The 110331-nt window shown below is 41.4% G+C and overlaps 1 protein-coding gene across 3 annotated transcripts; it reads left to right on the top strand.

Moving 5' to 3' along the window:
• The first annotated feature begins 52100 nt into the window (after positions 1–52100).
• On the top strand, positions 52101–107042 carry ZFAND6 (zinc finger AN1-type containing 6). 3 transcript variants are annotated; one of them, XM_019983574.2, is made up of 7 exons: positions 52101–52231; positions 83297–83457; positions 97560–97730; positions 98949–99057; positions 99958–100058; positions 103724–103837; positions 106129–107042. In XM_019983574.2, exons 3-7 carry the CDS (start codon positions 97577–97579, stop codon positions 106275–106277), a joined length of 627 nt encoding a protein of 208 aa, XP_019839133.1. In that variant the 5' UTR covers positions 52101–52231; positions 83297–83457; positions 97560–97576; the 3' UTR covers positions 106278–107042. The 3 variants fall into 3 exon arrangements, with proteins under 3 accessions (XP_019839133.1, XP_019839132.1, XP_019839135.1); XM_019983573.2 differs by lacking the exon at positions 83297–83457; XM_019983576.2 differs by lacking the exons at positions 52101–52231; positions 83297–83457 and adding an exon at positions 61968–62561.
• Positions 107043–110331: the final 3289 nt, after the last annotated feature.

Below are 110331 nucleotides of genomic sequence, written 5' to 3' on the forward strand. Positions count from 1 at the left end.
GGGAGAATGGCATTGAAACATGTAAAATATCATGTATGAAACGAGATGCCAGTCCAGGTTCAATGCACGATACTGGATGCTTGGGGCTGGTGCACTGGGACGACCTGGAGGGATGGTATGGGGAGGGAGGAGGGAGGAGGGTTCAGGAGGGGGAGCACATGTATACCTGTGATGGATTCATTTTGATGTTTGGCAAAACTAATACAATTACGTAAAGTTTAAAAATAAAATAAAATTTAAAAAAAAAAAAAAAAGAAAGAAAGAAAATGGTTTGGAACTACATCAAGGTGGTGGCTGGCTGCGAAACATAGTGAAGATGCTAAACGTCACTGAATAGTACACTTTAAAATGGGTCATGTGGGGACTTCTCTGGTGGTCCAGTGGGTAAGACTCCGAGCTCCCAATGCAGAGGGCCCAGGTTTGATCCCTGGTTAGGGAACTAGATCTTACATGCCACAACTAAAACCCAGCACAGTGAAATAAATAAATATAAAAAATAAAGGGAATAAAATGGATAATTTTTACATTATGTGAATTTAACCTCCAAAGGAAAAAAGTTCAATATAGCCCAGTGGCTAAGCTGAATTAATGAAAATTTGGAATACAGATTAGCAAACGGCCAGTAAACAGGGCCTCTCAAGCACTGCTGAGGCAACACGGCGCTTGACACTGTGGTGCTCAGATAGGATGACATGGGAGGGAAGAAAAACATATCTGCTTCATTCCTCACATCCCATTTACCCTAGAACTTTGGTTTTTTAGGCAAATATTTGTTGCATAACAGATGAACACAAATTTTTTAGAAGTACAATCAAGAATGAAAAATACGTTTCCCAAGAGCATTAAGCAATGGGTTAGGTGTTAAACACATACAATTCTAAAGACTGCAACACAAGACACTTCTAGACAAAACTAAAGGGGTTTAGGACTTCCCTGGTGGTCCAGTAGCTAAGACTCTGGGCTCCCAATGTAGGGGGCCTGGGTTGATGCCTCAGTGGGTAAGGAGTCCACCTGCCAATGCACAGGAGATGTGGGTTCGATCCCTGGGTTGGGAAGATGCCCTGGAGAGAAGGGAATGGCTACCCACTCCAGTATTCTTGCCTGGAAAATGCCATGAACAGAGGAGCCTGGTGGACTACAGTCCATGGGGTCGCAAAGAGTCGGACACGGCTGAGCGACAGAGCATACACACAGGGAACTAGATCCCACATGCCACAACTAAGACCCAGCACAGCCAAATAAACAAATAATTAAAACAAACAAACAAACAAAAAGACAAAATCCTGCTATAAGCCAATACCTCTATTTCCTCTTATTTAAGTCAGCCAAATTGTCCAACGTGCAGATAGAATTTAGGGGCCAGAAGGAACACTAAACTTGGCGTCAGAGGACCCAAGCCTCATTCCCACCCAAATCTCTGTTCCCTTACTCAGTATGTGCCCAGGGTTTGTAAAATGCAGCCATGCGCAATGAACTCCCAGGGGTGAGGTATGCAACTGATGACCCGTGTAGCACCTGTGACCACAGCTGGCACAATGTGGGGGCTTCATCAGCCCTAATTCTCCATCAATCTTTACAGACTAATGAGAAATTCGGCTTCCCAATAAGAGCATAACTTCCTAAACGCTTAGGTTCAAGTGAATTGCAAATCTGTCATTCATTTAGCTTTGGCACCAGTTCTGGGAAACAGTTGGTGGAAACGGTGAAAGTGTTGGCTAAGAAGAGCCCTGGGGAACAGATTATATGGCAATGAAGGCAGTCAGGGCACTGTATCCCTGTCTGCTGGCAGCATCTTTCTGTCGACCGAGAAGCCAGGGTTGCTAATAGGCAGGAGTAGAGAGTGGGAAAAAGAGTAAACAGTGCAGGGTCCCTAGAGAGATGGGATTCACTATTTTTGTTGTTGTTGTTCTATCCACATATGGAGTAACTTTAATTCTTCGCCTCAGTGTTTCTGAAGAGTGGCAAACAGGAAAAAAAAAAAAATCCCACATACCTTGTATTTCTGAATTATCTCCAAAGGGTTAAGAAGGATGGGAGAGCTGCTGCTTAGGGTGCTGGCTGAGAGGGACTTGTGGTGGCCGTGAAAATGCACCCCTGGGGCTTCCTTGGTGGTCCAGTGGTTAAGGCTCAGCCTCCAAATGCAGAGGGTGCAGGTCAGATCCCTGGTCGGGGAACTAAGACCCTATATGCCACAGGGTGTGGCCAAAAGTTTAAAAATAAATTAATTACTAAAATTAAAAAATAAAAAGAAGAAAGAAAACAACAATGCACTGTAAACCTTGTGCCACAGTGGCGTAATTGCTGTAACTGACCAAGGGCCCCACGGCTGGTCCTTAATCTATCGCCCCCATGACTTTGCACAGAGATTGTGCTGCCTGCAGGCTGTCCCTGTCAAAGACTGGTCAAGGCACGAGTAGGAAGAGCTGTCCCTGTAGGTCAGCCTCCTTTGAAAGGTGGCTCGATGACTCCTCATCAGCTTTGTGAAGAATGGCTGAGACTTTGCTCCAATTGAGACTCTTCCTCCTGGGTCCTCCTTCCTCCTGGTTCTTCTTCAGCCCAGGCCGGCCCACACTGTGGTCTGACAGCTCCCTCCCGGTTCTCCCTCACAGGCATTCCCCCCACTAAATCTCTCGCTCATCTAACCCTCTCTTGGCATTTTCCGCCTAGAGTTATAGAACAAAGGAGCACGCAGACCTGTGGTCAAGTCACTTCTCTGGGATTTCCCCTGGGGAGGTTCTTCCTCCCCTCCTCCCACCACCTGGGACAATGCCTCTTGGCCCACAGGAGCAGGAAGCCAAGTACAGCCAGCTTTTTCTCCTCAAATCATCCTTGAGCACCATAAGAACCATGGCAACGATGGGAAAATTTATTATAACCTGCCACCCCCCACCCCTGCCCAATTACATTCCTGTGGTGATGAGCATTTCTGGAAAAATAGTATGAGCAGGTGGTTTAGGAGTTACTGTACAGGGGATTTCCCTGGTGGTCCAGTGGTTAAGATTTTGCCTTTCAATGAAGGGAGTGCAGGTTCGAACCCTGGTCTGGGAGTTAAGATTCCACAAGCCTCTGGGCCAAAAAACCAAGACATAAAATAGAAACAGTGTTATAACAAGTTCAATAAAGACTTAAAAAAAAAGTCTGACTTTAAAGAGTTGCAATTCAGTCTCATAAGGTCAGGGTCTACCTTTTTCGCCCTGTCTTGCCAGTGTTCAAGCCTGGACCTAGGGAAGCCAGGGACAGATCTCTGTTGAATAAATAAACATGACCAATGTCACACCTGGAGCCAACTACATTTAGGGCTCTGGGTTCCTTATCTGGAATTGAAAAGAAATTGTTGTAAAAAGTCTTAAATATTGTAGTCTGCTTTAATTTATTTTGCAGTATTTCCAAATAATCACTTTTCCAGGATAGGTAGAGGAAAGACAAAGTCTTTTCCAGAAAGAATTATTTGTATATAAAGTATGAAAAGACTGGAATGGGGTGTGTAGGTTTAAAAAACAATCACAACCTAAAAGTTGAGTTGTTTTATTCGGTGGGAATTATTAGGACTTCAGGCTAGGAAGTAGCATCTTAAGTAACCCTGAGAGAACTGCTCCAAGGAGGTGAGGTGGGAGCCAGTTTATAGAAGTTTTGCAACAAAGGGAAGGTCAAAAGATTGTTGTTTGTTAAAGGAAAACCAGACATCTCAAGATAGTGCTTTTCTTTGTATAGGAAGATGCAAGAGTCTGGGCTCACTGAAATCTTTCCTTTGATATGCACCCCAGGTATCTGGGACCAGTGTCCTGTGTTCTCTCATCCTGAGTTTCCTCAGGGCTTACCGGAGGGCATGGCTGCTAGATAGCAGGTGTTCTTTCCTTCTTAAGCTCCTTCAGGCTCCCTGACTCTGGAAGGTGGCACCTGCTGATGACTGTGAAATTCTTATTTACTGATAGGGCAGGAAATGTCCCATTTCTCAGGTGTGTTGGGATGGAGGGCCATGTGGGACAGAGACAAGTAGCTGATCATGAAGCAGGTATAGAGACAGAAGGACGTATCCTTTGTTAATGCCACTGTGACCTGGGTTTGCATTCACCAGGCTCCAGGGCTTCCCTGGTGTCCCAGACAGTGAAGTATCTGCCTGCAATGCAGGAGAAGTAGTTGCATCCCTGGCTCGGGAAGATCCCCTGGAGGAGGGAATGGCAACCACACCAGTATTCTTACCTGGAAGATCCCATGGACAGAGGAGCCTGGTGGGCTACAGTCCATAGGGTCACAAAGAGTCAGACACGACTGAGCAACTAAACACACACACACACACACACACAGGAACTACACCTCTGTGTCTATCTGTGGTGTTTATATAAATTGCCACATCTGTATACATATGTTATCTATTGCTTTCTAGGGAGTTCCCCAAATTCAGTGGCTTCAAACGATAATCATGCATTTTGCTCATGAAATGAACCTTGGGCAGGGCTCAGATGGATGACTGGTCTCTCCTCCATGTTGTCTGGGGTTTAGCTGGAGTGTTTCAAACAGTGGCAGCTGGAACAGCTGGGGTTGGCTGGGCATCTCTCTTCATGTAGTCACAGAATTTTTCTGTGTGGTCTGTCCAGCATGGCAATCTCAGATTGGTCATATTTCTCATGTGGTGGCTAAAGGTGCCAAGAGCAAGCATTCCAGTGACCAACATAGGAGTTGAATAGCTTTTTATAACCCAGGTTAGAATTCACAGAGTATCAGAACTTCTCTGGTGGTCCAGTGGTTAAGAATCCTTGCTTCGGAGGGGATTAGCCGGAACCAGGTTGAATGGCAGCCGACGTGGGCATTGGCCACCGGCTGCAGGAATTCAAGCCTGACGTCTGGGTTAGAGTCCCCGGAGGCCAGCCGGGGATCTAGAGTCCTTACTTCTCTTCCAGAAATGGAACCAGCTCTCCTACCAACTCAAGGGTCTAGATTTCCTCCCAGGACCAAGGGATCCTAGACTCTTAATTCGACACCCTACACCAGCTTCACATAAGGTCCCTGGATCCGAGCTCTAAGCTCTGATCTAGGCCCTCAGTTTATCTTCTGGACCCAGGCATCTTCCAGGCTTCCAATTCCTGTTCAAGACTAAGAGGCCCAAGGACAAGTCGCAGCAAACCAAACTGGAGTCCAGACTCCACTGGGGAGGAGGCACCAGGAATCTTCTGACCCAGGCAACCAGTCTGCTTCTCTTGACAAGTCTGCCCTTGGTCCCGAGCCTGGAAGGCCCTTTGGGGCCAGGAGACACTGGATCTTCCCCTCCATTTCTGCCCAGGGTGGTGGACAGTGTCACAGATGACAGACTGACCAAGCCACTAGGGTCCTTCATGTCCCTGCCTGATTTCAGCCAGAGACACTTGAGCATCTAGGAGAGAAGAAGGCCAGGAGGAAGCTCTCCACGGGCCTGGGTTCACACCGCCCCTGCCAACCCCTCTGTGAGACCCCCACCTCATAGACGGCCAGGTCGGTACAGGCATACGGGATGATGCCAAGCATGTTGGGGAGGTACCCACGGTAAAGGGCGCGGGTGCCCTCCTGCTCCAGGATCTGCCTGGCGCAGTCCGGCAGCCCCTTGTACTGGCCGGTCCGCCGCAGGGTCAGCCGCGTCTTCAGCACCTGGGGAGGATGAGGAGTGAGGCAGCTTATTTGAGCTAATCACCTCAATGACTCTCCAGCACAGGAGGCAACTGCTCAAGAATGCACATAGCTGGGTTTCAAACCCAGCTGCCTTGGCCTGTAAGTGCTCTCAACCCAAAGGGTGAGGGAGGGACTTCCTCGGCAGTTCAGTGGTTAAGACTCCATGCTTCCACTGCAGGGGGCACAGGTTTGATTCCTGGTTGGGGAACTAAGGGGGCTTCCCAGGTGGCGCTAGTGGTAAAGAACCTGGCTGCCAACACAGGAGACATAAGAGATGCAGGTTCAATCCCTGGGTCAGGAAGATCTCCTGGAGAAGGAAATGGCAACCTGCTTCAGTATTCTTGCCTGGAGAATCCCATGGACATAAGAACCAGGTGGACTACAATCCATGGGGTCGCATAGAGTCAGATACAACTGAAGTGACTTAACATGCACACACGGGGAACTAAGATCCTGCGTTATGTAAGATACAGCCAAGAAAATAAATAAAACTAAAAAAAAAAAAAAAAAAATGGATGAGAGAAGTGATGTGAGCTGGGTGGAGACTGCAGCGGCCCTAACCCAGCCAAACTCGCCCTACCTGGACCTCAGGTAGGCAGATCTGCCAGTTTTCCCAAAGAAGCCAGAAACTGAAGTTTTTATGAAATGCCCAACATCAAAATGTTGGCAACTCAACAGCTGTGCAAAAGACAGCACACCGTGTATGGTAGGCAAAATTCTCAGGTGGTCCCCATGATTCCTGTCCCCATTATACACATGCTCTGTTTAATGGCCTCCTTTGCCCTTGAAAATGGTCTACATCTGTGAGCATGATGGACTGTGACTCTCTTGGATCAGGGTACACAAAGGACAAAGGCAGAGAGATTCTGCAGATATAATAAAGCCCCTAACCAGTTAACTTTATTTATTTTTTAGATTTTTTTAATTGGCATGTAATTGCTTTACAATGTTGCCTTAGTTTCTGCTGTACAGTGAAGTGAATCAGCTTTACATGTACATATATTCCCTCCCTCTTGGATCTCCCTCCCACCTGCCCCCCATCCCATCCATCTCGATCATCACAGAGGTGAGCTTCTTGTGTCACCAGTTGACTTAAGTTAATCAAGAGAAATCATCCTGAGTGGGTCTGACTCAATCAGGGGAGCCCTTTAAAAGAGTCTGAAGAAGAGATCGAAGGATCAGAAACACTCCTGGATTGGTTTTTTATATCTTGGCCATACTTCTCAGCTCACAGGATCTTAGTTCCCCAACCAGAGACTGAACTCAGGCCCATGGCAGTGAAAAAAGTGTGGAATCCTAACCATTACACCGTCAGGGAGTTCCCTAGGGTTGGTCTCAAACAAACTGTTATGGAGAGGACCGCAGGGCAGGAAACAGTGGGTGGCCTCCAGGAGTTGAGGACTCTGTCTACAGCCGTAAGAAGCTGAATGCTGGTAACAACCAGGGAGTTTGGCAGAGGACACCCAAGCCTCAGATGGGTCCATTGGTAGCCCCACCGACTGACACCTTGATTTCCACCTGATCAAATCCTGAACTGAGGACCCGACTAGTCAGTGCCCAGACATGACCCACGGAAACAATGAGATAATAAATCTGTATCATTAAAAAAAAAAAAAAAAAGAATCCTTGCTTCCACTGCAAGAGGCACAGGTTCAAATCCCTGGTCAGAAAACTAAGATCCTACATGCTGTACAGCCAAAAAAAAAAAAAAAAACCGAAAAGAACTCACATAGTATCATTTCTATACTAATCTAGTTGTACAAGTTATTACATGACTGCTCAAATTCAAGGAAAGGAAACATAGATATTTTTATTGATAAGAAGAGTGTCAAGAATTGGTAGCCATGTTTTAAAATTGCCACAGCATGCAACTCACATGCAAGGTCACTTATAGGCACAATCACGTACAATTTAACCAATGTCACTCTCCTACACGACTTAGTGACTGAACAACAACAATACCCTCCTGCCATCCTTTGGACTGGGAAAGCAGGGAGGCAGTTCAAATCTTTGAGTGATCCAGGAGGTCCTTCAAAGTCACCTTGCTCACCTCTATAACCATCAAGTTACTAGAGGTCTGAGAATCCTCTGAAAAGTAGACCCTCCGAAGACAGAGGTATTCTAAGTGGCCTGAAGCACAACTGCCTGAACATTTCATTTCATCTCCCTCCTGACCTCAGAGATCTTATTAGGTCATGAGCCTACCTCCTGCTATGACCCAGGAGGAGAGAGCAATGACTGACAGTGGTGGAGTTTTGATGGGGAATCTGAGGGGAGAACCCTGAAGCCACCCTGGCTGACGAGTGGCCAGAGGAACCCAAACTCCGGGACGGGGGGCCCATGTGCGTGACTTCAGGGAGGGGCTGCTGAGGTCACACTCTCTTTTCTCCAAATGCAGACGTTGGGAGGAAACTTGCTGCGCTTTCAGCTGCTTCAAAGGAGGTGGCCCAGGGAAACTCCCAGCCTGGCTCACTCTTCAGGTCCTCTGAGCTTATCATGACAACTTCCTTTTTCCACGCCTCTTCCTTTTTTCACACCAAGCAGAGAACAATGGTCTTCAGTGGGAATGCTGTCGTAACACAAAAGGGAGGGGGGAATAGAAGTCACCTGTGTGCCCCCCACCCCCGCATCATCTCCCTGGGTCTGGTGGGGCCAAGCCTTGATCATCAGAAAGCACAATGGAAGCTTGTCCACACTCTGTGTCAGGAAAAACGAGTTGCTCAGTATGACAGGGCTCCCAGCGGAAGCTTGGTTCCTAGCCGGGAGATTAATATCCAGGAAATGCTATGAGCAAAATAAGCAGGTGGGACTTCCCCCAGTTCCCCTGTTGAATTTGGAGACAAGGCTGAAAGTGGGCCCTGAAGAGAACAACCATTGTGAACCAAGGAAGCTGAGAGGCAGAGAGGGAAGACAGCAGGTGTCATAAATGCGGCTTGTGGGGGTGGGTTTTTGACTAACATTGTAGAGGCTACAAAGGAGATAGAGGTGAAAAGAGGAGAGGGAAAAGCCAAAGAGAGGTTGATTTTTTTTTTTTTTTTTTTTGGTCTATTTTGGTGGGCTGCCGTCTATGGGGTCGCACAGAGTCAGACACGACTGAAGCGACTTAGCAGCAGCAGCAGCAGCAGCATGGCATGTGGGATCTTAGTTCCTCCACACTGAATATTCATTGGAAGGACTGATGCTGAAGCTGAAGCCCCTATACTTTGGCCACTTGATGCAAAGAGTCGACTCATTGAAAAAAGACCCTGATGCTGGGTAAGATTGAGGGTGGGAGGAGAAGGGAACAACAGAGGATGAGATGGTTGGATGGCATCACCAATTCAATGGAGGTGAGTTTGAGCAAACTCTGGGAGATAGTTGAAGGAAAGGGGAGCTTGATGTGCTGCATTCCATGGGGTCACAAAGAATTGCACAGGACTCAGCAACTGAACAACAACCAGGGATCAAACAGTCCACATGTCCTGTGCAGTGAAAGTGCAGAATCTTAACTACTGGACCACCAGGAAAGTCCCAGCAGAGGTTAAAATTATAGATGGTCGCACATAAGGTAGAATGTCTGAGTGCAACATGTCCTGATGTGTTGATTTGTGATACATCCCTTTTGCACACCTGTGTGCACAGGTGCGTGCCCAGACCCATTTTCCCTTACCCTCTCTGAATCTCACTGGAACACCCATTGCTCATTCTGCTCACCAAATGAAGGGCTTCGTGTTGACTATGAAGAGGAGCCCAAATCCTGGAAGGGTCTTGGTGCTCTGATTTGACCTCCTCTCACCCCAATTCTGCCCCCTGACCTGACTCTGTGATGTGTTCTCTTGTCTCTAGGAACTTGTTCTTCCAGCTGTCTCCAATGGCAGTGGCTTTTTTCTTTCATGCACGTGTCTTCAAACCTCCTCCATTTTCCACATCCAGTGAAAATAAGCCTTTCCCACTCACCTGAGCCAGGAGAAATCTCAGCATGTGTTCCCATGGGACCCTGTGCCCGTGCACATCTCCTGGTACACCTTATACTGAAGCCGTGCTGCTGGCTGGTGCCCTTGGCTGGTGGCTCCCCAAGGAAGAGAGCTATTTATCTTTGACATGCAAGACACACATGGACTGGATTCTACTATCATCATTGCCAGTAACACCGAATATTCGACCAATTGCCCGCTTCACAATCAGAGTGATCCTGGGGCTGAAGCTTTGTTACTATGTCTGTGAAGTTTTACTTGGCAAACTGAAAGTAAAATTATCTTTTCTTTCCTCAAATGTCACCTTGGGAGAAGTATAAGAGAAAAGCCTATTTGAATAAGACCTTCAAGTGATGTAGGCAGAAGGACTTGGACTTTCTTTTTTTAGAAAAATCAGTTGATCAGTTGTGCCAACTCTGCGACAACATGGACTCTAGCCCACCAGGCTCCTCTGTCCATGAGATTCTCCAGGCAAGAATACTGGAATGATTGCCATTCCCTTCTCCAGGGGATCTTCCTGATCCAGAGATAGAACCCAGGTCTCCTGCATGGCAGGCAGAATCTTTACCATCTGAGCCACGAGGGGCTGAAGCTGTATTACTATGTCTGTGAAGTTTTACTTGGCAAAGCAAAAGTAAAATTATCTTTTCTTTCCCCAAATGTCATTTCAGGGGAAGTACAAGACAGAAGCCTATTTGAATAGGACCTTCAAGTGATCTGGGTAGAGGGCCTCGGACTTTCCACTCCCTAAATGGAATGGCCGTAAGACAAAAAGCAAATGCAGGAAGTGTGCTTGGTGAGAGCAAGTGAAACTGGGCCCCTTAAGGGCAAGTCTCTGTTGGAAAGGCCAGAACTCAGATTCCCCCAAAGAGCAAAGGACAAACAGCCCATAGCCACTCACTAGGCTAATTGCTCAACAAATTTTACAAAGCGCCCACCATGCACTGGCCCTGCCCTGGAGCTGGGGATGGGTATGCAAGGAGTTTGTTTCATTAACACAGGTGTAAAGGGATCTCACATAAAACCACTGAAAAATTCAAATGCAGAATAAGTGCCTTGACACTCTGAGACGTGAAAGTTCAGCCTGAAGGAGAAAGTAAGGACTTCCCAGAGAAGGCTTGGATGTGGCCATACTTCCTGCTTTGGGAAGGAAGTTGGTAAAAATGAATGAAGTCCATGTGCAGAAAGGAGGGGGGCTGACAGATGGTGAGAGGGTCCCCGTGGCCTTCCAATCCTCTGTTCCAGTTATTCCGTCCCTGTTCAGGTATCTGAGACATCTCAGGGTGCTTCCTATAAATTCTTTAAAAAAAAAAAAATTATTGTTGGCTGCTCTGGGTCTTTGTTGCTACATGCAGGCTTTCCCTAGTAGCAGCGAGAGGGGGCTGCTCTCTAGTTGGGTTATGTGGGCTTCTCAATGCGGTGGCTTCTCTTGTTGCGGAGCACAGGCTTTAGAACATGCAGGCTTAGTGGTTGAGGTACATGGGCTCAGTAATTGTGGCTCACAGGCTTAGCCCCAAGGCATGTGGGATGTTCTTGGACCAGGGATTAACCTGGTGTCCTCTGTGTTGCAAGGTGGATTCTTTACCATTGGACCACCAGGGAAGCCCAATAAATTCTTTTTCTTGTCAAAGTTAGAGTTGTTTCATGGAAGGGCTTCAAACAAATGTATTTCCCCAACACAGTGCCAGCAGAAGAGTAGGCTTTGCCTCTGTTAAGAAGTTTCCTGAAAAAATGGTCCAGATTAAAGTGTCCTAAGAAACACAGTTCATCATCGAGGGAGGTGAACAGTGGCTGCCATGAGCTAGATGCATTTGTGAGTGTTAGGTCCAGTGTTTCTCCCTTTCCAGTGTGGAACGGTGGTCTCATGACCTCCATTATTATTATTATTATTTTTTTGGTTGCACCGGGTCTTGATTGCTGCATGCAGGATCGTCTATCCTTATTGCAGCAGCATGCGGTCAGTCTTTAGTTGTGGCATGCGGGATCTGGATTGCCCTGACCAGGGATGGAATCCAGGCCCCCTGCATTGGGAGCACAGGGCCTTAGCCCCTCCCCTGCCTTTAAGGATACCTCCCAGTGGGCAGTGAGGGAGAAGACTCACTCCAGAAAAAGGCTGTGTTCCTTCATACCCAAAGGTTTCTGGGATGTTCTTTTGCTCCGCTGCACCAGGAAGCAGGAAGATGCTCTCTTGCTTGAGGGGGAACCCCCTGCACCCTGGCCTTAGTCAGAAGTCACTGTGGCATCAGCCATGAGCAGATCTCTCAAAGGAGAACAGATTCCCTCCCCTGACAAAGCCACTGACTCTGTGGGTTTTCTTCTTCAAGGAAAGGCTATAATTAGTCCTTGGAGGCCCAAGGCTCTTAGAGTTCAGAGAGCAGGGATCCAGCAGTAAAGCCCCACCCCCACCTTCCAGCAGGGACACAGCCCAGATGAGAGAATGGCCCTGGGGCCGGAAAAGATGTTCTCAGATCTGGGTGCTAGTCCTGGCTCTGCCACTCACTTAAACCCCTTTACCTTCCAGAAGCTTCTATGGCTTAGTGGACACAGGGGAGGAAGGGGAGGGCAGGATGAATTGGGAGATTAGCACTGACATATATACACACTGTGTGCTCAGTCATGTCCCACTCTTTATAACCCCATTAACTGTGACCCCGTGAACCCCTCTGACCATGGGATTCTCTAGGCAAGAATACTGGAGTGGGTAGCCATTCCCTTCTGCAAGGGATCTTCTTGACTCAGGAGTCAAACCCAAGTCTCCTGAGTCTCCTGCATTGGCAGGTGGATTCTTTACCACTAGTGCCACCTGGGAAGCCCCTAGAATGATAACACCTACCGTTATAGATGTTGTGGGGATCAAACTCTATAACCACATTCCATAACCAGCAGCTCCATGTCAGTGTGAGCTGCTTCTTTGTGCTCTCAGGACTCTGGGATTTGAGTGCTCCTAACATTTTCCCTCCTTCACAGTAGATTTTGCTGCAGGGCTCAGTGGCCTTTCATTGCCTGGAACCAGAAGAATCCATGCACTGGGAGTGCCCGGGCCTGGTTTCTTGGCCCATTTTCCTTATTGGGCCTCAGTTTTTGCACCTGAAACCTAAGAAGGCTTCCCTGGTGGCTCAGTGGTAAAGAACCACCTGCTAAGGCAGGAGACATGGATTCGATCCCTGGGTCAGGAAGATCCCCTGGAGAAGGAATGGCAACCTACTCCAGTATTCTTGCCTGGAGAATCCCCATGGACAGAGGAGGCTAGTGGGCTATAGTCCATGGGGTCGCAAAGAGTAGGACACAACTGAACAACTAAACAACAACGTAAGAATGTTGGACCAGAACGTTTTCAGATTTCCTTCTACCTCCACAAATTCTTCAATCCTTATCTTAAATCCTTATAAGGCCTTATTAGCCTCCTAAAATAAGTCAAGTAGTGGCTACTCTAACAAAAAGGTGGGGGCAGGGAGAAGTTGGGAGAGAGATGAAACAAGCTAGGCAAAAGGCTGGAAATATGTGAAGCTGGTTAAGGAGCACTTGGGAGTTCTCTATTCTCTTTACCTTATGTATGTTATTAACACCATTTTTCTATGCTAGGGTTTCTCGTGTGGCTCAGTGAAGAATCTGCCTACCAGTGCAGGAGACATGGGTTCAGTCCCTGATCCAGGCAGATCCCCCATGCCTTGGAGGAACTAAACCCATGCACCACAAATATTGAGCCTGTCCTCTAGAGCCTGGGAGCTGAAACTACTGAGCTCATGTGCTGCAACTACGGAAGCCTGTGCGCCTAGTGCCCCTGCTCTGCAACAAGAAAAGTCACCAAGACAAGAAGCCTGTGTATCACCTCCAGAGAGTGGCCCCTCTCACTCAAACCAGACAAAGCTCGCATGCAGCAATGAAGACCCAGCACAAAAATAAATACAAAGTTTTAAAATTTCTATGCTAAAAAATGTTTTTTGTCTGTTTTTTTTTAATAAAAGTTCCATTGAATTCGAGTGTCTCTATGACCTTTATTTTCTGGCACCCTCGAGAAGTAACCACCCTAATAACAGGTACCTTCCAAAGGAAAGCCCCTCTCTCTGTCACCCTTGGCATCCGCATCTCCATCCCTGAGACAGACAACTTCAGCTGCTATGCTGCTCCAGCGTTAGAAAAGCCTGGGGACTTTCCAGAATCTTCAGTTCCCACTTCCCATTTCTCAAGAGATGAACTATCACATTTCTAAAGAAAAAAGTCACAAACCGGGGAAAACTGAAATCCAGGGTCAGCCAAGGTAGAGGATTTAAGGAAGTCTCCCAGGGGAGCTGCTCACTGGTGAACTGGTTGCAGTTTGGGGTGAGCTGCTCAGCTCTTCCCTCAGCCTGAGAGGACTTGAGGTCACTCCCCATTGCAAACCTGGCTGGACTGGCAAACCCAAGGGCACGTGCTCCTCTCCCCAGCCCAGGAAAGGGCTCCCAGGGAGATGCCTGAACCTCTTCCCTCGGGGGAAAAAAGGGTTTTCAGGATTGCTGTTACTAGTCACTAAGTCATGTCCAACTCTTTGCAACCCCTTGGACTGTAGCCCACTGGGCTCTTCTGTCCCTGCTATTTCCCAGGCAAGAATACTGGAGTGGGTTGTCATTTCCTCCTCTTGGGGATCTTCCCGACCCAGGGATTGAATCTGAGTCTCCTCCATATTGGCAGGCGGGTTCTTTACCACTGAGCCACCTGCTGGCAGGATTACTGAAACTAAAACAGAACCCCAGGACTTGATCCCATGGGCTACAACTAAGACCTGATACAGTCAAATAAATATTTAAAAAAGAAAAAAAACAGAACCCTAAGCAGAAGGAGGGCAACCCCAGCCCACCCGCCCTCTCTGGCTCTGTGCGCTCCCTGCCCAGCAAGCAAGCCAGGGTTGTAAGGGCCACCTACTGGCTCCTGCCCACAACAGGTGAGTTTGCATCTACCTTGAGGAGTTGTGTACCTCTGCACAGCCCAGGAGGGCGGTCTTTCCAACCACGGGATTGCAGGCAGGCTGCAGATGGTGCCTGCAGCCAAACAAGCCTCCAGGGTTGCTGGCAGCATAAGTATCAGTTCAGATTTTACCAGATTTTCCCCTATGTGTGTTTAATGCAAAAAAATAGCCATGAACCTAGACCTGAATAACATAGGTTTTTTTCTGGCCCAGGAAGAGGACACTGGTGCCAGAGGAGGATTATGAGGAGAGGGAGGGGAAAAGAGTGCTGTGTTTACTTAATATCATTTCATGGAATATTTACCAAATATCCACTATGTACCTGGTTCTGAGCTGCGTACTGAAGTTAGAGAAAGATCAGACAAGCCCTGCCCTCAAGGAGTTCCCAGATTAGAATAAGTAGCAACAAGACAGATGATGTTCTTGTTGAGTGGCTAAGATGTATATGACTCTTTATGACCCCGTGGACTGTAGCCCACCAGGCTCCTCTGTCCATGGGATTTCCCAGGCAAGAATACTGGAGTGTGTTGCCATTTCCTTCTCCTGGGGATCTTTCTGGCCCAGGGATTGAACCCACTGTCTCCTGTTTAGCAGGCGGATTCTTTACCAATGAGCCACCTGGGGAGCCCAAGACAGATATAGAAGCTATTAAAAAAGAAAATAGATGGAGAAGGAAATGGCAACCCACTCCAGTATTCTTGCTTGGAAAAGTCCATGGACAGAGGAGCCTGGAGGGCTGTAGTTTACAGGATTACATAACTGAGCATGTGTGCATGAGGGTGGAGGGAAACAGGTTGGTAGCAATAAATTGGTAGAACTAAAAAAAAGAAAAGAAAAGAAAATAGAAAGCGGTGAGTGTCAAGGAGGCATAGATGGTGATACAAAAATGCTTAAAAGGAAAACAAATATTTTTTGAACACCCAGCATGTGCCAGAAAGGATGCCAGAAACCTTGAAAACCTCATTTCATTCAAAGCTCATAGAAGTATCAACTCTATTCCACTGGGACGGAATCTGACCGTTAGAACCTGACAGGTCACACAGCTAGAAGCATCAGAGCAAGGAGTGACACCAGCATGGTCTGAATCCAAAATACATAGATAAAATGCTGCCTGTAAGTTTTTCTTACATTCACATACACACATAAATGAAGATATGTAGACATTTGTTAGCTCTATTCATCATGACAAACACATGAAGTGTCAGTTTTGTTCCGGATCATCAGGGCTCCTTTGTTGCTGGATTAGGCAAGCTCCTAGTCCAGACCTACCTCCACTGGCCTCTGTAGATCGCCACCTCGTGTTTCCAAGTGGGACTGCAGTCGAGGAACAGAAGCCTTTGCCTAGGTTTTGACTGTGCCAAAGCCTTTGACTGTGTGGATCACAATAAACTGTGGGAAATTCTGAAAGAGATGGGAATACCAGACCACCTGACCTGCCTCCTGAGAAATCTGTATGCAGGTCAGGAAGCAACCATTAGAACTGGACATGGAACAACAGACTGGTTCCAAATAGGAAAAGGAGTACATCAAGGCTATATATTGTCACCCTGCTTATTTAACTTCTATGCAGAGTACATCATGAGAAACGCTGGACTGGAAGAAGCACAAGCTGGAATCAAGACTGCTGGGAGAAATATCAATAACCTCAGATATGCAGATGACACCACCCTTATGGCAGAAAGTGAAGAGGAACTCAAAAGCCTCTTGATGAAAGTGAAAGTGGAGAGTGAAAAAGTTGGCTTAAAGCTCAACATTCAGAAAATGAAGATCATGCCATCTGGTCTCATCACTTCATGGGAAATAGATGGGGAAACAGTGTAAACAGTGTCAGACTTTATTTTTTGGGCTCCAAAATCACTGCAGATGTTGATTGCAGCCATGAAATTAAAAGACGCTTACTCCGTGGAAGGAAAGTTATGACCAACCTAGATAGCATATTCAAAAGCAGAGACATTACTTTGCCAACAAAGGTCCGTCTAGTCAAGGCTATGGTTTTTCCTGTGGTCATGTATGGATGTGAGAGTTGGACTGTGAAGAAGGCTGAGCACCGAAGAATAGATGCTTTTGAACTGTGGTGTTGGAGAAGACTCTTGAGAGTCCCTTGGACTGCAAGGAAATCCAACCAGTCCATTCTGAAGGAGATCAGCCCTGGGATTTCTTTGGAAGGAATGATGCTAAAGCTGAAACTCCAGTACTTTGGCCACCTCATGTGAAGAGTTGACTCATTGGAAAAGACTCTGATGCTGGGAGGGATTGGGGGCAGGAGGAGAAGGGGATGACAGAGGATGAGATGGCTGGATGGCATCACTGACTTGATGGACCTGAGTCTGAGTGAACTCCGGGAGTTGGTAATGGACAGGGAGGCCTGGCATGCTGCAATTCATGGGGTCTCAAAGAGTCAGACACGACTGAGCGACTGAACTGAACTGAACTGAATATCCAGAGAAGGGGTTCCCTGGTGACTCAGATGGTAAAGAATCTGCTTGCCAATGCAGGAGTTAAACCAGTTAATCCTAAAGGAAATCAACCCTGAATATTCATTGGAAGGACTGATCCTGAAACTGAAGCTCCAGTACTTTGGGCACCTGATGCGAAGAGTTGACTCATTTGAAAAGACCCTGATGCTGGGAAAGATTGAAGGCAGGAGGAGAAGGTGATGACAGAGGATGAGATGGTTAGATAGCATCACTGACTCAATGGACATGAGTTTGAGCAAACTCCAGGAGATAGTGAAAGACCAGAAACCCTGGCGTGCTGCAGGCCATGGGGTTGAAAAGAGTTGGACATGACTGAGCGACTGAATAACACCAAAAATATCATGTGGAAAGGGCTGCAGTGCCCATTACCAATGATTTGGCTTCAGTTGGAAAAATCCAAGCCCCTGGCAAGGGCAATAGCAACCCTTCTTGGGGAAGCACCTGCAAGTCTAAGTGGCTATCTCTTTTGTTTACAATAAAGTCCTTTGTATTTTCAGAAATCCCTTGTCTGTCACAGCTGTTTGGGAGGCACCAGAGATTTGGGAGGGAAGAGGTTGTCCTTTGAGTTGTTCACAGTCTAGAAAAAAGATGGCCAAGTGCATGAGCATTGTAATCCCATGTGCCAAGTGCTCTGATAGAAGGGAACACAGGGCAGGTTGGAGAGCCTCCCCACTAGATTACCAGGGAACTGGCACTCTAGCATGTGTAGGAGTTTATCAGGCTGAGAAGGAGGCGTGGAGAGATAGGGTGGGAAAGAGAATAGATGTCAGGGGCCAGCTCAATATCACCCAGTGCCCTACAAATGGAGCCTCAAAAACCAGGGGAAGAAAGGGGAGCAGTGGTCAGGGGCCCCAGTCATAGAGTCTTAAGTCATGCTAAGAAGAGTAGTACTTATCCTGTGGATAGTGGGGCTTGAAGTAAGGCACTGACAAAGTCAGACTTGCATTTGAGAAAAAACATTTCAGCAACAGAGGAGACTCTGGATGGGAGAGGACTGGAAAGGATGAAGGCCGGGTAGGATGCTTTGGGGTTTTTCCTTTTCAATATTCATTTTTAATTATTTGGCTACAACAGGTCTTTATGGAGTCATGCGGGATCTAGTTCCATGCTCAAGGATAAAACCCAGGGGCCCTGCATTGGGAGTGTGGAGTCTTAGCCACTGAACCACTAGGGAAGACCTAGGATTCTTTTGTAATTTTGTAATGCTTGTGTGGGCTTCCTAGGTGGCGCTAATGGTAAAAAACCCGCCCACCAATGTAGGAGACAGAAGAGACACCCTGGAGCGGGACATGGCAACCCATTCCAGTATTCTTGCCTGGAGAATCCCATGGACAGAGGAGCCTGGTGAACTACAGTCCATAGGGTAGCAAAGAGTCAGACACGACTGAGCATGCGCACACACAATGCTTGTATAACTAGGAGAGAGATGCTCGGGACCCAAATAAAAGTAGAGCTCCTGAGGATGGAGAGGAAAGGATGGGGGAAAGGCATTTGTGAAGCAGACCAGCAATGACTAGCGACAGGGGGATGAGGAAGCTGGAGGCGCACAGGAGGTAAAGGACACACTCTCAGACACCCAAGAAGGAGGGCGTGTCTGGTGGAGAGGAGGAGAGTTGCCCAGGACATGCTGAAGGAATATCCAAGGGAGGCAGTCCAAGGGGTCTGCAGCTTAGGAGAGGTGTACTTGGAGCTGTGTATAAGAGAGTGTTCATAGCAACTTATTCATGATAGTAAAAAACTGAAACAACTCAGATATCCCCCAACAGAGAAGAGATAAACAGATTTAGAATAGTAGTTCTCTTAGGAAGGAGGCTAAGTGATTTGAAAAGACACTGGGAAGCCCTTCGGTTTGCTGTAAGTTTCTGTCTTGATCTGAGTGGTGATTACATAGGTTTATATTCTGTAAAAATTCCTTGAGCTGTATACTTAAGCTCTCAGAGGATCATGCATGTTAGGTCACTTTAGTCATATCCAGCTCTTTGCGATCCTATGGACTGTAGCTGACCAGGTTCCTCTGTCCATGGAATTCTCCAAACAAGAATACTGAAGTGTTGTCATGCCCTCCTCCAGATATATATACATACATGTATAAAAATATGTACATTTATATACACATGCATACATATATATGTGTGTATATATTATTGTTATGTATATTATTATAGATATATATATACACATATGAAATGTATGCATATTTACAACATGTGTACATACATGTATCAATTATTTTATTATATATATTATTCTCTCTATATATATATTATCCTGGATATATATATATATAAAATAAGGAAAAAAAGAATACACAGTAAAAAAAAAATAGTGAAAGACTTGGATGACCACTTTGCAATAGAGAATACTAAAGGGCCAATGCTGCTGCTGCTGCTAAGTCGCTTCAGTCGTGTCCAACTCTGTGTGACCCCATAGACGGCAGCCCACCAGGCTCCCCTGTCCCTGGGATTCTCCAGGCAAGAACACTGGAGTGGGTTGCCATCTCCTTCTCCAATGCATGAGAGTGAAAAGTGAAAGTGAAGTCACTCAGTCGTGTCCGACTCTTCGTGACCCCATGGACTGTACCCCACCAGGTTCCTCCGTCCATGGGATTTTCCAGGCAAGAGTACTGGAGTAGGGGGCCATCGCCTTCTCCAAAAGGGCCAATAAATAGATATAAAGGTGTTTAATTTCACTAATCATCAGAGAAATGGAAATTAAAACCGTTTACTCCCACCAGAATGGCTAAAACTTAAAAGACCAACAATACCAAGTACTGGTACAGATACAAAGCAGCCTCTACTCTCATAACCTTCTGATGGGAACATAAACTGATACAATCACTAGTGTGCTGGATTTGTTCCAGTGGATAACATGCACACCCTAAGATCCAAAAATTCCACTCTAAGGTATGTCTCCAGCAGAAATGAAGGTGTGTATAGAACAGCAGAGTTGCTAAAGAATACCCGCAGTAACGTTATTCACAATCAGCAAAAATGGAAATAATCCAAACGCCTGTCACAGTAGAATGGATAAATAATCTGTGGTGCATTTATATGAAGGAAATCTATGCCACTTTGTAAGTGAACTACCTACAGCTACGCACAACAACCTCGATGAATCTCACATGGACACAACTGAAGCAGAGAAACAAAACATAAAAGGACATTCTACATGATTCCATGTATACAGTGCTTGAAACAGGCAAAACTAAATGGTAGAATTTAGGGCTGCATTCCTATGTGGTAACAAGAAAAAAAGAAAAGGCAGGGACGTGGTTTACATAAAAGTCAGGCTGATGGAGAGAGAGGATTGTAATTAGAAAAGGCTTGGGGGAGGAAAATTGAAGCTGGAGGAGGCGATGCTGGCCGACTGAGGAGGTTCTATTTCTTGAAGTAGGTGTTGTTACTTGGATATTTGCTTTATAATAATCCACGGAGCTGTGAATTTATATTTTATGCACTTTTTTTTCTATGTGAGTGTTACATTTCACAATATTTTTTAAAAAGAGACAAAAATTACTGGGGGGGAAATACAGGATAGAGGACTCCACCAAGCAGAGAAGAGAGAAGGGCATCAGAGAGATGCAGGCCTTATAGAGCCCATGCCACGGTGGGCAGGAGGGTTGTCTGATGGCCCCCAACAAAAAAGGGAGCAATGGGAGATGAAGCCAGGACAATTCCAGACCAGATTGTGCAGGACCATGAATATAGCCATATGTGAGCCTGTGAGGCTGTGCTACACTCAGCCAAGAGGGCAAGGGGTCCACCCTGCGTGTGCCGTGTCTGTTGGAGGAAGGGAGTTCTATTTTGCACAAAATTCCACCTCCTCAGGACTTCTCTGATGGCCCAGACTTAACCCAGCAGGTGGTTAAGATTTCACCTTCCAATGCAGAGGGTGTGGGTTCGATCCCATATGTCTGGGGGTCAAAAAACCAAAGCATAAAACAGAAGCAATATCGTAATAAATTCAGTAAAGACTTTTAAAATGGTCCCCATCCGAAAAAAAGAAACTTAAAAAAGTTCCACTTCCTGGAAGGGACAATATCTCTTCATATTATTTTCTCCTGTAAGTCTGAAGTTTTCTTTTTTCAATATGGTTAAGACAAGGGACTTTACTCTGGAGGTATTGCCACATGATAATGTGCACCAACATCAGACTCCTCAAGTCTGTGCAACACCCACTTCCCGGCCCAAGGTGAGGGCTCCTAAAGAGAGCCTTTGGCTTCTTGGCCATCCTCTGCCCCTCTGCATCTGGAAAGCATTCATCAAACATCACAGTCACCAAATCACGGGCTCTTTGCCTCCACTCAGCATCATTACTGAGGCTGGGCACAGATGGCAGAAGAATTAAGCCATTATAGTCATTAGTGGAATGTGGTGACCTCACAGGTGGGGCAGGTCCCAACTGTTCCAAAACACAGAACAAGGAAAGGCCAGACTGTTGGCAGAGATTTTACAGGGGCAGGCTTTGTGGACAGTGGGGTCAGAGGGACGAGCGAAGAGTCTGACATGAGGAGTAAGCCCTGCAACTGTCCAGGTGAGTTTCCTCAATCCCACCTCCCACCCCACTCCATTGCACTTTAGCTTCTCACTGCAAAGGCCTTGTATTGGGGAAATTCCCTGGGGGTCCAGGGGTTAAGAATCCACCTTGCAATGCAGGGGGTGAGGTTCAACTCCTGGTCAGGGAACTAGGATTCTACATGCTTTGTTCAGTTGTTCAGTCATGTCTGCCTCTTTGTGACCCCACGGACTGTAGCCCGCCAGGCTCCTCTGTCCATGGAATTCTCCAGGCAAGAATACTGTAGACGGTTGCCGTTTCCTCCTCTAGGAGACCTTCCCAACCCAGGGATCAAACCCAAGTCTCTTGCATCTCCTGCCTTGGAGGTGGGTTCTTTACCACCAGGGCCACCTGAGAAGCCCTTCGTTTAGTTTACCTTCATCCTATGATTGTTTTTACTCTTGCCTCCTTCCTTCTTGACATTTCACATACAGTAGCCAGAGAGATCTTAAGATCTGTATCAGATCATGTTAACTCTCAGCTGAAAGTACTTCAATGATACACCATTATACATGCCAGGGGCAACTTAGCCCTCTTGGCACAACAAAGTAAAAAACCAGCACAGCCTCCCACCACCCAAATAAAATAAATAAATATGACTTTTAAAACAGGTCTGGTATTGGCTGAATATCTCCCCTTTATTAGATGGGTAAAAAACTAAGTATAAGCAAATACCCTTCAAGTCAGCAGGAAGGTGAGCAGGAAGCCATGCTATGTTGACCATTCCTCGTGAACACATCAGCACCTGCTAGGCTCTCAGCTGTCCTCTTTCCTCACTGTGGCTCTCTGACTCCCATTGGCCCCAGACTCCCAGACAAGCAAGACTTAGGGGGTCCTGGAGCATTGACGGGCTTTAGCAACAAGGCAGTTTGGCTGCCCCCTTCTCCTCTGACCTCAATCTTTCCAAGCATCAGGGTCTTTTCCAATGAGTCGGCTCTTTGCATCAGATGGTGAAAGCATTGGAGCTTGAGCTTCAGCATCAGTCCTTCCAGTGAATATTCAGGCTTCATTTCCTTTAGGATTGACATGATAGCAGAAGAGGTGGGAGACAGGCATGTAACTATGCTTCATCTTGTTGGAGTTAACTGCTCCACACTTTACCTGGTGGATCAGACAGTAAAGAATCTTCCTGTAGTGCCAGAGACCTGGGTTTGATCTCTTGGAGATCAAACTGGAGAAGGGAGTTGCAACCCACTCCAGTATTCTTGCCTGGAGAATTCCATGGACAGAGGAGCCTGGTGGTCCCAAATAATTGGACACGACTGAGTGCAGAAAGTGAAGAAGAACTAAAGACACTCTTGATGAATGTGAAAGAGGAGAGTGAAAAAGTTGGCTTAAAGCTCAACATTCAGAAAACTAAGACCATGGCATCCGGTCCCATCACTTCATGGCAAATAGATGGGGAAACAGTGGAAACAGTGGCTGACTGTATTTTTCTGGGCTCCAAAATCACTGCAGATGGTGACTGCAGACAAGAAATTAAAAGACGTTTACTCCTTGAAAGGAAAGTTATGACCAACCTAGACAGCATATTAAAAAGCAGAGACATTACTTTGTCAACAAAGGTCCGTCTAGTCAAGGCTATGTTTTTTCCAGTAGTCATGTATGAATGTGAGAGTTGGACTATAAAGAAAGATGAAAAAGAAAAAAAAAAAAGAAAGCTGAGTGCTGAAGAATTGATGCTTTTGAACTGTGGTGTTGGAAAAGTCCCTTGGACTGCAAGGAGATCTGCAAGGAGTCCTTTGGACTGCAAGCAGCTGCTGCTGCTGCTGCTGCTAGGTCACTTCAGTCGTGTCCGACTCTGTGTGACCCCATAGACGGCAGCCCGCCAGGCTCCCCCGTCCCTGGGATTCTCCAGGCAAGAACACTGGAGTGGGTTGCCATTTCCTTCTCCAATGCATGAAAGTGAAAAGTGAAAGCGAAGTCGCTCAGTCGTATCCGACTCTTAGCAACCCCACGCACTGCAGCCCACCAGGCTCCTCCATCCATGGGATTTTCCAGGCAAGAGTACTGGAGTGGGTTGCCATTGCCTTCTCTGGACTTAGCAGCAGCAGCAGCAGCTAATACATTTTGCATGACGGTTAGGAAGATGAGGCATAAGTACCTCAAAATGAAACTCAGTCATGTATAATTACCATGTAATGAAAAGAATATAATTTTAAATTATTTAATTTAAAAAAATGTCTGCATTGAGAGTTAGTGATCTTCCATTAAGGATAAATCTTCGTGAAACATATGGCTTATAGTGGCCTAGGGGTCTCACTTAAACCTCACCAAAGGTGAGTTCAATTAGAAGTTCATTTTAGTTTCAAACTTTATCAAAGCCTTGACTTTGTTAATAATTTCAATAGCTCATCTCTCTCATGTTAAGCCCTTCAGGCTCCATTACACCTAATTGTCTCCTGGATTTGAACCTATTGAAGTCTTTTTTTTTTTTTTTAAACCCAGGTCTTTAGACAGAGCAATATTTTAATTACACAGAATGCTGTAATTTTTTAGTTCCCATTTTCTAGTCTCTGTTATTGTCACCTATTCATCTGCAAATGCTTAGACACGGCTACTCTTTCCAGGATGAAGAAGCCAGAAACTATTCTGACACTGTAATAATCTCAAACTATACAGGTTTTTCTCATAGCTTAAAAAAAGTGTGTGTAGCGGAGAGTTGTGTTTCATAAAGTTATCTTTTGAAATATGTTTACTCTGTTTAATGTTCTCATATTTTTAAAAAATTTATTTTCTATACCTAACAACTAATTTTAAAATTTATTTTCTATACCTAACTTTCTCTTTTTAAAAATTTCTGGTCACACTCCCATGGCATGTGGGACCCTAGTTCTCTGACCAGGGATTGAACCCACATCCTCTACATTGAAAGGCAGTGTCTTAACCACTGGACCACCAGGGAAGTCCCTGTTCTTACATCTTTATAATGAGAGGCCAGCAACTCAACCTACAGAAGTGGAAGCACAGAACCCACCCCACATTCTCCCACTCCTCCAAGCCCCCCGGTCTGTGGGGGGTGTGCAGGGGACACTGGAATTCTAAGGGAGCTCCCTCAAAACTGGGGTACAAATGGGGTCGATGGACCAAATGGTATAAAAAGGCTGGAGGTGAAGGTAGAGACGGAGATGCAAATAGAAGGGGAACATCCTGGACTGAAGGAGCCCCAGCAAGGATGGAAGTAAATTTCAGAATATGGGAGGTGAGAAGCAAAAATCCCATGGAACATTCCAGGGGGCAGGTTGAGAAGCAGGATAGGGGGCTCTGGTCTCCCTATGCTCTGGTCTCCCTACCCTCTGTTTTCCTGGGACATTAAATGTTGCTTTGTATCTGGAGCATGCATGCTACGTCACTCAGTCGTGTCCAATTCTTTGGGACCCCATGGACTGTAGCCCACTAGGCTCGGTCCATGGGATTCTTCAGGTAAGAATACTGGAGTAGGTTGCCATGTCCTCCTCCTGGGGATCTTCCTGACCCAGGGATTGAACCCACGTCTCTCATGTCTCCTGCATTGGCAGGCTGGTCCTTTACCACTATCACCACCTGGGAAGACTTCTGAATCTGAGGGAACCAGAAATTTAGGTTAGCTTATGTGATGACTGGTGGCAACCCACTCCAGTACTCTTGCCTGGCAAATCCCATGAATGGAGGAGCCTGGAAGGCTGCAGTCCATGGGGTCGCTAAGAGTCGGACATGACTGGGAGACTTCACTTTCACTTTTCACTTTCATGCATTGGAGAAGGAAATGGCAACCCACTCCAGTGTTCTTGCCTGGAGAATCCAAAGGACGGGGGAGCCTGGTGGGCTGCCGTCTATGGGGTCGCACAGAGTCGGACACGACTGAAACGACTTAGCATGTGATGACTGAGCAGCTTGTTGATACAGAAGCCTGAATAGTATTCTGGTGAGGAGACCAGTGGACATTCAGACAGTACCCCTGAAGCAGAATTTTTCAGCCTATTTGCCTAATACCAGCTCTGTGAGCAGTCATAGCATAAGAGTTAAGAGTCAGGGGCTAGTCTGTTGCTGCTGCTGCTGCTAAGTTGCTTCAGTCGTGTCCGACTCTGTGCAACCCCATAGACGGCAGCCCACCAGGCTCCCCTGTCCCTGGGATTCTCCAGGCAAGAACACTGGAGTGGGTTGCCATTTCCTTCTCCAGTGCATGAAAGTGAAAAGTGAAAGCGAAGTCGCTCAGTCTGTATGGGTTCAAATCCTGACTCTGCTGCTTGTTAGCTGGATGTCCCTGAGTTACTTAACCACCTGTGACTCAGTTTCCCTATCTGTAAAATGGGGATAATAATAGTATTTCTTCTACAGGGTTGTTGTGAAGATTTCATGATTAACACACGTGAAGATCCTACAACAGGGCCTGGAACATAGTAAGCATTCAATTAATACTAGCTACTATTGGTATTACTGTTTCCACTCTCTTGGTTCAAGATCCCGACATCTGAAACATCCCTCATAATTCTTCCTTCCTCCCCAAGGCTCCTCCAAATTCCTACCCACCTTTCTTTACCCCTGGACACCAAAAGTCCTTATTCACTCATTTTTTCTTACAGTAGCTGTAGAGTTCCTATCAGACAGAGCCTGATTACTTCACAAAGAAGCTATCCTGTTGCCTAAACAATAAAAGAAAATAATAATACATTGGATTTCACCAATTTTCAGAAAATATTCAAAAGATATTATTAAGAAAATGAGACTTGGAGGAAAAAGTAGACAGAATGCATATATCTGACCAAGGACTTGCACGCAGAATACACTAAGAACTTTTATAACTCAGTAACAAGAAGATGAACAGCACAACTTTGAAAAATGAGCACAAGACTTAAATAGGCATTTCACAATAGATCGACAGCTGATTAGCACATGAACAGAAGCTCGACATCATTCCTAGGAATGGAAATGCAAACTAAAACCACACTGAGAGACTTGGCAAGGATGTGAGAAAAGGGAATCTTCACACACTGCTGGTGGGACGGTAAATTGGTGCAGCCTCTACAGAAAACAGTATGGAGGCTCCTCAAAAAATTAAAAATAGAACTACCATCTGATCTAGCAATCTCACTTCTGGGTATATATCCAATGAATGAAATCACTGTCTGGAAGAGACATCTGCACTCCCGTGTTCATTGTGGTATTTATTCACAATAGCCAAGACTTGGACACAATCTAAATGTCCATTGAGAGATGAATGGATAAAGGAGATGTGGTCTATACATACAATGGAATATTATTCAGCCATAAAAGGAAGGAAATCCTGCCTGCGAAACCACATGGATGGGGCTTGAGGGCGTTGTTCTAAGTAAAATAAGTCAGAGAAAAACAAATAATGCATGATCTCTCTTATATGTGAAATCTAAGAAATAAAATCAGCTTCCTAGAAACAGAGAGTAGATTGGTCGCTGCCAGGAGCTGGAGGCAATAGGAAGATGTTGCTCAAAGGGTACAAACTTTCAGGTACAACAATAATAAGTTGCAGCATGCAAACTCTTAGTTGTGGCATGTGAACTCTTAATTGGCCCAAGTGGATCTAGTTCCCTGACCAGGGATTGAACCCAGGGACCCTGCATTGGGAGTGTGGAGTCTTAACCACTGGACCACCAGGGCATGCTGCAACTAAAGATCTGGCATGCCACAATGAAGACAGAAGATCCTGCATGCCACAACTAAGATGTGGTGCAGCCATATCTTAATAATAAACAAATAATTATAAATATTTTTAAAAAAGAAGTTCTGGAGATAATGTATAACACGGTGACTATAGTTAATACTACAATATTTTATACTTGCAAGTTGCTGAGGGTACATTTCAAGCATTCTCACCAAAAATAGGGGGGGAAAAGATAATTCTGTGAGGTGATAGAGATGCTAATTAACTCGATTGTGAGAATCATTTATTTCACAGATATGCATATATCAAATTGTCACATTATACACTTTAAGTATATATTACTCATTTGTCAACTGTACCTCAAAAATGGAAATAAAACACTTTGAGAGATTACCTGTCAATACCCTCTAGCATGGCTGAATTAAAGGAAACAAAAAAGATGAAAACAAGTGTGGCAAGGACATAGAACAAGTGAGACCTCATATACTCCTGGTGGGACTGTAAAATTGTACGGTCATTTTGGAAAAGAGATTGGCAGTTTCTTATGAAGTTAAACATAAATTTATCATCAACCTCACAATTTCACTGCTTGCTATTTTACTCAAGAGAAATAAAAAGATAATCATGCAAAGAAGCATACTCAGCAGCTTTATTCACAACATCCCCAAACCTGAAACAACCCAAATGTCCATCAACAGAGGGATGGATAAAAGAAATGGTACATCCATGCAATGGGACACTGATCAGCCATAAAAACGGATTGCCAATACATGCAAATACAGGGAGACTTTTTAACACGTTACGCTAAGTGAAAGAAGACAAACACACAAAAATTACACGCCATCTGATTCTTTCATGGGAAATTCTTGTACAGGCAGAACTCATAATAGCACAGACAGCAAATCGGTGGTTTTTTGGGGCTAGAGTCCAGGAACTGACTGCACAGGGGCACAAGGGAACTGTTGGAGGTAGTGGAAATATTCTATAGCTTGCTGGCAGTTACATGGGTTTCAAAACTTGTAAAAACCCACTGAACTGAAAAGAAAACAAAAAAAAACCCACATCAGATTGTATGTCTAAAATGGGTGCATTTTATTGTATGTAAATCTTACCTCAGAAAACTTGATTTTTCTTTTTAAAAAAAGCAGCCAACCTCATTTCTTTAGCAACAGAAAAACCAGTTCTATTTAATTATTTTAAACAAGTAAACTAGATTGGATACCTCTTTGTCCCAAATACTGTGAAGACATTCACTACTTTTAGAGAGAACTCTGACATCCTGAAGCTGTCCTTAGAAGCTTTGTACTACCTCCTCCTGCCAGCCTCTCTGCAACCATCTGATGCCTGCTTCTTTTTACTCCTGATGCTTCAGGCTACCCTAACCCTCCCTCCTCTCCTCCAATACACCCCCTTCCCTGCCTCAGGGCCTCTGCAGGTGCTGTTCCCTCTTCTTGTGTGGTCTTCTCCTCCTCTATTCATTTGGCCTACACTCCAGGCTTTAGTTTAGAAACAACTTTCTGCTCCTTTATGTAATTTTTTCTTCATGCAATTTGTCATATTTTAAATTATACATTGATTTATGTGATTATTTGTTCCCTGTCTGTTGCCCTAAAGGGCATAAAGGGCAACAATAGTGTCTGACTGTCTCATCACTGGATACTTGAGGCTCAGCATTGTACCTGGCACTTTAGAGGCTTAAGAAGATATTCTTTTTTAAAAAATTAATTAATTAATTAATTAATTTGGGTGTTCCGGGTCTTAGTTGCAGCATGCAGGATCTTGGATCTTCATTGCAGCATGTGAGGTCTAGCTCCCTGACCAGGGATGGAAGCCAGGCCCCTTACACTGGGAGCTCAGAGTCAATCACTGGACCAGTAGGGAAGTCCAAAAGATATTCTTTAAATGTATGGATGAATGAATAGAGGAGGGTTTTTATTTTTATGTTTGTGTATCTTTTTTATCATACCAACTTATGTGTAAAGAGGTACCTTCCACTTAGCATAAAGAGTCTCATACTAGAAATTCCATGGGAAACTGAAGCTAGTCCTTACTTGCATTCTTTCAGGCAGAACATATAAACTGGACAGCTTTCCTTGTGTAGGAAATGTAATATCACAAGTTGATCATGTACTGATCCCCTCGTCATAATCCCCCGATATTGTTCCAAAGTGCTGAGTTGCTTGGTTTAGCATTTCCACAGTCTTTCTTTATCTTAGCTTTTAAAAACAAAAATGTACTTAAATGAATGATTTTGCTGGCTGCTTCCATACTGCTTCATTCAAAGTCCAAGATGGAATTTAGAAAGAGAACAAATAAAATTGTATCTTAAGTGCAAAGTACATGTCTGAGTATCCACCAAATCGATACACTCAATCCAGTGTATTTCTTCCAATTCCATGCATTCTCCATTGGACCCCTCTTGAAAGTGTCAGTAGTTTTCATGAACCACACAGAACTGTCCCTTAGTTTCTCTTCTACTCTTTTTTAAAAGTCTTTATTGAATTTGTTACAATATTGCTTCTGTTTTATGTTTTGGGATTTTTGGCCAGAAGGCATGTAGGCTCTTAGTTCCCCAACCAGGGATTGAACCTACATCCCCTGCATTGAAAGGTGAAGTCTTAACCACTGGACTCCCAGGGAAATCCCTCCCTAATACTCTTAACATAACCAACTGCCTAGAAAGTACCATTATTGTCATTCTGTTGCCAAGTTGTGTCTGACTGTTTGCCACCCCATGGACTACAGCATGCCAGGCCTCCTTGTCCCTCACTATCTCCCGAAGTTTGCTCAAGTTCATGTCCATTGAACTGATACAATGTTGTTCAACCATCTCATCCTCTGCCACCCTCTTCTCCTTTTGCCTTCAATCTTTCCTAGTATCAGGGTCTTTTCCGATGAGTCTGCTCTTCGCATCATATGGCCAAAATATTGGAGCTTCAGCAGCAGTCCTTCCAATGAGTATTCAATGAAGTGTTTTTAAAATCTAGGCTTTATTACCTTTTAGGTATGGTGAAGTCAACAGATCAGGAGACAACTGCCTCTGAAAAAATAGTTACACCCACAGATCCCAAGAGAAGGAGATGTGGCAGACCATGGGTGACACACAGAGAAGCCTCAGAGTCAGTCTGGGCGGCAGAGGGAGTGAGGCGCAGTTTGGACAAGAGCCTTCACTGGGGTCTCCTCAGGAAGTGACAGATGACACAGGCAAAGAAGGCTGAGGATTGGCTGGTTTAAATAATCTCAGCTGATGCTGGGCATATTGGGGGCTGTCCTTAGACACTTGGGGCCTTGCTCCTGGGTGATGAGGGCAGGTAGATAACCATCTGGAGTGGAAGAACCCAGTAAAGGAAGTGCTTAGGGGTACAAGCTCTGGATTGGTCTACATTTGAAAGGTCCACTCCCAGGTGAGTTGCTTACTGTTTCTAGGAATGGCTAATCCCACGGAAGGGCAATCTCTCCAGGGCCAGCAGGGCCCCAAGTTGTCAGAGTATCAAAGAACAACAAACAGAAGATGTGACTAATATAAGAAGCAAGCTGAGTGTTTGGTCTGAAGGAATTCCCCAGATTAGTCCTTCAGTTATTAACAGACACACACACACACGCACACATACAGAGGAAGCAGCTCCTGGGCCAGGGTTATTGAAACAGGTGCTCAGGACTTCCCTGGTGGGGATGTACAGGGCAGTGGGGTGGAGTACATTTCAGAGATATTTCTAAGGCAGAATCAGTGAAATTTGTGTCTCATTACATGTTGGAGAGGGCAGGACTTGAGAAACGGATAAGTCAAAATTTAAAACTTTGAAATATTGACACCATTAAGCAAGTGAAAGGACAACCCACAAAGAGAAGATGATATCTGCAAATTATATACCTGATAAGGGGGTTGTATTCAGAATACGTAAAGAACTCTTACAACCAATAATGAAAGATAAATAGCTCAATTAAAAAATGGGCAAAAAGATACTTCCCTGGTGGTCCAGTAGCTAAGACTCCAAGCTCCCAGACTGATCCCTGGTCAAGGAAGTAGATCCTATATGCTGCAATTAAGACCCAGCATGGGTTTCCCTGAAGGCTCAGATGGTGAAGAATCTGCCTGCAATTCAGAAGACCCAGGTTCAATCCCTGGGTCGGGAAGATGCCCTGGAGAAGAAAATGGCAACCCACTCTAGTATTCTTCCCTGGGAAATCCCATGGACAGAGGAGCCTGGCAGTCGATAGGGTTGCAAAGAGTCAGACACGACTGAGTGGCTAAAGAACAAAAACAAGACCTGGCACAGCCAAACAAATAAATATTAGGGGAAAAAAAAGAAAGAGGTGCTCAAAGTATAGTTCTCTGCTTTCTTTCTAGAAGGAGAACAAACACGTCTTCCTTCTTGTTTCCTTTCAACCAGGACATTAGGAACAGCAACCACCTTTCCAACTGGAAGCTTCCAGTTATAACTCCCAGGCAACCTGGGCTTCTGTTTTCAGAAAAGGATCCCCATGCAGCTGGAACCAGAGCAGGGGCGCAATCCTCGACTCAGGGGAGGGCTGCATGCCGGCCTGCTCCACGCTCACAAAGTGCCTCTCAGAAGGCCTGTGAGTTACCAGGAAGAATCCAACCGCAGGGAGAGGCATTCCTCCCAGGGGTGGGGTGTTGATCACAGTTCTAGGTTCTAGACCACAGAATCCACTCCAGCGAGTTTGAGCAGAAAGGTATTTATGAAGCGTTAAAGGCTTCCTGGGTGGCTCAAGTGATAAAGAATCCGCCAGCTAATGCAGGAGACCTGGGCTTGATCCCTGGGCCAGGAAGATCCCCTAGAGAAAGGAATGGCAACCCACTCCAGTATTCTTGCCTGGGAAATCCCATGGACAGATGAACCTGGCATATACAGTCCATGGGGTCACAAGGAGTCAGACATGACTGAGCACAACACAACAGCAACCACAACAAAGAAACAAAGCAGCAAAGACAGACCACAGAATCACGGGAGGGATGAAGAAGCAGACACCAGGAGAGGCTCTGGGAAGAGCTCCCCAAACCACAACACACAACCGGGCAGCCATGGAACCTTTGGCTCTTGCATGACCAAGAAGCTTCAGAAGCAGGAAATCTTCCACCACAGGCATCTCTGAGGAGTGGATTCCTAAATCAGGACGTCCCCAGCAGCCTCCAGGTCTACACGGCTTCTCCCACAGCCCCTGGCATATTTTCCTCCCGACATAATTCAACATCACACGCGAGGTCATCTGGTTGGTAAAAAGTAATTCACACCTTGTATACTTGGGGGCAAGGAAGTCTAGAAAATGCCATTTTTAGCTTCAGCCTCTCATACAATGGGTACGTCTGTGTCTATTAATCCATGTGTCCACCACACACGGTTTGGTACCTTTCACTGGGTCTAGTATATGTTTGTTTGTTTAAGATATTTTTTGATGATGTGGATCATTTTAAATTTATTGAATTTGTTACACTATTATTTCTGTGTTATATTTTGTTTTTTTGGCTGCAAGGCATGTGGGATCTCAGTTCCCTGATCAGGGATTGAACCCCCACACCCTACATTGGAAGGCGAAGTCTTAACCACTGGACTGCTAGAGAAGTCCCTAGTATATGTTTTTAAAGGACTAAGTGTGTTTACTTTTTTAAAACTGTGAACTACTGGACAAAATTCTGTCCCTGAATCTCAGTGGCTATGGCCCTACTCCCCATGATCCAGTTTTGCAGATGCTCACGGTCCACTATCCTGGACATTTAAAGATTTCTGTTTTCTACCTCTCTTGGCGTGTACATGGCTTTTTAGAACGTAGACTCAAATATTTGCCCAAACTCCAGCTAAAGATGACAGCTGCTTATCTAGAATGTGCTCATGTTTCCCAGCTAGACAAGCCATTATTTTTTGCTGGCCAGCTCACGAGGCTTAGCAAATGCTCTTGACCTTTTCTGTTCCCCTGAAATGCATTAAAAAAAATCCCTGTAGGGTGGGAGGATGAGGGGAAGGTATAATTAGGGAGTTTGGGACGGACAGGTATACACTGCTACATTTCAAATGGATAACCAACAAGGGAACTCTGCTCAATGTTATATGGCACCCTGGATGAGAGGGGAGTTTGGGGCAGAATGGATATATGTCTATGTATGGCTGAGTCCCTTTGCTGTATACTTGAAACTATCACAACATAGTTATTTTGGTACACTCCAATACAAAAAAAAGTTTAAAGAAAAAATCCCTGTAATCTATAAGACACACTGGTGAGGAATACCTTGTCAGTATCCTTGGGATTTATTACATCAAGATCTTGTAGTTCACATCTTCAGACTCTCACGATTTCTATGTGTAATTTTAGATAAGTCATTTAACTTCCTGAGACAGCAATTTTTTCACCTATAAAACAGGTCTGGTAGCAACTACTTCATAAAGCTGTTAAGAAAAGGAAACAATATATATAAAAACACTGTGCAAACTGAAAAATTATTGACCTGCTAGCAAGTAGACTTCATCTCATGAGCCAACTCCCATGAATTTATTAGTGCTGCCTGGAGACCTGGGTTGAGAAGGATTTTGAGGCTGTATCTGAGTTCATTGGGAAACAGCACAATGGATGGGTAGAAATGCCTGTTGTGATCACCAGAGATTGCTGTCATGGGAGGGTGTCACCTATATAGATGTCACCTACATGACATTACCATTCTGGATGTGTGGGTGGTGTAATTACCATCATAATTGCAGAAGTCTTCTTTGGTGGGCTTAAGAAAACCAGCCATGAAAGAAGCAGCAAAAAATCACCTGAAAAAGAACAAGGCTTGAAAGATCAAGGGAGAGACTTCCCTGGTGGTCCAGTTGGCTAAGACTCTACACTCCTAATGCAGGGGACCTGGGTTCCATCCCTGGTCAGGGAACTAGATTCCAGTTCTAAAGATCCCACAATTAAAGATCTTCAGTGCCACAACTAAGACCTGTCACAGCCCAAAAAAAAAAAAAAAATCAAATCAAAAAAAAAAAGAAAGAAAAATTAAGTGATTTATTTTGTCGGACTAGGAATCCATTTCCAAAACAGCAAACTCTAGAAGGGCCTCAGCATGCTGGGAACAGAGCTGAACCCTTGGTTCCTTCTCACTTCCCTGGGAGCCCCTTCTCATCTGTTACCTGTCACATCTCCAGGCCGGGCCGTCTTCCATTGCCATGACATGGACTCCCAGATCCATCTTGTCCCCTCCCATGGCTTCACACCCTTCCAAGGGTATCTCTGGCTTAGATCTCCCCAGAGTTCTCTACCTGTGTATCCAACTGTTATCCTACAGGATAGCATGGACCCCCCCAAAAAAAATTAATAAAAACTTATTTTAGGCCATTGATATTGTGGAAATTTATTTTTCTTTCTTTCTTCCTTTATTTATTTTGCCAACTGTGCAGCATGTGGGGTCTGAGTTCCCCAACCAGAGATCAAACTCATGCCCCTTGCAGTGAAAGCACAGAGACTTAACCATTGCACCCTCAGGGAATTCTCTGCAATTTATTTCTTAGAGCAGTTAGTATTATCCTAACTTTCACAGTGGCCAGAATTAAACATTTCCACTTCCTTGTCTCAACAGGTATCTCAAATTCAAGAGAATTTAAGTTAAAATCATCTTTATGCAACACCTCCAAACTTGCTCTCTTGCTTTCTGTCTGCCCTGTCCTCTGTCAGAACCCTGGTTGTCACCTTGCATTCCTCTCTCTGCTTCCCTCCTGAAATTCAACCAGAGACCAAATCCTGCAGATTCTCTCCTGTCAATTCTCTCCTCAACTTTCCCACTTGTGCTGCCTTGGTCTATTCACCAATTCTCATTTTTCTCTTGCCCTGACAATTGGGTCAGTCTCTTAGTTGGTACCTATCTGCTTCAGCTCTAGTTCATCCATCCATCCATCCATCCAACCATCTGTCCATCCAACCATCCATCCATCTAACCACCCATCCATCCACCATTAATCCATCCATCTAACCATGCATCCATCCAATCATCCATCCATTCATCCATCTATCCATCCACCCATCCACTCATCCATCCATCCATCTATCCATCACTCATCCATCCATCCATCTAATCATCCATCCATCTATCCATTCAACTTGCATTTATTAAATGTATTACCCTGTGCTAAATAGTATAAATACTATAACAAATGAGTCTCTGACAGAGATGATTGGGAGAACCAACATTAATGAAATAGTTCCACTAATAAGTAAATAATTACAGATGCTATGAAAGAAAATGATGGATTGTAATGAGAGTAACACACTGGGGCCTTAAACTGGTCGAGTGGCCAAGGAAGCCGTCTCCATGGAGATGACCTTTGAGCTGAGGTCTAAAAGATGGAGGAGGTGTACTGGCAAAGGTGGGGGCTGAGAGGAATAGGACTAAGATCTTCCAAACAGAGGGAACAGTGAGTGTGAAGGTTCTGAGGCAGGGAGGAGCAAGACACATTTGGGAACCTCAAGTCCAATGTGGCACAGGAAGTGTTAGTCACTCAACAGTGTCTGACTCTGTGATTCCATGGACTGTAGCTCACCAGGCTCCTCTGTCCATGGGCTTCTCTGGGCAAGAATGCTGGAATGGGTTGTCATGTTCTACTCCAAGGGGATCTTCCTGACCCAGGGATCGAACCTGGGTCTCCTGCATTGCAGGCAGATTCATTACAATCTGAGCCACTGGGGAAGCCCATGTGGCACTGGAACCAGTCTTTTTTATCATCATATTCCCCAGATCTAACACAGTGTCTGGCAGATCATAGGGTTTCAGCAGTTTGTGAACAAGCCAATGAATGAATGGATAAGTGAAGCGATGGGTGACAGAGGACAGATGGGCAAGGCACTAAGCTGAAATTCATGGCATACAATATTCACGATGTACAACCAAGGATTAGAGCTTCAGCCTCGTCCTCTCCCTACTCTGGGTTTGCCCACCTCCAGCCCCTGCGCCACCCTATGTCCACAGGTGTTTATACCCTGTGTATAATTGTCCGGTGATTGCCTTCCTCCTCCTTGATGATGAGTTCCACCTGCACTGGTCTTGTTTACCAGTGTAGCCTGGCGCCCAGTCCACTGGCTGCACAGAGGAAACATTGTATATAAGCATTTAATGAGCTGGTAGGTACAGGAGGCCAACACCAAGAATCAAAGTCATGGGGGCAGGTGAGGGTGGAGTCAGCTGTGAGTAAGACATGAGTCAACTGCCTGCGTCAGTTGGCACGAAAGAGGCTGCAAGCCAAATGGGGCACACACACATACATGTTGGTGGTACTTAAGAGCCACATCTAGAGACAAGCCCAGAGCCAGCACAGGTGAGCAAGGACGCAGGTGCAGGAAACACAGGGCAGGCCCGAGTCACCGGGGATGGCACCCTCTGGCTCTTCAAAAGGTTTGGCTTACACCTGATAGGTCACGCCATGGCTGTCAAAAGGAAACACCCACATTGGACACTTCATGGCTTCTCTACCACATCATGGCTCTCTGTGTGTTTGGGCCAAGTTCCTCTGGGACACATGCATTCTCAGGGGAGTACATTTTTCTATTAGCTTCAGCACCCTGCTGGGCTTCCCAAGTGGCTAAGTGGTAAAGAACCCGCCTGCCAAGGCAGGAGATACAAGAGATGTGCGTTCAATCCCTGGGTCGGGAAGATCCTGTGGAGGAGAAAATGGCAACCCGCTACAGTATTCTTGCCTGGAGAATCCCATGGACAGAGGAGCCTGGCAGGTTATGGTCCATGGGGTTGCAAAGAGTCAGACACAATACACAACTAAGCGACTAAGCGTGCACACACCCTACTACTGCCCACCCAGTGCCCTTGAAGCAGGATCCAGCAAGTGTGTGTTGAAGCAATGAACAGCCGGCAGAAGACCTGGCAGTCAGACCAGCTGGTTGGGAGGACCTGAACAAACGGACCTTCTGCCAGGAAATCTAGCAACAAAAGGCCCCCAGGATGACTATGAGGTTGTTGTCTGACTGCTTCCTATTTGCTGCCTTGTAACCAGACTTCCTACAGTTGTCTATTCCTGTCCTCTTGTTTTGACTTACCAGCTTTCAGAATGATCAGCTTCACCATGTCATCTTGTCCTTTTAGCTCCTAGTTTCTGTAAGAGCTAAATTGAATCTTCCTGTATTTATTCATTAAACATTTGCTTAGTGCCTATTATGTGCTAGATACTAAATTTTCAGAAGATTCTGAAGGGTCTGGTAGAAAAGCCAGCCAAAAAATAAAAATGCAGGACTTTCCTGGTGGTCCAGGGGTTAAGAATCTGCCTGCCAATGCAGGGAACACAACAAGTTCGATCCCTGGTCCGGGAGGATCCCACGTGCCTTAGAGCAGCTAAGTCCATGTGCTACTACTACTGGGCCTGCACACCTAGAACTGGTTCTTGCTAGCAAGAGAAGCCACCACAGTGAGAAGCCCATGCACCCCAACTAGAGAGTAGCCTCTGCTCGCCACAGCTAGAGAAAGCCTGCTTGAAGCAATGAAGGCCCAATGTAGCCAAAAATAAATTTAAAATAATTTTTTAAAAAATTTAAAATAAACGCACAAGATGCCTCGTTAGCGCAGTAGTAGGTAGTGCGTCGGTCTCGTAAAATAAGCATGCACAATCCGGGGTGATAAGACAACAGAGCACCCAGGGGCCGCTGGGAACAGGTACCCAAATCAAAATAATATATGGTTTAATCTTTAGTGCGTTTTCTGACTTCATTTCCTCATATATAAGAATGACTAAGGAACCAGAATTGGAAGAATCTGGGTCAGAGATGCCATTCACTAATTGATTCCCACACACCGAGCCGTGGTGTGGCCCCTCAAACCATCTGGGAACAAATACCAACCCAGAATCCTTCAGGTTTCCAAGGCTCGAGCCTAGGGAGTTTACCTCAGGGCCAGCTATTACACACTTTGTGTGTGGCCACCTCTCCTTCTCAGCTGCCTGAGGGCCTCAGTCCTTGGGCCTCATTGCTCTCTGCCAGAGAGACCAACTGCCCCAGTTTCCCCAGGACTGGTTCCATTTTAGCATTGTCCCAGGAAGCCCTTCAGTCCCAGGTAAACAGAAGAGCTGATCCTCACCCTGCAGTCTGTACCCTTTGCCATATGTGCTGGTCTGCACACTTGGGCCAGGGCTGCAGGTCTGGGGCTCACAGCGGGAGAGGCGGTCCCTGGCACACTCGGAGGGACCTCGGTGTCAGCATCTGCCCCTCTGATGTGGCGCCCTGCCAGCCCCAGCTCCCAGGCCCCAGGCTGTTCCAACCTGCTGCCTGCTGACTCAGCCACACCTCAGCTGCTGAGTCAGTCCCCAGGGAGGCAGAAAGGGTAGGTCTGAGCTCATGAGGGAGGGCGGAGACATTCCTCCATCCTCTGTCTTAAAAGCTAGCAGAGTGTTCCAGGCCACAGTGGCCGAGGATGGATGCGCTCAGAGTAGCCTGGGTCTGTCCATTCAGTGGGGCTTAGGGGACGCCCTTGACCCAGGCCACACGACCGTCTGCTCAGGTCACCTCTGTTATGACTGCACATAGGATGTCCAGACCTGAGAATCAGCCTAGAGCACCCACATTGCCTGGAATCTAGCCCCTCTCATTTTCCCACTCCATGGGGATGCTTTAGAGCTGCCCAGCCCCCCTGGCCATTATCCGACAGCCCTCTGCCCCTTCCTGCCCCCAAGTAGCCTTGCTTTGCTCCCACCAGCTCCTTTCCACAGCTTAGAGCCAGGGCGTCCACCTCCTGGGCTCAACTCCAGGGTGCTGGCTTCCCAGTCGCCCATAGTCTGCAGTCTGGCAGCTGCCTGGACGAGGATCCTGTGTTTTACCCTGCACCTCCCCGGGAAATCTCAATGTTGAGTTTTCTGAACCTCTGAGTTGGCAGCTCCCTGGGACCATCCCACTCTACCCAGCTATCCTCTCCGGTTGGAGTCAGGCAGCTGATGAGGTGACAATGAGGCACCCAGGGAAGTGTCAACCTTCCTCTTTTCCTTCCCAATCAACACTTTCACCACCAGCTGGCGGCTGGGTCCCCTGAGAGCTGTGAGGAGGGTGTGGGAGGAGTGGGGGCTATTTCTAGACTAACCACCTCAGCGCTGAAAGGAGCCTGGCCTCCCACCTGTGCAGGGAAGCCATCTTGCTGCTTTCTGCAGAGAAGTCGCCTTTAGCCTTGGCTTAAATCTACCTGGTGGGACGTATCTAGTGTCCCATTTCTGGTGTCTAGGGACTGGTTGGGTCGTGCCCATCGTTAGGAAGGAGAAGAAGGAAACATGCTTCTCTCTTACAAGGAAAGCAGCCCCTTTGTGTACAGACGGATTCCCGGGTTGAACTTCTAGATGAGCTGAGTGGGCACCCTTGTGTTTGGGGTAAGAACTCTCCTGAAGTACATGTTGTTGTTGTTTAGTCGCTCAGTCGTGTCCAACTCCTTGTGACCCTATGAACTGTCACCCATCAGACTCCTCTGTCCATGTAATTTCCCAGGCAAGAATCCTGGAGTGGGTTGCCATGCCCTCCTCTAGGGGATCTTCCTGACCCAGGGATCAAACCCATATCTCCTGTGTCTCCTGCATTGACAGGCAGGTTCTTTAACCAGTCTAGCCATCCGGTAGCACTGGGGCTCTACCTCCACAAGCCTGTGGGATCAAGGGAAGAAACCTGGGCAGATGGAGTCTGTGTATCAGAATGACCTGAGGGTTTTCAAACAGCCTGTCCACCCCAGACTCCCAGTGCTGGGGTGGGGCCCAGGGGCAGGGGTGGGGAGTTTCAGGTTTTCTTGGACCAACTACTGGTGAGTGCAAGCTGGATCAGCAGGACCTACAGCACAGAGAATCTGGATTTGATCAGGCTGAGTCTGGGGCTGAGAAAGAGCAAAGTTCTGAGGGCTCAGGATTCAGGCAGCTGCCGGCCTGAGCAGGAAACATGGGCAAAGTGCACAGAGAGCCTTCGAGAGGCCCTGCAAACGGGGTGAGTGCACGGGACCTGTTGTAATTGGGCTCTGGTCCTGGTCCAGGCCTCTGCTGCTCCCTAAGATTTCTTTCTTATTCCAGACACAGAATCCATTTCCTTGAGTAACTGATCACACCTACCTCTCCCCACCAGGGAACTCCTTCTGTCTGGACTCTTGTGTCCCTGTCCATTCAGATGGGTCCCTGTCCTGTCCTGCTAGTTGGTCCTGCTCAGTGATGGTCTCACCTTTGGGCCTAGAGCCTTGTTCTAGGGGCCCATGCACTGACAAGCCAAGTCTGTGATCCAAACTAGTGCTTCTCAAAGTGTAAGATGCATAAAGATCCTCTGGAGATCTTTTCTTTTATAAAAATTAATTTTTTGTTTGTGCCTGGTCTTAGTTACAGCATGCAGGATCTCCATATGGGATCTCTTAGTTGAAGCATGTGGGATCTAGTTCCCTGACCACAGATCAAACCTGGGCCACCTGCATTGGGAACTCAGTCTTAGCCACTGGACCACCAGAGAAGTCCCTGTGTCTGTTTTTAACATAAATATGACCTTAACATAGTACTGTTCTGTGACTTGCCTTTTCACTTAATATATTACTGAAATACTTTCCTAAATTTTTGGTTTTATTCACTTAATTTCTACAGGGAGTTTACAGACTGTCTGTAAACTGAAATATTCAACTGAATAGTTATTGAAACTCAGCATTTCTTTGATGTTATTCCTGATTTTATTTTTTAAATTACACAAGCAGTATCTGAATGCATTCAAAGTGTAAAAAATTCAAAGTACAAAGAAAAAAGAAAAATCTCAGTCTCCTTCCTTCCTTCCCCACCCGTATTTCCCCTGTCCAGCAACACCTGCTAGTGATTGTCTTTTGTATGCATTGACATGTATGTACATATTAATTTAGATGGAATCACACTGTATCTATTGTTATGCAACTTGCTTTGGTCATATACACACAAGTCAAAAGGGCCTTTACCAGCCTTGAATTGCCTTTACCTTTTACCAGATTTAGAAAAAGGAACTCCTTCCTCAGATAAAATATTTTTGTTAGGGTATTACTGCACAAGCTGATCAGCTCTGCCAAGGGTACAAAGAGGTCTGGTTATCCCCAGCATCCACACTCTTATCCACATATAATCTGAACTCCCTGGACACAGGGTCCCTGGGCCTCCAAACAGCGCACCCTCCATTTCTAGATGAGGAATGGGTGTGAATCTCCAGACTCAGAGTTGGGCAGGAGGCAGGAATTGGTGCAGCAGGTGAACAAGAAGAGACTTCAGTGGGCTCCCTTGTGTGGTGGTCGACCTGAAGATGCTTTACTGACTGAGCTACTTGGGAAGCCCCTCAAGTTGGAGATGAACTTAATCGTATTCCACAGCTGCATAGTCACCCACAGGATGGCTGTACAAAATTTAGTCAGCTGTTCCCTTATTGACAGATATTTAGGTGGTTTTATTTTTTTTATATTTATTTTTTTAAATTTCTTTCTTGGACTGAAAGGTGCTTTCCTGGTGGCTCAGATGGTAAAGAATCTGCCTGCAATGCAGGAGACCTAGGTTTGATCCCTGGGTCGGGAAGACCCCCTGAAGAAGGGAACAGCTACCCAGTCCAGTAGTCTTGCCTGATAAATCCCACGGACAGAGGAGCCTGGTGGGCTACAGTCCCTGGGGTCACAAAGAGTTGGACACAACTGAGCAACTAACACTCATTGGACTGTGGTGGGTCTTAGTTGCAGCACGTAGGATCTTCTATCATCCTTGTGGTATGTGAAATCTTAACTGGGGCATGGGGGATCTGGTTCCCTGACCAGGAATGGAACCTGCGTTAGAAGCACCGAGTCTTAGCCAATGGACCACCAAGGAAGTCTTGCATTTTAAGTTGTGAAGACTATGGTGTTCTGGTATTGTGGAGGGCCCAAACTGCACGACTGAGAGTCTTGGTTATGTCCTTTTCCAGCTTTACATATTATGAAAGCAATTTCCTAATTTTGTAGGCAAGACATAGTCTCTATTATTTGCATTTCTTCGCTTCCTGGTTAGGTTGCCTGTGTTTACAGCTTTGCTGGCCAGTTCCTTCTAGTTGCTTGCTAATTGTCTGCAGGCTACTCATTTATCTAGTGCAAGAGGCTGCATAATTTTAGCCATGATTGGATTTAGATAACTAATTAGACAACATTTATAACTACTGTTTACTGAATGTTTTTGTGCCAGACACTGTGCCAAGCACTTTGCATAAACTCTTTTTACATTTAATCGATACAGTGAAGAAAATGGAATTATCTTCACTTTGAAGATAAGAGATTGAAGCTCAGAGAATTTAACTTATCCCACATCACTCAGCTGGCATGTGAAGGAGCTACAATTCAAGCCCAGCACTGAGTGCCCAGTGTTCTAATCACTGAGCTGCTTTTTGGCCAGGGTTTCTTATAACTTTAACACTCTGTGATTTATTGACCAATTCATTTGACAAACATATACTGAGCTTGGGGCTTACAAGGTGGCACTAGTGGTAAAGAATCTGCCTGCCCATGCAAGAGACTTAAGAGACGTGGGTTCAATCCCTGGGTGGGGAATATCCTCTGGAGGAGGAAATGGCAACCCATTCCAGTATTCTTGCCTGGGAAATCCCATGGACAGAGATTACAGTCCACGGTGACGCAAAGAGTCAGACAAGACTGAAGCGACTTAACAAGTACAAGCACAATATTGAGGGCGCACAAAGGGGCAAACACACATCTACCTGGTATCCAAGCACCAGAGGGGTTGCCAGGGGCTACCTGTCAGGGCAACACCCATAGTGCTGAGTGAAGGCTGTGCTGCAGGCAGATAAGGGATCAGGGGATCCAGTGTTACTGGAACCTGGATGAGTAGCTGAATGGAAAAGGCCATGAGGACAGGAGCTGTGTAAGTTTCTGTGACCTGGCAGGACTAGGACCAAAAATGGGTAACCTAACTTCACGAACCTTCCTCCCTCCCACTTTCTGCCAGGGTTTCCCAAGGACCAACCCCAGATGGAAGCCGAAAGACAAGAATGCTCTCTGAGGCCATCTATGTGGGTCAGCTTCTCAGGGCACAGAGTTGGGGGTAAATAGGAAAAAAGTGTATCCTAAGAGGCAGACAGAAAACAAAAATAGGAAAGGAAACTATCCAGCATCATCAATGGTGGGTTCTCAGCAATGGTTGGGCATCCAATTGTCTCGCCCACTGAAGAGGACGCACTGTAGAAGCGGCCAGGAGTGGGGCCTGTTGGTCCAGGGCCTGGCCAAGGCAGGTCACTGATGCGTGCGAGAAAACAGGCTCTGATGGCTGTCAGGGGGGTTACTGAGAGGTTTTTTTATATAATTGTTTTAGAATAGTTTTAATCTCTTTTTAAAGTAATTTTTTGGAGTATAGTTGCTTTACAATGTTGTGTTAGAATAATTTTTAGATTTATAGAAAAGTTATAAAGATAGGGTGGAGCACCCAGTTTCCCCTACTATCAACTACTTACTGTACATTTGTCACAGTTAATGAACCAATACTGGTACATTATTATCAACTGTAGTTCATAAATACTTTACTGAGATTTCAGTGTTGTTATTTGCTAAGTCGTGCCCGACTCTTGTGACCCTATGAACTACATGTGGCCTGCCAGGCTTCTCTGTCCACAGGATTTCCCAGGCAAGAATACTGGAGTGGGCTACCATTTCCTTCTCCAGGGGATCTTCCTGACCCAGGGATCCAACTCACATCTCCTTCATCTCCTGCACTGGCAGGTGGATTCTTTACCACTGAGCCACTTGGGAAGCCCAGTGGTTACATTCAGGTGAGAAATAACAAGGGGGTTGTACAGGACAGTGGCAGTGGAGTACATTTCAGAGATATTTCTAAGGAAGAAGCAGTGAAATTTGTGACTCATTAGATGTTGGGGAAGGGAAGACTTAAGAAAAGGATGAGTCAAAATTTAAAACTTTAAAATGTTGCCACCATTAAGCAAGTGAAAGGACAATCCATAAAGGGGAGATGATATCTGTAAATTATGTACCTGATAAGGGGTTTGTATTCAGAATATGTAAAGAACTCTCACAGCCAACAATGAAAAGATCAATAACTCAGTTTAAAAATGGGCAATGGATCTGAGTGAACTCTTTTTCAAAGATGATATACAAATGACCAATAAGTACGTGGAATGATGCTCAACAGCCACTAGGAAATGTAAATCAAAACCACAAGATATCACTTCATACTCACCAGGATGGTTACAATCAAGAAGATATGTGTTGTCAGGACTTTCCTTGTAGTCCAGTGGTGAGGCCTCCACACTTCCATTGTCTGGGGCTCAAGATTGATTCCTGGTCGGGGAATTAAGACCACACATGATGCCCAGTGTGGCCAAATAATAATAACATTGTCAGGGGTGTGGAGAAAGTACAATTCACTCTTTGCTGATGGGAGTATAAAATGGTATAGCCCCTCTGAAAACAGTCTAGTACTTCTTCAAACAACTAGACAATAGAGTTACCATAATTTCACTCTTAGGTATATACTCAAGAAATAAACACGTATACCTCCACAAAAACGTGTACACAAATGCTCAGAGTAGCACCATTCAGAGTAGGCAAAAAGTAAAAACAACTCAAATATCCATGAACTGATAGATAAATAAAATAGGGTATGTCCATATAATGAAATATGATTCAGCAACAAAAAAGACTAAAGCATTGATACAACACAGATGAACCTCGAAAATATCATGCTAAGTGAAAGAAGCCAGTCATAGAAGGCCGTGTATTGTGTGATTCCATGCTGCTGCTGCTAAGTCGCTTCAGTCGTGTCCGACTCTGTGCGACCCCGTAGATGGCAGCCCACCAGGCTCCCCAATCCCTGGGATTCTCCAGGCAAGAACACTGGAGTGGGTTGCCATTTCCTTCTCCAATGCATGAAAGTGAAAAGTGAAAGTGAAGTCGCTCAGTCGTGTCCGACCCTCAGCAACCCCATGGACTGCAGCCTACCAGGCTTCTCTGTCCATGGGATTTTCCAGGCAAGAGTACTGGAGTGGGGTGCCATTGCCTTCTCCGGTGTGATTCCATGAAAGTAAAAGTGAAGTTGCTCAGTTGTGTCCGACTCTTTGCGACCCCATGGACTGTAGCCCACGAGGCTCCTCCATCCATGGGATTCTCCAGGCAAGAATACTGGAGTGGGTTGCCATTTCCTTCTCCAGGGGATCTTCCAGACCCAGGGATCGAACCCAGGTCACCTGCATTGCAGGCAGACACTTTAACCTCTGAGCCAGATTTCCATATTTATGACTAAAATAGGCAGATCTATAGAGACACAAAATAAGTGCTTATATAGGGTTGAGGGAGAGGGAAAGACAGTGACTGTTAATGGGTAGAGGGTTTTTTGAAGGGTAATAAAATGTTCTAAAATTGATTATGGTGATATCAGTACAACTCTGTGAATACTGAAAACTACTGTATTGTACCTTTTTAAAAAACTGAACTATAGTTGATTTATAATATTGTGTTAGGGTCAGGTGTACAGCAAACTGATTCAGTTACATATAACTGAGTGTATAATATATATAACATTTCCATTATAGATTATTACGAGGTTGAATAAAGTTCCCTGTGCTATACTGTAAATCTTTTTTATCTATTTTATATATAGTCACGTTATCTGTAGATCCCATACTCCTAATTGATCTCTCCCCATCTTCCTCTTTCATCAATTTGTTTTCTGTATCTGTGAGTCTGTTTCTGTTTTATAAGTTCATTTGTATTATTTTTTAGATTCCACATATAAGTGATATCATATAATATTTGTCTTTCTTTAAACTGTGTCCTTTCTATGGGTGAATTCTATGGCATGTGTATTGGACCTCAATAAAGGTTTTCTTAAAAAAATTTTATAAAGACAGGAAAAGGATGAGGTTCTAGCTTTAATTACTGAAAATGAGGTATCGCCATTGGTCAAAACTGGGACCCAAGAGGTAAGAATGTGTTTGGGGGAAGAAAATGAACTTTGGACATATCAAATGCCTCTGATGAGCAGACACTAGATCTCGTAGTCTGGAGCACAGGAAAGAGGAAGGACTGGAGACAATAAAGCAAATTATCATTTGAAGGTGAAGGTGAAGGTGAAGTCGCTCAGTCGTGTCCGACTCTTTGGGACCCCGTGGACTGTAGCCTACCAGGCTTCTCCGTCCATGGGATTCTCCAGGCAAGAATACTGGAGTGGGTTACCATTTCCTTCTCCAGGGGATCTTCCTGACCCAGGGATCGAACACCGGTCTCCCGCATTGGAGGCAGACGCTTTAATCTCTGAGCCACCAGGGAAGCCTTGAGCATCTATTAGGTGCCTGTGCTATAAACACTGCTTTATGTACACCCTGCCAGTGAGTTTTATATAACCATGTCAATGAGAGGGGGGCCTTTAGCTCTCTTTCTTCCTGCTATATCCTGGTACTTAACAACACAGGTTGGCAGAAAGTCAGCATCCAATGTTCACTGGATGGATACAAATGCAGTAGCTTTTAATCCACATAACAACCCTTTGAGGTAGGTTTTTGCCTATTTTACATGATTTGCACAAGACCACAAAGCTAATTGGCCTCCCTGGTGGTTCAGATGGTAAAGAATCTGCCTGCAGTATGGGGGACCTATGTTCGATCCCTGGGTTGGAAGGATCCCTTGGAAAAGGGAATGGCTACTCACTCCAGTATTCTTTCTTGGAGAATCCAATGCACAGAGGAACCTGGCGGGCTACAGTCCATGGGGTTGCAAAGAGTCGGATACGAACCCTTTCACTTTCATAAAGCTAATTAGGGGCGGCCATCTATCTGAATTCCAAATCACTATGCAATGCTGTCATCTCTCAGTACAGACTTGGGACACAGGGGACTGAATAGGCCACATAAACCAATTTCTGTAAATTCATAACAAATATACGTGAATACCCAACTGTGTTGGTGCCAAGGTTAATACCAGATACACTGGGCAAGAAGTGTAATGAAATTTAAGACAAAATCCCTATGAACTTGCTCACATCCTTGCTAGGTCACAAAGATCCTTCACAAATATTACTGTAAAAAAAAGTGAAAATATACACAATGGAATATTACTCAGCCATTAAAAAGAATACATTTGAATCAGTTCTAATGAGGTGGATGAAACTGGAGCCTATTATACAGAGTGAAGTAAGCCAGAAGGAAAAACATAAATACAGTATACTAACGCATATATATGGAATTTAGAAAGATGGTAACAATAACCCGGTGTACGAGACAGCAAAAGAGACACTGATGTATAGAACAGTCTTATGGACTCTGTGGGAGAGGGAGAGGGTGGGAAGATTAGGGAGAATGACATTGAAACATGTAAAATATCATGTAAGAAACGAGTTGCCAGTCCAGGTTCGATACACGATATTGGATGCTTGGGGCTAGTGCACTGGGACGACCCAGAGGGATGGTATGGGGAGGGAGGAGGGAGGAGGGTTCAGGATGGGGAATACATGTATACCTGTAGCGGATTCATTTTGATATTTGGCAAAACTAATACAATTATGTAAAGTTTAAAAATAAAATAAAATTTAAAAAAAATAAATAAAATTAAATTTAAAAAAAAAAGAAAAAAAAAGTGAAAAACTGCAAGTGTTAGTCACTCAGTCATGTCAGACTCTTTATGACCCCATGGACTGTAGCCTACTAGGCTTCTCTGTTCATGGGATTTCCCAGGCAAGAATACTGGAGTGGCTAGCCATTCCCTTCTCCAGGGGATCTTCCCAACCCAAGTCTCTTGCATTGCAGGCAGATTCTTTACTGTTTGAATGGCCAGAGAAGCCCCAGTCCTCTACATAAACACAAGTTTCATTCCAAGAGTGAGTTGGTTAAGTCCAATTTGTTTGAAAGTCCAACAAAGTTAGCCTAGGTACCCAACTAACACAACTGGCTATATAATACTGTACTGTCATAGGTTTATAGTATTTTTCACACAAATAATACAACAAACAAACACAAAAAATAAAGAAAACATTTTGAATCTTACAGTACAATACCTTGGAAAGTTCAGTATAACAGCTGGCACGTGGGGTTGGCATCACATTCACATCTTTGAAAGTTTTCAACTTAAAGGTTCACATGTAGACTTACTGTGTTGCGTTAACGGCCCCCCTACCAAATCCCCAATAAGAAAATTTTATCACCACTCCCATCAGGTTTCTACCCTCCACCCAAGTGATACTCTCCAAGGTGAATTCCATGTCGCTAAATGCAACAGTCAGTTCTCAGTCCTCTTCATACTTGAATGATCAGCAGCTTTTGACACTCCCTGTGTGACAATGTTTCATTTGGCTTCCAGGACACCAAACTCTGTTTTCCTTCATCCTCTGATTCCTCCTTCTTGGTCTCCCCCGTGAATTCCCACACTTCTCCGTGAACTCTGAGTTGTCAGAACCCCCAGGGCTCAGTCCTTGGTCTTCTGAGTACTCACTTCCTGATCCATCTCAAGGCTTTAAGTGCCATTTATGATGATGACTCCCTAACTTGTATCCCTCCAACACCCATGCCACAAACTCCAGGGTTATACATCCAACTGCCTGCCTGATGTCTATACTAGGATGTGCAGATAGAATCTCCAGTGCAGTGTGTGCAAGAAGAATCTCCTGATCTTCCCTCTGTCAGTTACACAAGCCCTAAACCTGGATATTACCTTTACCTCTTCTCTCTCCCACCCTCCATCCCATCTATGAGGAAATTGTTGGTTCTACCTTCAGATTATACCAGAATCTGACCACTTCTCACTGCTTCCACTGTCACCTGGTCCAAGTAACCATTATCTCTCACATGGATGCTAATGTGCGTGCGTGCGTGCTTGGTTGCTTCATTCGTGTCTGACTCTGCGATCCCATGGACTGCAACCTGCCAGGCTCCTCTGTCCATGGGCTTCTCCATACAAGAATACTGGAGTGGGTTGCCATGCCCTTCTCCAGGGGATATTCCTGATCTAGGGACCAAATCTGCGTCTCCTGTGTTTCTTTCATTGCAGGCGGATTCTTTACCACTGAACCATGGGGGAAGCCGTAGATGCCAACACTCTGTCCTAAAAGATCCTGTTTTTACACTTTTTGCCATGTTGGTCTACTCTCAACACGACAGGCAGAATGATCCTTTAAAATCTAAGTCAGATCATGTGACCTTTCTGTTCAAAACTTGCATTGGCTGCACTTCCACCTTTCACTCATAGTCAAAGCCCATGGCCCCCAAGGTCCTACACGAGCAAGTCCTCCCAACCTCTCTAACTTCCTTTCCTACTCTCCGCAGCTCACCTGGTTTCAGGGTCACTTTCCTTGCCATTCCTGCCTAGGGACCCATGTTCTAGCAGTTCTGTCACGGGGAAAACTGACTGAAACCGCCCACCCTATCCAGGCACCACAGTAACCATGTGCATGAGTTATTTCATGACAGGAGGTCCTGGTAAGAAACACAGAACAAGCTACCAACAAACTAGAAGAATTCGGGAAAGGTCAAAAGGAGATGCCACATGTCCTGCCAACCTCCCAGAGTCCTCCGCTGGAATCCATCTTGGCTGAGTGATGCACCGGCCACCGGAAGGACCCTGAGTCACCAAATACGGGCCAAGCAAGATGACTGACCAGAGACAACTCGGACTCTAACTCCATCACCATAAAACCCGAGACTGTGAGCCACATAGCAGAGCTGGTCTCCTCGGTTCCCTTACCCTGCTGCTTTCTACCTGGGCACCCCTTCCCAATAGTCTCTTGCTTTGTCAGCCTGAGGGTCTCCTCCGACAATTCATTTCCGAGTGTTAAAGAACCCACTCTTGGGCCCTGGAAGGGGGTCCCCATTCCTGCAACAGTTCTCTCAGTCTGGAATGTTCTTCTCCCAGGTTTTCACGACTATACCTTCATCTCTTACAATTCTGTTCAAACCTCACTTTCTCAGTGAAGCCCACCTTGACAATCCTGTTGAACATGGTGACCCACCCTCCTCCATCCACCACCCTGCTCTACTTTTTCTTCAAGCTATACTACTTATCATCTTCTTACTCACAGCACAAAGACCTAATTGTGTTTTATATTTCCCCCATGAGAATGAAGAATCTATAAAGAGAGTGATCTTTGTTTGCTGAGGTTTCCCAAACTCATTAAAAAACTGAGACCCAAGGAGGTTATGAGTATTGATCAAGGTCACTGAGTGACCCATCTGATTAGGAACCTGAATCCTGACCAAAATCCTAAGTTCCTTCCTATAGTTCTTCTACCTGGAGACAAGAGGGCAGTGAATAGCTGAAAGTACCCCAGGTGGCCCAGGCTGCAATTATTCCTAGTATCGGAAGAATCCACCAAATTGTTCTAATTCACCATTTGATGCTTTCCTATTTCCCACTAAGTCAACGACTCAACGTGGCTTTGAAGATCTGTCAAATAACTGACCCCAAAAGGGTCTTGTCTCCATTATAACCTGATCTTCAGGTCTGCATTATCAGGGATGATGACCTTGGGCAAAATCCTCTTGCGCTGGGTGAGTCCATTGTTTGTATGTATGTTTTTACAATTAAATTTGAATGCCTTTTAAATCAACATTCCTGGGCAAGTCCCCCTTCTAATGCTCACACTAGGTTTAACTTTACAGGATGTTCCTTACCTTGCCCCTAAAGCATCTGTTTGTCACCTCACAACCTTTCACATTCGGTCCTTCCAATCCCACACTGCATTTTCCAGCCTCTTAAGGAGAGCAAGAACAAGTTTCTCCAGGTTGCCAGCAGGCTGAGCCTTACACACTCTCAGTGCCAAAAACCAATGCTACCTCCTCCTTGAAAACTTTCTGGCCCCTATCTCTCCTCTATAATTAACCTCTTCTTATCCCAAAGGCCTATTGCAAAATACCTTAGTCAGTCACATCAATCTCTCTCTCCACACAAGTGAGATCCAACTAGGGTGAGGATAGTGAGATTTTTGAAACGGAAAATTTTAAGGGGCACCAAAAAAGTTCAATAATCAAATAATATTTTTTACTCCATTTTTTTAACATGAAAATTTCTTCCAAAATATTCCTAAGCAAAACATCAAATATAAAACCAAAAAGGACCCGCAGGACCCGGTCCACCTTCTACCTGCCAGCCCCATCTGAACCCCTCTAATCACGGCAAGACTAAATGACCTCGAACTATGAGCTTATATTTCTTGTGCTGCATCGGAGACCAAGGGTGAGAAGCTGCGGGGGAGCCATTCTGCTCAGCACCCCACGCCCCAGCGCAGTAGCTGGGAAGTCCACTCAGCTGGGAAGTGGACGTGCACTTCTGCAAAAAGTTTTGCAAAGGGGTCCAGGTGCCTGTGGGGGCGTGTGCATCCATGTATGTGTGTGTGTTGGGGCGGGGAGGACACACCTGTGCATGCTCGCTCCTACTAGTTTTCCTTATCTTTCCAAGCAGTGGCTCAGGACCGGGCAGAGTAGTGCCCCAGGCCTTGGATTCTGCGCTTGCAAAAATGGGGGGTGGGGGCACAATGTTGCACGTGGGGGAAAGCTCAGAATTCCTTCTTGCACAACTGGCAGGTGAAGCGCAACTCTTTCTGGCTACTCGATCCGGCACAGGAACATGCAGCCGCCTTCGAGGTAGCAGAGGGACCTGAACCTACCGCCCCAGACTCGATGACTCTCCTCTAGACCCCAGGAAACGCCCTCCTGTTGTCGGCCCCGCTACCACCGGGAGGAAGCCCCAGCGGAGGAAGGACAGTGGAGGCGGAGAGGCCGGAGGAGCGTCTCCCCTCGCTTCGCCCCGCCTCTGCGTACGCTCCAGCCAATCGCAGCTTGCTCCGAGCCCTGGCCCCGCCCCTCTTCGCCGGCTGCGGCCTGCGGCTCCGCCCCGGCCGGTAATAATTAGGCTGCGGGCGGGGGTTGCCGCGTCAGCGCCGGGCGCCAGCCAATCGCGGAGCTCTGCCCCGTAGTCGCGTCACAGGCCGAACAACCAAACAGAAAAGTTTAATAAACAGCGGACGGAGGGGCCGGCGGCGGCGGGGCCGGAGCTACCAGGGGTTTGGCGGCCTCACCTGTCCCCATTCACCGGCGGCGACCGGCGGCGGCAGGCAGCGCGTCAGGCGGAGGGAGCCGCCGCCAGGTGAGGAGTGGGGCCCGTGGGGCCCCGGCGACCGGCGCTTCCCTTCCCCCTCCCGCTCCCTTCCCCCACCGGCTCGGGCGACGCCAGGCCCGCCCCCGGCCCCTCCCGGCCCAGGGGAGCAGGAAGCGGAGGGCAGCCGGCGGGCGCAGCAGGTGGTGGGCCGGCCGCAGGCCCGGGCCGGGCTTTTGCTGAGGGGTGAGGGGCTTCCTGGCCCCGGGGGCAGGGGCCGAGGTGCAGCGGACTCCCCCGGACGCGCGGCGGGCCCTCGAGGTCCTGGGCTTCCCGCTGGGGGCGGGGGCGGCGCGCCGGGGTGAGACCCCCCCTCCCCATTGCCCCCAGGCCTCGGGGGTGTGGGGAGCCGCCGCTGTCCTCCGATTCCGAGCAGTTGGCGGGCGGGGGCTGGAGGGACCCCGGGCGCCCTCTGGCGCGTCCCTGTCACCGGCCCGGGTCAAGTTCCTCGCCTCACGCCTCCCAGCCCGAGCCCTTCTTGGAAGGATTTTTCACCTGCCGTGTTTCCAGCCACCGGCCAGGGGGAAAGTCTAGCAAGTCAGACAAGGAAAGGGGGTCGGGGGAGGGGGGTGGTCCTCTCTTTCCTCTGCTTTTGTTGGGTGGACTCAGAATTTCTCGATTTTCCTCTGGAGTAGTGTTTTCACGTTGCCGTCTAACTACGTAAACAAAGAAGAATAATGCGTCTGAGATGATTTTAACTTTTATGTAGAAAGTTTTGCCAAATCAACCACCCGATTAAGACGCTGCGATGATTTATCTTCACACTCAGATTAGTTCAGCAGTGTGAAGAAGTTACACACAGTTGTTTGGTGGTTAAAAAACTGGTTCGTTATTAATGATTTAATGCTCCGAGCAAGAGGTTTAAAGTCGTCTGTCAAATCAAATTCGGAATTTGTTTTTTTAATGTAAAATCCCATAGACTTTTAAGGTTAGTTACGTAATATTTATGTTACCAATTTTAGGACATTTTGCCGAGTTACCCTTAGTCCAGGGCTTCAAGGGAAAATGTTTTCTTTCTGCAGAATATGCACATTTATATTTCCCAAACAGATTATCTTTTAAACTTTTTTTTCTTTTACGTTTTAAAATGTATTTAAGGGAAATAGGGATTGCAGAAGTGTACAGGAGGAGAATTTCGGGGTTGGCTTATTATCTCAATTGTGATGATTTAATTTCCTGTGTCAAAACAGATCACATTTTACACTTTTAAGTATATGCAGTTTATTGTATGTTAATTACAGCTTTTTAAGCAAAGTATTCAAAGTGTATATAATACCACAAAGGTATGAACACACACAACACAGTATTAAAGTATGCTGTACACAATAGAGTATAAAGAGATAAAAATGTAATAAGAATCCATGATTTCCATCTCCAAACCAAAAGTTGGAATATTACCAAAAGTCGCGTATGTTTATGAGTTTCTTAATCTGTCTTACACCTCTGCCTGTCCTTACCGAGGTAATCATTTCAGTCTAGTGTGTTTTGTTTACCATCCCCTTGCGTTTCACAACATAACGTCTGTGTGCTCAGACTGTGTGTTGAGTTTGTTTTTCTTTTGAGCTTTTTTATAAAAAGAATATGTGGCTGTAGTTCACTCGTTTCATTGCTCTGTTAATATAAAGATTAATACTGTGTTAATCTTCCACGACTCATGGGCCTTTAGCCTATGTCTTTGATTCTGTTTTGCTGTCACCAGCTGTGTCCCATGAACATTTCTTGTTTCCTGGCTCCTGGTACACAAGTGCAAGAGTTGCTTTAGAGTGAATGCAGATTTCATTGGGACATTTTAGGTACTCAGGAGTAAAATAGATTGAAATACTGGAAATAAATGAAAAATTTTAGGATTCTCTTTTATCTTTTGATGGCAAATTCATATCCATAGTAATTGGTTCATAGTTTTTGAACATCCGCATGAGAAACCAGGATTCCTGTCAATCCGAATGAATCTTGTCCTTGGAAATCCCATGCTAAGAAGTCTGGCACTATTTACTGTCAAACTTTTCACTGCAAAAATGTAAATATAGTAGAAAAAAACACTTGATTGGGTATAAAATAAATCACTTTTCTGGGGTTCCCTTTCCCACTTTCTAATCTCTGGCAAGTTTCTTAAAACTTCTCTTGTGCCAGTACACATGTGTAAAAGAAACCTGTTCTGAGTTTATCCTATCAGTTACGCAGACTTTAGTTAAGTGAAGCACCTATCAAATGACAGAGCTTTTAAGGAAAATGATTAGGGCCAAGGTATTATTCTCTGAAATTACATTGATTGTGTCCTTTGGAACACTTTTGAGAAAGGTGTGTGGTGAGTATTGATCAGGATATGTTAGCAACACACAATTAAGTACTTTTTATGCCACCCTGCCCCCCCCCCCCCCCCCCCCCCCCCCCCCCCCCGCCTCAGATTTGGGATTTATTGTGTGAACAGCAATGCAAAGATAAATTATGAAGCAGTATTAACTTCCTGAAAATGGTGTGTATATAAGTAATAAGAGTTTATGTATATCTTTGAATAAACTTTTTTATAGACATGAGAAGTGGTGTTTTTTGTTTTTTAAGAACAGTGCACGCAACCTGCAGACAAGTTGTCAGGAGGCTTTGTTTTGATAGGACTATTTTATCTTGCTTTAAAAAAACAAAAACAAACCTCAGTTTTGTATTTCATTACGAGGGCAGCTTTTTTTTCCCCTAAACCATCAGAAAAGTTAACAAAGAATGAGTAATTATTAATATTTTGGCAGGTATCCTACCAGTCTCTCTGTTTTTGCTTTTCTTATCCTAAACAATTAAACGTTGAATTCTAAGCAGTACTAGGCTGCTTCTGTGTTCAAAACTTAAACCAAATATGATCCATCTCAACACCTTTGTTGTACATGGTATGGTGGTGGTAGTCACCTCACTGGTATCTTTGCTTCAAGGTTCTCTCCCTTTCCTGTGCAGAACAATCGTTTCAGTGTGTAAATTAGATTATCTTATTCTCAGACTCAAAACAAATCCAGATTTTTTAATACTCTTGACCAACAGTGTCCAATGAAAATACAATAGGAGCTACAAATGGGAACCACATAAGTAGTTAAACATTTTCTAATAGCCATATTTACAAAGAGAAACAGGTGAAATATTTTTTAACCCAAAATACTGTGATTCAGCAAGTAGTCAGTGTAAGAAATTACTAATGGGATATATTTTACTTATCTTTTTTCAGACCGTCTTCACCATTGGTTGTGTGTTTTCCGTTTAAGGTACCTCTTGGGCAGGCCTTGTTTGTGGCTGATCTAGACTGTTGGGCCTATCAGCCTCACAGGCTTATCTTATGCTGCTCACCCTGACTCCTGTACCCCCAGCAGTGCCGTATGCCAAGCTTAGTTTTCTTAAAATTGTTTTCTGCCTGAACACCCAGTCGTGTTTTGCTCAAATGTCACTCCTTATGAGACGCCATCTCAGATCACTTTTCCTGTTAGCTGGCTGTGTTACCTTCTTTGTGTCCTTTGAGAACCTAGCATCTGAAGTGATTTATCTGGTTATTGTCTGTATCCCCTGCTTGAAGTAAACTGCTTATGGGCAAGGATTTCCTCAGCTTTACTGTTCAGTTCAGTCGCTCAGTCGTGCCTGACTCTTTGCGACCCCATGGACTGCAGCACACCAGGCCTCCCTGTCCATCACCAACTCCCGAAGTTTACTCAAACTCATGTCCATTGAGTCGGTGATGCCATCCAACCATCTCATCCTCTGCGTCCCCTTCTCCTCCTGCTTTTTTTTTTAATCTTTCCCAGCATCAGAGTCTTTTCAAATGAATCAGTTCTTCACATCAGGTGGCCAAAGTATTGGAGTTTCAGCTTCAACATCAGTTCTTCCAATGAATATTCAGGACTGATTTCCTTTAGGATGGACTGGTTGGATCTCCTTGCAGTCCAAGGGACTCTCAAGAGTCTTCTTCAGCACCACACAGTTCAAAAGCATCAATTCTTTGGCGCTCAGCTTTCTTTATAGTCCCAACTCTCACATCCATACGTGACTACTGGGAAAAACAGCTTTACTGTTAGGTCCCTATATATTGAAAATAAGATTTTTAAAAGGTACATGGTGTTTCATTTTATGAAAGTACTGTTAATTTAACTAGTCACTTATTGTTTATAACTTGCTTCTTTATCCTTTTTTTCACTATTACAATGTGTGAAGAACATCTTAAGAGCTACATCTTACTATGTATTTCTTATTTCTTTAGGGTTCAGCCGTCTTAAAATTGCTTAAAGTATATGAACATTTTTTTTACTAATGAATACTGACAAATTTTATCTTAAAAGTTTGACTAACATTGCAGTATAAATTGACCAAACCTGTATGAAGTTCGATGAAAAATATGAGAGAGTACACATTTCCTCTCTATCTTTACCAGAAATGATATTTTTTCTTTCTTTTCATAAGATTTATAATTTATTTCTTAGATTAGTGAGTTATGATAATGAATAGAGGTATAGGTTCTGGACATCTTCTGGTTTGTCTTTGGCTCATTGGAGTGGTGTTTATATTTAGGATAGCCACCCTTTGACTCATCCTACTAACATTTTCCCTTGCTCTTCATTAGCCTTTTGTTTATTTACTTTTTTAATAATTAAAAGTTTTTGTCTTTTAAGAAGTTTAGGTTAATAACATTGTTTTTACAGCTTCTACTTTCATAGTTAATAAACTATCCTACCCAGATAACTGTTTTCTTCTAGTTCTTTGTGGTTTCATTTTTCACATCTCTCTCTTCTGTTCATCCAAGATTTATTTTGACATAATATGTGAAGTGAAAAAATTGTCCTTAGTTTTCCTTAGTAGTTAATCCGTTATTTTAGGCCCATAAAAGAAAACTTTTTCTTTTGCCTTCAAATAAAGCTGCCTTTGTCATATACTAAATACATTTATGTTTGGTTCTTTTTAGCTTTTATTCAGTACCAGTCAGTGCACATTGTTTTAGTAACTGGGAGTAATAATGTGTTTTCCTTTTGTTATTGTTAAGTTTTACCATCCTCTTCCCCCAACTCCCCCTACAATTTTTAGTTGTTGCTTTGTTAGTCCTCGAGTTTTTAGTTGATTCCTTAGGGTCTTCAGGTTGTTTTTGGTCTTGAATTTTTTAATTTAGAAAATACTGTTATTTCTACTTAATGTTTTATGTTGTATAATGAAAAAAATTTAATGCCATTAAGTTTTCCTTTGAGCCTAGTTTAGGTATTTTTTCCTTTACATTTAACCTGTAATATCTTTATTAAAATCCCTGCTGTTGCAGTTTTCTTTTTTTTTGTTGTTGGCAATTTTCATTCAGCTGTTCCTCTATGCTACTTGGGCATTGTGCTAAGTGTTGAGGAGACAGAGATGAATGATACAGGATCTTTGCTGTCATGGAGTTTACTGTCCGTTGGAAGAGCTAGGCTGTTAACAGACCACTGCGTAGAGTTTTCAGATGACAACTGCTGGGAAGGAGAGAAGTAGGGTGTGCTGATAGAGATTGGAAGGTGCTAGTTGGGATGTTCTGAGAATGTAACGTTTAAAGTTAGTGATGGTGTGTGTGTTTTGGAAGTTTTCTTAACTTCCCCAGTCTGTCACAACATTAAAAAAAAAAAAAGTGACACACTGAATTAGTTCTGTAAACATGTTTTGTAAAAATTGTCTTGCAAACAGGTTCAAGTCCCTGTCCCACCCGCTCCACGCCATATCCTCCAGTTGGATTACGGCCTCAAACCCTGTATGGAATAGAAATTTTGGAACTGTGATTCTGACTTCTAAGATCTGAAAAATACTGGGGCAAGTTTCCCGAGTAAAGGGGACAAAAAGAACCTGGCTCAATTTAGGAGGTGACCGGAGATTGGAATGGCTGGAGTTTACTGAGTGAAGAGAGTGGGGCAGACTTTATTGCAAGACTTATTTCCAAGTGCTAAGGCTGCTTCCGCTTCACCACCTTCCTATCCTATTTATAGTCTGTGATCCAAATTGGTCACTTACAAATAAGCTGGATTATTTTGCTCCTTGGTACTTTACTTCATTATTTCTACTGTATTTTCACTTTCCTCCCACTCAGGATCTTTGCATAGGCTGTCCGAATTTGCTAAATTGTGATTTCCTTTGATAAATTAACCCTTAATGCTGGCAAAACAGGTTAAGTTCTCTGTTGGTTATATTTATTAATTTCCCATTTCCCATTGGACATTTCTTTTGTAAATACTTGTAACAACTGCAATTCATTAAATGCATGTGATTTGTTTTAGCAGTCTTTTTCTCCTAGAGCTGTACTTTTCAATCTTGTAGTTACTAGCCACTTGTGGCTATTTAAATTAAAATTAAATAATGTAAAAAATTCATATCCTCAGTTTTACTAGTCACATTTCAGGTGCTCAGTATCCATATGCAACTAGTGGCTATTACAGTGGACAGCAGAGATAAAGAGTCTTGTGCAGTAATGAAAATTTATATTAATTTCTGAATAATTATGTGGCTAAAAGCTACAGTATTTAAGTAGCCATATCTGGCTATTGAAATATGGCAAGTCTGAATTGAGATGTGCAGTAAGTATGAAATATAAGCTTGATTTCTAGCACAAAAAAGGGAAAAGAGCTCAATTTTTAAGATATTGATTATATATTGAAGTAATGCTACTTTACATATTTCCTGTTACAGAAAATATTTATGACAGTTAATTTAACTTTATTGTAGTGTTTTAATGTGGCTACCAGAAAGTTGAAGATTGCATGGGACTCACATTATTTTCTAGGTGGTCAGCACTGGTCTGACTCTAGATCGTAAGTTTCTACAATGGAGGGACAGTTCACTATGGCGTTCACAGCAGCCAGTGGTGCCCAGCATATACATAGTAGGTGTTCAAAATGTTTGATGAATGAATAAGCTTTTCAGTAGGTAGAAAACATTACCTATTCAACTTTTGCTTTTTAAAATTGTTGGTTTTCTTCTGGACTGTAATTTAAAATTTTTTTCCTATGACTGTTGAGAAAAGAAGCTTTTCTTTTGATAGCTAAATAAAGAACTGTCCTTATTAAATAATTGCTGTGTATCATTCATCTTTTGGTTATGTTTTTCTGGCTTTAGGCTGCTAACCAGAGAGGGAATTTAAAGTCTGCCAACCTGTTTTCTGTCATTTTTCTTTGTGTAGCAGTTAACTTAGATGATCGATTGTGTGTTGTTTGGCACATGAAAATTCATGACTGTTAAATCTAAATAATTGAGGACTATGAATGCTTTTCTTTTACTTATACTTTCGTCTCCATATTATGATCCCTGTTCCTTTTTAATTTACATTTATTGGTGACCTTGTCTGTTTCTTTAGACTTAGAACAATTTACTGTCTTACAGAAAGATATCTCTTTTTCAGCTTGGTTTATGCTTTTTTACCTGTTTACTTCCTAAATGTTTCCTTTGTGTTTTGTATTCTCCTGAATGGACCCTCACTGCCCCCCTCCTTCTCCCCCATACTCACTTTGTATTTTTTTCTCTTAATGAGAAGATAGTCATCAGGAGTTGCAAACTCAAATACATAACCTCACTTCTGTAGACACTGTGTATTTGTCAGGGAAATATTTCTTAAATATTTTTTTCCTCCATCAGTTGATGGTTTTCAGACTTTATCCTTAGTGATCCTAGTCATGTTTTGCTATTGTCACCAACTGTTTCACCAGCTGTTGCCTTAACTACCTGTAGCACTCAGGGATATTACTGCCAAGGAATAATTTCTGTTGTAGGAAGAATATTTTGAGCCATTCTCAGTCCCTGAAAATTCCGTGGAAGTTTTCCCCCTGCTCTGAACGTACCAAAGGTTATTCCTAAAAGTCTAGGTATTGCCTTTTTATATAGGGTCTTTTTAATAGTAAGTGAAATGAGACCAAGTTGTTTAGTGGCTCGGTCTCTTCTAAACTGTTTTCAGTTGATAGATTTGTGAAAACCTCTGAACTCTCACAAAGAGTACACCCTTTGAATACTTGATGTTGGAAAAGTGATGTCACAAGCAATCAGGGAGCCTTGAGGAAGCCTTGACCCTTTTGCTGCCTCCCTGTTCCCAGGAAGCAGAGTTACTTTCAGATAACCTCAGTTGTGGTATCGCTCTCTTTTTAGTTATTTTTTCTGTTGTTTTCTTCTATTGCGGATTTAGAAGAGGAATAAAATACTCTTACTTTTAATCTGTAAGCCACCTAAAATGATATTTATCAACTTGCAGTTCTTTTAAATAGGTCCTGGAGGTCTTTGAACCATCTGGAATAGTTCAGTCTATATTTCCATCTATATTTTCTTTTGGTTATAAATGGAGGGGATTTTGGTGTTAGATTAGTGTATGTTCTACGTCTTTGTTGTACACAAATAGTTAAACTTTGATGTGAAAAATTGATGTTAGAACAAAGGTTTCATTTGGTTCCCATAGCTGAATACTAATTTTATGTTTGCCAAATTTTAAAAGTAAAATGTTTGCTGTCTCTTTTTCTATAACCCTATAAAATTTTGGCCATCTAAAACTTGTTTTATGATGTAACTCAAGTTTGATGCTGTAACTCAAATTGTGTATTTTTTCTACTGTCTGCTCCTGTACCTCTTCTACTCCCAGGGTCTTTTTACATGTGTCCACACAGTGGGAAGAAAACCTGAACTTGACTTGTGAAGTACTGGGCATTCAAAGCTGTGAATCCTTGCAAAGGATCTTGGGACTGGACCTCTGTGAATTGGCTCTTTCAATTTGTCCACTTAAAAGGCATAATAGATTATGCAGCTGTTTGGGCTTCTGTGGGGTATTACTCCATATTCATGTCTAGTTGCAATTATGTGCATTTTCAGTTTCTTACAAAGACTTCCCGTTGTATTCAAAATAAGTTTGTTGGCTTTATGTTGTTTTAATGTATGAATTTTCTTTGAGGAAAAATGCTTGCAAGATTTTTAACTCAGAAAATATTGTTTTAATGGATGAATTTTCTTTGAGGAAAAAATGCTTGCAAGATTTTTAACTCAGAAAATGAAATTTAAATGAAAAGTTCTTACGTAAAGTAACTGAAAATATATTTTAAGAAGGAGCTACTCTGATTTGTTTTAATTTTGAGTTTTTTATAAGTTAGTCAATTTTGGTAGAGGTGAATACTCTTTAAATTTGTCATTCAATCAGATAATGATGAATGTCAGAGTAATAGTTAATGGATCAATCCTAAAAACGTAAACGGTTCTAATTTAAGCATACAGCAAAATTTAAAATACAGCAAATTTTGTAATGTACAAAGTGACCAAAGATCTTTGTTCAAAAGTCAGAATCTCTTTAGAATCTCTGTAGTAAAAATAACATTTAATGTAACTTATATTTTAAGAGGAGGATACCCTTCAGCTCTCCCTTAGGGTTACTGTGCCACCTTAGAGTAATATCTCAGTAGGATGCAAAATAGTGTCCACTTTTCTCTTAAAAAAAACTAAAAAAGAAAATGACTTGAACCATCCTGAAGTTTATACTTGAACATGTTCATTAGAACAAGTTGTCTTCTCCTTGTTTTTGCAATGGATAAGCATTAACCTTGCAAAACATGACATCAGACCTGTAAGTGTGGTGACATAGAAATAATATTTGCCTCATTTTTCTTCAGTTTTAAATAGAAGTATCAGTCTGATGTCACTGAAAATTTTACTCTATTCTTGTGATGTTGTATTTGATATCTTAGAAATTTTTGCATTCAATATTTTAGTGCTATGTATTTTCATTTAAGATACAGTTAAGTCTTAGAGAAAATACTATTTTGTTCTCATTAGCAAAATTTTTGCGGTGGATTTCTGTTGCTGTTTTAGAATTTTCATACCAAATGTGAACTCTATTGAAAAAGGAATCTTGTCTTTATAAAGCATAACTTCACTCTCAGGCTCTGTTAAAAAAAAAAAAATCAAATAATTTCATTTGAAGTCATTGTATTTTAAACACTTGGTCACTGAACTGCAAATTAACACTTCTTCTGTGAGATTTTCATTGCTGTTACTTGGTTTATTTATTTTTTACCTAGACAAAAGAGTAAGCAAATAGTATATGATGGGAAAACTGAAACATTACCTACTGTTTCTTTAAGAAACCAGCTTATCCAGGGGGTTTTAGTATGTTTAACCTAACCTGCTAGCAAGGAAAAGTTCTTTAAAATAATGGATATTAGCCGTATCCAATCACAATTATCAGTTTCACTAACAGGGAGGAGATTTGACTCTTCAGCCACTAGAATTGGAGAAGGTGGAGCTTGGTATTCAGGTTTGGTTGCTTTGGAGTACAGCTTCAAGTGAAGTTAATCTGAGGTGAAGCAAACAGAAAATTGTGGAGGTTTTGTTGGTAGGATTTTTGTTCTAATCTTTTAATGATCCTTTATTTTACACTTTTGCTCCTTTGTGCTTCTGTGTATGCTAGCTTTTGTCATTGTTGGTATTTTCTGATGCAAACTGAACATTAAAATTAAGCAGGGAAGCAGAACAAAAGGGCTGTTTGGACAGGAAATAGGTGTTCAGAGAATCAAACTTGACTTTCTTTTATCATTATTTTTAATTCAGAATTTAAGTGTCATTAAAAAATACTTGCATAAAAACCATCTCCAGTAACAGTCTTTTCTCTCGGATTGGATGTTTGAAGAGTCATTTGTCAGTTTTTATAAATGACATCTTGAGGAGAAGGTCTGTTTATGTCATTTTCCTTAAACTTAAGATGTGAAGTTGCTAAAAGACAGATATATGTAGTAGGTTTAAATGTGTCCTTTTTAAAGAATTGAAATGCCAACTGTTAATTTTTTTTTTTTTTTATCCCCCAGCATACATCCCCTCTTTTTAAACTTCAGTGTATTTTATATCTACCAATGTGTTGGTGCTTTTTAGTATGCTCATAATTTTAGTTTTGCTTTTTTAAAAGATCATAGATTCATTTTATATAGAACAAGGTAAAACTTTGTCCTCCTTTCAAACTTCATTTCTTTCAAGGTGGACATAGCAATCAACACCCTTTTGAAACAGCAAATGAATGAATTTATATTTTTAAGAAGTATAGATAGGCTGCCAAAACTTAAAAAGTGTCTATGAATCTATTGACATTTCTTACTTAAGAAATAATTGTACTATGTTTCAGTACCAGAAGTTTCCTTTAGAGGCCCTTGTTTTTATATTGTTGCTCTTTGATCTCATAGAAATTAAGGTATAGAATAATTTGAATAATTGGCCCAAATGCCACCTAAGCATTTCAGTCAGTATACTTGTATTTACTATGCTGCTTCTTTCAGATCACGCAAAAGGTTTTAAATTAATGCTTTCTGCTCCATCTATTGCATAAGCAATACTATGTAATAAAATCAAGAAAAGTCACCCAAATATCCACAAGATCGTTGTGAGATGGTCTTATTTATTTCCCTGTTCTATTCTGTACCTTACCATATTCTTATATTTTTCCCATAATTGTGAATAAAGACAGTTTTCTATTTTTTATCAAACTGTATCATTTATTATTAAAATTGTTTTCATTTCATTTGCTATAGAATTCTCTTAGGTTAATAGGACCTTAATCTACCTAGTTTTTTGCCTGTTTTACATTTAGATTGTTCCTAATTTTTCACCATTTTAAATGGTATTGCTGAATAAACCTCTTTGTGTAAATTTCAAGATATTTTCTTCTGTGTTTCTTTTGGGAAAATCCCCTTGAGTGGGCTTACCTAGATCAAAGGCTATAAACACTTCAGTAGCCAAATTGCTTTTTAAAAAGGTTATTCCAGTTTATATTGCCACCAGAAAAATGTGCTTCAAAATTTCTCTAATGGGTAGCCCCTAAGTGTTCTCATTAAAGTGTGCCTCTGAAGGTGTCTGACTTGTTGATTAGTTTTTGCCTAAACTAATAGGCTATTTTAAATTCCGTTTTCTAAGATGTAGATGAATCTGAATCCATTTTCTGGACATTAAAATCAGCTGAAGAAAATTGGGAGAATTTTTGCCTATTTAAGTGAGCAATATCTTTGTTGGTTGTATTGTGTGTGTTGCTATCAGTTAAGTACAGGGCTTAATGTTTTACATTGGAATTGTTGCTCACACAAGTTTTCCTCAGTACATGTTTCTTCTGGTAGCACATATCAGAGGATTTTCTTCTAAGAAAAACATCAGAAACATTTTTAGAGAGGGAGCTGTAATACTTAACTTTACTCTGAACAGATATGAATAGCCTTTGTCACTTTGTGCATTTCTGGTTTTTTAAGTACAATATAGAAACATAGATCTATGTTATAAATCCAGGTTTTAAAATATTAGCACTCTTCTAGTGTTTGTTGGGTTTTCAGTTGAAGGTAAGATGACTTTATGTACACATAGTGTGTTACTAGTCCTGTGTTCTTCCCGTTTGTCTTTAAGAGCATTCTTTGGCAATAACTACCGCATTGTGTATGTGCTTGGCAGCTAGTCTGTTAAATAGAATAGGCTAGGATTGTCAGGATGTGACCTTGTTAACTCATGTTCCAGAATAAACTTAAAAAGTTATTTTAAAGCAAAATTCTATAAGACATTAAAAAAATCTAATTTATAAATAGGAGTCAGTGATAAGTCATGGGTTAAGTTCTAATTCACTGGTGGAGCCAGTAGTTAAGCATGTATGCATAATCTTGAATTAAATAGTTCAGCTCATTTTTCAGTTTAAATAATTTACTTTCTGTAAATTTTTGCTGATAAACTTAAATCTTTGGCTTTTTGTATATTTGTGGGGGAAGTTTTTTTTCATGTCTGTTTTGTTTGTTGTGGCTTAGGAGTGACTTTTTTCCCCCAGATATTTTGGTTTTCTTAACATTTGAAATGGATGAGAAAAAAATTAAAACTGATGACTTTTAATTAATGAAGCAGTTGTTGTGAAATACATTTTCTCCATTTAAGTTTGCTAGGTGTGTCAGGATTTTATACAGATAATCTAAATACTTGATTCATGAGTAGAACAATTGTTTCACCTAAATATTTAAAATTTATGTTGGTGCTTAAACATTTGTATCTATTTCCTTTGTTCTGAATTTAAGAAAATGTATTTAATTTTCTTCTTAACTGATTCATCTTATTGCTGCCAGGTAGAGATGAAGGTAATTGTAAATATAACAGTTTTAGTGAAAGTCATTTCAAATTTGGCTATAGATTATATTTTAGTGAGTAGGCAAGATAAAGATTTACCTCCTCTCCTAGTACTCTGGTAACATTAGAACGTTGGACTTCCCTGGTGGCTCAGACAGTGGAGAATCTGCTTGCAATGCTTTTCAGAACAGATAATCTTCCATTGTTTCTCTTCTGTACTTCTACTACTGATTTCTGGTGGACAGTTTGAACTAAGGAGTATCCTTTTAGTACATTAGTTTCATTCCGAGGGTAGAGGCCAATTTTCTAGGGGGAGAAGAATCTCTAAATGACCTAATATTGAGACCAGATAACAGTAGCGGTAATTCTATTTTATTCTTTTAGAGTGAAAGAAAAAAGTGATTTAGAGGAAGGATATTAAATACATTCAGTGTCTGTTGTTAGTCTTCATTCAGGGAGAATGTATTGATTTCTTTTTCTTAATGACAGAGGAAAAAGGTTAATGGACAGAAAGTTGGTAAAATGTGAAAGAGCCTTGAAACTGTGGCTTAGTAGTTACAATGTCTCTTTGTGTAAAAGGGGACTTTACAGTTTTGCAATGGTTTCCCTTTATGGCTTCTTTATAAAAGTAGGTAAATGTTTTAGGAGGTTTTTTTTGTTTTTGTAACTTTAAAATGCTTATTTATTAACTGATAATGTATATTAACCTCTTTGGCTGAATCTGATTTTCTGTGTTTTTGTATATTGTTAGAAAAAAAATGAACTCAAAACATTATGGTTAGTACTGTTTTTGTAGAAGCGAACAGATCTTTCTATCCTTATACCCATTTTTTTCCTCCACAAATAAGCACCTTGGTTACTTCTCCTACTCCCACGTTTTTGGTAGGTCCGTGATTTCTTAGCAGAACTTAGTATATTGACTACGCTTTACTTCTTGAGACTCCTCCCCTAAGTTTAGTGAGGTGCCTGGGCTTCCTTTTGTTTTTGAGATCTATCCTTGCTGTTTCCTCATTACAGCTTTTAAGTATTGGAATTTCATAGGATTCTGACCTTAACACTATTCTTACTCTATACTTCTGGGATAATCTCCAGTCCCATATCATCAGTTAACATCTTTATATATTAATGGTTCTGAGATTAGTGTCTTAAATACAGATTTTTTGTTTGCACCTAAGACTCCTGTTCATCGAACGCTCCATGAATGTTTCTTCCACACCTGTGTTAAACTCATCAAAGCTAAGGGGCTTATTTTGTCCTCCCCAGCAGTGTCCTTCAAGACCTTTTCCCCTACTCTCAAAATAAATGTGCGGTGGTATAACCATGCATGTCAGAACCCAAGTGTCGCTCTGAGCCTTCCTTCTTTTCTTCCCAGTTAGCCACAACTTCCCATCGATTTAAAATCCATAGTAACTCTGGAATCAATCCTTTTTTTCTTCACTGTTTTAGCACGCATGACAGTTTGGTTTCTTAGATTACTAAAACAGTACCCTGACTGATCTTCACTTTTAGTTTTGGCTCTCTATAATACATTCTTCACTGTTCATTCACGTCTGTCTCTGCTTAAAGTTCTATAGTGATTTCTTATCACCTTTTGAATTTTTTACCAGCTGATTCTGTCCTAAGGGTTCTCCGAGGTAGTTACCCAACAACCTTAAGAGGGGGAAGTATTGTTACCTTCATTTAACAAGTGAGATGATTTAGAAACACTTCCTATTAATAATTTGTCTAGGGTTGCCTTAGCTTGTGAGTGGCTAGCATACTTTGAACTGAAGTTTGCCATATCAAAGTCCCTTTTTACCACCCAGCCATGTGACTTCTAGGCTAACCCCTGCTTACTAATGCGTCTCCCCGGCCCCTTCCTCCTCCCCCCACACACCATTCTGAGCTGTTAGCAGTCCTTCCTTCTAAGACAAACTCAAAACCTGTTGCCTGCCAGTCAGAATGGCTGCGATCCAAAAGTCTACAAGCAATAAATGCTGGAGAGGGTGTGGAGAAAAGGGAACCCTCTTACACTGTTGGTGGGAATGCAAACTAGTACAGCCACTATGGAGAACAGTGTGGAGATTCCTTAAAAAACTGGAAATAGAACTGCCTTATGATCCAGCAATCCCACTGCTGGGCATACACACTGAGGAAACCAGGATTGAAAGAGACACGTGTACCCCAATGTTCATCGCAGCACTGTTTATAGTAGCCAGGACATGGAAGCAACCTAGATGTCCATCAACAGATAAATGGATAAGAAAGCTGTGGTACATATACACAATGGAGTATTACTCAGCCATTAAAAAGAATATATTTGAATCAGTTCTAATGAGGTGGATGAAACTGGAGCCTATTATACAGAGTGAAGTAAGCCAGAAAGAAAAACACCAATACAGTATACTAACACATATATGTGGAATTTAGAAAGATGGTAACCATACCCCTGTATACGAGATAGCAAAAGAGACACTGATGTATAGAACAGTCTTTTGGACTCTGTGGGAGAGGGAGAGGGTGGGATGATTTGGGCGAATGGCATTGAAATACGTATAATATCATATATGGAACGAGTCGCCAGTCCAGGTTCGATGTACGATACTGGATGCTTGGGACTGGTGCACTAGGACGACCCAGAGGGATGGTATGGGGAGGGAGGAGGGAGGAGGGTTCAGGATGGGGAACACATGTATACCTGTGGCGGATTAATTTCGATATTTGGCAAAACCAATACAGTATTGTAAAGTTTAAAAATAAAATAAAATTTTAAAAATAGATTAAAAAAAAAAACAAAAAAAAAACCTGTTGCCTGAGGGAATTCCCTGGCAGTCCAATGGTTAGGACTCTACTTCAAGGGCAGGGGGGTGTGGGTTCCATCCTTGGTTAGAGAACTAAGAATCTGCATGCCATGAGGTTCAAGAAACAACAACGACGACAACAACTTGGCAAAGACTAATGTTTTCAAAGATGTAGTTCTGACAGTTTTTTGGAACCTGCCTAAAAAGATACAGAACATTTTAGCATCCCTAGAATGTAAGAAGATAAAAGATTGAAATATAGGAAAAATTAAGGTAGTTTTCCATGTGTGGTTAGTTTTGAATTTCATAGCTGTTGAATTCCTCACATATAATAAAAGCATGAGACCTGGTTGTATAAGAGGAAGATTAGGCAAAGTGTGAACGCACTTCATCTGAGAGATTTAAAATGCTAATAATCTCCTTAATGTTAGCCAGAACCTTGTGTTCATTTTTGCATCCGGGTGTATAAAGAATCTATCTACGAACCCAAGTCATATAAGCTTCTGAGTAAGTTACAGATAGGGAAATAGGCTGCATGTATTTTATATCAAATATTGTATCATCAAAAAAGTTAAATACTAAAGCTAATCTTGTCTAGATTAGCTGGACATTCCAGTTTTAGAACATTTCTATCACTCCAAAAAGATTCTTTGAGTGTTTCTAAACAGGTCTCATTTCCATCCCCAGTCCTGGGTAACCAACCAATAGCCTGCTCTCTTCTCTGTAGATTGTTCTTTCTCAGCATTTGATATAAATTCAATCATTAAATACATGGTCTTTTGAGTTTGGCTTCTTTCACCTAGGTTGTTTTTGTGAGGTATATCCATGTAGCAATGTGTGTCATTAGCTTGGTCCTTCCCTTTCTTTTTTTTTTTTTGCCTCTTCTTTTTTTCCCTTCTTTTCTCCACCATCCTCCGTACCCCCCACCCCATGCCTTTTTTAATCTAAGTGGAATCAAACAGTGTTTATCCTTTGTGTCTGACCCATTTCACTTAGCATAATGTCTTCAAGGTTCATTCATCTAGTAGCATATATGAGAATTTCATTCCTTTTCAAGGCAATAATATTGCATTGTATGTATGTTTATCACATTTTTGTTTTTTTATCCATCCACGGCCATTGGGTTGTTTCTGCTGCTGCTGCTAAGTCGGGGCAGTCGTGTCCGACTCTGTGTGACCCCATAGACAGCAGCCCACCAGGCTACCCCGTCCCTGGGATTCTCCAGGCAAGAACACTGGAGTGTTTCTACCTTTTGGCTATTGTGTAATGCTGGTATAAACATTGTAAATATCTGTTCTAGTTTTTGCTTTCAAATATTTTGGGTATATACCCAGAAGTGGAATTGCTGGATCATAAGTAATCCTATATTTAACTTTTTGAGAAGCTGCCAAACTTTTCCACAGAGGCTGTACCATTTTACATTCCTACCACCAATGCAGAAGACTTCCAATTACTCCACATCCTCAGCAAAATGTACTGATTTTTTGAGAATAGCCATCTTAATGGTATGAAGTGGTATCTCATTCTGGTTTTGATTTGCATTTCTTAATTATTAGTGATGTTTTCAGCACTGATCATGCTAAATGATTAGCATCTTTTCATGTGCTTATTGGCCATGCTTGGGTATACCTTCTTTGGAAATAACGTCTATTCAAGTCCTTTGCCTATTTTTGGATTAAATTGTTTGTTGAGTTGTAGGAGTTCTTTATATATTCTAGATATTAAGTATTTTTATCTTTTGCCATGTGTTTCCTCCTAGAAGTTTTGTAGTTTTAGCTCTTTTGTTTAGGTCTTTGATCCATTTTCAGTTAATTTTTGCACGTGGTATAAGGTAAAGGGTTCAGCTTCGTTATTTTGCATGGATATTCTATTTTCCTGGCACCATTTGTTGAAAAGACTGTCTTGGGTTAGTCCTTTATTGCCAAATAGTAGTTATTTTCTTTATCCATTTACCAGTTAATGGACATTTGCTGCTGCTGCTAAGTCACTTCAGTCGTGTCCGACTCTGTGCGGCCCCATGGACTGCAGCCTACCAGGCTCTTCCGTCCATGGGATTTTCCAGGCAAGAGTACTGGAGTGGGGTGCCATCGCCTTCTCCGAATGGACATTTGGATTGTTTCCAATTTTCAGCTAATCTGAATAATGCTGCTATGAACATTTATGTGTAAGTTTTTGTGTGGCATACATTTTTGTTTCTCTTAAGTAGAAACCTAGAACTGGAATTACTGAATCATGTGATAACTCCATGTTTAACTTTGTAAGAAATGGTTTAACTGTATTCCTAAGTTTCTTTTGTGTTCTGTGTTCCCATCAGGAATGTGTGAGTTTTTCTCTTTAACCTTGCCAACACTTGATACAGTAGTAAGTCTTTTTAAATTTTACTGTTCTAGTAGACATGATGGAGAAGGCAGTGGCACCCCACTCCAGTACTCTTGCCTGGAAAATCCCATGGACGGAGGAGCCTGGTAGGCTGCAGTCCATGGGGTCACTACAAGTTGGACACGACTGAGCGACTTCACTTTCACTTTTCACTTTCGTGCATTGGAGAAGGACATGGCAACCTACTCCAGTATTCTTGCCTAGAGAATCCCAGGGATGGGGGAGCCTGGTAGGCTGCCGTCTATAGGCTCGCACAGAGTCAGACACGACTGAAGTGACTTAGCAGTAGACATGAAGTGGCATCTCTTTGTGGGGTTAATTTATGTTTCCTAAATGACAAATGTTGAATGCTACCTACTGTTCCTCTGGCTTTAGCCTCCTGTCATTCCAATTCTCACTCCCCTTTTCCCCACCACACTTAGTCTTAAGCTCTATCAAGACCTCACTCCCAGTACTTCCTCTTTCTTTTCCTTCGCTTCAGTTCCCTCTTCAATCATTTTTCTTCCTAGTATTCTTAGCTTCTAGTCTTGGAGCAGTTCTACCATTATATACTCTGCTTTTAAACCTAAGCCACTGAATGCGACCAGAGAAAGTCACAAAATTTTTTGTTTTGATACCACTGTGAGTTTTTCTGTAGCTTTTTACTTGGATTTAGTTTCAAACTTAAATAGAAGCTGCATGAACAGTACAAAAAGGTCCCATTCCCTCTTCACAGATTCTCAGTTAATTGTTATGCTTTTTCCCATCTGATTTATATTGTCTCTCTCTCTCTCTCTGTGTAAAAATATAGGCATATATATATTTTATTTTCTGAGTCATTTGAGAGTAAAGCTGGAGACTTACCTTGGTTACATAGCTATTAAGTGGTAAAGTGGAGAATTAAATTCAGATCTCTTTTTTTGGTCTCCTTTGTATCTGGCACATATGTGGTGCTCTGAGAATGCTTCTTGACTTGACCAATGACTACACCTTACATGCTAGAATCTGTGTATATCTCGTCTCCTTTTGCGGTTTTAAAAGTATAGGTGCTTGAGCTTTGAAGTTAGACTCGCTGGATTTAGATCCTTGTTTTACCAGTTACTTACTAGCCGTTTGACCTGAGCAAGTTCCATAATCTCACTAAGCCTCTGTTCCCTCATTTCTGAAGTGGAGATGATAATAGTCGTACTTGTAAGGGATATTATTGTGAAGATTGGAGGAGACATTGCAGGTAAAGAATTTATCATGGACCCTCTTATTTCTGTTCTTCTTTTGTCCTATTACTCTGATTTAGCTATAAGCTTCTGGTTTGTCCTGGGCCATGATCTTTTACTGGCAGAGTTGATAAGACATTTAAGTGAAATTCTAGGCAGTTAGCAAAGAGAGACCTTTTAGGAGAAAGGTCTGGGCTAGAGTCATGTTTTGAAGACATTTGTGCAGAGCTGCTACTTAGAGCTTTGAAACTTGAACTTTGTACATAGGAAGACAGATTGCCGGTGATGAGATACTGAGATACAAGTCCAGGACCCACACACCTTTGGACATTTCAGTTTTCAAGTATTTTTTTATTGGCTTCTCAACTTCTGAAATATTTCAGTAATACCAACTTTTTAGCATCCGTAAAATGCAGGGTCACATACCTGGAAGTAGTATAGAAATTTCAGGTAGTCCGATATTTCTGCCCATTCCCTTCACCCTTTCCGAAGGTACTTTTTTTTTTTAATAAAATATTCTATCTTGTTAGATCACATATCCTAGGTTTTGATTCAGAAGATAACGGTCATTTAACATGGAGGGGGGAAGAGAAATCATCAAAGGAATTAATTCCAAAGTAAGATTTCATTAATGTTGTATTGTCTTTTTAGTCAGTAAGATGTCAGACACTATTCATTAGGTGATTGATTTATCAGAGAAGATGAGTAAAGGGAGATGCACCTGAAATGAGAGGAAGTGTAAATGATAATGAGAGAAAATGTAAAAAAATCACAAAAATCTTTGATGAATCTAGATGTTTAATTGCTGATTTGTATATGATTAAACTCCAAGCCATATTTTATCCTTTTAATGATTTGATAATTTTCTCAGAATAATTATCCCTTTGAAGGAAATGGGTTGCCAGGGCAGGACCTGTTGTCTGATTCCTTTTACAGAATGAGTTCCATGTAGATAAAAATTTTAATATTATTCTTTATGATGCTGTCTTCCTACGAAAATCAGGGGTAAAATATTCTAGAAAAATAGCACAGAACCTTGCTGATTTGTCACCAATATCCTTGGTTTGGTTGTCTCTAATAAGGAACAGATTCTGGGATTTTTCCTGGTGGTTCAGTGGTTAGGACACCCACACTTGCACTGCAAGGGGCTGGGGTTCAGTCCCTGCCTGGTTAGGGAACTGAGATCGTGCATGCCTTGTGGTACAGCCAACAACAAAGAAACAGTCCCAATTATAGGTATCTCTTAATACCTCACTCTGACTGAGCGTTAGAATTTTACATTCTAGAATTTAAAATTTTACTGTCTGATAATAGTGAGGAAGCTTACTTCTCAAGACCAAATCAATTGCAGTGATTATTCAGTTGACATTTTGGGATGGAAGCTGTTTTATATTTTCAGTACCATAATTCTTAAAATGAGACTGCTGCATAAATTGAGGGTGTGTGTTAATAAAGAGAGAACAATATCCTGTTTTGCTGCTTGTGTTTGCTTGATTTCACATTTGTGGTCCATCTTAAGAGAAAACAGGGGCTTCCCAGGTGGTGCTGGTGGTAAAGAACCTGCCTGTCAATGCCAGAGACATAAGTGACTCTGGTTTGATCCTTGGAGTGGAAGATTCCCTGGAGGAGGAAATGGCAAACCACTCCAGTAGTCCTGCTTGGAGAATCCCACGGATGGGGAGCCTGGCAGGCTACAGTCCATGGAGTCGCAAAGAGTCGGATACGACTGAAGTGACTTAGCACAAAGACAAAACAAAAAATATATATATGAATAACACAGAAACAAATATATTTCGTACTAACCAGAAATCTTGCATGTAAAATGAGTCTAAAGTGGCTGTCGGGTTTTTTTTTTTTAAGCCGAGGGGAAGGAAACTTGAGTGTTTGTTAACAGGAAAAAGAATTATTTTGTATTGCAGGTAAAATATTTTTTTCATTACCTGTCATTTGTTAGACCTAGCTCTTTAAATAGTTAGAAGAGATAAAAAGGTATTAAGTAATGTTCAAAGTACATAGGTAGCAAGATAATTGTACCCCAGAGCTTCTGTAAGGTGTTAGCCACAGCTGAACATTTTTAAATGATCGTAATCCCAGGAGGTCTAATTATTTCATAATTCACATTTGCTTAATTGGAATGTGTGTATTGAATGGACATTCCATCTTTTCAAGGGAAACCTTTATTGCGTAGTTAGTTGGTTTTAGAAGTTTAGAAAAAGCAGGGAAAGAAACCACGTTAACCACAGAAGTTATTCTCTGCAAAATACACCCACCTTGCAATAATACTGGCATAATGGCATAATTTATTCTATGAAATCAGACATTTGTATACCTGTCACGTGTGTATGCTAAGTTGCTTCAGCCATGTCCGACTCCTGGAGACTCTATGGACTGTAGCCCACCAAGGCTTCTCTGTCCATGGGATTCTCCAAGCAAGAATGCTGGAATGGGTTGCCATTCCTTGTCCAGGGGGGATTGAACTCACGTCTCCTGTGTCTCCTGTATTGCAGGTGGATCCTTTACCACTGAGCCACTCACTGGGGAAGCCCCACATGTCGCATATGTTACCTTTTTTATTTAAAAAACAAAACAGAGAAAAGTTCATAAAATCCTTAGTTGTTCATGAGAAATAGACATGTTGAAGCACTTGTTTTATCTCTTCCATTAGTACAGGAGGGTAACACTGACAGTATTCTCATGTGGTTTGGTTCTCACCCTCTGGAAAGGATTGAGGCAGAGTGTGTGATACCAGGGTGCTTTTTTCTCTCTAAAATATTTGTTTTCTCATTGGGGTGCCTTTATCTTTTCGAATTAGTGTTTATATGTGTATGTATCCTATATAGAGTGGAGTTGCTGGGTCATAGGATAGTTCTATCTTTAGTTGTTTGAGAAACCACGTATCTTCCACAGTGGCTGCATCAATTTACATTCCCACCAACAGTGTATGTATGAGGGTTCCCTTTTCTTCACATCCTCTCCAGCATTTGTTATTTGTGTCCTTTTTGTTTGATGACGGCCATTCCTGTTGACAGGTGTAAGGTGATAATCTCATTGTGCTTTTGATTTGTGTTTCCCTGGTGATTAGTTGCATTGAGCATTTTTTCGTGCGCCTGTTGGCCATCTGCATTTCCTCTTTGGAAAAATATGTGTTCAAATCCTCTGCCCAGTTTTTAATCTGGTTGTTTGTTTTTTTAATGTTGAGTCGTATGAACTGTTTATATCATTTGCAAATATTTTCTCCCATTCAGTACTCTGTCTTTTCATTTGGTTGATGGTTATTTTTCCTTTGCTATCCGTAAAAGCTTTTAAGTTGAATTAGGTCCTGTTTGTTTATTTTTGCTTTTATTTCCTTTGTCTTAGGGGATGGATTAAAAAAGAATTGCTATAATTTAGGTCAGAGAGTGTTCGGACTATGAGGAAAACTCAAGACTTTTAAAACTTGCTTATCTCTTGAAATTTTGAATCATACTTTCCTTGGTCTTGGGTTTTCCTGGTAACTCAGAGGTAGAGAATCAACCTGCCAATGCAGGAGATGCCGGTTCAGTCCCTGAGTCAGGAAGATCTTCTGGAGAAGAAAATGGTAACCCACTTCAGTATTCCTTCCTGGAAAGTGCCATGGACAGAGGGGCCTGGTGGGCTACAGTCCATGGAGTTGCAAAGAGTCGGACACAGCTTAGCGACTAAACAACAAAAACAACAAATCCTTGGTCTTTGATTCTATATGACTTAAAGCCAGGTTCTTGGGACTTTTAACTTGCTGGCAGTATTTTGAGGCTGCTAATGGAACTAGTTGGACTTCATCCAGCAGGTGTGAAACAAATAAGGAGCTGTTATAGGGCCCATTGTTGATGAAGTAGATACAATTTCAGCTGAATGCTAAATGGCTTCAAAGAGTATGGTGCCCAGTAGTTTATTTTGTGTTTTATAACTGCACATAGAAATAGAAGAGGAAAGTCTGATCTTGGAATGGCATGTATCCTAACAGGAACTTAAAATTATCAAAATGATCTCTATGTATTATTGAAACAAGATCCAATGCAGATTTGTGTGTTGACTTCTAAGTAGTTTTAAAGTTAATATGCTGCTTTTTTTTTCTTAATTTAGGGAGACTTGAAAATTACAGGTGGTTTTTTCAGCTTTTGAAGTAGTGAAAAGATACATGTAGGATATTTTAATGGTGTGGAAAAGGGACTACATTGATTTTTCTTGAAAGGGAAAGTTGCTCAGTCATGTCCGACTCTTTGCAACCCTATGGACTAATACATAATACCAATATAGAATCCATGGGATTCTCCAGGCCAGAATACTGGAGTGGATAGCCTTTCCCTTCTCCAGGCGATCTTCCCAATGCAGGGATCGAACCCACGTCTCCTGCATTGCAGGCAGATTCTTTACTACCTGAGCCACAAGGGAAGCCCTTCATTTTACTTATGTATAGTAATAATGTCTGTCTTAAATGACCTATCAGTTCAGTTCAGTCGCTCAGTCGTGTCCGATTCTTTGTGACCCCATGAATCACAGCACGCCAGGCCTCCCTGTCCATTACCAGCTTCCGGAGTTCACTCAAACTTGTGTCCATCGAGTCGGTGATGCCATCCAGACATCTCATCCTCTGTTGTCCCTTCTCCTCCTGCCCCCAATCCCTCCCAGCATCAGAGTCTTTTCCAATGAGTCAACTCTTCGTATGAGGTGACCAAAGTACTGGAGTTTCAGCTTTAGCATCAGTCCTTCCAAAGAACACCCAGGACTGATTTCCTTTAGGATGGACTGGTTGGATGTCCTTGCAGTCCAAGGGACCCTCAAGACCCTTCTCCAACACCACAGTTCAGAAACATCAATTCTTCGGCGCTCAGCTTTCTTCACAGTCCAACTCTCACATCCATACATGACTACTGGAAAAACCATAGCCTTGACTAGACGGACCGTTGTTGGCAAAGTAATGTCTTGGCTTTTGTGCTGTCTAGGTTGGTCATAACTTTTCTTCCAAGGAGTAAGCGTCTTTTAATTTCATGACTGCAGTCACCATCTGCAGTGATTTTGGAGCCCAAAAAAATAAAGTCTGACACTGTTTCCGCTGTTTCCCCATCTACTTCCCATAAAGTGGTGGGACCAGATGCCATGATCTTAGTTTTCTGAATGTTGAGCTTTAAGCCAACTTTTTCACTCTCCTCTCTCACTTTCATCAAGAGGCTTTTTAGTTCCTGTTCACTTTCTGCCATAAAGGTGGTGTCATCTGCATATCTGAGGTTATTGATGTTTCTCCTGGCAATCTTGATTCCAGCTTGTGCTTCTTCCAGCCCAGCGTTTCTCATGATGTACTCTGCATAGAAGTTAAATAAGCAGGGTGACAATATACAGCCTTGATGTACTCCTTTTCCTATTTGGAACCAGTCAGTTGTTCCATGTCCAGTTCTAACTGTTGCTTCCTGACCTGCATATAGGGTTCGCAAGAGGCAGGTCAGGTCGTCTGATATTCCCATCTCTCAGAATTTTCCACAGTTTATTGTGATCCACACAGTCAAAGGCTTTGGCATAGTCAATAAAGCAGAAATAGATGTTTTTCTGGAACTCTCTTGCTTTTTCAACGATCCAGCGGATGTTGGCAATTTGATCTCTGGTTCCTCTGCCTTTTCTAAAATCAGCTTGAACATCAGGAAGTTCACGGTTCACGTATTGCTGAAGCCTGGCTTGGAGAATTTTGAGCATTACTTTACTAGTGTGTGAGATGAGTCAATTGTGCGGTAGTTTGAGCATTCTTTGGCATTGCCTTTCTTTGGGATTGGAGTGAAAACTGACCTTTTCCAGTCCTGTGGCCACTGCTAAGTTTTCCAAATTTGCTGGCATATTGAGTGCAGCACTTTCACAGCATCATCTTTCAGGATTTGAAATAGCTCAACTGGAATTTCGTCACCTCCACTAGCTTTGTTCGTAGTGCTGCTTTCTAAGGCCCACTTAACTTCACATTCCAGGATGTCTGGCTCTAGGTCAGTGATCACACCATCGTGATTATCTTGATTGTGAAGATCTTTTTTGTACAGTTCTTCTGTGTATTCTTGCCACCTCTTCTTAATATCTTCTGCTTCTGTTAGGTCCATACCATTTCTGTCCTTTATCGAACCCATCTTTGCCTGAAATGTTCCCTTGGTGTCTCTAATTTTCTTGAAGAGATCTCTAGTCTTTCCCATTCTGTTGTTTTCCTCTGTTTCTTTGCATTGATCGCTGAGGAAGGCTTTCTTATCTCTCCTTGCTGTTCTTTGGAACTCTGCATTCAGATGCTTATATCTTTCCTTTTCTCCTTTGCTTTTCACTTCTCTTCTTTTCACAGCTATTTGTAAGGCCTCCCCAGACAGCCATTTTGCTTTTTTGTGTTTCTTTTCCATGGGAATGGTCTTGACCCTATCTCCTGTACAATGTCACGAACCTCCGTCCATAGTTCATCAGGCACTCTATCAAATCTAGTCCCTTAAATCTATTTCTCACTTCCACTATGAGTTACATTAAATTCTTGAAAAGAATATCATACAAACTAGAAAGTTTTAAGCACAGACTTGTCTTCTGGCATACTATTTTTAGATTGTCATAGGTTAATCTGCTGGTTGTTTAATGGCTTGGAAAGGGGAAAGGAACTAATTTAAACTGGATTTGTGTGTTCTACACGTGTTAAAGCATTCCCAGATTCTAAAAATTAAAGATGGAGATACTGGTAATTTGATTTTTACATGGGTGATTGGATTTCATATAATTGATATATAAAGGTTCAGGGCTTGTTTTTGTGATGTGGGTAAATGCAAGTCAAGTATTAATCCATTATATAAATATTTGAGTGCCTAGAACACCTGTTCTATGTAGGTGTGCCAAATACTAGAAATTTAGAGGTTAGCAAGACAGATGGCTCCTAAAATATGTTGTTATCAAAATATAGTGGGGCTGAATTACATGGTCTAACTTTGACCACAAAAGTGACTTGTGTATTAACATGTCTTGGAGCCTTTTTTCATTTCTTTCTATAGCACTCCCTTTCTCTTCAAAGTTGGGACCTGTATAATACGGAAGAGCTAAGGAAATATGGCAAATACAGGTAAAGGTTCATGATTTGCTGTGTCCTGTATTAGAGGTTTGCTGGAAATTCAGACGAAGACCATGTTGATCTGACTTAATAGAGCTCTGAAGTGGGCTGTATTTTCTGACTCACATGTGTATGTGTTAACAGTCCCTTGGCAGTGTAGGTTAAGAGTTGATTTAGAAGCAGGTAGGTGATACCTGAAAATTTGCTCCCTGTCCTCCAAAATACATACACAGGTACACATACAGATGCCCATGTGCACATCCCATATTTGAGCTAGAGATTTTAGGTTTAAAATTGGATTAAATTTTTAGGCTTGAGTTGGTCATATTTCATTCACAGTATGAGTTGTTCTGATCCTTTTATTATAACTGTTTGCCTGCAGCATTTAGGGAATTGGAGTTTTGAATCGAGATCAGAGGAAAAGTTTGTAGAGCTAGCAGATAGGTTTGGTACTGGAGAGTATTTGACACATGCTATCTGAGAAAAAGTGAGAGAAGGCAGGGTTTGGGATAAAATAATTTTGCCTGTTTTCTAGTTGGGTAGAATCCATACTAGAAGGGTTAGATCCCTGGCTGGGGAAAATCCCCTGGAGAAGGAAATGGCTACCCACTCCAGTATTCTCACCTGAGAAATCCCAAGGACAGAGGAGCATGGTGCGCTACAGTCCCTGGGGTCACAAAGAGTCAGGCACAATTTAGCGACTAAACAACAACAGTTCTACAAGTGCCTATTCAAGTGCCTTTTTTTTAAACAAGGTAGCGTTTGGTGCTATATCAAAGATTAATCTGATACAGAGCTTGCCTGAAAGAAGGCCACAGTTCAGTAACAGTGCTCCTGACTTGGAATTAGCTTAAGGACCAGTGAATATTCTACCAGTTAGGTTGCTCATACCTGACAGAGGGTGTATCCAGATTAGTATAAGAGACTAAATCATCCCTTCTTCTTTGTCCTGACCCTTGTTTTCCCTCCAGTTCCTGCCTTTGTCTCTTTTAGGCTATGAGCGAGGTGATGTGTTTTTCTGTTCCTTTTCAAGGTGAACCGTTTGTGAGATTTCCTACTAGAGAAATCTAGTAGGAATCTAGATTCTACTACTACTGTAGTATCTACTACTACTACTACTACTACTACTACTAAATCTACTACTGTTCTGGGCCTCCTGACAAGTAAAACAAAAATGGAGTATAGGCATAGGATGCAAATAATGATTGTGTAGTCAAAGCTGTGCTCTTAACAGCTCTTGCCATCTTGCAGAGACTGACTCTTACAGTTAGTAAAAGACAATTGAAGATAAATTAAAGTGAGGGAGAGTGTGTTAAGCCATTGGAGGGAAAGGAGAATGTGAAATCAGTGAAGTGGTATGTCGCTGTCAGGATTTTCTTCTTTCTTGCCTGTGTTCCTATTTTCTCTTTTTTTTTCTCCCCCTTTCCTTTTTTCCTCCCTCTCTTTGTGGATTTAGACCACTGAAATGTTGTATATTATCCATTTATACCTGGGCCTCTCAGTGATTAACATTCTCTTGTCTTTTCCAGGTGCTCTGTAGTCATTGTGGCATGTCCGCTTATTGTGGGCAGTGCAGGATTTGCTTGGGTGGGACGTTTGTTTTATTAACGGTATTTCCCTTGTAGGTTACTGATCACTGATTATCTCTTGGCTTTGGTAATGCTTTGCTACCTGGCATACCCAGAAATTAACTTAATTTGGAGTTTTTAGCAAGGACACACCCACTACCGCGTATCCAGTTGAAGAATAGCTGTGCTGTCTTGTAGAAGTTTGTCTCTAACTGCATAGAGTAACAGGGTTGAGAAGAGGTGGACATTCACTTGAATCTTTAGCTCTCACATCGATGTTTTAAATGAGAGCACTGCTTCTTATAATTGATTAAAATGGATAGTCACAAATCAGTTTAGACTGCTGTTGGGTTGGATTTGAGTGTACAGAGATGGCTATAGGAAATGATGGTTCTCTTGTTCGGTATCTGGTTGAACTCCTTGAGAACATCAGGTCCAAATATTTATTTTTCTCAAGTATAATTTTGAAATTATAGAAAATTGCATTAATAATACAAATAGTTCCCATCTACCCCCTGGCAAGATTCACTCATTGTTAACATTTTGCTACATTTGGGCTATCACTTTATTTTTTTCTGAACTTTTTGAGAAGTTGCGTGCATCCTGTCCCTTTACCATGTAGTACCTAAAGACGTGTATTATCTAAGAACAGCATTCTTATAGTTTCAAGGACATTCCAGTTATCAAGGAAATTGATACAATACACTTCTTTAACACACAGCCCACATTCAGATTTCTCTAGTTTCCTCAGTAACGTTCTTTAATAAATTTTTTCCAGTCTAGGATCCAATCTTCAATCATTTATTGACTTGTCATGTCTCTAGTTTCCTTTAATCAGAACCCTATCCTTAGCCTTTCTTTGTCTTTTGTGACACTGACACTTCTGAAGAGTGACAGACCATTTATTTACGGAATCTCCCTCGATTGGGATCTGTCTGATGTGTCCTTGTGATTGAATGTAGGAGGTGTCGCAGTGATTGGATGTAAGAGGTGAGCAGGAATGCTGCGTTACTGCGTGTGATTCTCAGGGCCTCTCATCAGGAGGAGTGTGTCCACTTGTACTCTTTGCAGTGATACCAGCTTTGATCTTCCCATTAGTGTGGGAAAGTTACTGTTTTCCTTTTTCCAGTAAGCAATTTCTGGGGAGATACTTTGAGATTTAATATATGCTCTTCATCATCAAACTTTCATCCTCAAAAAATTTTAACATTCTTTGGCAGTTTTGCCAGAATCTATTGTTAGTATGGTGGTTGAAGTTCAAATCTTTGATTGCACAAACCCAGTAGTATAGGAGGGAGTCTGTTCCAGCTGTTGGTTTCCTTGGCTTTATAAAGTATTTTGTGTTGAACTGGATTTTCTCTTCTGAGACTTTGACACATTATTTCAAATTTTGTACTTCTATGCCACTTGTGAGATAAGCCTGCTGTTTTCTTCTTTGTAACAGCCCCTCAGAATGCATTCCACTTTTGTCTTTTCTCTCAGTTACTACTCCCATTTCTAACAGTTGTTTGTTGTGAGAGAGAGCTTTCCTGAGTTTATAATCATACTCTTGGTTTCCTGCTAACACTCATTTATTAATGTCATAGATCTAGCACCAAATCCAGATACCAGTTCCAGATATGGTTTATATCAGTTCCAGATACGGTTTATTCACTACAAAAGATTGCTGTTGCTTATAATCTAGTTTGAGCACGAGGCTTTGGAGTCAAATAAATCTGGATTCAAGTTCTGTCTCTTCAACTTATTAGCTCTGTCCTCTTCAGCAAGTTCGTAACGTCTCTGAACTTGAGTTCCATAATCTGAAAAGAGTTGGTAATAATTGCAGCCACCTTTTAGGGGGGAATGAGGATTAAGTGTGCATGTAAAATTCTGGGAATGGTGTCTGTTGCACTGTCATCACTCATCAAATGTTTATTGTTATTATATAGAAAGGATGCTTCTATTTTTACACCCAAGATTGGTGCAGTTTATTTTTAGCTGTTGTTTTTTATTGTAGGCTCATTTAAATCTGTGGTGAAAATGAGAACGTTTTAGTGTTACTGAAGCACAGTTAGACTCTTGAATAAATATTTTAACTTATGTGAATATTATTCTATCAGTGACAACTTTGATAAAGTTTAGAGTCATTTCTTAAATTATTTATATGTCCATTATAAGTAGATTATAAAGTAACAAACATTTGAGTTATTTTGACTGAATCCTAAAACCTTTAGCCTTTTAGTGCATAGCAAATACACAATCAGTTTTTCAGCATTAAATAATATTTTTAAAATTAGCCAGTGAATTTTGAGTGTTTGTATGCTATTTATTACAGCATTTTAAAACCATGTTGTTAATATAAATAGTAAATAACTTTGTGAAATCCTAAAACTTTTCCTAAAATTTACTATGGAAACTGAGTTTATTAATACACACATATTGGGGGAACAGTTATCCAGGTATTTTAGGACATATTGATTGAACACAATTTTATTTTCCAGATAAGCTGTCTAGAACACTTGGAGAACCTGTTTCAATAATTATAATATAGGAATTTGAGTCTGTGGGGAAATGTGCTGTAACCTTTCATTGTAATGTTAGAAGTATAGCTCCTCTTTGTATCACAACAGGACCAAGAGTCTTATTCTCCTTAGTCAGAGGGTCCCCAGGGATATTCTTGGTACACTCAGGGCACCCCATTGACTGTCTCTTTATAAAAAAAGTTCTTTCATTGGTGGTTATTTATGCCAAAGAAATAAGCTAAACTTTAGGGAAAAAAAGAAAGACCTAGTTTTGCTTACTTTGAGTATAAATGATTATAAAAGGTAGAAAAATCTATATGTTACAGTTACATATTGTTCTGTTACATACATTGGTGTCAGATAGCAAGTGAAATGTTATTCCTGATTTTACATTGCACCCCTTTTTATGTAGCTGTAAGAGTGAAAGCACTCCTTAAACTTGTAGACAATTAAAGTGTGCATAGTTAATTTGAACTGTCTCAACTCTCTTTCATGTTAAATGTGTTACAGGAATGAATCTGAAGTCTGCTGCAATAAAACACTGAAGGCTTTAAAATGTTTTCTTGCATAAAACTCAAACTTTAAGTAGCTGCTTATGAGGCTAGGGAAGGGAGGAAGCTAATGTCTGTCTCAAGATACAGGACAGCTGTTTGCTCATCAACCTCAACTGTGTGAGTAGACTTAAGCCTGTAACACTGTGTACTTAGGCATAATAATAACTTACAGTTTTAAAATCTAAAGTACTTAAAGATACACTTAAGTCAGCATGATGAGGTATTTTTTAGGGTCTGTTTTTTTCTGGTGGGTAGAATGTTGAGGGTGGAATGGGTGATAGGTTTTTATTTATAAAGTATTTTTGAGAATAAAACTTAACAACTAAGTATCATTAGTGACCATGCTCTTTTTTCATTATTCTATTATTGTGAAGCAAAAGAAGAAAATTCTGTAGATCACTCTATTTTATAGTTGATTTCATCCTTTTAAAATAAATATTTTAATCAATCATAAAATGTATTTTGGAAGTATGATGTGTTAGATATTATATAGAAAATAGTTCTTGGAAATAATTTAATAACTTAAATTGTAATTAATAATTTTTATAATGTCTGTGTTTAATCAGAGAGAGTATGTACTTCAAAATAAAGGAACTCTAGTTTATTGAATGTAGTTAGAAGTCTTTTACATGTGCCAACTTTGTTTTTAACATAGTTAATATAAATTCCTGTGGAAAGAAGAATTCTCCTTTTTCTCTTACTAAAAGCTATCACCTTAAGAATCATTTTGGAATAGAGGGGTCTGATTTTTTTTTTCTACTTTCTTTTTTTGTTTTTGTATTGGGTTTTTTCCTCCTCCTTCATGGATTTAGGAGTAAGACTTTTTTTTTTTTTTCCTTAGGAGTAAGACTCTTAATTGAATGTTTCCCGCAGTAGAGAAACGTATGGTTTTATAGAAAAGATAATTAAAATATAAGACATTGCCATGAGCAGTGTGATGACCATGGAGGTTAAGATTTGTCAAATCTTATTAACTATTTAGGGAACTATGAAATAAAAGAAATGCTGTTTGCAGTAAGATGAGCTTACTTTCTCTTTCACATCAGAATGTGTTGACTGAAGGAAAATAAAAATTGACTGATTTTAGAATCAGTGAGTGAGGAGGCTCTTAGAAAGCATAATGAAGAACATGTAGTGAATATGGATATTCTTATGAAAGTAGTCAAAGAGTACATGCCAGAAATGAAGAGAGGAATATAGATACATTCAAAAGTAGTTAAAAAACTTGAAGTTTCAGTCTGGTCGATTTTTTTTTTTTTTTTCCTTTTCTGGGCTGGTCAGTAAATGGACAGTACTGTATGAATCCCCAGGGGTTACCTTAGTCCTAATTTTTCAGTAGCTCTAAAGAAATCATGTTTAATGATGACAAGTCTCACTTTAGTAAGGTTTTAAGGTCTATAATATGAGGTTTAACTCTACAGTTTACAATCATTTGGTATTTCCCCTGTAAAGGGTGAGTTTAATTTGGTACTATTTTGTGCAGTACTCTAGCACTCTATGCTCTTCTCTTAGTGTTTCTTTATTGTCGAATAAAGAAAATGTAGGTGAAGGAAGCCTTTAGTACATACTTAGTGAAAGTTTGATTTATTTATTTTTTTATTGAAGGATAATTGCTTTACAGAATTTTGTTGTTTTCTGTCAAACCTCAACATGAATCAGCCATAGGCGAAAGTTAGATTTTTAAAGATAAAATTAGGCAGAAAGGACACACAGTAGGAAACAAGAGAAGCTTGTATATAACTATGGAGGATTTGGGGGAAACTGTATGCCAATAGATTGGTCCTGTTTACATTTCTCCTTCTATCGCTCTGAGATGATTCTTCGTGTCTGTGTCATTATTCTACTGAGCAGGTAGAGCAGAGTGCTGAGGAGCTAATTAAGTTTCCTGGGCTAGGAAGTGCTTGCAGGAGAGAGTGAGCACCATTCGTAAACTCTGCTTCTGCTCTGTCCCTGGCCTGCCCTACCCTTAGCATACCACATAGGCTTCTTGTTGATCTTGCACTCACTTCTGTGACAGAGTTTTGCCTAGATCATATGTATATTTTAACTTCTTATGTTGTTGTGTCTTGCAATATGCAGTAACATGGAGTTCCTGAGTTACACTGAAAGCCATGTAACATGCATGGTTAAGGGCCCAGGGTGTACAGTCAGGCTGCAGATTCAGATCCTAACATGATAGTGAACAAATGACTTAAACCTTTCTGTGACTCACTTTTCTAATCTGTAAAATAGATACAGTAATAATTTGTTACCTGATATGGGGTATTGTGAGGTTTAAGTGAGTCATCGATACTTGCAAATTATTACTTTTATTATTAATCTTTTGTTTCTTCTTTGAAAGGAATAATAGTAAGTGGCCTATTCCAAGTCCTTAAAGTAATCAGTTGTAAGGCTTTAGGATCTAGAATTGGAAATTCAAAAAGGAGGGTATTTTCAGTTGGGTATCATGGAAGATCTCTCTTGATCAGTAGAATAGAGAACCTTACTCTCCTGCCTTCTGTTCTCCTTCTGCTGTATTAGCTAGCCAAGTTTCAGTTTTCAGTACACATATGTGGCTAAGTGTATTGGACAGTGCTGTTCTAGATGGTTGGATTTGAATCTGTAATATATTTACTTTAAACATGGCATATCTTGATGACACGCAGCTGTATTTGTCTAGAACATGAAAGATTGGTCTTGGTGTCAGATGTAACTCCACACAAGAGGAAGAAAGGAAGGGAAAATACTTACTGAGGAATATTGGTTAAAGTTAGGAATATTTTCTCTGAGTTTTAGGTCAAGTGATTTTTAGGCACTTCAGCAAAGTCAGTATCAGTTTAGTCACTCAGTCGTGTCTGACTCTGTGACCCATGGACTGCAGCACACGAGACTTCCCTGTCCATAATCAGCTCCCGGAGCTTGCTCAAACTCATGTCCGTTGAGTTGGTGATGCCATCCAACCATCTCATCCTCTGTCATCCCTTTCCCCTCCTGCCTTCAGTCTTTCCCAGTATCAGAGTCTTTTCCATTGAATCAGTTCTTGGCATCAGGTGGCCAAAGTACTGGAGCTTCAGCATCAGTCCTTCCAATGAATATTCAGGACTGATTTCCTTTAGGATGGACTCACTGAATCTCCTTGCAGTCCAAGGGACTCTCAAGAGTCTTCTCCAGCACCACAGTTCAAAAGCGTCAATTCTTTGGCACTCAGCTTTCTTTATGGTCCAGCTGTCACATCATACATGACTACTGGAAAAATCATAGCTTTGACTAGAGTCATTATAATGATATTTTAAAATAAGGCATGGATGGATGAACTAAGCAGTATTGAAGGTCTTGAGTTCTGTCAGTTTAATGCTGGAAGAGTGCTTTCTAATCTAGAAGCACCTTTGAAAGCTTGGCAATGTAATGGATGGCAAACTTAAGTCTCTCAGGAAGGACTCAGTACCAGTGTTTTATTATAAGAGAATCTTCCTCTGTTGGAGATGGTCCTGCTAAACCTTAAAGTAGTCTGGAGTCAGCACTGGTCATCACTCATTGTGTGTGTAGAAATGTGGTGTGTGTGTGTGTGTGTTTCTGCTGCTTCTAATAGGAAGAAGTAGAAACATGGTTTTATGTTCTGTAAGATTTTGCTGTTTTCTGGAATCTAATCAGGGGCCAGAACACATTGGAACAGATATCCATTCTAACTGAAAAAGGGAAATGGGAGATTATTTTAAAAGAGATGTGAAAAATCTCAGGGAATTGGCAAGAGGTTTACAGCTTTGGTACCTTTTTCTGTGTTTGGTGTTCTTCCTCTTCTCCACCACCTTTTCAGATTGGGCCATTGGGTCAGGTTTTCCCCCCTCTCTACTTAACTTTTCTGGAAATATCCTGTGGTACCAGTGGGGCAGTTAGAGTTAAGACCTGAAGGTTGTACATATTGTATTAAAAGGGAGTTGAAGGAGTCAATTGACATGCCTAACTTCAGTTTCTTTAACTGATTAAAAAGAAGGGAGGAACTCTATGAAAGTAGAGTGTTTTGGGTGCATTTTATAGTTTTGTGGGTCATAGGGATTATTGAAATTAAAAGTGACATCTGTGTATATACATGAAAGTCACACATCCGTATTCCTATCCTAACACTTGCACTGATCCTTATAAGCAGAGCCGTCTGTCATAACTTTCATCTTTTATGGTACCTCAGAGAGCAGTAGGCAGCACAAGTGTATAAGCAAGGCCCCTTAAATGAAGAACTGGGATAAAAAGAAAAATCGACCTATAATCATTTAATTTTGCTGTATCTTTTCTGATCACACTCTAAACTGCATAGTTTTGAAGGTGTTTTTTCATGTCTTATATTTGAGTGCCTCTTGTGTACCTGCCATTGCTCTGGAACAGGAATTGGCAAACTGAAGCCCATTACCACCTCTTTTTGTTAATAAAAGTTTTATTGGAACAGAGCTATGCCCATTTATTTAGTCGTTTGGAGAAGAAAAGTAAATGAAAACACATAAATATGGGAACCAATGGGAAAATTTGAGTGGGTTCCCTATTTTGCAAAAAAAGGATATTGAATTGTTTTGTGCAGATAATGACTATGTCAAATTCTTTAAGATATGCAATATGGAACCTGCATAAAATTGAGAACATAAAATTGACTACAACTTTCATTATAAAATAACAACATGGTGTGCCAGCTTAAGCACATTGCTAAATGAAGCCCTCTCTGAGTGAACTGAATTAGAAAAAATACCCCGAAGCTCAAGAGAGTGAGGCTGAGCATCTTTGTTCAGGGCACAAACTGTATAACATTTAGTGGTCCTTGCTGGCAAACCTAGATCCTGTCTCGAACAGCAAATTCAGTTTCTTTAGAAGGAGCCTATTGCAGCCTATTTGCTTTGGGGTAAATGCTTATTTCCTGCAGGTTGTAGTACAAGGCTGCTACTTTGCAACACAGTTTAATTCACGTATTCAGCAAATACTGAATATCTACCATGTGCCAAGCATTTTTGTAAGTTATCAGTGGACAAAATGGACAGAGTCGCTGCTGTTACAGAGATAACATTTTAGTAGAGGGAAGATAGATGAAATAAGTGTAATTTAATAGTAAAGATTAAGATAAGGGCACTGAAGAAAAATAAAACTGGATAGGGTAATAAAGGATGCTGGTGGTTATTTCAAATAGGGGGATGAGGGAAACCCTCCTTCAGAAGATGACAGGTGAGCAAAGGCCTGAAGTAGATGAGGGACTCCTGTCCTCCTAGTGACTTCTGGAAGGTAGAAGTTATAGCAGTTACAAAGGCCTTAAGACCGGAGCATACCTGGCAGTGTATGTGATCCGGAGGAGTGGGAGAGAGGAGGTCAGGTAATGGGGGAACAGATTATAAAGCGCCTCTATGTCGGTAGGGAGTTTGGCTTTTACTTGGTCAACTGGAGGATTTTGAGCAAGCATGCAGTGTGCTTTGTTTTAGATTTAACATGATCACTGGCTGCTGTGTTGAAAATACACCATAGGAAGGTAGTAAGAGAAGCAGGGGAGACAGATGTATCAATAACTGTATTGGTTATCAATAACCATATAGCACATTACCCCCAAAACTTAATGGCTTCAAACAACAAACGTTTATTGTCTCACATAGTTTCTGTGAGGAATAGAGAAGCGGCTTAGCTGTGTAATTTTGACTCAGGGTCTCTCATGAGGTTGCAGCTCAGATGTCAGCAGAGGTTGCAGTCATCTGAAGACTTCACCAGGACTGAAGGGTCTGCTTCCAGATTCACTCACATGCCTCGTGGCCTGAGGCCTCAGTGACTGAGCAGTTGGGTCCCTCCCTACAGCACCGTCGGGCCTTCCCCAGAGCGAGTGATCCACGAGAGAGAGCAGGGCAGCAGCCACAGCGTGCAGCGTCTGCCGTGACTACGGACCATCACGTGCACAGCATTCTTTTGTTATCCAGACCAACACCCAGAAAATGCGGGTGGGGACTACCAAGGGCCTGAATGCCAGGAATCCTGGGGCTCTCTGGGGGTCGCCTTGGAGACTGGCACCTGGTTTACATGGTATTGTCTCAGTGTCATCACAGCAAAGCCTGCCTCTCTCTCAGCAGTACCAGTGAGTTCCAGGGAGGAGTGACTGAGTCATAGGCCAGACTCGGATCACATGCCCACCCCTGAGACAGGTCTGGCTCTGAGGAGGCGGGGTTAGACCTATCTCAGCAAGTGAGAGAGAGGTTCTACTATCTGAAAGGGTAAGGAGGAAAATGTACCAGGCAGACAGAAACTGTCAGTTCAGGAATATGATATCTTCATGTCCAGTTATTAAATGCTTTTATAATGATTAAGACACCATGGATGTTATTTATATAGCCTTGGTGAATAGAAAGCAGTGTGCTAAATAGAGGACAGTTTGTACCAAGAACCTTGCTGTCCTTTTTCCCATCATAGCTACAACTCTGTGTAAACTATACCTGCTGTTAAAGATTTGTGTGAAATATTGCCTTTCATAGTTTTTTCCCCTTATTGGGTGATGAACATATACTTAATTAAGAGATGAAGGTTAGGGAGCAAATAATACTTTAAATTTACATTGTCTGGATTAGAGAGAGTCCCACAGTTAGTAGGACCTCTGCCCCTGGGAGTCCCAGGCCCACCTAGACTCCCCACATTCTCTCCGGTGATGATTACATTAACACCATTTGCTTATTTAATCCAGGAATTGGCAGACTTTTCGTTCATCACCTATTTTTGTTCAGCACATGACCCAAGAATGGCTTTTGTATATTTAAGTGGTGAAGGTAAAAACCAAGAGGGACATTTTATAATGTGAAAATTCTAGGAAATTCAAATTTTGGTGGTCATTAAGTTCAGTTCTATTGGAACATTGTTGGTGGCTGCTTTGATGTGACAACAGTGAATTGAATAATTGTAACAGGTTGCATGGCCTTGAAATCTAAAATATTTACTATTTGGTCATTTACAGAAAGGTTTGCTGGCCCCTGATTTACACATTTTTGAGTGCAGCAGAGTAGAGTCATCTAAGGTGGGAATGCCAGTCAGTTTTCCTGAAGCCTATCTTCTTCACCTGGAAGCACCATAGTGGCCTCAATTTGTGAGACCTGTTGTGCTGGTCAGTGAAAACGTCTTTATGTCAATAACCAGGGAAGTGAGGTTTGAGTATACTAGAATTGGCTCAGAGGTCTCTTATCCTTGTATAACTTAGTGTGTTGAAACTGATGGATTATTTGCAGGGAAGGAATATGTGGTATCCCCCAGGATGTCATCCTCGTGTTAGCTGGACTCAAGCCATTTTGTCCTTCAGCCCACACAGCAGCAGGAAAGACAAGCTAACATAGGGACCTAGGAACTGCTGTACAGAGAGAGAGCTGCAGGGCACCCTCAGTACAGTAGGAACCCTAACTCAGAGTGAACAGGGTAACCCTAGACTATCAGAGTGAACAGCATCATCACCACGTCTTCTACTCTTTCATCTGTTCACTTTATAAATGTCCCTAGGTTTTCTATAACCTTTGCAGAGATTCTTGACCCCCAGAACATATGTCTCTTGCCTATATGATAGCTGATGGAGCCAAATGCTGAGAACCTCTGTGGGAAATTACTATATGCTATCAGGAGACATTAATCTCAAACACCTGTGACAGAATGGGTATTCTTCTTTGATCAATTATTATTAATAAAACAAATTATAGAAGAGTGTTCAACTACTTTGCTCTTTTCTGAGATTTCCATTTGATAAAATTGCAGAGGATTAGCCAGTTTTGAGTGGTAAAGGCCAGGGGCAAAGGGAAAGCTTGTCTTATCACTTTGCGCCTGCAGTTTTAGTTCGAAGTTTAGTAGGCATTCTTATGTAACTCAGCATGTATATTTCTTTCTTCTCCTGAAATAAATGGTAATGATTCCAAGTTGAAAAGGTTGTAGGTGTTAACCTAAGAATTAAAACTCTGATGCTTATGAGCCAGGTAACTAACTGAAAGTGAAGGTAGCCTTGAGTTGGAGAGTATAGGCTCTCTCTGAGAAGGATCCAAGCTGATAGGTTTAATTTTGGGAACATCAGTCTACTGTTGTCAGGTTTTGCTATTTTCAAGAGGAGCTGAAAATCTGAGATTTTTTATTTGACATTTCCCCAACTTTTGGAAGTTAACAACTAATTAAAAAAAATTAATATGTGCTGGCTAACCAAACATGCCTGTGGGTCAGATTTCACTTGTTTGCCAGTTCACAACTTCTGTATTTAATTTGTCATTGTAAACCATATATCCTCCCTATTTATTTCAGGAGGAGGGAGAACAATGAAATGAAAAATTATACGTGCCTTTTATAACTGGTTTGGATTACTGATCATTCTTGCTGGGTGACTGTTTCAGTATATGAATCATGGGTACTGTGGTTGAAACATTTTTCATCAGTCTGTTTTCTCCCCCTTTCAATGGAAAATAACCCTTTTGGGGGGCCTGATGTGAATAGTCCAACAAAAATGAAATGTGTGTATTCAACAAAATACTTTGTATTATTCATAGTAGGCAAAAAGGGAATTTGAAAAGGGAAATGACTTGTGTACCTGTAAAGCATTTGAATAATGGGTGAGCTTAAGTGCCCCCAAAAGGTGGTACAGAGAGTGTGTGTTGGAATACAAAACAGAGGAGGATCGAGGTGGACAAAAACGAAACCAGAAGAGGTAGAATTTAAGCTGATTCCTGAATAGGATTGTTGTAGGCAAAGTGAAGAAGCGGATGGCATTTATGAAGGAAGGAGCAGTATGAGTTAGAATTATGAAGGAAGGAGCAGTATGAGTTAGATTTTTGTTTCCAGCAATGAGCATGATTTGTTTCAAACAGATGGGAGCAAAGGAGCCTCTGCTTTTAGGCAGAGCATAGGCAGAGCAGAGATAGAGCAGTTACTGAGTTTCCACTCTGTGCCAGGTACTCTATGGATGCCTTCTGTATACATTGTATTACTTAATCTAGTTATATAAATATGAACACCCTTTTAAGGAGTTGAAACCTAGGGAAGTTTAGTAACATGTTCAAGCTCTTATAGGCAATAAAAACAGCAAAGCTGGGCTCTGACCCCAAGCCTATTCACTTTGCACTCGGCATTTACTTTGCAGGGAAATTGGACTGGTTACGGTAAATTATGTAGAGCTCAGAATCCCAGGTCTAGTACTCCTTCCTGGGGCAAATATAGAATAACTAAACTGGAAGAAATATGATGAGAACTTGGTGTTCTAGGAGAATTTAAATAAATGGATATTGAGGAGAGGCAGTAGAACAGAAGGAAAAATACTATTAAAATAGCCCAGGTATGAAATGAGAATCAGAATTGGGATGAAAAGAAAAGAGCATGAGATATTTCCAAATGAAAATTATTGGAACTTGGTGACTGAAGTCTAGGGAATGAAGTAGAGTGAAATAAGTTTGACATGTATTTGCAGTTATAATTGAGTCTATGTTGCATTCATTCATTGCCGTTCTTTTGTCAGAATTTTAATAATTAGTAATGAACTTTCTTTGTCGTCTTAAAAGTATTTGATCTTGAATTTTTTATGCTAATGAAAATTTCTTAGGTTAAAAGACATATAGGAAAAAAGTTTCTCAAGAACTTAGTTAAGCTAATTAAAGCTGCATAATGAAAAATTTTAAAAAGCTGCATATTCAACCTTAAGGTTGAGTAAATGAATGAAATTTTAAATTATCTTTAAATGAAAAGAGTAAGAATTCGTGAATGTTCCCAAATTTGTAGGTTTGGCAGGACAGGATGGACTTTGAAAGTCATCCTCTTTTAATTTTGTTTTTGATTGGAAAAAAAAAAAAAAAGGACATTGACCTCAGAGCTTACAGATATGTGGCCTTGGGCAAGTTACTAACTTTCTCTGAATATCAGTTTTCTCATTTAAAATGGGGATATCACTAATACTGACATCATAGGGTTCTGGAGAGAATTAAGTGAGGTAATATAAATAAAACAATGAAAGTGGTTTGTGGCCCATAGTAAGCTCTGAGTAAGTATCTGAGGAAGGTAGAGAGGACAGTCAGGTGTGGATTTGATAATGAATGTTAAGAGTCAAATCACATTTTCTGAATTCTCTTCTAATTCGTACTTTTTTTTTTTTCAATTCCACCGTGCTGATCCATTTTTCACAGTCAGGTGTGGATTTGATAATGAATGTTAAGAGTCAAATCACATTTTCTGAATTCTCTTCTAATTAGTACCTTTTTTTTTTTCAATTCCACCGTGCTGATCCATTTTTCTCTGGCGATCTCAGTCTTTACCTCCTTGGATTTGTGGTTCTATCTATAATCCCACAATACCTAGAGCAATCAAGGAATTGTTCTGCTTTCTCCTTCTCTTTCCTCTTTTCCTTCCTGAATGCCAGGTTTGTGGGCCCTTCCTAGTTACCTACCAAAAAAGTACCAGAGCATGGGGACACCAGACTTTCAGTTTCTCCAGAGCCACCCCATCTTTGCCACTACACTTAAAGATAAACTAGGACACCCTTTTGTGGCTCTTGGTCTTTTTTCTGAATCCTCATGAAAAGTTACATTTTGTGGCCTAACCATGAATAAATAAAACTGATTTTTTTCCTTTTATTTCTCTCTTCTTTTCCTGTGAAATCCTTTGTGCTTTTTATCTGCCATGATAATAGTTTTTGAAAGCTTTTGACTTAAAAAATTACTGCTGATTTGCTACTGTGCAGGGTATTTTGGCTTGGGGAAATTGTTACAACATTTTGAATTTTAGTCTTACTGTTCAAAAGCAGAGGTTGTGATACAAAAAGCTTCGTGGTCATGTTGTACTTCTTACCTGTGACTCTCTGCTTGAGTTTTTATAGATATAAGATAGTTCTCTTTTCTGCTGCTGCTAAGTCACTTCAGTCGTGTCCGGCTGTGTGACCCCATAGACGGCAGCCCACCAGGCTACTCTGTCCCTGGGATTCTCCAGGAAAGAATACTGGAGTGGGTTACCATTTCCTTCTCCAGTCTCTTTTCTGGATGCTTGTAATTGCCAGCATATACTGAAAAATTTGTCAGTACTGGTAGGGAAAGTTTTTAATTCTTATATAATTTTAATGTCATTAATATGCAGTATAGAATAGTTGGTGATTTAGAACAGTGTTTCCTGAGAATTCCCTGGCTGTCCAGTGGTTAGAACCCGGCACTTTAACTGCCCGGGCCCAGGTTTGATCTGTGGTTAGGGAACTAAGATCCAGCAAGCCGTGAAAATAAGTAAGAACACTGAGTCTCAATCTTTTTCCTTTATAGCCCCCCCACCCCACTCCCAGGAGTCTTTTGAAACAGTTTTTTCCTTATTGGCTTCCTACCTCCATAAAAATTTAATTCCACAGATGCAGTTATCTATAGTATATATTATATGTACATCTGTTTTATACATACAGAGTAAGGGGGTTTTGTATTCCCATCTCCAGGGTCAGAGTCTGTCTTCTTGAGCTGGTGCTGCTTGCCGTGCTGGTTACAGCAGCAGGTTCTCAGAATTTTTGGTTTCAGGACCTTTGAGTTCTCAAAAGTTATTGAGTACGTTGAAGACTTTTAGCCTTTGTCTGTCATATCTTGTGAAAATTTTATCATATTACAAATTAAAGTGTGAGAGAATCACAAATATTTATTAGTTATTAATTTATTTAAAAGTTATTGTGAAAAATAACTCCACCTTCAAAGGGTTCAGTAAGAAACATGATATTGTTATGCATTTTTGCAAGTTCTTTAAGGTCTGGCTTAGAACAAACAGCTGGATTCTCATGGTTGCCTCCGTATTCAGGCTGTTGGTTCATGGGGTTGCAAAGAGTCAGACACGACTGAGCAACTGAACTGAACAATGTTTAAAAAAAGAAAGCTGGTGTCATACAGATATGTAGGAAAAGGAAGGAGTATTTTGATAACCTTTTCAGATAGTAGATGTCTCTCTTCTTTGGTATTACACCAAAATGTGACAATTTGTAGTTTCTTAAAGGGATAAGTTACAGTGTAGAATCTCATACTGTGTAAAAATGTTTTGTCCTGTTACTCTGAAACCCATAGGTCTATCTTTCCCTTTGAGTGAGTGTTTTGTTCATGAATAATTTTGTACCATAGTATGTTGGTCATTTAGAAAATATTGATTTCCTGGCTTATGCAGATCTCCCAAATGTTGATAATAGAACCAGTACTCACATGTCATTAATATCACCACTAATCAGCTTCCCTGGTGGCTCAGATGGTAAAGAATCTGCCTGCAGTGCAGGAGACACGGGCTTGATTCTTGGGTTGGGAAGATCCCCTGGAGAAGGAAATGGCAGCCCACTCCAGTATGCTTACCTAGAGAACCCCATGGACAGAGGAGCCTGGTGGGCTACAGGCCATGGGGTCACAAAGACTAGGACATGGCCGGGCGACTAACACTTTCACTTTCACTTTTTTCACTAATCATTTTAAGAGACTCTCTAAAAATTATTTGTCAAGCTTTTTTACTTTATTATTTAAATATTGTCCTTGGCAATAAATACCATTAGTTATTTTTCTTGAAGTAACAGGCTTCATTCATTTCTGAGAAAATATCTGATATAATCAAGTCTGAATAATCAGAAACAAAAAACCTGTTCTGTGAAGATGACTCAGCTTGTAACTCAAATAATTGTTCAAGTGCTTTTTCTTCACTCACCATACCTCTGTATGCCACAGGAATGCTTTATGTGTATTTCCCAGTTTGTCACACAAAATATTAACAAGTTGTGTGTGTTCGGTCTCAGGATTTAATAAATTAAGAATTTTGCTGTGACAGTATGATGATCAAGAATTTAGTAATGGTACTGTATGTCATGGTTTGACTCCTTGATGAGGCTCCAGGTTCTTACCACCTTTGCTGTTTACTCATCATTGGATTCTGAGATGACTTGGCTTCATAAAGTAAAAAAGATGTTTTTCAAAATCTCAGATTCTATTCCTAGGCCTAAACCTAAACCTGCTTTGTTTTATAATTCAGTCAAATGCATTATTGCTCTTGGTTCTGAAATTTGCATTAAACCCACCCCATTCACCCCTCAATCCACAACAGTGTTTGCAGATAATTTAGGTGAAAAAAAAATCTGTTAGTGGGAAACAGTGAAGGTTTCTTTCATTGTTTATCAATTCGAGAAGACTTCAGTGGCAAAACACGGTCCTTCATTGTTAGTCTTATCATTTATGATGTTTGAACATAGACTTCTCTGTAAAGACACCTATACCCATTTTGGAGTAACCTTCATTTCATTTGGGAGGCTTTTTGTTGTTGTTGTTTTTTAAATAAGATAGAACTTGTTATTACCTTCTGTCATGTTATTCATGCCAAAGAACCGCTTGCTGTATGGGAGGAATGGCACACAGGGTTCTTCTGTCTGCTGTAATTGATTATTGCCTGTGGTTCCCAAACAATTCCTCTGCCTGTTTTTAAATTTTAAGTACTTTAAATATTCTGTCCCCAATTATATAGTAGTATCTTCATTTAAGAGGATTTTAAAAGTACAAAGAAGATACACATTAGAAAAAAAAAAATCTGTTAGCTTTCCCATCCTTAGATTTATTCTTTCTGATCCTTGTTGATGATTAATAGGTTTTTCAGCATTATAAATAAGCTGTGAAATACATGCCGTGTGTATATACACATAATGTATTTATAATTTTTTTCTGATTCTACCCAAGTTATTCTGTTGAAGGAGATGATGGGTTCAAAAGGGCAGTCTTTCACAAGGCTCTTAAGATGAATTGTCAATGTCGCTTTCTAAAATGGCTGACTCACTTTCTCATTTTACCAGTGTTCTATTTCTCCACATCTTCACCAGCATTGATATTATGTTAAATGCTTTTTAAACAGAAAACATTATGCAAGTTAAAACAAACTTTTTTAAGCAAAAGTTAAGTGATTAGGCCTTACTAATACAACAAAGAGAAAACTGTATTTCTCATTCCTAGGTGTCCAAGCTGAACTAGACTTAAAGGATTTTTCTTAACATTCTGATGGTGTGGAGTCTTTAGATCTTTCTCTAGTTCATAACATTGTTTGAGCCAGTACAATCCTCCTTTTGTACAGTGAGGGTCGGAGATAAAAGTTCAGTTTTTGTATCCTTTCGATATTTTTTTTTCCTCTCTCTATACCAGACAGCTGTAGAGTGGTTTGGGGAGGAGTGTATGTGCATTTTCCTTTATTACATAAAGCGGATTTGGATAATATATGATTGTAGTATGTATCAGAGTTCTCTGCTCATTCTGTGTAAATTTCAGGTGTGCAACAGAGGAACATGGCTCAAGAAACTAATCACAGCCAAGTGCCTATGCTTTGTTCCACTGGCTGCGGATTTTATGGAAACCCTCGTACGAACGGCATGTGTTCAGTGTGCTATAAAGAACATCTTCAAAGACAGAATAGTAGTAATGGTAGAATAAGCCCACCTGGTAAGTAGTTCTTACCTGGTAAGTAAAACACAGCGCTGTTCATAACTGAGATACACCTGAGTAGCACAGGATACCCAGCACCTCTTCCTGCTTCCACACTGTACTTAAATTACTACATTTACATCAGGAAAATGTCTCATTACATATTGTAATGATCAGTGGTAGGGCAAGAGAAAGAGGAGTATCTCCACTCATTGAAAGGAACTACTGTAGATCCATTTCAGTCTTACGTGCTGTGCTCAAGAACTCTTATCTTACTAATTAATAAAATAGATGCACACTCCAAGTATGTAGAGCTGTCTTGGAAAATAAGCTCTGAAGGAGTGGGGGCTGTAGGAGGACCTTGATTCTTTTCTCTAGGATGACTTCTGAGGCCAAGGTAGTTGGAGGAGAGAGTTCCACATGGATAGCCACAGATGATTTCAGAGAAAGCCTTCCTCCATTCTGCATAGGAAGGAGAGGTGGGGGCAGTTTGACTCAGAGAAAAGGGTGTTTGTTCATCCCCAGTTCACTTGAGTTCTTTATGCGTTTTTATGTCAGAGGATTCTCCTGGAATTGATGTGGCTTTTGCTTCAATGATTGTGTAAAAAGGGATTTTGAACATGAACTTTACTCATTTAGGATAGTTCTCATGTAGGTTAATGCCTGAATGTAGGTTTCTGTGGTTAATGAAAGTGCAGGCTGTTACTTAGTTCATTTAAAATTGCTTGTGGAGTCTATTTCATCATTGCTTCCTGTTCAAGCTGGACTTTAAATTTTCTTGAGGCTAAAATCAAGTGAATATAAGTTACTTATATTGTTTTGTAAAATCATTATCTACATTTTTGCCTTATGAAGAACAGGTAAAATAATATAACCTGAGTGCAGATTTTAATTCTGAACTTAACATTTGCCTTACTGCTGAATTCTTTTTTATTTTAAAGATCTCATTGTGCACTATTATTTGGAAGACATTTATGAATTAAAGAGTTTGTGCGATAATCCTAAAAAATAGTAGTTTAGGTCTTGACTATGTATATTTTGTATGTGGTAAAATTAGCATCCTTTTCATAGGAAAATTATTGAAAACTTTTAGCTAAAGTAATGAACTGGTATATTACATAGTAAAACAAAACCCGTATACTGTATTTCCTGGGAAACTGGTCTTGGTTTTTTTAGATAAGGTGCTGGCCCGCCCAGGGCACAGAGTCACTAACATGCGATGTGGTCCTGTTGCAGCGCCTTCTGTCACAAGTCTGTCTGAGTCCTTACCAGTCCAGTGCACAGACGGTAGTGTCCCAGAGGCTCAGTCAGCGCTAGACTCAACAGCTTCATCTGTGCAGCCAAGGTAAGAGGCTGCCTCGGAACTGTGGCCAGAGAGCTATCAAAAAGTAAGGCATTTTTTCCATATCTGGTCAGTTCTGTTATTTAAGGAAAACTATTTAAAGTCACTTTAGGATTAACTAGCAGAAACTTATATCTATCTCATTATCACTGACTAGTCAAAAAAATCTTTTTATTGGTATTACATTACAGTGAGAGTAGGGAGTTGTCTTAAAATTTAATGAAAAGATTTGTTTTTCAGACAGCTTTTTTCTTTATTTTTCTTCATATGTATCCTGACCAACCCCTGAAGTCCTTTTGAAGCATGTTAAGTTCTTCTAGTCATAGGCCTTTGATGGAAATACTAGTGCTTTGTATTAAAAAACGGTTTTGTCACAGGTTCTCTGTTTAATATCGTGTGATCCTGTTCTCTGTGTAATATCACGATGTCATCCTGATATCTATTTGTATTGTAGTGTATTTTCTTTTTAACTGAAGTCTTTTAGAAGTTGGAAACACAGAAATATTTGTTTCATTCTTACCCTGCTGTTAGGAAACATATACTAAGTTTCTGCTCTGAAGTTTCTTTTTCCAGTTTTCCTGAGTCCATCAGTGCATCATATACAACTTTGTGTTAGGGTTCCTGAAGCATGTCTTTATCATACTAGTGTTCATTTAGTAAATTCATACACAGTGGACACGTACTATTGCTTTATTTCAAAATCAAAAAATTTCTGGTCCAAATTGGTCTCAAGTTTCAAAATTCTGTAGTTATGTGAAAGTTATTTTTTTAAAAAAAGCATTTCTGGTTAATTCCTGTCTTAATGATCTGCTTAGATATATTGAACTCTTACTTATTAATCACTTAGTTTTTAGTCATGAATAGAGATCATCTTTTAAAATCTAAATATTTTTGCTTTTCTAGCCCTGTGTCAAATCAGTCACTTTTATCAGAATCAGTAGCGTCTTCCCAAGTGGACAGTACATCTGTGGACAAAGCAATACCTGAAACAGAAGACCTGCAAGGTTTGCACATGATCTAGCACATGTTTGGTCATTTATTTAACGTTTGAGTATTCCTAGCCAGGCACTCTCCTAGATGCATGTGTTTTTAAAATTACCTGCCTGATACATATTTTTTATATTTGTTTTCTTTATGAGCAGGGTGTTTTACATTCTTAAGTATTTAATTGACTGAAATGTAGGGAGCCCTTTCCCACTTATATGTAATTAGGTCATCAGCATCAACATAGAAATTTAAAATCTGTTTTGTTTGAGCAATATAATTAAATGAATGAGTGGTTGTGTTATACTGTTCTCTTTTACTGTTTTGTCTGTTTTAACCTAAATATTCTTCCCTCTCCCATGAACCAGGGCTGCTGGTTTAAGAGGAATCTCTTGCTTTGGACTTGGATTATCTATTTACTTTGACTGGCAGTGACCCCCCCTTTCCCCACATGTGACTTCCAGGGCAACAGTCACACTCAGTTACTCTTATTTATAGCATGGCATCTCAAGTTCTTGCCCATGCTCTTCGTATCCCCATTATGTGAACCAAAGTGAAGTGAATCTAGGAAGACTGGAATATGTGTATGAAGGCTTTCTTCATGGGCAGAGCTAGTAGAGGAGGCATTTAGGATGCTGTGAAAAATCTGTGCTTGGTTAATGATATTCTACTAGTGTGTGGAAACGATGTATTAATTGAGGAGGATACTCGGGAAAGAAGCCTGAAGATGAGCTGTGTGTCACTTGACCTGTGACGTGATTTAAACAGACACGATGCTGTACCTATTGAACCCTTCCACTGTACATGGTGTTCACAGGGTGACGACAGATATACCTGGCAATCTTAGCTGAAGTTTGCTAAAGTTTAGTTTAAAATTTAGTTAAGCTAGCTAATTCCCCTTCCTCTGATTTCATGCCCAACAAATGATTGGCATAATTTGCCTCCTTACACATTTTGCTGTAGAAAGAGAATGTAACTGTTTGATCAGGATAAATATTCCATGCAATTATGAATATTGTAAATATTCATGATTACTATAAGTGAATACTTTTTATTTTTAGTTAAATAGAAAAGTTTAAGGATGGGTGGAGACAAAGGGTATTTTTTAAAGGAGAAATAGAAAAATTCCCCAAATTTAGTTATCCATTAGACATGGGAAATAAGTAAAGGGTGATGTTAAAGCTTTCAGTTGGATGACAGTTGAAAACGGCAATGATGTGTTTGTTCTCAACAGGGAGGTTGAAAGAAGTGATGGTGAGACAAGATTTTAGATAGAGCAGATTGGAAGTGGTCACATTTCAAAACTTAAAGACTCAATTGGAGGCAGTAGATGGGTAAATGGGTGTTTAAATGTATGAGCAGTCTGAGGTTTGGAAGTCCTTGGCCCAGGTTGGAAGATGAGAGGCAGAATGGAGAAGAGCAGGTAGGGTACCAAGTCTGCACCGGGGAGAGGATACATTATTTGGATCCTGGTTACTTTCAGGCCCTAGATGCAGAGAATTGAGAAACAGGGGTTGCTTGGCAGTCTCCAGAGAGAGCTAGGGATGGAAGAATGAAAACAGGCTGCTAACTATGAAGGTGTTATTTACGTCTTAAAGTTGAACAAATTTTAGAATGTTGATAGTGGGAAGTTACATGCTGCTTAAGAATAAAACAGCAGTGGTTTTACAAGTTTGACCAAAAAAAAGATTTTAAGTTGGTAAACTGTTATAATACAAAGACCCATTTATGGTATATGGATAATAATAAGTTTTATTCGCCTAGTGCTGAGTACATTAATGGAAAAGATGGTCTTGATGCTATGTTAGGAGAAATTGTGCATGCTGAGTCGCTTCAGTTGTGTCCAAACTCTTTGCAACCCCATGGACTGTAGCCTGCCAGGCTTCTCTGTCTATAGGATTCTCCAGGAAAGAATACTGGACTGGGTTGCCATGCTCTCCTCCAGGAGATCTTCCTGACAAGGAATTGAACCCATGTCTCTTATGTCTCCTGCATTGGCAAGCACTTTCTGTACCACTATTGAGGTTTTAAATAATGGGGTTTTAAACTGTATAGACTCCTTTTTTTTTCCACATGTAATTTCAGTGACTTAAGTTAAACCAGTATTAAGTACCTTTCAAGAACTTAGCATTCATAATTTCAGCATAGCAGAATTATTGAACAATCAGGTATAAGTTTCATATGAGTTTGAGAGGGTTAGTTTTCCATGTGTAAAATCTCTTAGGCTAGTTTTTTTTTTAAGTCTTGCTTATACTGTTGAATTGAAAATGTTTTATTATAAACTTGCATACAACTGTGTATCTATACAGGTACACACACTCATGACACACAATATACCTGTGATTTCCCGATTTGATAGGAATAAACGCAGAGAATATTTTTTCCATCTACTTAATAGATGGACAAAAAGAAAAGATGTCTTTGACTCAAGTGCTGTAGTCATTTGAGCTGGAACTGGAACCTGGGCACCTGACTCCAGGCCATTATTCTTTCCACTAGACAGCTGTGGTGCTTCCTGGAGTAGGCTGTGTGTGTGTGTTCCTGCTGCCAGCTCCAGCCCCCCTCAGTTCCCAGGGTAGGGTCAGCTGGTTTGGTGACTTGCCCAGGTATCTGTTCTTTCTCTTCCTTATTGTTCCACTTGTATCCCTCAAGCAGAATTTATTGGATAGGAAAATCATCTCAGATGGAAGAAGGCACACGAGTAGCTGCTGTGTGCCTAAACCAGAATTCCCTAACATTGTTTATTGGAGTTTTCAGAGTGGTGTCCTTGAAACAGCTTTTTTAGATATTTTGCTTCTGTAGGTATTTTGCTCATAATCAGGATATGTTGCCACCAGGTGGGTGGTACTGCTTCCATTTGGTCCTCCTGACTCTGAAGAATTTTTTTCATGTTTAATTGGGAATTTACTGTGTTAAAACATCTTTCTCTTTTAATTATGCCTTGTGATTTAATAAATAACAGTGTCTCACTTATACAGTGAGGAATGTGTATCAGTTAGGAATGACAGGTTTCCAGTGACAGGTTTCCAGTTTATTAAACCCATAAGTTAGGGTGTAGGGGCAATAATTTGACCTGAATTTTGGTGTAGATGGCCTTGAGTTCACTACTTAATTTACTATCTTAATTGTAGTGTTTTAATCAATATATCTTATTCCCCATATTTTAAAGGTTTTATATGAAATATTCTGAGAATTTTGAACATAGTATTCCACTGAATCTTGGTTTTAGGATTCCTTTCCCTTGTACTCTTTGAAATCTACATAGTTCTGACTCAGCAATATTTAGAAGTTTGCATGTGACCATTTTCTTTCTTTCTCCCTTAGAATACCCAAGTAGTGTTTGTGTGTTGTATGTCTTTTATGGGTCAAATACATAATTACCAGAAAATTTTGAAAATACAGCACTTTCTAGAGTTATTGTTAAAATGTCAATGTATAGTTTAGCTTTTCTGCATGTGTGTATACATATGCAGAAAATATGTACATATTTTAACATACATATGTGCAAAGGGGGTCATATTATATAAACTACATTGTAACTTAACTGTGGGCATCTTTCCATGCTAATAAATAAACACTCAATTATCTGAATAAACAGATCAGTGGGGGCAAGTTGGGGTAGCAACCACCTCTCCTCAGAATCTCATTGCACAATTAAGTTTCACTGCCTTCATATTTTTGTCAGCTTCAGTATCAGAAACGGCACAGCAGGCATCTGAAGAGCAAAGCAAGTCTCTTGAAAAACCAAAACAGAAAAAGAATCGCTGTTTCATGTGCAGAAAGAAAGTGGGACTTACTGGTAAGGGCCTGAGTCACAAGGTTTAAATTAAGATTTTATTTAAGATAATGTTTGACTTACTATTAATGGCTTCAATTAAGATTATTTCTGTTTCCATGTGAGTTAATAATGGATATGCTTCACCTCCTGAATTTTCTTAAGTAAAAGTAGCTTTAATTACATACCTAATAGTGAAATGAATAGCTTTTCTTTTAAAATTCATTTTAGCCACATTTGAGAATGTTAGACAAGTAAAGTCAGTATGCCAGGCTCTGTGAAAGGGCAGGGGTGTGTCTCCTGCCTTTAGAGAGCCAGAAATTGTGTGAGAGAGGGTGTTTAAGTGCTTGGTGAGCTGTGTGTAAAACGGCCAGTCATTGGTTGGTGGTGTGGGCTCACAGAGTTCATACATGTAAGGTGATAGACCTGTCCTGCCACCCAATAAGTAATCAGTACATGCTGACTGCTGTAACAGAGCTATTAGATGGTATTAAGAGAGGGGGAAAATGTTGGAAATACTACTTGGCTATTTGGCAAAGCAAGTACATTTAAATCCAGTCAAGTAGATTGCTTTGGGAGTTCAGAGATGTGCGTAATTATTGATAATTCGTAGGAGAGGAGCAGAGGCCCATCAAAGAATCTGGAAGGTAGGATGTTTCAGCTGGGTCCTGAAAAGTGAGTAGGACTTATAACTGATGGACATAGGAGCATTTCAGGCAGGAAAAAAGATAGCTTGAATGAAAGCTCAGAGAAAGGAAAGAATAGGGCATGTTGAGGGACCATAAATAGGGAATGTAGCACAAAATATGTGCAGAAGGGTGTTTGAGATCATCAGACAAGGCTGATGATGTGTACTCTGGTTACCTGATGAGGAAGAGTGGCAGCTGTAAATAGTTCCCATTGTTTACTGTGTGAAGGGCATTCTGCTGAATACTCTGCCTAAGAAACTGACTTAAGAATAGATAGGATTTTGAGCAAAATTATGTTTTAGGAGGGTTATATGACTAAGGAGTAAATAAAAGAGGAAAGGAGATTTATAGTCTGATATCAAAGATGTTTTAAGACTGGCTCATGCCTTGGCGAGTGTATTTATTTAAAGAATACAAACATGAAAAAATAAGGCATTTTAAAGTGTGTGTGTGTATATATATACTACCTAATATATATGTATAGTATCAAATACTGTCTTTCTAAATCTCAGAAACTTAGACTTCATGAATAGAAGGCTGTGACTTAGTAATTTCTATCTTGTCCAGTCTTGTTAGTCTGGTGTTACTTTTGTCTTCATTTTTCATTCATTATTACGAAGTCACAGGAGACTTCCCGGTGGTCCAGGAGTTAGGACTGCACACTTTCACTCCTGGGTTCAGTCCCTGGCTGGGGAACTAAGATCCCACAAGATATGTAGTGCAGCCAAAATAGTAATAATAAAATTTTAAAAATAAAATGTTATGAAGTTATAGAATATCTTTTGGAAGTTTTAAAAAAATGTGGTAAAGGAAGTTTGCATCAAATGTCAACATTTAAAATATTGATTGCTGTGTTCTAACAATTCCATCATATAGTAAAATCCTTTTTAGGGGTGCAGGACTAGTTTTATTTAAAGACTATTCACCCTGCTTATTTCTCTCTTTTGGCTTCAATTCTTGGGGCATTTCCCTAAAATAAGTAGCATTTATTGCATCTTCACTGTATGTTAGGCAGGTAATACTTCCTCGTTTAATTCTTACTATAACTGATTTCCAGAATTAGAGGTGCAGAAACTGGGGCTCAGGGAGGCTTGGAATTTTGCCTGTGTTAGTAAATAGATTCATGCTTAGGCAACTGCAACTGGATCTCATGCTCTTAGTCACTGAGCCAGATTACAGTTCATATCTCCATTAGAGATTGGCCAAGGAGAGCTGTTCTATTTGTTAACAGTTCTGTCCAAAGTTTCATCTTTCTTAACTAAATCTTAAGGTTGTCTTATGACAGTATGCTTATTTTTTCACATTTTAGTATTTGAGAAGTGTCTTACATTTTCAGTTTATCAGTCCTGTTTTTGATAGGAAGCAATTGTGTTTCGGGTGAAGAAACTTGAGCTCAGAGAAGTGGCTGTGACTTGGGCTGGCACAGACCTGTGTTTGTAGGTGGTAACAAGAACTGAAGCCATCAGCTGGTGAATTTGAGAGTATACTAGGTTGTGCAACTGCTAGTTTGGAATGATTCTTTAGATTGCTGCCCTACAGGCATGATCTTTTTAACATTAATTATGTAGAGAGTTTAATATTTAGACCTTGCACTCAACTCATGTACGTGTATTGATCCATTTTCAGGGTTTGAATGCCGGTGTGGAAATGTTTACTGTGGTGTACACCGTTACTCAGATGTACACAATTGCTCTTACAATTACAAAGCTGATGCTGCTGAGAAAATCAGAAAAGAAAATCCAGTAGTTGTTGGTGAAAAGATCCAGAAGATTTGAACTCCTGATGGAATACAAAATCCTTTGACCATCTGCAAACTAAAAACTGACTTGAGGTTTTTTTTTCCTAGTCATTGGGAATGTAGAGCAATGTATCTTGCATAGACCTTTAATCATACATGTCATCAGAAGAATAGATTTTTGTTTTTGTTTTGAAAATGACTCTGAACATTTATTTCCATTGCAGTTTCTGTGGCTGAAAAAAGTAAACTTTACGAGTATTATCCTTTTAAGATCATTTAAATTTTAGTTGAGTGCAGAGGGCTTTTATAACAAATGTGGAGAAATTTTGGAGGGCTGTGATTTTTCCCAGTATTAAACATGCATGCTTTAATCTTGCAGTTTATTTTCTCATTGTGTATGTATATATAGCTTTTCTCTGCAGCACGATTTCTGTTTTGATAATGTCCTTTAAGGCACAGCTAGTTATCAGTAACTGAATGTATCTTAATCATTATGGCTGCTTCTGTTTTTCCTTAACAAAGGTTATACATATGTTAGCATATAGTTTCTTTGCACCCACTATTTATGTCTGAATCATTTGTCACAGGAGAGTGTGTGCTGATGAGATTCTAAGTTTGTGTGTTTTTAAGTTTTTTTGAGCGAAGGAAGGAAAAGCTGTATGCATTTCATTGCTGACTGCAGGTTTCTTTCAGATAATGTTCATTGGTCTGTGTGTATACAATATGAAGAATGATCTGAAGTAATTGTGCTGTATTTATGTTTATCCACCAGTCTTTGATTAAATAAAAAGGAAAACCATAACGTGCCCTTGTATTACTTTTTCTCCGTTACTCTTGCTGGTAGTTCATTTTGACTTCTGGTCCTTTAGTTTTCTGCTTTACTGATTTTGTGAGATGAGCTCTCACGTCTATCTGTGACTGATACTTAACGATGATAAATTGTGATCTTACATTCCCATGAGTTGAATGTGTCATATTTTCAAGCTCTTGTTTGTTTCTCTGTTCTGAACTCTGTCACAACGAATTAGTATCTAGTAGAAGCTTCTTTTTCTAGTAGGATTAGAGAAACTGAAAGGGCACAACTCAAACACAGAGAGCTGGAGAACTGTGGAGTAGAAAGATCTCCAAAAAGCCGTTTGTTCTTAAAGCCGTTGGTTTTTAAACTTACCTGGCAGCCAGCCTTTTAAAAACTTGAAATAGTATGTAAAACAGATTAAATAGTATTTTACAATACAGATTTCTAAGGTTATATTTGTTTACTTAATACTTGTGTATTCTATCTTAGTATGTGTATTCTCCCTCCATATGTAATGATGACTTAGCATTGGAATCTGTAAATATTAAATAAGAGAAAACCATTATGACTATCTTAGTAGATCCAATTAAAGTATATAATAGGATTTAACACCACCCAGTCATAATAAAAACTCTTGATAAATTAGGACTTGAAAGGAATTTCTTTAAGGTGATAGCTTCTGTGTAAATCTATAAAACAAAGAGCATCTACCACAAAGAGGAAATTTCATACCCTTTTAAATTCAGAAACAAAGGGCTGGTTTTCCACTATGACTGCTTATGTTCAAAATTGTGTTGGAGATCCTAGTCAATAGAATAAAAAATTTTATAAGAAATAAAAAGTAGGAAACACTAATTATTTGTACATTACACGTTCTTATTTTGTAGAAAACTCAAATCTAAAGAGAAAGTACCAGAAATACCAGGGTTTCATTACAGAGGTAGGTGTAACATTAATTTTCTGAAGCCAGTTGCATTTCTTTGTATCAGTAACAATCAGAAAACTGGAGGACACGTTTTATAATAGTATTAACACCAAGTACCTAGGAAATTAACTATGTTGAAGACCTCTTTTAAGAAAAAATTTTCCAACATTATTAAGAGATAATAACTAAGACCTGAAAAAGTAGGGACAGAGAAGTTTGCAGCTAGGCAGACAATGTCAAGAAGATGTATTTTGTACCCAAATAGCCCTATAGATTCAAAGCAGTCCCTATCAGAGTCCCATCAAGTTTCCTCCTGAAACTTGTTAAAGTGGTTCTAAATTAAAAGATAAAGACGAGCCCAAGGCTAGACATTTCAATAAAGAAAAATCAGGGAGGTGGGCATTTTTCCACTCTATGTAAGACTCATCATGAAGCCACGTTCATTAAAATAGCATGGTATTCACTAAGGGTCGTACAGAATCCTGATAGATTAGACCAATATACCCCAAAAAAAGCCATGCATGAAATGAACTGGGTGTAAGAGATACAGCACACCACATTGGGGGAAGGAGACTGTGATCATGACAGCTAGCCCAACTGGTCGTCAGCATAGAAAAGAGGTGAAAATTGCTCCCTATCTCATACCACAAGGAAAAAATTCATGTATTAAATGTAAAACACAAAATTTTCTAACTCTCAAAAAAAGATGATTACTGCTTCAACCTTGGATATAGAAGGACTGTTTAAGACAACAAAGCATTGACTGCAAGTGTTACTGATGAATTTGTCTATTAAAATGAGGCATTTTAAACCAAAAATACCATATGGTAAATCCATCAAAGAAAGTGAAAAGCCAGGTTACAAACCAGGAAAAGTTAAAATGCAAATTAAGACCACAATAAGATACTATTTTATACCCATTCAGTTGGCAAAGATTTAAAAGTGTTTGGCAGTATCTAGTTCTTAATGGCACCCCACTCCAGTGCTCTTGCCTGGAAAATCCCATGGACGGAGGACCCTGGTGGGCCTCAGTCCATGGAGTCGCTAAGAGACACGACTGAGCGACTTCACTTTCACTTCTCACTTTCATGCATTGGAGAAGGAAATGGCAACCCGCTCCAGTGTTCTTGCCTGGAGAATCCCAGGGACTGGGGAGCCGGGTGGGCTGCTGTCTATGGGGTCACAAGGAGTCGGACACGACTGAAGCGACTTAGCAGCAGTGTTTGAAAGGTTGCTGACATTAACCAAAAGTGGTTCAGTCTTTAGGACGGTTTGGAAACTAGTACCTTTTAAAATTGGACTTTTATACATCCTACAATCCACAAATTTTACTCCTCTAAGAAAAACCTGCATATAGAGAACAGTACACATGTACAGCAATTTTCAAAGCCTTGTTTACAGAAAGCAAAAATCCAGAAACCACTCAGTTCCCCTTTGAAGAATGGATAAAATGTGACATATTCTTACAATGGAGTATAAACAGTGATCAAAACTAGTGGGCCCTAGAGACAACAAAATAGAAGTACCCGAAGCCCAAGGTCTTAATTACAAGGATTTTTAGGTGACCACATGTTAAAGTCGGGAGTCTGGGTGATGGTTTTTTTGTTTTGATATGTTTTTCCCATGTACATCATTTATTCCTTAAAACTTCTAGGAAAAAGCCCCAGATACTTAAAGGAGGTCATCGTTTTTAAAGATTATTATACAAATTGCTTAATTGAGACTTTAGTTCTGAGTAACTCAGCTTACTAGTATGCCCACCGTTTCTGATGTAGACTGTTTCTAACGTTTAATGAAACACCAAAACCATGATTCATGGAAAGAAAAAAATGGGTAAGTTGAACTTCAAAGTTAAAAATTTCTCTGCAAAAGGCATTGCCAAGAGAACAGAAAGACAAGCCACAGACTGGGAGAAAATATTAGCAAAACACAGTGACAAAAGGCTTACCCTAAATAAAAAATAAGAAAACAAACCCAGTTAAAAAATGGTCCGAATATCTAGACACCTCATCAAAGAATACACAGATGGCAAATAAAACGAAAAGGTGGTCAATATGTCATTGGAGAATAGCAAATTAAAATGAGATGACACTAATACCTACAGGAATAGCTAAAATCCAAAATACAACACCAAATGCTATTGAGGATGTGGAGCAACAGGAATTTGAGTTCATTGGTGATGGGAACACAACATGGGACAGAAGGAAGAAGTTGGGCAGTCCCTTAAAGTTAACCATAGTCTTACAAGCAATTAGTTGCATTCCTAGGTATTTGTCCAAATGAGTTAAAGACCATGTCCACACCAAAACCTGCACCCAAATGCTTTTAGCAGCTTTATCCATAATTGCCAAAAATTAGCCAAGATGTCCT

This window comes from Bos indicus, chromosome 21 (assembly GCF_029378745.1).
Source record: "Bos indicus isolate NIAB-ARS_2022 breed Sahiwal x Tharparkar chromosome 21, NIAB-ARS_B.indTharparkar_mat_pri_1.0, whole genome shotgun sequence".
In the NCBI taxonomy this organism is placed as follows: domain Eukaryota; kingdom Metazoa; phylum Chordata; class Mammalia; order Artiodactyla; family Bovidae; genus Bos; species Bos indicus.

Excerpts from the sequence above, each read along its gene's own strand:
- ZFAND6 (XM_019983574.2), top strand. The coding sequence starts at position 97,577 with ATGGCTCAAGAAACTAATCACAGCCAAGTGCCTATGCTTTGTTCCACT. Across the intron at positions 99,058-99,957 it reads GCTTCATCTGTGCAGCCAAG|CCCTGTGTCAAATCAGTCAC; the intron begins GTAAGAGGCTGC and ends TTGCTTTTCTAG. Across the intron at positions 103,838-106,128 it reads AAAGAAAGTGGGACTTACTG|GGTTTGAATGCCGGTGTGGA; the intron begins GTAAGGGCCTGA and ends ATCCATTTTCAG.